The sequence below is a fragment of the Capra hircus genome, chromosome 1 (genome assembly GCF_001704415.2).
Source record: "Capra hircus breed San Clemente chromosome 1, ASM170441v1, whole genome shotgun sequence".
Taxonomy (NCBI): domain Eukaryota; kingdom Metazoa; phylum Chordata; class Mammalia; order Artiodactyla; family Bovidae; genus Capra; species Capra hircus.
In genome coordinates, this window is record NC_030808.1 from 21,398,697 (window position 1) to 21,520,592 (window position 121,896).

Genomic DNA, 121,896 nt, shown 5'->3' on the forward strand with positions numbered 1-121,896 from the left:
TTTCTTTGCTTTTCTTTTAATTTTTTGTTAAGTTCAGTTCAGTCACTCAGTCATGCCCGACTCTTTGTGACCCCATCAACCGCAGCACGCCAGGCCTCCCTGTCCATCACCAACTCCCAGAGTCCACATAAACCCATGTTTATTGGGTCGGTGATGCCATCCAGCCATGTCATCCTCTGTCGTCCCCTTCTCCTTCTGCCCTCAATCTTTCCCAGCATCAGGGTCTTTTGTTAAGACCCTTTATTAATTTGTTATTTTTATTTTGTAATGATAAAATTGTATAAAGCTATACATTTTCCTCTAAATTGCAGCTCTGGGTACATTACTTATTGATCCTAGAGTTATTTTAATGTGTTTTTTTGTGTGTGGTTTTTTTTTGAAGTTTCTCAGTAGTCCAGTTTTTTTGTTGTTTCTCTTTCATGGTTACTCTGAACATACTGGAATTAATCTAATTTTTTTAAATGTACAAATATACAACTACATTAGCAAGGATAATATACTAATACACGTTTTCATGGAAATAAGAATGTGAGTGATACTTGATTCTTAGCAAAAATAGTGAAGTATTAAAATTATTCTTGTTAATATGTGCCAGCACATTTTTTCAATTATCTGTTATGTTTGGAAATAAATAAGTTTTTTGAAAAAGAAGATCTTGAGTCACATACATGATTTAGCAACTGTTATTCCTTCTATTGGGCTTTCCTAGTAGCTCAAACAGTAAAGCATCTACCTGCAATGCAGGAGATCCAGGTTCAGTCCCTGGGTCAGATGCCCTGGAGAAGGAAATGGCAACCCACTCCAGTATCCTTCCTGAAAAATTCCATGGACAGAGGAGCTTAGCAGTCTACAGTCCATGGGGTTGCAGACAGTCGGACACGACTGACTGACTAAATTCCCTCTTATCTCATCATTCATTTTTTTCTTACATTTAACATATGTATTGAGAATCTTCTCTGTTCCAATTCTGTGCTGCTGCTGCTGCTGCTGAATCGCTTCAGTCGTATCCGACTCTGTGCGATTCTGTAGATGGCAGTGCACCAGGCTTCTCCGTCCCTGGGATTCTCCAGGCAAGAATGATGAAGTACACTGCTATTTCCTTCTTCAGTGCATACTCAGTGATAAATTTTATTTTTCTGCTGTTATTAAAAACTAGAGTGGATTCATTTTATAATTTTAAAGTATGTCTTTTAATAGCCTCTAATCTTTGTACATGCACTTGCAAGATAACAAATGAAATTTTATGACCTTTTCAGGGTAAGTTTTGATTGAATACAGTCAATGTATATATGTATATATATATATTTATGTGTGTTAGTATATGTGTATGTATAATATGTATGTAGATATACACACACACACTTATATATAGTGTTTTCATCTTTGCAAACCTTATTCACAGGTTTTAAACAAAAATGGAATGGTTGAATTTTCTGTGACAAGTAATGAAACCATCACCGTTTCCCCAGAATATGTTGGCTCTAGACTGTTGTTAAAATTAAAAGAAATGGCAGAGGAGTATCTTGGAATGCCAGTTGCCAATGCTGTTATTTCCGTACCAGCAGAATTTGATCTAAAGCAGAGAAATTCAACAATTCAAGCTGCTAACCTTGCAGGTAATATCACTTGCCTGAGTTGCATTTTTCTCAAAATTTTCTTAGGCTGAAAATCTGTAATGAGGTGTATTATTTTGCAAACCACTTGATTAGGCGCCTAGACAAACTGTATGGTAGATAAACAATTAAGAAGGCTCCATGGTACAATGTAAAATATGTATATTCTGACAACAGCCTATCAGGTATATGACCAAGAGAAAAACATGGACATATTAGCAGTGAGGAGTTTGTTCTCCTGAACTTGTTTTAATGTGAAGAGGAATATAATACAATGATTTTTAAAAATCTGAGGTGGGAGAAAATTTATTTGATACCATTCAGAAAATACTGATTACCTAGGTAAACAGAACAGGTAAACCCTTTTTCTCATGGAGCTTATATTCTATTGGAGGAAACAGAAAATCAGTATTGAAGATAAATATAGTGTTCTTACCTTTAACATTCTGTCATTTTTGAGGTTGTACCCAAGTCTGCTTTTTGGACTCTTGTTGGTTACGAGGGCTACTCCATTTCTTCTATGGGATTTTTGCCCACAGTAGTAGATACAGTAGATACAGTGATCATCTGGATTAAGTTCGCCCATTCTCGTCCATTTTAGTTCACTGATAGCTAAGATGTTGATGTTTATTCTTACCATCTCCTGTTTGACCACATCCAATTTACCTTGATTCATGGACCTAATATACCAGGGGTATTTGGTGTCAGAGGATGAGATGGCTGGATAACATCACTGATACAATCGATATAAACTTGGGCAAACTTCAGCAGATGATGAGGGACAGGGAGGCCTGGTGTGCTGCAGTCCATGGGGTTGCAAAGAGTTGGACACGACTGGGCGACTGAACAACAACCCTTAGCATTATTGACATGTTAGCCTGAATAATTCTTTGCTGGGGAACTATCCTGTGTATCATAGGACATTTTGCAGCATCCCTTAACCTGTACTCACTAGAAGCTAGCCAATAGCACCGTCTCTACCAAGTAATGATAATTTTATGTCTCCAGACATGGCTAGATGTCTTTAGAGGAAGAAAATGATCTCTGGTTGAGAGCCTTGATACAGTGTGTATCAAAAAGTAACATGCTGTGGGAGAGGAAGGTGGGATAGAGGTTTAAGAGGAAGGGGATATATGCATACATATATAGCTGATTCACTTCATTGTTCAGCAGAAATTAACACAACATTGTAAAGCAATTTTATGCCAAAAAAAAAAAAAAAAGTAACATTCTATGGCTATGACCAACCTAGACAGCATATTAAAAAGCAGAGACATTACATGGCTGACAGAGGTCCGTCTAGTCAAAGCTATGGTTTTTCCAATAGTCATGTATGGATTTGAGAGTTGGACCATAAAGAAAGCTGAGCACTGAAGAATTGATGCTTTTGAATTGTGGTGTTGGAGAAGATTCTTGGGAGTCCCTTGGATTGCAAGGAGATCAAACCAATCCATCCTAAAGGTGATCAGTCCTGAATATTGATTGGAAGGACTGATGCTGAAGCTGAAGCTCCAATACTTTGGTCACCTGATGCAAAGAACTGACTAACTGGAAAAGACCCTGATGCTAGGAAAGATTGAAAGTGGGAGGAGAAGTGGATGACAGGACGAGATGGTTGGATGTCATCACCAACTCGATGAACATGAGTTTGAGCAAGCTCTGGGAGTTGGTAATGGACAGGGAAGCCTGGCATGCTGCAGTCCATGGGTTGGAAGAGTCAGACACAAATGAGCGACTAAATTAAACATGTTACGGAAGAAAAGACAGGATAAGGGAATGGGCTTGCTAGGTGATCAGAGAGTAGGGGGGACTTGCAGGTTTTGAAGGGAGTGGTCAGATAGACCTCAATGAGAGAGTGATATTTAAGCAGAGTTGAAGGAAACCAGGTAGTGAGCCAAGCAGGTGCATGGAGGAAATAAGTTGCAGGAGAGAGAATGGCCAGTGTAGCAGCCATGAAATGAGAATGTAGAAGATGGAAGGTTGGCCAGTGTGACCAAAGGCGAGTGAGTGATGAAGTCAGAAAGCTAAGGGGAATAGTATTATGGTCTTTGAATAAATTCTTCAGAGTTTGACTAGTTTTTATGGCTCTTGATACAGAAAGTCATACTACTTTCAAGGCCACTCATTATATGTGGCAGTTAGTTTAAAGCAGGAATTTTGTTCAAGGAAATTTTGATCTTTTGTTTGCACATCTACTGTTTAGCATTACCTTGAAATCAGATTTTGCTGTATATTTCAGAGTTGCTTTCAAGGATCTTGCATTATAAATTATTTTTTAAAATACATTGTAGCTATTAAAGCATATCTTCTCAGATTTTTCTTTTTATCATTTTTCTATCTATTGATTTGTTCTTTTACGAAAAAAGTCATTTTTAAAAGATGAGCACCATAAGCTTATTTCTATAGCTATTTGTTACAGTATATGGTTAATGTTTCCCTTCCCACGTAAAATATGAAAGTTAGAAGAGGCTGAGGGATCTTTTAAAATTAAGTATTAAAAAGAATAGAGTGATGTATTTCACTGAATCTGGGCCTTTATTTCTTTATACTGTAGTCATCTTTTAGAATAATTTTAATGATATCCAATTAGAAGAACCAATATTTGTCCTTCCCGTTTCATTGTTTTATTTGGCTTGTGACTGTTCTTTCTTATTATTATTCAGTGAAGTTCATGTTGGAGAAGATACTAATATGTTGTAGGATTAAGTGAAAAAAAATTCCTTAATCATGTCCTTTAATGATTGTTCTTCCCCCCAACCAATTTTACAGGACTGAAGATCTTAAGAGTAATAAATGAACCCACAGCAGCAGCTATGGCCTATGGTCTCCACAAAGCTGAAGTCTTTCACGTCTTGGTGATAGATTTGGGCGGAGGAACTCTCGATGTGTCATTGCTGAATAAACAAGGAGGAATGTTTTTAACTCGAGCCATGTCTGGTAAGAAAAATGTAGGGAGTGTTAACGAGATTCAGCCATGTTGACATATCTAATGTGTAAAAGTGTTCATTTTTCAGTGTGTCAGTATTCTTCACATTCATTTTGGTAATCTTCTGTACTTGTGATCTTGATGCCACCACCTATTTTATTTACAGCAAAGAGTTAAGTCTCAAAAAATGACTGGATATACTGTAAGTCAAATATTTGAGCTAACTGAGCCAGTAGTTTTCACCTCCGTTGTAAAGGGAACAGAAGGAAAGAAATCATTTAAAATGAAGGATGGTCAGTTTACTTCATTTAATAATCTGTTTCACTAAATAGCTATGTTTAGGAAATCCAGTAATAGTATTTTGCATTCTAAATTTTTTTACGGTTTTTGTTTTAGTTTAAGGAATTAAGCCTATGGAACTTAAGTTATAGGTAGTCTAACTGGACTCCATTTAGAAGCAAGTTCAGTGATGGGAATTTATATCACATTACTCTTTTCCTTATTAAATTACTTTTTCTACTTTTTAGCTCTTAATCATTTAAAAAGGATTTTTTTTAAGATAAATGCTTACTAGTACTTTTTAATTGTAAGAAACACTTCTTTCTTTTGAGACTAATGCCACTTTTTGTTTCTAAATTGCTGCTTAAAGCCCAATTTCTTATTTTCTGAAAAAGTATTTGATGTCACTGAGAGACTTCCTTTTACATCAATTGAACCCAGATGTGCACTGTATTTTAATAGTATACTTTTGAATTAAATACATTAAATAAGGATTTATCATTCCCAGAATATCATTTATACATACATACTACACAGATACATGCATATGTAAACACATACATACAGTCATGCTGCTGCTGCTGCTGAGTCGCTTCAGTCGTGTCCGACTCTGTGTGACCCCATAGACGGCAGCCCACCAGGCTCCCCCGTTCCTGGGATTCTCCAGGCAAGAACACTGGAGTGGGTTGCCGTTTCCTTCTCCAATGCATGAAAGTGAAAAGTGAAAGGGAAGTCACTCAGTTATGTCAGACTCTTAGCAACCCCATGGACTGCAGCCCACCAGGCTCCTCCCTCCATGGGATTTTCCAGGCAAGAGTGCTGGAGTGGGGTGCCATTGCCTTAGTCATAATATAATATAAACTTTTTTATTTTTAACTTAGGAAACAATAAACTTGGAGGACAAGACTTCAATCAAAGATTGCTTCAGTACTTATACAAACAGATCTATCAAACGTATGGCTTCCTGCCCTCTAGGAAAGAGGAAATCCACCGATTAAGACAAGCTGTAGAAATGGTCAAGTTAAACCTGACACTTCATGAGACTGCCCAGATGTCAGTATTACTAACAGTGGAGGAAAATGACAGAAAGGGACCTCCGACTAGTGACAGTGGACTGCCAAAGGACAAATTTTCCCCAGCAAATGACCCCCATGTGGACAGCATGTTTGGAGCTAACCTTTCTGAAAAGAAAAATGGAGAGGGTCAGGTTTTATTTGAAACAGAAATATCACGAAAGCTCTTTGACACCCTTAATGAAGATCTTTTCCAGAAAATACTCGTACCCATTCAGCAAGTGTTGAAAGAAGGCCACCTGGAAAAGACTGAGATTGATGAGGTGGTCTTGGTTGGGGGTTCAACTCGTATTCCTCGAATCCGCCAAGTCATCCAAGAGTTCTTCGGAAAGGACCCCAACACGTCTGTAGACCCTGACCTGGCTGTGGTGACAGGAGTGGCTATCCAGGCAGGGATTGATGGAGGCTCTTGGCCTCTCCAAGTCAGTGCTTTAGAAATTCCCAATAAGCATTTACAGAAGACCAACTTCAACTGAAGTACGGAGGGATGGCCATTTGAGATCTTGTCTAATGATCTCTTCCTCTTTATCAGACCACCTCCATCAGCCAAATAAAGTCTCAAAAATGTCTCACACATATACCTGAAAGATAATGTTTATATATATGAAATTTTGCATAACACTTTGTTTTAAGATTGAATGTGACCAGATCGATCCTTCTCGATTTTGGAGAGATCCCATTCCTACAAGTACTTATAAAATGATAGAATTGAGGTAAACTCTCTTATTGGAGCATAGGTGACTGTATTTTCTGGATTCTGGAAGTAGATATCCATGTGCACTTAAAACTAGATTCTGTAAACATTGCCTAGTGCCAGTTATATGATTCCCAGTTCTTACTAAATTGTGTTAGCAGGGGCTGGCAATTTATTTACTTGGTTATCAAATGTAATTCTTAATTTGAACTATACTTGAAGGACAGTGTTGATGTCGTGTACTTACATTGACTGGGAGATAGCAGTGTTATTTATATAAGCTGCATATACAATATTCAATAATGGCCATATTATATGACAAAGTTAACCGTCACAAATTCAGTGTCCTGTTATGTGTCCTATTCATGTAACCTGCATTCTCCAGATTTTTAAAATATATTTATTGAATCAGTTTGTTTTCTTTCTAAAAAAGCTACAAATTTATTCAGATATTTCATTACCAATTTACATTTTATTTCTTTAATCTGCTATCATTCTCTGCTTCGATTTCCATGGTTCTGCATGGTTAGAAAACAAAAAGAGAATTATTAATTGCATTTTAAAAATGTGTTAATATCACAGTATTTATTACTATAATTTTTTTGGTTATTTTAAGACCTTTGTAGATGTTGATAAGGGGCTTTCCTGGTGGCTCAGTGGTAAAGAATCTGCCTGTCAATTCAAGAGACACAGGTTCAAGCCCTGGGTTGGAAAGATACCCTGGGGAAGGAAATGGCAACCCTCTCCAGCATTCTTGCCTGGGAACTCCCATGGAGAGGAGCCTGGGGCTACAGTCAATGGGATCCCAAAGAGTCAGACACACAACTTAGCTATTAAACAAGACATTGATAAACAACAGTAATTAGGTACAGTATTTATTTATTATTTTTTTTTTTTTTCAGTGTTTATTGTCAGTAAGCCCTGGAGAATTTAGCTTGCGTTTGTTTCAGCTTTACTGACATTTTTCCCCAAATTTAGTTGTGAATGAGGAAAATTGTACTCATTTGCAAAATCCTTGTTATTTGTTTCCCATCATCATTTAAAAATAATCAGACTTGGACTGTTTTAACCTTAAGGTTATTTTGTGATAAGAACAAAAAACTCATGAATACTGGAAGTAATGTGGAAATCTCACAGAAGGCAATGTTAAAAAATGTCCACAAATCAGTATAGTTTACAGTATCAGTATAGTAATATTGGTTTAGTGCAGTAGTTTTAGTTTGTTTTCTTTTAGAAAAGCTGCAGGAACCAAGGAAGAACACATAGTGGTTTTATTTGTTATGCCCCTATTATTTGAAGATTTTCTTTTTCCTTAATAGAGGCTACTTCCTCTCAATATTCAAAAGTTATACTCTGGTCAACATTTTTGCTAATGTAAAATATGTCTCTATCCATTGCTGAATTAGAAAGGATGTTGAATTTCCAATCACTGAAAAAAAGAAGCAAACTCATTTCAGCAACATCAAAACATTTCTGCTTCTCATAGTAAAATCTAAGTGTTTTTGTAGATTATAAAGAAAATATTTCTTAGCAATGAAATTGCTGTTAATTTCAATCAGATACTTCTGTGAATAGAAAATGTCTGTAGTAGATAAATTGAAAAATAGAAAATGTCTGTTCACATGTTTTATTTTGAACTGAATGGAGAAATGCCAAAGAGGAAGCCTTCACTGCATTATAAATATATTCAAGTGTTCTTTTGAACTTTATAAAAATTTTTACTAGACTTAAAAATGGAAAAAGATCTTTGTGCAAAGGTCTTTTAAAAGAAAAGTGTTCAATTTATTAAAATCTCTGTATATGGTACCAGCTTTAAAGCATTTTAAGATTTTTTAAAGTTCGAATTTCTCTGATACATGAGATAGTTAGGACAGTCTGTTAAGAGTTCTTAGAAGAAACGATTTGCAAAACAGAACGGCTAATCTCATACTCTAAAATTAGAATTTAAAAAATTTGATTGTGTCTGAAAAATAGAATGGCAGTGTTGGAATTTGGAGCCAATAGTTCAGCATATTCTCTAGTATATTACACTTTTTAAAAAATAGTGTCTGTCTGCAATCATATTTAGGAGGCTATGTATAAATAGTCTTGAAGTCAATGTAGTTTATTTAAAAGGTAAAAATGCATTCTGAAAGGGATCATTTATATATAATAATCTGAAGACATTTTGCATAAAACTATATTTTGGTTGTACATCTTGCTAGTGTTTTTTGAAGTACATAACTTTTAAAAAAATTAACTGTCTTATATGATTAGAATATGTGAATAATTTATTTGGTGTCAGGAATGTTTTGGTACCTCCTGTTTTCACTGGAACCACTGATGTATCAGCAGACACTATTGTGTGTAACATGTTCTGAAAATCATAGTTACTGTGCATAACATTGTGCCTCTTTGTGTGCATACAGGCGGTTTACATTTTAATGTAAATAAATGCCACTTTGCAGTTTGTTTTTTAAACTGTGTCCTTTATTTTCTATTTGAGACTATGCCAGAGCACATTTTTGAGGTGTATAAATAAGAAAGGAAATGGGAATAGAGCTGATCTGATGCTTACGGCACATGACCTCAGCAGGTATGGCCTAATTTCCTGCATCCTGAATGTCCCTGAAATTGCTTACTTTTCTACTTATTTATTTTTTAATTGTTTATTGGCGTATAGTTTCTTTACAGTGTTTTATTTCTGCTGCACAGCTAAGTGAATCAGTGGTACGTGTACATATATCCCCTCTTTTTTGGATTACCTTCCCATGTAGGTCACCGCAGAGCACTGAATAGACTTCCATGTGCTATATAGTAGTTTCTCATTAGTTATCCATTTTATGTATAGTATCAATAGTGTATATATGTCAGTCCCAATCTCCCAATTCTTCCCTCCTCCCTGCCTATCATTTGTTCTCTAGGCCTGTGTCTCTGGTTTTTCTTTGAAAATAAGTTCATCTGTATCATTTTTATAGATTCCATGTATAAGCAATATAGTGTTTGTTTTTCTAGATTAGTTTTGGCTCCGTTATAGTCAGAAGCTGTGAATTTATATTTAGAATTCTGGGTATCCTATTCATGATACAGGAAATGTCTCTTCTAATTTAAAGAAATGACATATACCTAGAATTCTGAATACCAGTTCATGGCTTTTGACTAATGGAGCCAAAACTAATTTAGATAGTTAATAACCCTGCTTAATAACTTTGGTTGGTGATTAATACTTTATAATTCTCCAATAAAGTTTGTATTATTCTTTGGACAAAAAAATCTAATATTTTTTTTAAAGAAGTTCATTCGATTCATGTAGTCTTTTCAAATGAGCCCTTAAAAACAGATTCCTGGAAAATCCCATGGACAGAGTATTCTGGCAGGTTGCAGCCTATAGGGTTGCTAAAGAGACACAACTGAAGCAACTTAGCATGCATACGCTGTTAACCCATTTTCAGGTATGTAAATTAAGGTGCAGATGTATTATGTAATTAATACATCATTACACAGCTAGTAAGTAGCAGAGTTATGATTCAAATCCAGTCCATGAACAGAGGAGCCTGGTGGGCCATAGTCTGTGGGGTCACAAAGAGTTGGACATGACTGAGTGACTGAGCACACACATTTAATTCTTCACATTACTGAGAAATTTGAATTTACAGATTTTTCAGATACAAAATGAAGATAATAGTACCTAATTCACTGGGGTTTTGTAAGTGCCTGGCACAGAAAGTGCCAAGTATTATGAATGGAGATGATAAGTAATTCTCCATAAGAAACATTGAAACAAGTTTCAGTGACAGGCTAATTTTATAAGAATTGTAAGAAAATGCCACAAATGTAGGTTGTTTTCCCTAATATACTCAAAGCCCTAATTCTATGAGTCTAAAACTTCTGAAAATTTTTGAGAATTCTGAAGAGGAGAGAAGATAAATTTGCCATGGTAAAGCATTTATTTAATTTTGGAAAGAATTAATAGCTTGCCTTGCCTCAAGTTATTTGGATGTTAAAGTAACAAATGCAGTTTCTTTTATACCCCTTCGAATTAACCATGCTTTGGCTTACCTAAAAAGACATTTAAAATGTTTTAAAATGGCTTACATAAAATATGTAACACAACTTTGATGTGGACTTTTTTTTTTTAAGTTATTGAATGTGTTACAATATTGCTTCTTAAAATCCTTAAGCCAAGGGATCTTAGCTCCTTGACCAGGATCAAACCCACACTCTTGCATTGGAAGGCAAATTATTAGTCACAACTTTGTATATATACATATATATAATAATATAAATACATACTTCTGTTAAGAGTTTATCCATTCACCTTAAATTGTTTAATGTGTCCTATGTAGTATTGGAAACTAGAAATTGGATCTTAATTATTAGTTGTAAATAGTACCTCTCATTTTCTCCCAAGTAACTAAATTAAGAGTATTTTGTCTGAAAAATATTACTACTTTGTAACATGCCAAAGAATTGGTGCTTTCTAATTGTGGTGCTGGAGAAGACTCTTGAGAGTCCCCTGGACTGCAAGGAGATCAAACGAGTCAATCTTAAAGGAAATCAACCCTGAATATTCACTGGAAGGAAAGATACTGAAGCTGACGCTCCAATAATTTGGCCACCTGATGTGAAGAGCCGACTCATTGGAAGAGACTCTGATGCTGGGAAAGATTGAAGGCAGGAGGAGAAAGGGTCATCATCAACTCAATTAACATGAGTTTGAGCAAACTCCAGGAGACAGTGAAGGACAGGGAAGCCTGGCATGCTGCAGTCCATGGGGTCGCAAAGAGTCAGATACAATTTAGTGACTAACAACAACAACAACAAAAAGTGGTCGTGGCAGATCCTGCTAAATGCTACCGCAATATCTTTTCTGTTCATTCTTACTTCAGAAGTGAGTTTTTTTGGAGAGGCAACATCCCATACTTTTAAATTATTTTCCAGCTTCCTCTGCAGCTTGGGATGAGTATGTGACATAACTCTGACCTACCTTCTTGAAATACCGACATGAGGCTGGAGATAAAGCAATGAATTTGCAACCAACAATCAACAGACATGTAATGGGTGGTTGAGCCAAGGGCAGAAGCAGCCAGTGGTGTCATGTAACTGCTCTGGCCATGTTTGTCCTTTCTACCTTGGAACTTCTTTCTGCCTAAGAAAAATAAGCCCTTAGTTGTTTACACTTGTTTTCCTTCTTTCCTTCTTTCCTTCTTTGTGTTTTTGAACCTTTGACCCTTAATTTATGGTTAAACATTTTGTTAAATTGTCATTTGTTGGCTGTCTGCTTCTGGCCAAGATGGAATAAAAAGGAAGTGGTTTAACTTAAGAAGAAAATACACGAAACGTTTTTTTTCAAGACCTTATGCATCACAGTCGACATTAATTCTTGTCTGTTATCTCTGTAAAATCATAGCTCTGGCAATACAGGGAAAGCAGAGTCTGTTGTGTAATACCTGGAGATTGTTGCACAAATGCTTGGAACAGAAAGCCAGAAGCAATGTTCAGACAGAATTAGTGTTGACTAAAGCTGGATTAATATTTATGCCTAGTTCCTGTGGTACTCCACTGTAACACATTCTCAATCATTCATTTAGTCTTATTCTCTGATGACCATATTACATTTTCTGTTATGTCTATTAAAAGTTGAAAAATAGCAATAAACACATAATCATCCCCAAGTATATTAATGATAAGCTGAGTGCTATAAGTATGAACTCAGAATCAACCCTGTATCCCTTCCTTTGACACACAAAAATGCATATGTGTCATTTTCCTTTTAAATGTTTTGGAAACATATTTTTCAAAATTTTCACAAATATCAGATAATTTTTTAGTTTATGATGTTATTTTTACATTTTGCTAATATGCCTATTCATTTTTCTTTTTCTCTTGTGCTGCCCTCATGAGATAAAATGTTACTATCATTGATCAGCTATGATAACTAAGCATGGGTTCAATCTGGTCAGTCTGTAAATAGCAAGTGACAAAGCTTGGTTACCTAGTCAGCAATCATTAACAAAAGAAGCTGAAATGGAGCAGGACCCTATGGATCCTTGTCCCCCATGTCCTCTGCCTGACTTTAGTCTATGGAAAAACTTTTGCCAAAGAATAAGCCTAATCAGAGATGTGAGAACATACAGAAACAAAGGAAAACAGTCAAAGGAGACCAAATAATAAAATGTACTCATTAAGCATAGTCAAGGACTTTTAGTTTCTTCTCAAAGCCTATAGATAATACTCTGGGCCACATCCTGTGAGCTGTTTAATAGACACTGAAAGCACCCCACCAGGTGTAGAAGTTAACTACATGATGATCAGGCTTTAGCCATGACATAGCTGACAATTCTGAGAACAGGCCGCAAGAAATGGAAGCAAAGTGGCCCTGGAATTGAAGATGAACTGTACTTAAAACAATCAAGATGATGCTGGTCAGACCACTGACCAATTTCAAGGTGACTGTCAGAGCTAACTATGCTGTTTCTGTATGTAGCCCCCTCTGTCTAGAAAAGCTCTTGCTCCCTGATTGTTTGAGCTGGAGGGAACTGGCCTTTGGACAGGAGTCTGTCCTCCCCCTGCCCCCAACTGTCCACATACAAAATAAAGCAAACTTTCCTTTACCTCAACCTTGACACTTCATTGGCTTTTAGAGAGGTCTGCAGCCAGACCCCACTTTTGGTCACAAAACCAATCAGCCTTTACCAGGTTTATTACCCATTACCTTGGCGCCATTAACCCAATGGCGTAGCAGTTGCCATACAAATTACTGAGGTAGTCTTCATTTTCATGAAAAAGATTTAGAGAAATGTGGCTCAGAATATTGCCAGAAGTCCTGATTTCTATATTCCACAGATGGTCTACTTACTCGGAAAATGACAGCTAGAAAAGCAAGAGCTAGGCTAACTGAAAGGACTAGAAAGAGATCCACCCTGCTACTGCCTTCTCAGTGTTGCTTAATCTCACCAAGATCATATTGTACACAATTGAGGACCATATCTTATTTTAATATCCAATTATCCCCAAGTTGCTGTGTATACAATAGACTATCATAAATATTGGCTGTTTCACCCTTTTTGTTTACTTAAAACTGTGTCCTATGTGATCTTGTTTGTAAACATGAGACTATATATAACTACAAGAAACTATGAATGTTAATATCTAAGTGGTTATTAAATATTTTCTATATTCCAGAAAGTGTTCTCTCTGTCCTAAATGTTGTGTCATCTCATTTAATTTCCAAAAAAAGAAACTTTAAGGGGTAGATAAAATTCTTACACCCAAATAAGTTCAGAGAAATAAGTTAATTTGCCCAAGTTTGCACATCTAGAAAGCTGTGGAGATGAGATTTAACATAGATATTCTGTCTCTAGATTCTGAACTCTTTTAACTACAATAAAATTTTCTTATTTTAATTTTGTTGATTATTTTTCCCAGAATAAAAGCCCTCTAGATCAGTTATAACTATGTTATTTTCATGTGTATTAAAATACTTCATTACATCCTCTTAACACTAACTTAGATATCAAAGTTAAATTGAGAAGCATGTGAAACTGCCTTTATTCAACCATTTTTTACCTACAATGATAACTAATTCATTTGGGTTTAACTAATATTATATTTGAAGAAGAACCCAGACCCCAAGACAAATACCATTTATCTACTTGAAGGATATTGGTTTAAAATTCTCCTCTCCCATTCTTTAATTATAGACTCTAAGTGGCTCTTCCAGAAATGAGACATATTATTAGAGAACTGAAATGAGCATCAACAGTTTTATAGTCACCTGGGTCTGGATTTTACAATTTGTTGTCTAAGATCCTCCTGGTATCTTATCATGTTTGGTAAAAAAGGGTGGGAGGTAATACCTTCCTTATGTTCTTCAGTGAGAATTGAAAGTAATAAATTATTCTAGTGCTTTGTACATCACTTGGCATATAGTGGGCTTTCAGTAATAAATATTCTTGTCCTAAAGTAATTCAACTTAATGCTGCTTAGAATTTCCTTCTGTTATCAAAGATGAATATTTCTGCACGTCAAAAATAATAATTATTTTCTTACTCTATTTTTTAAGTTACAATTTGAAATAAATCAATCATTTAATCAATGCAAGAGATCCAGACTTGATTCCTGGGTCAAGAAGATCCCTTAGAATAGGCAGTGGCTACCCACTCCAGGATTCATGCCTGGAGAATTCTGTGGACAGAAGAACCTGGTGCACTATAGTCCATGGGGTCACATAGAGTGAGACATGACTGAGAAAAATTTAAATTTACTGCTTCTCTATAATCCAGTCTTTTAAATTTCTCGCATTTTGCTTCAAAGACCACTTAAATCATTGAACAAACTTGATGGACATAGTAGAAATTAGAATGAAATATTAATTGTTTAAAAAACACAATATATTGAGTAATAATGGCTTAGTCATTTAAAATTTTACTTTTTTATTCTTTAACCGTATTTTATAAATATAAATATTTATGACATATATACTATATAAATATTATATAAATATATTTATACTATATATAAATATATAAACTATATTATACATGCATGCATATATACTAATGTCACTTCAGTCACCTCCGACTCTGCGATCCTATAGACTGCAGCCCCAAAAGCTTCTTCTGTCCGTGAGATTCTCCAGGCAAGAATACTGGAATGAGTTTCCATGCCCTCCAGAGGCTCTTCCCAATACAGGGATTGAAGCTGCATCTCTGATGTCTCCTGGATTGGCAGGTAGGTTCTTTACCACTAGCACCACCTGGGAAGCCCATACATGAGATAAATATATAAATCTATCTATCTACATTTGTACAAACCCTAAGTATATGGCCTGATGATTTTCACAAACTGAACCAATACACAGACCCAGATCAAGAAACAGTACATAACCATTTTCTAGAAGCCCACCTTGTTTACCCTATCATTACCCATCGTTGGAAAAGACTCTGATGCTGGGAATGATTGAGGGCTGGAGGAGAAGGGGGCAACAGAAGATGAGATGGTTGGATGGCATCCTTGACTCAGTGGACATGAATTTGAGCAAACTCTGGGAGACAGTGAAAGATAGGGAAGCCTGGTATGCTGCAGTTCATGGGGTCACAAAGAGACAGACACGACCGAGCGACTTAACATCAGCAACCAAGAGTAACCAGTATCCCAACTTCTAGGAGTATAATTGTCTTTTACTTTTTTAAAAAACAAACTTTCATATCAATGGAATCATGGGATCATATAAGAGTATTCTTTGTGCTTTACTTCTTTCACTCCATATTATGCATGTGAGATTCATTGGTGTTATTGCCTGTAGTGGTTGTTCATTCTTATAGCTGTGTAGAATTCCATGGTATGAAGATACCACAATATATCTACATGACTGTTGACATACCATTAGACTGTTAAATTATGCAATGTCTCTGACTGACTTATTACAGATGTAAAGAAGCTAAGACATAAACTTTAACTGATGTTAATGAAATATACAATTCCTTTCTTAAGAGATTTCAACAAATATTTATTCAATGCCTACTGAACACAAAACATAGTGGTAAGTACTACAGGAATATAAAGACAGGACAACACTTTCAGTAGCTAATGTTTTAAGCAAGGAAATTTTAGATAATATAGGGTTTTACAATTTAAGTTAACATTTCATAAATACCTTTAGGGGATGAAGCAAGGTTATGCAAAGTTGTTAAGGAGAAAAAGAGGATAGAAGAAATGACTGACGGGTCTGAACAGGTTAAAACATTTTATTAAAATAATCTTGAAAGGAAAATATAATTGAAGTTTGGAAACTTCAAATTTGAAGGGCAATTCAGAGAAATAATGTTGCTTCTATTACATAAAGCTACCAAATGAAAAAGCCATTCAAAATATAATTAGTACCACAAATTAACAATTACTTGTGAATGCATACCATCTGATATATAACTCACTGAGCTTAATCAATTAAAAAATGACATTCCATAGAAAATACTGGCTTTTTACTCAAATGGTACAAATATTATAAAATATTATTTTTAAATAAAGCATACCATAAATAATATATACTTTCTCTTTCAAAAAAGCAGCTGAATAACTCAAAGTTTTTCTGATTCCTCCAAAATTTTATATACTGTACAGTAACTCAAAACTTTGTTCATATGTAAATAGGTGTCTATATAGTATTACTCTAAAGTGCCTAATGATTTATTCTACAAATGTTTGTTGAGTATCAACAATCTGAAAGCACTATGCTAGCAACCCAACATACAAAGATAATAAAACTAGGCTCTTGCCTTCAAGTAGCTTTAAGGGGAGGCACACTAAAAGAATTTAAACAGATTTTGGTCCTTGCCATGATAAAGGTATGCACATAGGGCTAGTCAGAGCATACCAAAGGGTATCTAGATAAGACCGGAGACCAAGGAAAGAAACCAAGAGATACTTTGTGCAGAAGATAACTCCAGAACAAAGTCAGAGACTTAAAGGATAAGTGGCATTTTGCACTTTGGAAAATCAGTAAAAGGCATATATTCAGGAGGGCAGAATGGAAGAAAGAAGGTTGGACACAGTTCAGGATGGTTAGAACTATGGTGCTTATCTCTGTTTGTGCCAACCTAGGCCTACTTTTTGGCATTTCTCTCCTGTCTTTATTTTTTCAAATAATATTTTTTTATTTGGTATAATCCATAAATAACTGTTTATTTTTCGCCCCTGAGTCTCCTGTTATTCCGGCTTCTGTTAGCATGTCAAAGAAAAGTCCTCTCTTGTGTATCAAATTCTGTGGTGTTTCAAATTCTATAATTCTTCCAGAGTCTAGAACAAGTACCCTGCAATGTGAAAAGAATCCAGTCAGGTAACCTATAATCAGTATTTCAGTTCACCTATCTTGTTCTTGCAACTGTAAAGTTTAATTACTAGGTAAGTTCTATCAGTACGAAATAAAAGTACAATTTGACTCAGGAAATATATCAAGTTTTCTAATATTCTCTTAGCATTAACGCTTTCCTCTAATTATTTTGGAAAGTATCTTCCATACTATTAGGGACACTTTGTATCTCTCAGCACAGATAAAATCCATTATTAGTGGCAAGTAATTACTGTGTTTCGGATGTGCAATAGCTATCTCTATAGAAATTATTTTACTTCTGAAAACAAATAAAGCATACCTGTCTGAATCAATGATAGAATGCAGTCTGTGAGCAATCGTCAGGATGGTGCAATCAGAAAACTCCTTCCTGATTGTGGTCTGCACCAAGTTATCAGTCTCAAAATCGATGGAGGCTGTTGCCTCATCCAAGATGAGAATTTTTGTTTTTCTCAGCAAAGCACGAGCAAGACAGACTAGCTGTCGTTGTCCAACACTGTTATAAAAAATAGTAAAATGGTCTCAACAATGGATTTTATGTTCACACACTTCCTATTCTAAAATTCTGATGACATTGTTATTCTCTTCCTAAGCCACATTCATTCATTCTTTAAGAAGTATTCCCTGAGTGATTATGCCAGCCTCTGGTTCAAGTTCTGCAAACAGAACAATGAATTAAACAGACCAAAGTCTGTGGGTTTTCATGGGGAGACAAAAAATAAACAAGATAAATGAGCAAAAGGCATAGGAAGAATTCGAACATACAGAAAGGCAGGATGTAAAATGTGGGCATGAGGTGGAGATTTTTGATGAGCATGCCAAAGAAATCCTCACTGAGATGATGCCTTTAGATTCAAGACCTGAAGAAAATGGAAAGTGAATCCTACAGATGTCCAACGGGAACTTGCTCCTGGCAAAGTGATTGGCCGATGTAAAATTCCTGAGGCAGGCAGGAACTGGCCTGGCATATTCAAGGAACTGTAAGAAGCCAACGAGGCCAAGGTGGCAGAAACAGAGAGAGGGAGAGCGGGGAGTAAGCAAAGAAGCAGCTGAGTCATGCAGGCTGCGTCTCTTAGGTGCAGAGAGGGTCTGATTGATTTTCCTTAGGTTTCTGACAGTGATGAAGAAAAAGCAGCATTTTGTTGTCGTTGCTCAGTCTTTCAGTCATGTCTGACTCTTTGCAACCCCACAGACTGGAACATGCCAGGCTTCCCTGTCCTTCCTATCTCCCAGTTTGCCCAAACATTTTTTTCAGGAAGAAAGCTATTAGGGTAGGAGTCTTTACTAAGGAGGAGTCAGTTAACTAATGACTTTCCACACTGCATTGTTGCTTTCTTTCCCCTCCATTTTCCTTCACCAGCAGTTTTCCAGCTGGTGGCTACCATTTTATTTATTCCTGTCTCTCTTTTCTAGAAGGAATGATGTGCTTTGAAAAACAAAATGCATGGTGGCTCAGGAGTGACTTCCCTCTGGGGCCAACTTGTTTCTAAAAAGCCTGGAATGAGTAACTCAGGCAAGCTCTGTTCTTTTAAGCTTACCTGAGGTTTTCACCACCCTCTGAAATCTCATGCAGCAGCTTCTTGGGAAGGGACTGCACAAACTCTTTTAAGTGACATAGTTCCAGCACCTCCCATAGCTCATGATCAGGATACTTGTCTAGGGGATCCAGGTTCATTCGAAGGGTTCCAGAAAATAAAACAGGATCCTAGAGAACAGAATAATCACTGGTAATCTTATTGTCACATGAGGCATGGGTACATTAAATAAGGAAAAAGCAAAATGATGAAAAACTAAATAGTTATCAAATTCATTTTATATTGAAACCAAAAGCAGAAGGTCAGAATAAGCTGTGTTTGATTAAATTATAAACTTCCTGATTCTTCTTCTTTCTCTAGTTCATAATGTTGACAACAGCTTTCCAACCACAATAATAATGATGATAGTAGACACCATTTAGTCAGGGATATAATATAATATGGGCTTCCCAGGTGGCTCAGTGGTAAAAGAATCCAGCTGCCAATGCAAGAGACGGGGGGGTTTGATCCCTGGGTCGGGAAGATCCACTGGAGAAGGAAATGGCAATCCACTTCAGTATTCTTACCTGGAGAATCCCATGGACAGAGGAGCCTTGTCGGCTACAATCCAAGGGGTTGCAAAAGAGTCAGACATGAGCTAGCAACTAAACAACAACATAATATATAATATAGAGAAGAACAGAATAAATGTATCTATAGTATGTATATAATATTATCAATTAGCCCACCAACCCAGAAATAAGGAAGCAAACACGCTTGTTAGACAGATAGCGAACTCGAGGTTTCACAAAGCTCCTGTCCAAGGACACACAGAAAGTAAGTGCTTAAGCAGAATGCGAAGACAATAAGCCCATGCTTTTTCTAATGCATTTACACGTCTAGTGAAACTGCATTTTACTACACCTGTTTTGATTTATAAGAAAGGAATGACAGTTTCTTTTCTCCACCAATTTTTTCCCTGCCAAATTTCCAGATTTTACTTAAATTTGTTCCAAAGTAAATTCATGAATGCCAGTATATGTTTAAACAATATGACAAAGAGATGATAGCATTTTTAGAAGCAAATATAAACATACTTCATAAATTCTCAGCTCAGATCTTTCAAACACAACTGAATGAGTCATATTTGACTGTAGAAGCATATTATTGAGCCGATTTGCATACTTGTTAATGATCAAGTTCCTTTGATGCCACAGATGGAAAAATCAAAGGAGTTGGAAACAAAGATCTAACTGAATTATGGTTCCTTTAATTATAAAAAAAAAATTTTTCTAAACCTCAAGTCAAAAAGTCAAAAAAGTCAAAATTCAACAAAGTACCAACTAATAAGCAAAAGCCTTACTAATTGCTTTTTTTCTTCTAAGAAATACCAGTGTGTTTCAGTATGATTTCTCCATTTTAATTTTATTTGTATTTACTATTATGAAGGAAACTTGCAAAGCAACATACTAGTTTTTCAAATAGATAAATGCACTTAGGAAGAATGCATCAGGGTAGAGTATTTAATAGGACTTAATTACATAGTTATTTTTCACAATTTATTTAAAATAATTTGGCTCTCAAATCCAAATGTATAGGCTTGAAAGGAATATATTCTTAAAAAAACAACAACAAAAAAGTTTACCAGAGGGAGTTAAGAAAGACTAGCAGCAAAACCGTCTTTACCTGTGGAATAATATTAAGTTTGCCACGAAGGTCATGAAGCCCAATAGTAGATATGTCAATTCCATCGATTATAATTTTGCCTCCCGATCTTTCTACAATTCGAAATAGGCAGTTTGATAGTGTTGATTTGCCTGCTCCAGTTCGTCCTACAATTCCAACCTATAATGAATTAATCATAAACAATTTACACCACACTTTGTGTAAGGGAAGGAGACATTTGTACTGACCAAAAAATACATTATGTGTCTGGTAAATGGGATCTAACTGCCAACTAGAGTAAACTTGACTATCATGGAGGACTTAACGTGACTTTCAAGGCTCCATCTTTATCTAGGTACCACTTACTATGGTGGCTCAGAGCTACAGAATCTGCCTGCAGTGAGGAAGACCTGGGTTTGATCTCTGGATAGGGAAGATCCCCTGGAGAAGGAAATGACAACTCTTTTCAGTTTTCTTGCCTGGAGAATTCCATGGACAGAGGAGCCTGGTGGACTACAGTCCATTGTGTTGCCAAGAGTCGCACCCACCTGAGCAACTAACACTTTCACTTTACTCACTAGAGAGGCTTGGGCTAATTTGTGTGTTTCCTCTGGTTCTGAACAGTTTAGTTATCACCCAGCAAGAATGGCCCCAGACAGAGCAGATCATCCCTGAACCATCCCTGAACTAGCCATTAAATGTGGGGTTTAAGGAGAGACCGATAAAGGGGTTGATTCCATGAGACTTGCCGAACGAGGCTTCTCTTCCATTCTTCCTCCAAAACAAACAAGCAAGCAAAGGAGATGGGATATCTCCCTGTGCTGAGATAGGCTAGAAAATCTAAAGGAGTGCCTGCAAAACAACTATTGCATCGAAACTACCAAGGGTGATCACAGATTATGTCTGAGGATTTTGGACTTTTGGACAAAGATGATCAGCTTGTCATAGGCATCCAGTGACTGCAGTGTTCCTTTGGCCATGAGATCTAAAGCAACCTCTTCTGGGTGTTGGTTAGTGTTTTGGTGTTAATGGAAACAGTGGATGGAGAGAACATTTGGTGGTTGGTTTGCCCTAATTAAAGATCTTAAATCTGACATACTACATCTGAAAACCAGGAATACACTGAATGAAATAGAATAATTAAAATTCCACAATTATTTCCAAAAATTAATTCGTCCTTGAGGCTGCCTCAGTGGACCTGGTTTAGAGGGTTAGGAAAGGAGAATTTGGGTTTATCTGAAACAAGTCTTAGGAAAGGGGAAAGTGGAATACTGCTGTTCATTAAAAAAATTTTTTTTACCTTTATTTATTTGTAAAATATCAATCTGATCAGGGAAATAATATGTTTTCATAAAACGCTTTGAAAAAATATAGAAGCGAAAATCATCTAAATCCCAACACCTGGAGAGAATCACTGTTTATATTTTGTAACCATTCTTTTTGCTATTAGTAATATGTCTATCTGTTTGCTTTTTTAAAACACAAAAATGATACATTGTCAAAAGATTTGTATATTGTTCTTATTAACTAAATTACGTCTCAAGAATTTCCCTATTTCACTGATAGTCTTGGAAAACATAATGTCACTGACTATACAAACATTCTCACCTGTGTATTACTGGATAGTAACTATTATCTTACTGTCTTATTGCTGCACTTCACTTACTAGAGGAAGTAAAAATAAAATAAACTAATAATACTGGATGTGTAGCCAAAGGAAATGAAATTTGTATGATGAAGAGAAACATGCATTCTCAAGTTCATTGCAATACTACAGTAGCCTAGAAGATATCAAAACAACCTAAATACGTGCTATGGATGAATGGATAAAGAAAGTATATATATATATATATAATTCTGCCATAAAAAATGTAGAAAATCCTGCTATTTGTGGTAACATGGGTGAACCTGTAGGACATTAAGCTAAGCAAAAGAAGCCAGACAGAGGAAAATATTTTATAATCTCACTTACATGTAGAATCTCAAAATGTCAAATTCACAGACAGTAGATAGTGCTTACCAGGGGTTGAGTAGGAAAATGGGAAGATATTGGTCAAAGGGTATAAACTTTCAGTTATAAGACACATAAATTCTAGATATCTAAGAAATAGTATGGTGACTATAGTTAATAACACAGAAATTTGCTAAGAGAGCATAAGTGCTTAAAATTATGATAATAATTTCACAATTTATGCATATTAAGCTGTATACCCTATGTATACTGTACTCTCTAAATATACACAATTTTCATTTGTTAATTATACCTCAATGTAGGTAAACATAGTAAAATCATGTTTCAGAATAGATTATGAACAATTTAAAATATATATTTTTATTTGTAGAGGAAAAATTTATTCTTTACATACCAACAACGTCTTTACTATTTTTAAATGAAATTTGAACAAATGACCATCTTATACTCAATACCACAGTATATTTTGGCCTTGAGAATAAATATATTCAGATAAAAGGTAAAGTGAAACTTATGAAATATTTATGGTACCTTCTCTTCTCCATGAGTCTGGAAAGTGATATCTTGTAATGCTAAACCAAGATCATCTCGGTATCGAGCTCGATAATCAACAAACTCCACTACCCCTTTATTGGGCCATTGTGATGGAGGCCTCTTAGACGTTATCCAGGGTGCCTTAAAACAAATAAATACTTTTTAAACTGCAATTACAATAAAAATACCTTCCCTCCAAAAAAAAAATTGTTCTCAGGCATAAAAACAGAAGTGATGAAACAAAAATGAGGAAAGACAACATTTGTAAATATTATAATTTTTCTGAAAATAGTTTTAAATAATACCAACATAAAACTTCTCATCTAGTTATAAGAAGATTTTATAAATCAATTTTCACACATAAAATGGCTTCCATCTTCTATTAAGTTATCAAGAAAAGTCTTCTATAACTTTATAAAGGATATGAAAGTAACCTAAAATTTTAACTGACGGGACAGTTTGTCATTTATACTGAGTGTTTACCACACCAGTCAATGCTTTAGTTGTTGGAGATTTAGCAGTGAGAAAAACACAATAAATAATAAACATAAACTCTCCCTTCAGGAGAGTACTTGCTGGTGATGAGAGACAGAAAGAATCTTACAGTTTATGCAGAATACTCTTGCTGTTGTTGCTCAGTTGCTAAGTTGTATTCAACTCCTTTGTGACCTCATGGACTGTGGGTCACCAAGCTCCTCTGTCCATGGGATTATCCCAGCAAGAATACTGGAGTGGGTTGCTGTTTCCTCCTTCAGGGGATCTTTCCGACCCAGGGATCAAACCCGTGTTTCCTGCAGTGGCAGGTGGATTCTTTATCACTGGCCACCAGGGAGGCCCATGCAGAATGTTAGTTGACCATAAAGTTTTGAAGGTCAAGAAATAGGCAGTGTTGGTGCAATTTTAAGAAGGGTGGTTAAGAAAGTCTTGACTGGACCTGATTGGGAAACAAGCCATTTGGATATCAGAGGAAGGGTTTTCCAGGTAAAAGAAGCTGGGTATATAATCTGAGGACCTGAGACACTGGAGGAAGAACAGGAGGTAGAATACACAGAAGAGTGCGTCCGGCCAGTGAGGGGAAGTGTTTTCATGAAAGGAAGTGATCACAAGCAACAAAAGATAGGCTAGGTAAAGTGAAGACTGAGAGGCTGCCGCTGGTGACGTTGACCAAGGCAGGCGCAGTGAAGAGGTGGGAGTTAAAGCCTGTGTGAAGAGGTTCCAACAAAGAACGAGAAAAGGAGTTAGACAGAGCAAGTACAGGAACTATTCCCAAGAATTTTGCTGTAAAGAGGAGCAGAGAAATGGGGCTATTGAGTAAATATGGTTATTTGGACATATTTACTTTTTTCCACATCAAGAGTTTTTGTAATGGTATCTCTTACCTTACCAGGCATCAAATTATATAAGGGTAATTTTTAAAAATGTGTGTGCACACACACACATTTTATTGTCTTTTTTTGCAAAATAAAAAATATATATTAATAGCAAAAGGTTTGGAAAATACAGAAAACAACTTTTTTTCCTTTCTTTTGTCCATGCCATGTGGCATGTGGGATCTTGGTTTCCAGACCAGGGATCAAAACCGCATTCCCTGAATTGGAAGTGAAGTGGAATCTTAACCACTGGACTACTAGGGAAGTCCTGAGAATGATAAAATTTTTATATAGTCCTTACATAGCAGTAGGCTGAACAAACTAAATATTGATAATTATGATTGTTATTGTGAAGGTAGACTAATCTTTCAAGAAATTTTTGTGAAAAATGAAGGTAAGACTCAGGGAAGAATCTGGAGGAAGAATCAACATTTAGGTAGGAGTTGGAGTATGCAGAAAATATTTTAGCATATTTGTAGGCTGAAAGGAGCAAAGGGGTTAGGGTGCTGAAGTTAGGACTTAGAGAAGATGGTTAATGGAACAAGGTCTGAGAAAAGACATGAAGAGATGCTACCAAAAATACAACTGGAAATCTGTAGGTTTTTATTTGGAGGAGGAATACACCTTCCTGAGTTATGAGCAAAGGAGGAATTTTTCATGAAGATTTAGATATCTTTATAGTCAGATTGAAGAAGATATAGAAATTCAACATATAACCTTTATCATCTGCCCTGTTAATTCATGGAACTGGGAGACAGAGTAACTGAAATTAACAAAATATGCAGATAATGCAATCATTATACTCTGTCGATAGTCTAATTCTTCTGTCCCTCAAATTATACTTAATTAAAGGGAAAAAAGCAGACTGATTTATTCTCCTCTTCCTTCCCATCCACAGAGATGCTAATGATGAGTAAATGGAACAGAAGGTGTAAACAATAAAGGCATACTTAATTTTTAAATTATACAATCAGACTCTAAATAATTAAGAGATGACTATATTAAGACACTTCTCAATGTAAAATCTTCACAAAGTGGTAATCAGAGGTTGCATATTTTACTCTACATTGGGTAGGGGACAAATCACTGTGCCTCTTAAAAACAGGTGATCATGTTTCATTTTTATAACAAATACAGATTTTGTTCAGAATTGATTTTCAGAATGTCCAAGGTGCACTGCAATATCTTAAATTCTGTATCTGTTTATTGGTTATTCATGAGTGCTTACCTCTTTATCCATATCTTCATATTCACAAACTCTTTCAATGGAAACTGCATTGGCTTCAATTTCACATGCTTTCCTTACCCAAAAATTCAGGGTTTGAGTAATCTGGGAGTGAAAAACCGAGAGCTTAATGAATAAGTAGCAGTCTTTTACACAACGTTAATAATACTTTACAAAGCTTTTTTCCCAGAGTTTTAGTATATTTTATCCCTTTGAATTATTTAACAACTTAATTCAAAGTAAGCATTTTTATCTACAGACACACATATGTGCTGTTTTAGGTTTGTTCAATTCATTAATGCCATAAATAATGGTTATTTGGCAGAAGATAGACTGGTTACTATATATTAAAGGGGCCCATACTTGGTGTAAGGAAAGATGAGTACCAAGACTGATGGGATAGGCCCTAAGAAATGCACATCCTAAGCAGGGGAAAAAATTTGTGCACAGTGTTACTTTTGCCACACTTTACTATATTCCACTAGAAGGATTCTTCTAATTTTCTGACTACAACTGTCTCCTTCCCCACCCCCCACCCCCAAATTTTACGTTCTTCATACTCACCTTTCCTCAAAATACAAGTTCTCCAAGGTTATAACCTCAAATGTACTTCTGAAAGTCAAAAAGCCCTCACAATTCAAATTTTTCTTGAGTTTGTTGTTAAAAGATTTGATGGCCAACCTGACTTGAACTAACGTGGGCCTCTTTAAGGTGTTGATTTAATTCACTCAGGCTACACATTCACATGTTTCACTGCAGAACAAATAGTTTGACTACAGAGTTCTTCCCAGGCACTCCATATACTCTGTATATGCATGTGTGCATGCCAAGTTTCTTCAGGCATGTCCAACTCTTTGCAACTGTATGGAATGTAGCCCGCCAGGTTCCTTTATCCATGAGATTCTCCAGGCAAGAATCCCGGAGTGGATTGTCATGCCCTCCTGCAGGGGATCTTCCCAATCCATGGATTGAACCCATGTCTCTTATGTTTCCTGCATTGGCAAGCAGGCGCTTCACTACTAGTGCCACACCTGGGAAGCATATATATATATGCTATATATATATATGCATATATGTATATGTGTGTGTATACATATATACGTATATATATATGTATATGTATATATATTATATTTCTTTTCTAGAAGCCTAAATTCTTAATTCTGAAATGCAACTGACCTTGAAGATTTTAGATAAGCGATTAAGAGCATGTACGCAAATTATCTAAACTCACCTTATAAACAATATGTGTATATATACATAAAGCAGTATAAGACATTTTCTATTTTACAAAGGGGATCTGAACACAGTCATACCACTAGCACTTTGCAGTGTAATATACACAGAGCTTATTAGGGAAAAAAGTAAAAGCAGAGAGGAAGCAGAGCATATATTCTTCCTAGAACTTGCATTATTTCTGCTTAGGTTGGATAAACTATCAAGTTAGTGCAAAAGTAATTGCAGTTTTTGCACTGTTGAAATTAGCCATTTGATATTGGAATTCATTCTTAAATGTGGTTACATTATACATCATTTTAATGCACATTTCTTGCTTTGTGTCTTTGCTAATGACATTATTTGATGCTTATTTTATATTTATTTTAGACTATGGAAATGATGTTAGAAAAAGAGCAAATTTGAGCAATGTTATTATTCGAGTTCAAATTGGGTTGCAAAGCAGCAGATACAACTCGAAACATCATCGACGCATTCGGCCCAGGAACTGCTAATAAACATACACTGCAGTGGTGATTCAAGAAGTTTTGCAAAGGAGACAAGAGCCTTGAAGATGAGGGCATAGTGACTGGCTATGGGAAGTTGACAAGATCCAATTGAGAGGATCATCAAAGCTGATCCTCTTACAACTACATGAACAGTTGCCCAAGAACTCAACATCAACCATTCTACAGCCATTCGGCGTTTGAAGCAAACTGGAAAGGTAAAAATGTTCAGTAAGTGGGTGCCTCATGAGCTTCCCTGGTGGCTCAGATGGTAAAGAATCCATCTGCAATGCAGGAGACCTGGGTTTGATCCCTGGGTTGGGAAGAACCCCTGGAGAAGGGAATGGCAACACTTCCAGTATTCTTGCCTGGAGAACCCCATGGACAGAGGAGCCTGGCAGGCTATAGCCCATGGGGTCTCAAAGAGCTGGACATGACTGAGTGACTTTCACTTTCATGAGCTGAGAGAAATCAAAAAAACTGTCATTTGGAAGTGTCACCTTCTCTTATTCTACGCAACAACAACAAACCATTTCTTCATCAGATTGTGATGTGTGACAAAAAGTGGATTTTATACACAATCAGTGACGACCAGCTCAGTGGTTGGACCAAGAAGAAACTTCAGAGCACTTCCCAAAGCCAAACTTGCATCAAAAGAAGGTCATGATCACTATCTGGTGGTCTGCTGCCAGTCTGATTCACTACAGCTTTCTGAATCCCGGCAAAACCACTACATCTGAGAACATGCTCAGTAAATTGATGAGTTGCACCAAAAACTGCATGCTGCAGCCAGGACTGATCAACCGAAAAGGCTCGATTCCCCATGACAATGCCCTACTACATGTCACACAGCCAATGCTTCAAAAGCTGAACTAATTGGGCTACGAAGTTTTGCCTCATCTACTTTATTCACCTGACCCTTCGTCTATCGACTACCCCTTCTTCAAGCATCTCCAAAACTTTTTGCTGGGAAAATGCTTCCACAACCAGCAGGAGGCAGCAAATGCACTCCAAGAGTGCATCAAATCCTGAAGCATGGAGTTTTATGCAACAGGAATAAACTTATTCTCATTGGCAAAAATGCATTGATTTTAAAGGTTCCTATTTTGATGAATAAAGATGTGTTAGAGCCTAGTTACAAAGATTTAAAATTCATGGTCTGAGACCACAATTACCTTTGCCCCAACATAATAGATGGACAGGATATAGTAGAGAAAGGCCCTACCCTTGTCGTGTGCATGGCATGCGTGCTAAGTTGCTCCAGTCTTGTCTGACTCTTTGTGACCCTATGAACTGTAGCCCTCCAGGCTCCTGTCTCCATGAAATTCTCCAGGCAAGAATACTGGAGTGGGTTGTCATGCCACCAGGGGATCTTCCTGACCCATGGATTGAACCTGTATCTCTAACGTCTACCCTGCATTGGCAGGGGGGATCTTTATACTAGCACCACCTGGGAAGCCCCCTACCCTTGTTACACTTTACAACCTATAAGGATAGGAGAGAATGAAATGTCTCGGTAATGATGCAACACTAGGATCCTGGTCCTCTAGCACTGAGCCTTGGGGATCAGCTTTCTTTCTGTGAACTACCTTAGAACTGCTGAGCCAGCTATTTCGCTAGCAGCAAAAGAGAAAAAGAAACGCGCCTTCAGGGTAATCCAGATTTGTCTTGCATTACTTAGTTACTACCATCTCTTATTCAGACAGGAAAAGAAGAAAGCTTAATTAATTGGATTATAAACATGTCATATACCACACAATCATTATTACTTACATTTAGGGCATAGGATATAGACAAACCAACTATTGCTGAATCTATAGAATTGCCAGCCAGCACAGTAAGCACTGCAGTGAAGAACACCATTAAGTTGCCAAGAAATTCAAGTCTAACAGACAGCCACCTGAAATAATGGAAAATATTCCTGAAATGAGATGCAAAAGCTTTGGTGCACTCAATATGAACTCTCCTCTGGGAAATGAAGACATAAACATCAATAGCTGCTTTCTTTTTTTCTCACTTAGTTAGAACTCAATCAAACATAGGACGGTTGCAATGACAATAAAGAATTTATCTTCATAAAAATATGCTTTACTTTTGCAGAACTTTGCTTTTAAACTTCAGTTCAGTTCAGTTCAGTTCAGTCGCTCAATCATGTCCGACTCTTTGCGACCCCATGAACCACAGCATGCCAGGCCTCCCTGTCCATCAACAACTCCCAGAGTCCACCCAAACCCATGTCCATTGAGTCGGTGATGCCATCCAGCCATCTCATCCTCTGTTGTCCCCTTATCCTCCTGCCCTCAATCTTTCCCAGCATCAGGGTCTTTCCAAATGAGTCAGTTCTTTGCATCAGGTGGCCAAAGTATTGGATTTTCAGCTTCAACATCAGTCCCTCCAATGAACACCCAGGACTGATCTCCCTTAGGATGGACTGGTTGGATCTCCTTGCAGTTTAAGGGACTCTCAAGAGTCTTTTCCATACCACAGTTCAAAAGCATCAATTCTTCTGCGCTCAGCTTTCTTTACAATCGAACTCTCACATCCATACATGACCGCTGGAAAAACCATAGCCTTGACTAGATGGACTTCTGTTGGCAAAGTAATGTCTCTACTTTTTAATATGCTGTCCAGGTTGGTCATAACTTTCCTTCCAAGGAGTAAACTTAATCAGAATTAAAAAGAAAAAGGAAAGAACACCATCTGCAATGATGCATTTATTTTAAAATCTCATTGGAAAATCACTTACCTTTCTGATTACATGCACATTTTATACAATAAAATTAATCTCTAAAAGTTAAAATGTGCCTAAGTACTATTTAACATTCCCCCACACTGGGTGAAACGTATAGCTTTAAATTCAAAATATTATAAATTATTGTATGTAAATAAAATTTATGTTCACATATATAAATACAACATAGACTCATATCTTTAGTAATTCTAATAGCATCCTGTGTAACTTTCAAAAAATATAGGAACTTATATTTACATAAGTAGCATGGACTCTTCATATGGATATAAATAGATATACTTTAACTTAAGTGTGTATTAAATACAAGAAATATTTAAGGTTTTAATATTTTTGATGAAATGTTACTAAAAATACTCTATTTAGATGTCAATAAACAAAACATCCAAGAAGGGACTAGTCCTGAATTAGGTATGTGGATATGACTTACCTGTTTGAAATCACATTGTTGTAGAAACAGACCAAGTTCTCATTCACCACCTCTTTGTTTTGCTGGATGAACCGCTGTTCATGTCCAAACGCCCTGATAGTGGACACCCCCAGCAGAGTCTCACAGAAATGGGAAATGACTGGAGAGCGAGATGCTCCTGCCAGTCGTCGAATCTGCCGAGAGCTCGCCATGTAGTATCTCTAACAGCAAAACAGAAAGAGGTGGTCTTGCAGATGTAGCCAAAATTTCTTCAGCAGTTTGAAAATGCCAAGATACGTGTGTAGTGGGCTAATGAACAGCCCCCAGAAGTTAAATTCAAGTTCTAACCTCCATTGCCTGTGAATATGACCTTATTTGGAAAGAGGATATTAGCAGATGTCATTAATATCTTGAGATGAGATCCTTAGGGTTGGCCTGAAATCCAGTCTGAGTGTTATAAAAAATAGAAAAGGAGAAGACACAGACATAGGGAGAAACCCATGGAGGACAAGATTGGAGTGATGTACCTGAGAGCCAAGGAAAATGCCAGGGGTCACTGACAGTCACCAGAAGCTAGGACAGAAGCATGCAACAGAGGCCTACTCCTGGATTATTGGACTTGTGGCCTCTAGAACTGTGAAAGAATAAAATTTCTGTTGTTTTAAGCGACCAAGTTTGTTATAGGAGCCCCAGGAAAGGAATGTACCTTTGTAACAGTGAAAGTGAACCTGTATAGTAACAGTAAAAAGCCCAAATTCTGGATAGCACAACTCGAACATAATTGGGCAAAATTTCACCTTGGTAATGCTCTCAAACAACCATTATTGAGCACTTACTGTGGAGAAAGCTCTATGTTAAATAGTTGAAATTGTGGCCAGGTGGTTAACCCATTAAATGAAGGAAGCCTACCGAGTGCACAAGCAATAATAATTTTAGTGATAGTGAATGTGTTCAGTCATTCAGTCATGTCCAGCTCTTTGTAATCCCATGGACTGTAGCCCACCAGGCTCCTCTGTCCATGGAGTTTTCCAGGCAACAACACTGGGGAAGGTTGCCATTTCCTCCTCTAGGAGATCTTCCTGACCCAGGGATCAAACCCAGGTCTCTTGCATTGTAGGCAAATTCTTTACCATCTGAGCCACCTATACCTAACTATAATTATGGAAAATTTTTCCACTAAAAAATTTCTATATGGCCACACTTATAATTGGTGCTTCCCCTCTGGATAGTTGAGATGAGTGGACTGTGGAGAGCTAGAAGGAGTAAGCCTAAGTTAATTGGACCATCATCATTCATCAGCCCCAAATAGTTGCTATAAACTGGAAGTGAAAATAAAGAGTTGCCACATCTTGCAATTTTTTTTTTCAGGAAAATCTTTTATGTAAAATTCCTGATTTTAAAAATGTCTTCATTTTAGTAAGAAACATTGAGCTAGCTAAGTGAAAACACATCTGAAGCCACATGTGGTCTATCATCTTGGCGTTTACAAGCTCTGCTCTATGCTAAGCGCTCTGGAGAATACAAAGGATGATGGCATTCTGAGCCCGCCAGGGGACTTAAGAGATTGTCCCAACAAGAGTTTCATAACAGTTCAATGAATTGTTGAAGCCCTGGAGTCTCTCCATAAAATTATAGAGAGCTCTCAGCTTAAGAACCTTTGATCTAGATTGTTGTGTTAGTAGCTCAGTCGTGCCTGACTCTTTGCGACCCCATGGACTGCAGCCCTCTAGGCCCCTCTGTCCATGAGATTTTCCAGGCAAGGATACTGGAGTGGGTTGCCATTTCCTTCTCCAGGGGATCTTCCCAACCCAGGGATCAAACCCGGGTCTCCTGCACTGCAGGCAGATTCTTGACCAACTGAGCTACAAGGGAAGCCCCTTGATCTAAATTAGTCCTTCTCATAGATCAATGCTTCTCATATTTCAGCAAAAATTACCAAAGGATTATAAAAACACAGATTTCTGGGCCCCAACCTGAGAGACTTTTCATCCCTCCACCCCAGCTCTATTAGGGTATGATAAATAAAAAGTATACATATTTGCTTGCAAAATATGATATTTTTAAAAGAAGAGGTACAATTGGAGATTCTGATTCAATAGATAGATCCATGGGTCCAGGGACCACACTTTGAGTAGCACCAATCTAAAGCAAACTTCTTATCTTACAGGTGAAAGAAATGTAGGTTGGAAAGGGAAGTGATGTACCAAGCACAGGAGTCAAGAAAGCGACTAGAATTTGAGGCTTCTGACTCTACCTTCTGGGCTCAACCTATTAAGTTCCCCTTCACAAAACATGGTTTCTAGACTCTTTTCCATTCCTAGTCACCCTATTAGAGTGCACCAAGCACAAAATTTTCACTTGTGATACGCTTTGTTGTTTTTGGTTTTTTAAGCAGATACAATTGATTCTCAACGTCATTCATCAATTTTTTTGGTTATTTTTAAACTATAAGACATAGTGTCTGCCCCAGAGAACTTACAATCTTATTGAGCAGACAATTTTAGGCCCACTAAAAAATAAAACAACAACAAAACAACCCACAAAATAATATAGCATAATACAATAATATTCTGTAATAATATAGTATAATAAATCCATAATACCTTCATAAGTCATATCTTTGCACTGTTTTGGTAGAGAATGCTTCACACAGAAAGTAGAATATAACCTATGCAAAAAGGGTGAGTAAGATTCAGGCGGCAGAGAGAAGAGGGGCACCATAAGAAATAGGAACAATAATGATAGTAGACATGTAGAAATGAGCAAATGATTAACAGCTTGGTTTGGACAAATTGAACTCCAATAAGAATTTTAAAATTTAGATTTTGAGAAAACATTAAAGTACAAGAATGGCATCCTTTCATATAAAGAGCCTCAAAACACTATTAAATTTAATTTAAACAAGTGTTAAATTTCGTTTTTACACTATAGCCTCCCAGTGACATTATCTTGAAATTCAAATTGGCTGACTACATTTTAATTAGAATACAAAGTTGTACACCTATCATGAGAGATCTGTTTAATAGTTCTAGCAATAGTTTCTTGATAGCAGGGTAACAGGGCAAAAGGGAATATTTGTTTCTCTCTTGAATCTTCAGGCAAACTGACTTTCTGCTAAAATGTAAATAACACCTAGTTTTTGTACTGGCCATCAAAATGCACAACTCAGTTCTCTTGTTGCAGGGCACATCGCTGCCTGACAGAGTGGCTGCTGTCTTTCCAAATCCACGCCTATTTTAGAATGGAGGCCATTTTTCCCTCAAGTGGCTCCCAGGAAATGACTCAGCAGGGAAGGGGTTTTAAAACAGACTCATTCAGAGGTCACATGGGAGTATCAATGGGCAGTATTGGTTGTGGACTTTCCATTCATTCAACCAAACCTCTAATGAAACTGTTCTGCAGTCCAAGACTTCCTACCATCCTCTTCCTTTCCCTTCTTCCTCAGACTCCTAACCATCTGAGCCATTAGGGAAGCCCAACTAGTATTTGACTGTGAACTTGGAAGTTATTAAAACATAAAAATTCATGAACTTACCTGTATAGTGAAATAGAGGAAAACTAAGGGAATAACCCCCAGAATGAAGAGTGGTAAAGCTCCCACAATGACCAAAACTGTTCCAATAACATCCAGTGTACAATTCACCCAGGTCCGTAGGTAGTAATGGAAACGCATATCAATTATAAACATGTCCTGAAAAATTTGACATGAGATCACTTTATTTTTAACTCTTCATGGTTTAAAATGAGGGGAGGAAGACATATATCATTCAGTGTAAAAATAAAAACATTTACCCAGAGTGACAATCTGAATCTTAAATGATTTTTGCCTTCCTCAACTCACCCCTACATATTTTTCAGTTATAACAATTAAAAGGGTTTTACAGTCCCAAGATGTCTATGATCAAGCAATCTGCATTTCCCAGTCACAACTACATGACACTTGATTTATATGGCTGCCATATTTTAAGGTTATGGCTATGCACAGTCTAATACAGGAGCCACTAGCAAATATATGGCTATTGAGAACTTGGAATGCGGCTAGTGCAAATTGAGATATAACCTAAGTCTACAACACAAATCAGATTCTAAAGATTTGGTAAGAATAAAAAATCAAGGTATGCAATCAATATTTTTACACTTATTACACTTTATGTTTCAGATATTCAGATATTCTGTCAGATACTCTACACATTAAGATATATTATTAGAAATAATAGTTACAACTGTTTCTTTTTAATTTCCTATTGTGGCTACTAGAAAATTTTAAATTACCGATGTGGTTTGCATAATATTTTACTGGGCAATACAATTAAAAGTACTTAGCTGTAAACACAATGGGTAAGCAGAGACATTCTGGGAACCTCCAGCCATTCCTCATTCATTACTAGTGAGTTGACAGTTTTTTAAAAAGGTTTTTTAAAACGTTTTTTATTTTAAGTCTCTAAGCATGTTTAGGGACTTTCCTGGTGGTCCAGTGCTTAAGAATTCATTTTGCAATGCAGGGGATGTGGGTTCAATCCCTGGTCAGGGAACTAAGATCCCACGTGCCGTGGAGCAAATAAGCCTGTGTGCTGTAACTAGGGAGCCCACTCGCCACAACTAGAGAGTCTGTGGGCTGCAATGAAAAATCTTACACAATGCAACTTAGACCCAATGCAGCCACATAAAGAAAGAAAGATATTTTTTTAAAAGGTACAATGCTTAAAATCCAGATATCTCAATATAGACTTACATATTCTTCCCCTTCTCTGTCTGAACCACTGATTCTCAAACTATATGTGTGTAAGAATTGGAGCTATAGACACCAGGGCACATGCACTTCTTGGATTCTTTCAACAATTTTTTAAGAGTTTTAATTGTGTGTATTAGATGCGACTCTGTTATACATCAATTATGAATGTCCCAAGAATTAGAAATGAAACAATGAAATCTACACTGAACATAATCTCATCTTTTGAGAATGAGACTTTTCACAAATGAGATTATAAATCATCATTTATTTACGTATGCTATCTAATAAGATAGGGTTTCCTTACCTTGGTGAACCTATTGATGACCTGGCCAATGGGATTGGTTTCAAAAAACTGGAGAGGGAGGTGCAGCACATTGTCCAAAAGCTGAGCGTGCAGAACTCGAGAGGCAGCCAAGGATCCCCTGGTGACTACGTAAGCTCCAGAGCACACAAAGAGACCTAAACACAAACTGCTATCAGGGACATGTTAACAGCCTAAACTTCACATTTTAACACTCAAGAAATTGCACATAATAGAATTTATTTTTAGTGGAAAACTCAAGTATCCAACTTTAGAACGTGTAACTCTGGACCAAACTAAGTATAAACATACATGGCACACTGAAAATAAATACAGATGCTCTGATGGGGTATCAGAGCTGGGCTCTCTTACTTTTGAGCATAGCTTCTAAGGAAATGCTCTGAAGATAAGAGATCAACCAGGTGGATAGAATGTTAGCAACCTATTAACTTTATAATGTCCTGAGGAACAACGGTAGTCACTGGTGCTACTAGGCAAACAGTTTCAGTTCTCCTAATTTCTAGGTCCATGGTAGAATTGTACTTTTTGACCCCTTTGTGATTGGAGAGAACAAAGAAATAGTTCTGAACAATATGTTGAGGGAAAAACAACACATGACACTTCCAGATTGGAGCATTTAATTGTTGGTGCCGGATCTGCTAAAGCTCCCATTCCCTTTGCACGGTGCCTGCCAAAGTTTAAAAGAAAAAAAAAAAAAAAAAAAAAAAGTTGGGTTGGTTTTTCAACTTGGGCTCTAGAATCAGAAAAATCCCCCTCCCAACCAACAATGCACAAGTGGTGTGAGTGAGGAATAAACTTTTTTGGCCTGTCAAGCTACGGAGATGTGGTTGGTGGAAGGGTTGTTCTTGATGAACTAAAAAGTCAGAAAATATAATCAACATGTAACTTTAGTGGAAGAGGTTAAAAAAACAGTTAACAGCATCTATTGACAATTGCAAGCTGTGTTTGACAAAATACTGAATATAACAAGAAAGAGGCAAGCTCAGAAAAGAGCTATCCAGGTGTGCAAGAAGAAATGAAAGGAAAAGAATCGCCAACTTGGGGAACCTGTAAGGTTGGAAGAAGAGATGTTTGGTTATAATGATAGATTCAAAGATGGATATATAACTCGGTTGTTTCAAGGAGAGTAATTTCCTGGGTTTCTATGGAGGGAAATTCTTTGAAATATAACATTTCCATCACCATGTGAAGCTTAAGGATTAAGCCAATGAGGAAAATGAGTAGAACTGATAAATAAAGAGTAGTGGATACTTAGTTTGAGCCCCCTGGATCAAGTGAGTTTTAAGACTTGAGCCTGGACTTCTCCGTTTGAGGCATCAATAAACTTTCACGTTATCTGAGACATTTGCTTTTGAGTCTTCTGGGATACACAATTACTTTGTTGATCTCTACTATATAAAATTGCTAATAAAACTGTGTTGGCAACATGATTCTTGTAGGTATAATGTGTAAAACAAAGCAAAACAAAAATAGTTGACCCTGACCATTTCAAATTATTTTAGCTAATTGTTATATTTTTTTTAATTTTTTTAATGTTATATTTTAAATAATATCACATATGACTGTTTAATAATTTCTTACTCTTAACCATTTCTTATTATTTTCCTACCTCAATCCCCCATACTTTCTTCTAGCCCTTCTAAAAATAGGTTGTTGGCCTTTTCCCCCTCAAATATTTAGTGTTTACATTACTACTAAACATGGTATTCATGAAGTTCACTACATTTACAATGCTTGTACCACTATTTTTCTAGGCAACAAGAACTCATCTATTCCCAAACAATTCAATAGTCAGCAAAATTCTTTTGAATATATTAGAACTCATGAGATATTCTATTATTTCTTTTATCCTCTTTTGCCCCCTCCTCTTGCAACACAAACTACTATCTTGGAATCCCCTGTATTTCTGCTCTAAACTGGAACATTTGTGGGGACAGGCTTCAATTTTCTTCAATTACAGAAAATGTTGTTAAATATTAATATATTTGATAATTTCTATCTGCATTTACCGAAAGTCTTACTATAGGGATGTTGAACATCCTGGATTGTTACTTTAATTTTTCCTTATTAATCACTTGCCATCTGTTTCTGATGTTGTACATCTGGGACTATCTCCTCCAATTTATCTTGTCACACTTGTACAATCTCTTTAAATTCTTTAAATTTTTTAAGAACTTTCTTGCTCTTAGATTGACCTTATTTCAGCATATTCTGCACTTGCTTTGCTTCTGCCATTTGAATATCTAAAGATACTAATTAGATATTTTAAGCTTCTCTTATATACCAAGTATGAGCATTTTACTTCCTGGTTCCACTGTTCTATTTGTTGGCTCTTATTTATACTGTCCACTGGATTAAAATGCATAGCCATCCATCATGACCAGTTTAAACATGCGAGATAAAGATATGGTTAATCAAGAGGTACTTGGCATGCCTTTCTTCTGCCAGTGTATACATTAATTTCCCCCAACATTTCTCTCCTCTGAATGGAAGTTCCACATAAGCGGGTGTGACACTGCAAGTCTTATATGGTGATTTAGACATGCAAGCTTGGAGAAGGCAGTGGCAACCCACTCCAGTACTCTTGCCTGGAAAATCCCATGGACAGAGGAGCCTGGTGGGCTGCAGTCCATGGGGTCAGTAAGAGTTGGGCATGACTAAGCGACTTCACTTTCACTTTTCACTTTCATGCATTGGAGAAGGAAATGGCAACCCACTCCAGTGTTCCTGCCTGGAGAATCCCAGGGACGGGGAGCCTGGTGGGCTGCCGTCTATGGGGTCGCACAGAGTCGGACACGACTGAAGCAACTTAGCAGCAGCAGCAGCAGCAGCAGACATGCAGGCTGGAACTTCTTCAAAAGCCACATAAGGAGGCCATCCTTAACATATGCCACACACACAAGTAACCTTCATTTTCTTTTTAAGCATCAGCTCCTAGTTTTCATTGTACTACTGCTGTGCCAGTTGGTATATAATAATACATAGATAGTGCTGGGGGTGGGGCTGAGCTTGTAGGAGAGGCTGACAGGCCAGAACAAAGCTCTAGTGAACCACTTGGATTATTTCTATGCTTGTCTTCTATGATTATTTCCCTGTACTTGTCTTTCTCCAGTGGATGGCCTGAACCACTTTGCTTTTACAGCTTCATCTAGTATTTGTTCCTGGTTACAGGTTCTTCTACCCTTGATTATCAGTATAATCGCTTATGTAGAAATTCATCACTGTGAACCCCTTACTTTTGGATTTGTTCACTGTCATTTCAGTGGAATTTTGTGAGGTAAGTAAAGTAAACGACCCACTCATTCATCTCAAACAGGGAGTAGCAGTGTACTCCTTAAACACTACACGTTGAAAATAAGGTGTTTATATTTTATACATTGGGTGGGAAAAGGAAGTTCCTAACAGGGGGGCATAAAACACAGATTACGGATGTCCAGAGTGTTCCAGAGAGGCAGCACATAGCTGAGAACCAGAAATAAAATGTTTAGGGCTATTTCTTTTTCAGAAGATAAGGTAAGATCGTTACTATTGTTATAAAATATAGATGCGGTATTTTCTGCTTCAGTACTCTAGTTTTGTTTGAATGTTAGCCTTCTATATTATTCATAGCAGGCCTCTGGTATTAACATGTGAAAGTGCTATTTATGTTTTAAAGCTCAAAAATTTATGTAAGCTTTTATGATATCAGTGAATACAGCCTGCTTTTGATTGGATCAGGTTCCAGAGGATGCAGCTGTGGATCACTAATAAAATCAGAAATTATATAGAGTTTCATTTCTTATGAAATATATTTAAAATTTATAACATAATAAGTCAAAACTTTAAATTTTTAAAGGTAAAAAATAAAAATCCAGTTGTGAAAAAAATCTTTTTGATTAAATTGTATATAATCTGTTACTTTCATTACAAAATACTTTTTATACCTCCTGAACAGTTAGTTAAAGTAAACGAGTAAAATTTTGAATACTAAACTTGCACACCTTGCCTAGTATAGGAAAATAACGGTATTTGGTCACTTAAAACATTCTCCAAAGGGTACTGAATCTCCCTTAAAATTGCAACATGAATCCGCCATGGGTGTATATGAGCTTCCAATCCTGAATCCCCCTCCCACCTCCCACCCCGTATCATCTCAAAACCAATACAGTATTGTAAAGTAAAATAAAGTAAAAATAAAATTAAAAAATATATATATTTTAAAAATTTAAAAATAAAAATAAATAAATAAATAAAATAAAAGAAACTCTAAAAAAAAAAAAACTGCAACATGAGTTCACTAGGTTGATAAGAGTTTAACTCTCCTATATATGATGATAGACATAGGTATAGAGATGTATATGGGATATTTTTTTTTGCTGCTCAGCATTCTATTGATAGATCTTTAAATCTACCTTCACCTCATTGACTTGCAAACCACGAGCCAATAAACTTGACTCACTGGTTTAGAACCAAGCACATTCTAAGTCCCTGAATCTCATTTTAGTTATTAACATAACAACTCTTTTCCCAATGAGTGTAACAAAACAAGCATAAATTTGCCTCAAAATATTTGTTTACTTTCCGATGGAGATACTTATAGGTAGTACTAAGGCAGTCCAACCAGTCCATCCTAAGGGAGATGGACTTACGTTAAAGCTGAAACTCCAGTACTTTGGCCACCTCATGCGAAGAGCTGACTCATTGGAAAAGACTGATGCTGGGAGGGATTGGGGGCAGGAGGAGAAGGGGACAACAGAGGATGACATGGCTGGATGGCATCACTGACTCGATGGACGTGAGCCTGAGTGAACTCCGGGAGTTGGTGATGGACAGGGAGGCCTGGCGTGCTGCGATTCATCGGGTCACAAAGAGTTGGACACGACTGAACAACTGAACTGAACTGATGGTGACATAATAAAAAATACGATGGGAGAGGAGAAAACAAAGCAAGGCCTTGAATCACATACTTTTAAATGTTAACCTCATTTTCTGTTACCAAAAGTATGTATTCTTTCTGTCTTCCCTTATGTATATCCTTAGATAGCAAGACTTCCATGTAGCTGATTTGTTATTTAACTTTATCACTCTCCTTCACGTTATCCTCTTTTCTCCTTATAAATAAACAAAGATTGTCTCTAATTTAAAAAACCTTTCCTTTAATGGTTCTGTACTTTTGAGTACTGTACTTTTGAGAATCTTTCTTCTTACTCTTTCAAATCACTTAACTTCTTTGAAGGACAGTGTAAATCTACTTTGCTTACTGGGGGGAAAAGCAGTAGAAAAATATATCCACACTTCCCACTAAATGTGTTTCAAATTGAATTAATAATTTCTCTGTTTTATCGCTTAAGACTCTTCCCCACTGGTTTCTTTACTTCTGTCTTCATTGTTTTCCCAATTACTCAAACTTCAAAATCTCAAGTGAGGCGCTCTTCTTACCTACAACAAAGTTTATATATCTTTTCACCACAATGTCTTTCCTATCCATCCCTTTTCTCCACCCCCACTGCAGTTCTCTGACCCTTCCTCCATTCATACTTTATATTCAGCCTTATTCCACACCCTACCCATTGGTTAGCACTGGACTAGATGCTTTGGGGGACAAGGAGATTGATCAGATAAGAGATCTTTTTGTACTAGAGTATCTCTCATCTAGACGCCTGACAATACTTGGTTATTTTTATCCCTACTGATCCCAACTTCTCCCTGGTCTCTGACTTTAGTTCCTCCAATAAAAATCCATCTGTTTTTTCATCGCCAAGTTTATTCATATTCTGAGAAATAACTCCAAATTCTGTCATTTCTTTTTCCCCCAATTCTCGAAGTTTTCCACTTGCCTTTCCAACCATCATCTTTAACACATTTCCACACTACCTTTCGACCTCCAGTTCCTCTCCTGCCCCATCGGTTACCTGAAGATGACTCAGCCTGGCATCCTCAGCTATGCCTGGATCCCCCTCCCCTTTCCTATCCATCTTTATGAACATCTTTCTCTGGACCTCTCACCTTCCCTTCTCTGTGATCTGGCAAAACTCAATCCGTCTTTTCAGTGTCGCCTTGAATGCCAACTATGTCTTGGGAATTATCTGAATCTCTCAATCAAATATAGCTTTCCCCTGCTCTAAATCCTCCCACTGTCATCTTTTACTATTATACAAATATTGCTTGCCATGTAGTATTAAACTTTACTTACAATGCAGTTTTTACCAGACTCACTTACTGATCTTCACATCAGTCACAAGCCTCCCACATAGGGTGAATGGCCATGTAGTCAAGACTTTGAGTCCTGAATGACTTAACAGATAAACCTCCATTTTCTCAGCTGTAAAACTGGGATAACGATACTTTTCTAAATACTTATTGGCAAGATTAAATGAGACAAATTTATTAGTATGGGTCATGTAGCTGACACATACAAGTTTCTGTGTACTCTCTCAAATATGGTAAATTAAAAATATATGCATTTGAATTATCCCAAAGTATCTGAATATTATGATGTAGATTTAAAAACAAACAAAGAAACAAAACATGCCTTATGCTTGCATCAAGATCAGTTAGGTTAGAAAAAGAAAAGAAAAGCAACTGAAAAAAAAAAAAGCTAGACTTTTTTTTTAACCTTGCATTAATCCCAGTAATCCATAGATGCTTAATTTATTGCTTCTTATTTGCTTCCATTGTGTGAAATCATTCATGTGCTTTGCTTCTTTTGCCCAGGTACTAAGCCAGAGATTCTGTCCAGTTCCCACCAAATTCTGCCCCAGGCAAGTGACCACATTCAGCCACACCCAGAGCCAGCCGAAGGCTTGAAGATACTTCAGAATGACTGAAAACTTCACCTAAAAGCAAAATTGTTTTTTAAAAATGATAAATTACTGTAATTAAAAGTCACACTAAAAGCTAGATTTAAATCTACTGTGATATATTTTAAGCTTTATGACCTTGATTCAAGTTGCTAACTCCTCTAATCCTCAGATTACTTATTTATAAATTGGAATAATAATAGTAGCCACCTTATAAGTACAAGCAAAGTACCTGCACAGTTTCCTGAAGGCTTTAAAATAAGTGCTCAAATAATGTTAGTTACTATCACTAACAAGAATATACGCAGTGAAATATACACAGCTAAATATCTTCAGTAAATAAGAGTATACACAGCTAAATATACATAGCTAAATAATTAAACATCACTCTAATGTCCGATAGGTCATTTAATTTCTTCAAAATATTATATAGCAACTCCCTTCAAATTCAATAAAAAATAGATGGTATCTGTTAATAATACTTACATGGGAGTGGTTAGTAACAAATAACAATAATTATTCTGGTACTCACCCCACCAACAGGAATCTTTTCTTTTCTCACTGAGAACTGTTTCCTTTGATCCAATAAGGGCCTGATAAAGCAAGACAACGTTATTTTTTTCCTTTCGATTTTTAGATGAACCAAACATTTTTTAAAAGTTATACATTCTCAAACAATTTTTTCACATATTCGTCTGCTTCATTAACAGCAATCTGACTTGCCTTGATAATAACTTTGTTTCTTTAATCTTCTGGAAGGGAAATTGTTTATTCTTCCATACTGCCTGATATTTCTACTGTTTCTTCTAGAAAATTATCCTGCAAACTTGAGCCGAACTCCTAGATTGTTTAAGCTAATTCCATCTGGCTGGACCATAATCTGTGCCTCCTCAGGTCCTTGCCTCCTGTCCTACCAGAAGACTAGCATCAAGCTAATTCATGTCACCTCATTCTGCCACCATTCTGGGAGATGGCATCGCTGACAAAGGACAACTGCATTCAACTCAATCTCTTTTCAACTTCATGACCTCATACTTTCAAAGTCTGTCAGCAGCATGCTACACTGGCCATCAGCTTTCATGATCATAAACCATGAATCTTATTACCTGGAACTAATCCACCTTTGAAAACTCAACTCTAATTATTCCAGCCTCTGGCCATAATGTAGCCTCTTCTATTTCTAAACTGTACATTCAGTTAGTCTCACTATATTTGGTTCTTATTCTATCGAGACTCCCAGTTTAAAAATGCAACTTTCTATTATCCATGCTCCCTAGGATGATCAATGATCCTGGTTTACCTGGGATCGTCCTGGTTTTAGAATCAACGGTCCCACGTTCAGGAAAACTCTCAGGGCTAAGCACACCTATGTCCTGTCTTGAATCTTTTCATTATTCAGCCTGTACTCCATGATTACATTTCACCCAAATGGTGGTGATACTGTAAACTTAAATAGTTTTCCTTTTCCTTCTATTAAGCTTCAACATTAGAACTCACAAGTCAGTGCTGATCATACTTGCTCCCTATATGTGGAGTGCTACTTCAGAAGATCATAAAGCCCTGCAAACTGGCTCCACCATAAATTAGTATCTTCCATCCATGTGGGTTTTCATAGTGCCTAGAAATTCTTGCATCTCTCAGAAGGGGCCTTCACATCCTTTCTGATGGAGAAAGTCAGCACAGACAGGGAAGTCAGTCGTCACACTTCTACATTTACCCGCATCTCCACTCTGCCTTTTCTCCTATAAAAAGCAAAGATAACTCTCTCCTCAGACCCAAGGAGAACCTTATGATCCGAATCACATTCTGCCCATTTCCTCAAAATACATTTATAAACTATAATTGTTTCCATACTTTCCTGCTGATGAGTCACTTGACAGTGCTTGATAAAAATGCAGACTGTAAGATTCCCCTTCTGGAAATCTATCTTTAAAGGAATGATGCAAGGGATCATTTTAAGACCCTCAATTGTTCTCTCTTTTTTAATCTTCAACTTCCTTTCAAGCATTTCTTTCCCATCAGCCCACAGAGAACTACACATTTTTCTCATCTTATAATTAATACCATCACCACAAAAATGATTCCACCCTCCTTCCTATGTTCAGTTACCCTCTTACTTCCTGCCTTCCTTCTGTAGCCAAATATTTTTCTGCCAAACCACCTTTTTATTTCTCCTTGAACTTTCCAACACCTAGCTGAAAGGGTTTCCATCAGTGGGGCCTTGATAAAGAAAGTACAATTGTACTTTATCCCAAGAATACAGTATTCTTGGGAAACTTTGAAAATTACCTCACCTAAACTCTTCATAGAAATTAACATCATTCATCATCCCCTTGTTTAAGATATGTTTCCTTTTACTTCCTTACCATCATACCTTTGTGTTTTCTTCCACCTGTCTGGGTTTCCATTAGTTTCTTTGTCTTCTTTTAACATTTATATTTCATGACACTCAGCTCTAGCCATTATTCCAGTTTCAACAAACTTCTCTGTTGGTGACTCGCAAATGGATTTCTCAAGTCCAAACCTCTTTTCTGAGCTCCAGATACATACAGTAAAAAGCCTACTTGCCATCTGCTTCATCTCTACTTGTTCATCTCAATCACCCTGCACTGAACCAGTTATTTCTTACCTCTTCTAAAGCTTACTTTGGCCAAAACACTTCCTCTGTCTCAATCTTGACACATTTCCAACCATCATCATGGAACTGTCAGTTCTTCTGGAACTGTATTGCTGAAGAAGTATTTGGAAAATACCAAATAGCACAAAGAAGAACAAGGACAAAGGAGGAGAGAGAAGAAAGAAAACAGAGAAGGAATAGAAGCCGAAGGCAAATACTCATAATGCTAATATTCCGGAGATATCTGGTACTAAGGTGCTTGTGAGTACTGCTGGAGTCTTTATGTGTGGTGTGTGTGTGTGTGAGTCTCTCAGTCATGTCCGACTCTTTGTGACCCCATGGACTGTAGCCGGCCAGGCTCCTCTGTCCATGAAGTTCTCCAGGAAAGAACCCTGGAGTGGGTTTCTATTTCCTCCTCCAATATGTGTGGTGTCATAATTCAAATGTTGCTCCATAACCAGTCTTACTTTTTTTTAATGTACGCATGGTCTTTGCAACTCAATATAAAATGCAGAGATACCAACGAAGGTCTGTACAGTCAAAGTTATGGTTTTTTCAGTAGTCATGTATGAATGTGAAAGTTGGAACATAAAGAAGGCTAAGGGCCAAAATATTGATGGTTTTGAACTGTGGTATTGGAGAAGACTCTTGAGAGTCCATTGGACTGCAAGAAGATCAATCCAGTCAATCCTAAAGGAAATCAACCCTGAATATTCATTGGAAGGACTGATGCTGAAGCTGAAGCTCCCATACTTTGGCCACCTGATATGAAGAGCTTACTCATTAGAAAAGACCCTGATGCTGGGAAAAATTGAAGGCAGGAGTACTAGGGGATAACAGAGGATGAGATGATTGGATGGCATCACCAACTCAGTGGTCAGGCTCCAGGAGATGGTGAAGGACAGGGAAGCCTGGCGTGCTATAGTCCATGGGGCCGCAAAAGGTCAGACACGACTGAGTGACTGAACAACAACAAATATAATCAACCTCAAATATCATTCTATAATAACATTTTATTCTGTCATATGGCAACATAAGATTTGATCTATTTACTAAAGTAAGACTTAACAAAATCAAAATGTATGCCTGTTGCAGATTTTTCCTACTTCATTATTGCTATAATGCTCTTTCTGTATATATCTCTCACGGTCCCTTGCAAGGACATAGAAGCATAAGACACGCTAAATTTTAAGTCATTTGATATATGAAATATCAAACTGACCTCTAGAAATTCTGAGTTGAGGTATATGCATGCCCCCATTTCTCCATGCTTCCTATTCTGTTTATCAGAATAAAAATGGCTATTTGATCAGCTCAGTAGTTTTTCCCTGCCCATCTTTGGCATTTCTGTCAAGAAACATTCTGTGGAGGTCACGATACATGCCCTTTGCCAGATCAGTTTCACCATCAGAAAATAAGATACACTATTTAACAGACACTTTCATTGGAACAGTTCCTGGTATATGATTTGGGTTAATTACTGTCATCATCCTTCAAGCCCTTGGCATGGCTTCTGTTTGGATAAGCAAATTTAGCTTTGGTGTCAAGCCAAAAAATTAATTCTGAATGTAGTGGGATATAAAATGCTATGAAACCCGACTGTTAAAAGGGAATTAAAGCATCTTAATTAGACATAACTAACAAAGACCAATAATCTAATGAACACTACACAAAAAGTTTCAGTTTTTCCAAACTACAATGTTAATTACTCTTTTTCCACAAAAATACTGCATTTGATCCTGGGCATTTTGTTGTGAATAACAGGTTTTATTTGAATTTTAAAAGAGCAAATTATTTTGTGCTGGTAGAGAAGTTTTAAAAATGAGTCTTGTTCTGTCCTTCAGAAACCCTTGGGAAAGTTGGCACAATACCTGTCTGCATATTTTTGTATAAAATATATAAAATTAACATATTGAAACCATTAACCCTGAACTGAGCATACAGTTGTAAAGTATGGAGTATGTATGGGAGGATTAAAGTGATTAATAGAGTCTGACACGAAAGCCAGAAGGGGGCAGTCAAGATACTAAAATGGCATTTCGTTTATTTTATTCAAGGAAGATAGTAATAAGGATTTTAAGGAAATAAAATAATTAATATATACCATACAAAATTAAACCACAAAATGAAGAATAAAATGTTGAAACAGTTCCAATTATTTTAGTCCCTATTTGAAAACAAAACTAATGTCATAAAGCAATTCTAATTCTTAAATTTCAAAAGGAGAGACTCTCAAACATTATTTGGTCCACATTCCTTTCCACCTTTTCTCTTGATGGGTAGTCAGTTTTCCTGAGAATCCTTCCACAGGGAAGGTTCATTGTTCTATCTCAGTACCTCCCCCTGTAGAGAGCCTTTGTTGTTGCTATTACTTCCTTGTATCTTCCAATCTCTAATTCTGCACAAATTGAAATAACTGAGTAAGTTTAAGAAATACAAGTTAGGTTGAAAGTCAGGAAAATTTTCTCCATATAATGTTATCTTACCAAAAAGTAAAGCAGATTAAAAAAAAAAGAAAGCTAGACTAGGGATCGTATAGAAAGTCATAAAGTAAGAAACACATGGAAGAATGTAAAGAAATGCACATATTTTGGAGAAATGAAAATAAGTCTCTGATCTCTCATAGACAACATAAAAATGGTATGGAGGACTCAGGGACCTCCAATAACACTTTTATCACTTTTAATTACTTTTGGTAATTAAAAAGTAAGTTTGAGGCCAGACTGTGTTGACATGAATGTACCATAGTAGAATGAGGTAATCTTTTTGATGTGATCTTTACTGAAGAAGTAACTTTCGGCAAGCTGGTTTCTGTCTGAGCCTCCATAACTTGATGAATGTTTAGAAACCAGATCTGTAAACAAACCTCTATAAGGACTGGGGTTCTTTTTTTAAGGAAAAATTTTGCAAAAGTGGTCCACCGAAACTTTGAGAGGCTCAATGACTTATAAACAAGGAAAATGATTTATTATAGAGGAAATGGTATGATTATGTTTACAACAATAATGATTACTTTTTCACTTTTAACCTTTAAAGCAAGCTACTTGTTGAGTGTATGGTGAGACTATACACAAATGGAAACTATGATTCAGAGATGTGTGCCACAGCACACAAATTTCAAAGTCTGCTTCAGCGTTTCTGCTTCAGTGGATTTGCTTTTCTTGGAGACCCTTAAAAATTACACTCATATAAATGAAACACTGTTATAATGGTAAGAAAAAATAAAATGACAGTTTAAAGTTCCCTGGGTGTTCTTTCAGTCTCTAGTTATTTATTCATCCATTCAAAATGCTTATTGAACACCAGGTTACAAGCTGTTGAGCGTTTAGTTGAAATGTGTTATTTAGATGGCAGTAACAGAGAACAAAAAGACAAAAATTCCTGCTCTTATAAAGCTTAAAACCTAGAAGTAAGAGAAAGACAAAATACAAGCAAATACATTTTCTACTATGCAGGTAATTAATAAAAATTATGGGGAGAAAAGCACAGAAGGGATAGGAAGTATTGTGATATAAAGTAGGGGGGGTTGGACAAGTCTTCATTGATGAGGTGACACTTGAGGAAAGACTTGCAGAAGGTGGGAGAACATAAGCCATGTGGATATCTGGGAGAAAAAATGCCCTAACCAGTGGGATCCAAGGGAAGGAGCGTGTCTGATGGCCCAGGAATAGCAGAGTCAGGGCTGCTGGAATAGAATAGTGAAATGAGCTTTAGGAGGTTCTGAGATAAAAAAGATAAACAGGTTCAGGTCCCCCAAGGCTTTAAGCATATGTGCGTGCTAAATTGCTTCAGTTGTGTCTGACTCTTTGTGACCCCATGGACTGCAGCTTGCCAAGGGATTCTACAGGTAAGAATATTGGAGTGGGTTGCCATGCCCTCCTCCAGGGGATCTTCCTGACTCAGGATAGAACCCACATCTCTTACATCCACCTGCATTGGCAGGTGGGTTATTCACCACTAGCACCACCTGGGAAGCCCTTAGCAGGCCCTTGTAAAGACTTGAGATTTCACTCTGAGATGTGAATCTTTGGAGATTTGGGACAGAAGACTGATATGATCTGACTCATATCTGTAAAACAAGCAACTTGATGTATGTTGTGAACAGACAGTACAGGGACAGGCTGTTGGCAGGAAGACTCATAAGAAGACAATTACAATAATTCAAGTGAGAAATGATAGTGATTTGGACAAAGGGTAGCTGTGAAATTGATGAGTAGTGTTTGAATTCCGGGTTATTCGATATACTTTGAAGATAGAGCCAACGGGGATTTGATGATGGATTGGATGTGGAAAAAGAGAGAGGTCAAGGGTGATTGCAAGATATTTTTATCTAAGTAACTGGAAGAACAGTGTTGCCATGAGCTGAGATTAGATGTCAAAGAGGAGGGTCCACCTCTGGGGTTTAGAGGACAGGTTGGGCTGGAGATATAAACTTGGAGTAAAGGTAACTAAAGTCAAGAGACTGGATGACAATACCTAGCCAAAAAAAGAAGCAGTCCAAGGTCTTTAGGATCAAAGAGGAACAATTTAGTTTACCTACTCATCTAAACCTGGTATACAAACAAAGCTCCAATGTGCAGCATCTGTATCATATACACATTCATAGGACTATCAATCCTTTAAAACAATTCAAGGCTGAAACTACAAAATTCTGAGCTATTAGATTCTAAAGTATTCATTTCTCTGTAGCTCATTCCGGCTCTCAACATTAGCAACTTTGACACAAGGCAGCTTTCAGTAATTCTAGGTATTTTGAAATGACTCATTACTATTATTTCTTTCTTTCTTTCAATCTCTTCTTTGCAACTGTTGGGGGTAGAATTAGGGCAAATAGCTGATTAGGCTAATTTTCTTCAATCACTGCTCATTTTAGTTATTTACAAAAAGGAAAAATAAGTATAATATAACAATTCAGTCAGAGTCAGAGTTTTATTATTATTTTTTTCTCTTTCACTTTCACTTATTCTTTCCTCTCTCCTTCCTTCTCTCCTTTCCTTCCTCTCATTTTTCTAAATAGATTCATTTGGGGGATATTATTAGCACTTACATGCACAAATCAGAGTAGATTTCTTCTAGTAGAATTTGACTAGAAATTACTAAGACTTACTATGTTTCCCAAACTAAGTCAGATACATCTCACTTAAATACTTTGACACAACCGTGTAACTTATAGTTTAAAATTTGGAAACCACTAAGTACATTTTATATCCATCATAACATATAGATCCTTTTTATAGGATACATTTTATTTATTTTTTATTTTTTATTTTTTTATTTTTTTAATTTTAAAATCTTTAATTCTTACATGCGTTCCCAAACATGAACCCCCCTCCCACCTCCCTCCCCATAACATCTCTGTGGGTCATCCCCTTGCACCAGCCCCAAGCATGCTATATCTATAGGATACATTTTAAATGCTAAAAATGTAATCAATTAGTCTATAATCCTCCAAAATCTAGTATTGTCCTTAATACTCACCTGTCATCTTGCACCAGGATTTGGTCTTTCAGTACAGTTCTGGAGTTGATTCCACTGACTTGCTTTAAAGCATGAGCTGGGGAAGAAGATGGTGAGTGCTTTTATATCCATAAAGGCAACCAATGCACAAAACAGAAACATCGTGAAGGATTATACAAATTAGAGGATTCTTTGTGTTCTGGATTCACAGGTGTACTGGGAGCCCTTCCATTTTCCCCAGCATTTTCCCCTCATCTAAAATGTCCTGTAATGTCCTGATAAAACTAAGATTCTATAATGAAAAAGCCTACAGAAAATTCTTTCTTAGACATTAGAGAGAGTGCTAAGTTGTTTTGGATCTTCCACAGAAGGGTTTCATGCTTGCCAAAGTGGAATGATTTTCTTTCTTTAAAAGAAAAATGGAATATTATCAAGTCTTATTATTGTAAAATGCTATTATGGTGAAAATTGTTAAGAAAATGCAATGTGAATTCCCAAATCTCTGTCTTGTTCTTACTAATGTCAGTAATATTAACAACAGCTTCCTATGTGTCAGCAATATTCTAAACGTTTTATATATTTTAACTCTTATGTTTCAAAAGTAACCCTGTGAGGAAAATCCTACAATTATCCTTATTGTACAGATAAATAGTACAGAGAAGTACAGCAGGTTACACAAATCAAAGTCGTACATCTGGAACTATAAGAATAAGGCTCAAGTTGTGTATGCATGAATGTGGTGCACTCAATCATGTCCAACCCTTTGACACTCCATGGACTGTAGCCTGGCAGGCTCCTCTGTCCATGGGACTTCCTAGGTAATAATACTGGAGGGGGTTGCCCCTTCCTTCTCTAGAGGATCTTTCTAACCCAGGTTTCTATCCCTTGCCTCTTGCATTTCCTAAACTCCAGGCAGGGTTTTTATGAGCTGAGCCACTGAAGAAGCCCCGAGGTGCAAATTGTTGTTAGTGAATTCCATGGGAAACATCTTGAGTTCGGCAGACTTTTGTCTTTTTTTCATAGTATAATACTTGAATTTCAGACTTCTTATTTTTAAAAGGAAGGAACTGGAGATGTCTGAGCTCTCTACATGCATTCTATGCTTTTGATTTCTAGAAATAAACATCTGGCCCTTAAAGGAAGCATCTGATTTGCATCAAGTGCCTCTTTGAAACATAGGATTCCATGTTTCACAGAATGAAAATCTGGGGATGTTGTAGCCTCTTCTGCCTAAGGCACATTTTCATCTTCATAGTTGATAATGATAAACATTTAAATTTATGTATTTACAATTTACAGAATATGTTCACATACATTGTACAATTTGAGCATCAGAATGACCTGATAAGATAAAGAGAATAGAATAGGTAAGCTTAACCATATTTTTCAGGGAAAAGTAAAATTCAGGACAAGTGACTTGCCTAAAGCCCAAAGTTGTCAAAGAGACAAACAGGGAGAGAGAGAGAGAGAAAGACTGACACATTCCTTCCTGTCTTTCACTCTAAGTCAATGGGCTTGTTCCTACAAATTTGATATAATGTTTAAGAGCTTGATTGGCCCCTGGCATGCAACAGAGGCAGCGATGGATTTAAATTTTGCAATTTATCATCTGTCTTAACTTGTGCAAGATACATATTCTCTTTGTAAAATCAGGACCATGCAGCCTCAGGAGGTTTTGGGAGAGATTTAAGCAAAACATTTGTGAATATGCTGACAAAATTAATATCCAAGACATCCTAGCTATCATAAGTATTATTAATATGAATAAGAGCCTAAAGTTATTAATATGTAAATTTACCTTTGTGTTTCATACTTTTGGCTTTTATTTTTCATATCTTTTTTGATAAAGTCTTCTCTCACTCCTGATCGATTCTGGTTTATAATATACCCATGAGGGGAGACTTGTAGATTTTTCAGAGCTGGATGGAGTTTTAGAGATCTGATGTATCCAAACCAAATAATAATATAAACTCTACTTGAAAGAAAGTGAAAGTCACTCAGCCGTGTCCGACTCTTTGCGACCCCATGGACTATACAGTCTATGGAGTTTTCCAGGTCAGAATACTGGAGTGGGTAGCCTTTCCCTTCTCCAAGGGATCTTCCCAACCCAGGGATTGAACTCAGGTCTCCCACATTGCAGGCGGTTTCTTTACCAGCTGAGCCACAAGAGAAGTCCAAGAATATTGGAGTGGGTAGCCTACCCTTCTCCAGCGGATTTTCCTGATTTAGGATTAAACCGGGGTCTCCTGCATTGCAGGCAGATTCTTTTCCCTGAGCTATGAGGGAAGCCCATAAATTCTACTTATCTGTCATCAGCTCTGGTAGCGAGAGGGCGAATGATAGGAAAAGAAGTGTCTGGGTCATCAGCAGTGAGGAAAGGCAGAGCAGGCACATAGTAGAGGACTGGACACAGCTGGCCCAAATCCAAGGGAAATAACTGCAGGCATGTGACACTAACTGTAGCTGGATTTGAAGTTGTTCGCTGGGATGTTTTATTATCAATTTTATATCAGTTAATCTATTTTTTGCCCTGTTCTGTGTGATCAGTAATAAAATGACAATATATATGGCTGACCTGTTACATATATCTATCTATCTAGCATTACTATGAGTACTATTTTGCCTGCTTTTTAAAAGCTTTCATGTATTTTTTACTCAGCATCCAAAAAATCAAAATCCCAGAAATATTCACTTTGGAAAACATATTCTAGTTCCAGTATAAAAATGATCTCTACTCACCACCTTTCTGAATTGTAACAGAGAACACACAATATTGAAATAATTAGAAAAAAGTTCCATTTACATTTTTCTAATTATGGCATTTTTCTGATGGTGAGATTGTAACATCTATTAATGTCAGCCCAGCTTCAAGAATATTTTCCACTTGTTACCACAGAGGACTGGTGTACTTAAGAAGTTTTATCAGTGCTGGGAAGGAATGATGCTTTTTTCCAAAACTGGAGATTTAAACAAGAGCCGCAGCTTTCAAAAGTGTGTTCCATATTTTATGGCCAATTAAATATTGAACTTAAAACTTACATATTGCCTGCTTTTAAAGCTATATTTCCCAAGGTAATGTAACATATTTCATGTGATCTTTAAAATAAATAGCAATACTGGCTCATAGCAATAAATAGCAATACTGGCTCATTACATATCATTCCATTAACTCTAAAGAGACATACTTTTGGTAGAAACAATGGAGGCAAATTCATCTGTTTAACAGTTATGGAGTGCCTAGCATGAGGCTACCTAAGTGCTGGGGACAGAGACAATGACAGACTGCATCCTCATGCTAGCCCTCAGAGATACTCATAGACCTGCCTTTCCTACACACTAAACGTAAGTTATTACTTAGCCTGACCAAGTAGGCAAGGGCTCATTTCCAAAACTGCTAGCCTTTAAGAAAAGATACGGTGCCTCTCTTACTAAGAATGACCACAGCCATCTGACGATGCATCAGGTATTTCTGAATGCATCTACATGTAGAACATTTCAATTTGAGAAAGGAGTGTAAACAAGGAATAAAAAAATAGTAGTGCATACCTAATGTGTTTAGCTTAGAAAAAACCAGCAAAATGGCTTTGTTTTTTTGATTTCATGGCATTCAAATACTAAATTGCACTGATTCTATTATGAACTGGTTTCATATCTTTCTGACCTTTACATCCAGGTAAAATGTAAAGTGAACTAATAGATAACAGTTCATGCAGAAAATACTAAGACATAACCCTATGTTTCTTTTTAGCCTGGAATTTTGAAATAGTTCACTGATTTTATAGTCATTTCTCAGTGGTGTCCCGGAAAGGTATAGCACAAGGATCATGATGGTGGTCTACATGAGAAATCATCTATAGCTAGGAAAAGAGATAATGGCACATCAAGTTTTCAGAGTGAGAAAATGATGTATCTCTAGAACATTAAACTAATGCTGATTTCAAACACCCTTGTGTCCTAATTACATAAAGATCAAACAGCTTCATTTATACAAACATCTTTGGATCTTAATTTAAAATGCTAGGACTATAGAAATAAGAATTAGTAGTAAATAAACTCAGTAGTTGTTTTGTAAAAGTTAGACAGCAATTATTCCCCTTTGTCATTCTTCAGATTTTCTTTTCGTTTGTCTCTCTCCCACAACATGCAATAATACATTTTAAAGACATTATTTATTTGATATGAATCTAATGTAAACAAAGCAGAATATTTAGATTCATTATATTCTAAATTTGCAGTAGAGTTCATAAATTATCTAACCTCTTATTTCATAGATGAGCAAACTGATCCTGGGGTATAACATTTTGCTTAAAAATCATATATGAGGTTGATTTTTAGCTGATGTATCCCAAAGTATTTGTTTCTTTTCTAGAGAAAGGAAGATATTCGGCTCCTGACTTAACAATCATGAATGAAGAAAAATGCAGAGTAAGAAATCAGACAATCAATGGCCTTTCATAATGGGTTAGCACACTGTATCTTAGGCTTATTTGTGTCCTCACCTTTTTCTTGTTCATTGAAGGCCTGAAGCAAACTCGTGAGATTTTTGGTTTTAGACAGAATTTCCTGGTATGTTCCCATCTGTGCTACTCTGCCACTTTCCATCACAACAATGAGATCCATCTGTGGTAGAAGTGTGAGGTTGTGTGTCACTAAAATTCGAGTCTGAAAAAGAGTATTTTATCCCTTGGGTTAACAAAGGATGGTCAAAATAACTATTTTAAAGAGGGCTTCAGGGCGTCTCTGGTGGCTCAGTGGTAAAAAATCCACCTGACGATGTAGGACACGGGTTCCATCCCTGGTCGGGGAAGAGGAGCTAAGCCCATGCGTCACAACTACTGAGGCTGTGATCTAGAGCTGGGGACCACAACTATTGTGCTCACATGCCGCAACTACTAAGCCCGATCACCCTAGAGTCTGTGCTCCACAACAAGAGAAGCCACCACACTAAGAAGGCCCATGCATTGCAGCTAGAGAAAAGACTGCACAGCAATGGAGACCTAGCACAACTAAAAATAAACAAATAAAATTTTAAAAAAGAGAGCAGCAATCATTATTTTTTGTCTTTACTATTTTAGAGTATAATTCTTGGGAGACACCAGTTTAAGATAGCACATAAATATTTCACAGTGAATGATGATACACTACTTGACAAAAATTAAAAAATAGTCAGCAAATGTTTTACCCCATTAGTTCAGGTTTTCTTCATTCATTAAGAATGAATCAAATTTACAACAAATTAAAAACAGTCTTATAACTGTCATTCTTGTGTCCTTTTTTGAAGGTCCTGTACTGTTACAAGGGGCTTCCCAGGTGGTGCTACTGGTGAAGAACTGGCCTCCCAATGCAGGAGATGCAAGAGACCTGGGTTCGAGCCCTGGGAAGATGCCCTGGAGAAGGGCATGGCAACCCACTCTAGTGGGTTTTCTTGCCTGGAGAATCCCATGAACAGAGAAGCCTGGCAGGCTACAGTCCATGGCGTTGGAAAGAGTTGGACACAACTGAAGCAACTTAGCATGCACGTAGTGTTACAAAAACATGTTTAAGTTATAATACATAATCTTTAATTTTAAATCTTTCCATATTATTGTATAACATACACTAAATTGAATGAGAAGATTTATCTTGGGTTCATTTCAATAAGTAAAGACATTTGTCTGTGATTTACCTAAATATTTATTTTGCCATCTTATACATTTATTTACTTTTTCCAGAATTCTCTGTATAAATAAATTTATAAGCACATACTGTGGATACCTGCATATGGCTCTGCAGTCAGAGAGACTTTTAAAAATCTCTGTGGTTCTTGGGGTTTCCCTGGTGGTTCAGTGGTAAAGAATCCACCTGCCAACGCAGGAGACATTGGTGTCATCCCTGATCCGGGAAGACCCCACATGCTGCGGAGCAACTAAGCCTGTGCGTACCACAGCTATTGAGCCTGAGCCCTAGAGCTGAGAACCACAACTATTAGCTCATGTGCTGAAGCTACTGAAACCCCTGCCCACAGAGCTTGTGCTCTGCACCAAGAGAAACCACTGTAGTGAGAGGCCCGTACACCGCAACTAGAGAGCGGACCTTGCTCTCCACAACTAGAGGAAGCCTGCACAGCAATGAAGACCCAGCACAGCCAAAAAAATTAAAAAAAAAGAGAAAAAATTTCTGTGGTTCCTAAATTGGGCAAGCTATATCAAGTCATTATGAGTTCCAAGTTTCTTCCTATATAAAACAGGAGTATTGATAATGCTTATCTCAGAGACTTTCTATAAGAACTAAATGAACAAATTTAGTGTCAAATTAGTCATATTTAACTAGTGCCAAATATGACATGCACTTGGTAAATATTAATTCTTTTTTCTTTTGTTCCTTCACAAAACAATTGGATTGTTATTAAGGTTGTGTTTAAAATACCTAATTTTAAGTAAAAAATAATAAATTCTATTTTCTATTAGAGTGCCATACAACAAAATGCCATTTTTCCAAAAAATGGTCAGCTAAACTTAAATCACTCATTTTGATGTGTAAATCACCTTTGGACACAGTATGAGTCAATGAGGTAATAATCACATGAGTAAACTTGTAAGAATTTTTAAATGTTCATTAAGGTCTGTGAAAGAGCAATATACCATCCCATTCTTTATGTGAAATCCGACTACTCTGCACCAACAAATAAAGTATTAGAATTCGGCGCCCAGTGCTACGTAGATTATTCTCCCCTTCCCTCACACAAGCATCTGTGATGCTGTGGCTACCTTGTTCCTTAACATGCCAGAGGACCCAATCACATTTTCAAAAAGCTGCTTTGCAACACGAACATCAACTGCAGACAAGGGATCATCCAGGAGGTAGATGTCAGCCCCACTGTAGACAGCTCTGGCCAGACACACTCGATGCTTCTGTCCACCACTTATATTCACACCCTGAAAATGAAGCAGGAGGAAAAGAAATAGGAAAAATGTGTAAATCTCAAAGAACACAGGCACGCAAGAGCGTGTGCTCAGTCGCTCCGGTCATGTCTGACTCTGCGACACTAAGGGTTGGAGCCCACCAGGCGCCTGTGTCATGGGATTCTCCAGGCGAGAATACTGAGGGGGTAGCCATTCCCTTCTATAGGGGATCTTTCTGACCCAGGGATCTAGCCCAGGTCTCCTCCACTGGCAAGTAGGTTCTTTACCATGGAGCCAACTGGGAAGCCCCCAAAGAACACAGTTATGCCCAAATTCTCTCCTGTAGCAGGGATAGGTAATAACTCAGGATTCACATTGCAACCTTTCTTTCTCCTGAAATTCCAAAATCCTCTATTTCCTAGTGCCATTAATTTGTGTAAATTAACAGACATATCTGCTTTCTCTTGATTGCTTGCTTTTAAAAAGTAGACACTAACAGTTATGGAGAAAACAATGTCCAATTCCTTACCTCTGAAAGGTTGTGCCTGTGGAATATTAAAAGAGACATTTTTGGCTGTCATTTGTATAGTGACACTGCTGATAAGTTTTAAATTGACATATAGGAAATTGAGAATAATAGCTAAATTACCAAAGCAGTAATCAACATGTCCTATTTTCTTCTGTAGAAAGATTACTACAAGTCTTGCTGGCAAAAGTACAACTCTAAGAAGCAAGAATAAGGAATATACATCACTCTATGTGAGAATTAGAATCGACATGTACAGCTATGTATGGAGAATTATGTGGCCAGGCCCAATTTACTTGATTTATTTTATATTTAGTGTTTACAGATCTGGTTTAAAAGCTCTCCATGCAGCACAGAACTTAACCAGTGCCCTATAATTATAAAACGCCATTGCTTCTTTGCCTTTTTCATCTTCCCTCTACTCAACAAATATCTACTATATTCTGAGAGCTGTTAACGAATATGAAAGTGCTAGTCTCTCAGTCATGTCCGACTCTTTGAGATCACACGGACTGTAGCCCGCTTCCCTCCGTGGAATTCCCCAGCAAGAATCCTGAAATATGTTGCCATTCCTTCTTCGGGTGGAGAGCTATGCTAGCACTTGGGATTTAATGATAAATGAAACCGAGCCTCTGTCATGGGGAGGTCATATTTTAGCAAAGGAGACAAGAGCAAAAAAATACATACAAAGTAATATGATACATAAATACAACAAAGTAATATGATTCATATATCTGTGAGTATGTGTGACTGTAACAGTCTCCAATCATGGGTTTGTCATGAGCATTTAATGAGCTTAAACTATCTAGGATGAATCCAATACTGAGTACAGATATAATACACATTAGCTATTGTCACTCAATCACTTCTCTCTCTAATCCGTCCTCTGACTTGTCATCATGTATCCTGCAATTATGTCATCTTGCTTAAAAACCTTGGATAGTCACATCTTTCTCTTCTCATCATTCATGAGCAACAGCAAATTCCTTAGTAGAAATCCAAGGCACTTATATTTTGGCATTAACTCATCTTTCAACCACTCACCCAATGCTGCCCTCAAGTGACTGACCTACAATCAGACTAGCCTGCCTTCTCCTATCTGCACAGAGTGTTCACTCTGCTTGGGCACACACACCCTCCCTTTGCAACTCAAAAGCTACACACTGCAAGTATTCTTTGAAATCAATCTACCCAGAGTTTCAAGTAAAGCGATTCCTTCCCTCCCTTCTTGTCTTATGGTTTTCTGCTTACTCATCCATTGCTAGAAATAGCAATACTCATGTCAGCATCGCATTCTCCTATCCACTCCTACCTAGTTTATCCTTGCACTCCCAGAACATAGTGTCCAAATAAATACTGGTAAAGGCAATTGATAACATCATCGGCAGAGATCCAGTTGATTCCAGTCCCTTGCAGACAAAGTGATAGCTCTCTTGCTCACCTTATGCACTCCATTGTAGAAAAAGGGCAAATAACAGATTAATAAATATTTGTGTTCAATTGAATTACATCAAAGAAAAAGATAATAAAGGTGAAGAAAATCCCACATTCATTATCTTTGTCATCTCATTGTTTTAGTTGGCAAGTCGAGTCTAACTCTTTGTGAACCCATGGACCATAAACAGCTGTAAACAGGTATCCTTCTGAAATATTCGATTACATTTTTAAGGTACATCATCAGATTGGGAGAAATTTAATTATAAAATATAAAAAGCAGAATTTAAAAGTGGTAATAACACTTAAGGACTATTAAACCTATAGTTCACATTTTTAATTTTCCACTTTAATTTTTTAGTTACATACGATTAGCTATTTCCATCTTCCCAAGTGGCAATAGTGGTAAAGAACCTGCCTGCCAATGTAAGAGACATAAATGATGCTGGTTTGATCCCTGGGTCGGGAAGATCCCCTGGAGAAGAGAATGGCAACATACTCCGGTATTGTTGCCTGGAGAATCCCATGGACAGAGGAGCCTGGTGGGCTACAATAGGGTTGCAAAGAGTAGGACATGACTGAAGTGACCGAGCATGCACACACACATTAGCTATTTCATATTATTAAAGATTGGCTTTATCAGCAAAATATTCAACATGTATTAACAAGTTTGAAGGAGTCGCATTTCTGTATAATTTTAGCTATGGTGCTATTGCCTAGAGGGATAGTGAAGATGCCAGAAAAAACACAGAGGTTGCAAAAAATTAAATCTACTCAACACTTTGAAAACATACATCTGCAAACTAACAGGTTATGAATAAAAACAGTGTAAGTCTAGTTAAAAGGTAAGATCTACCTTGTCCTAGCTTTTATATTTTATTGAAATATAGATGATTTACAATGTTGTGTTAGTTTCAGATGTACAGCAAAGCATACATCCTAGATTTTAAATACTGGCACTTTCTACAATTTTGTTTATGGTTCTCAATTTATATAACAAGACAATTAAATAATAAGAGGCCAGGGTAAAAACGCTTAACAACATGATGCTAACTCTCTTCTCAGAAATTCAAAACACTAAGGATTATTTACTTATCTTCATAGTACATATGAATCGTAGGCAGAGTCTGCTTTTACATTCATGTTTAATTAATGGATTTTAGTCAAGGATTGGGGGTAATCTCTTGGGATTCATTATTTGACTTGTGATATCTTACTTTGTTTTGTTTTTAACTACAAAACCCTGGGCAGCATGATAACTATTCATTCAGTTCAGTTCAGTTCAGTCGCTCAGTCGTGTCCGACTCTTTGTGACCCCATAAATCACAGCACGCCAGGCCTCCCTGTCCATCACTGACTCCCGGAGTCACTATTCATTAACTCGAAAACAAATAGAACAAAGAATATGACGTCTGGGAAACAAGCTCCTCCTAAGGAAGAATGTGTGAGCATGGAACGGGTACATAACGACAGCGTCGTCTCCGAGCTTTGTTGGAACCTGGTCTTGGTGCCACCGCTGGAGACTGGGGCTCCGCTGCTACTCTCCTAGGCTTGACTTTGTGCACAAGAGATTCACAAAGAAACAAAACTACTGCTCCCTCATTAGATAGCGAAGAGCATTATGCCAGAAACTAAGGCAAAGTGTGGATGATCCTCTTGGTGGGCTTTCATTCCCCTGTACAGACACTAACAACAGAATTTCCTGCTGATTTTTAACCTGCTTTCCAAGTAGTCAATAAAAAATAAATAATTATTCATCCTTAATACTACCATGTCTTTCATAGGACTTCTACAATAACTTTTAAAAATTATAGTTGTATAGCTCTTCAAGACCTCAGGAAAAGGGCTATAGATGTTTTATTAGTGCTGCTGATTGGAATGTTATTCCTGCATGGGATAAAATATGTTTTCCTTACTTTTTCTCCAATCTCAGTTTGATCTCCATTTGGTAACTGCTCCAAATCAGGAAGGAGAACACAGGCTTCCAAAACTCTCTCATAAAGCTGCTTCTGCATGACAGAGCCGAAGAGAATGTTTTCTTGCAAAATGCAATTCTGAATCCAGGCCTGCTGGGAAACATAAGCCACGGAGCCCTAAAAAAGAAATAAATAAAAGAAATACTCTTAACAGGGGAAAGGAGAACTTGCATGTGCCTGATAAGGGGAACATATTTGTCCACAGTTTTGGTTCCTTTAAACTGAATTTTTTTTTTAAAAAATTAGATTATTTCTTAAATGTAAATATATTCCATATATATTTTAATCTTATATCCTGTTTTAAACTTATGTATTTTTGTTAGAGGCCCCTTCAAATGAATTACTTTGTGTTTTTTATTTACTTTCAAGTAGCTTCTACCAAGACTTCCCTGGTGGCTCAGACAATAAAGGCATCTGCCTACTATGCAGGAGACCCAAGTTCGATCCCTGGGTCAGGAGGATCCCCTGGAGAAAGAAAAGGCAACCCATTTCCTTTCTATCAAAGGTCCCTGGTGAGATTTTTGGCAGACACTGCGTTTACTAGTCAGCTCTTCCTACCCTCACAAGGTAACATGAACTGAGTGGCTTAAACAATAGAATTTTTTTTTTTCTTCTCGATTCTGAGATCAAGGTGTTGGCACGTGTGAGGAGAGAGTAAATTAGCCAAGATGGTGTGTTCAGACTCCCTCACCCCACATTCTATGAATAATGACTGTGACAGCTGAGGTCCCTCACCCCACATTCTATGAATAATCACCGTGTGACAGCTGAGGTCATTCATAGCACTGCACACGCGCATCATGAGGTACTTGGTTGGTCACGAGCTGTTTGTGCTGTAGGGATATGTGAGCTCCACCTAGAAAGTGGTGGCATTACTGCTGTGTCACGGCTGCGTCTGTTGGGTCAGCCATGAGAACAGAGAAAATAGCGTGTCTGCTGCTACGGCTGCTGTGCCAGCCAGGAGAGAATAAACGTGTCTGCAGTTCCTGCAGCTCTTCGCATCTTCTTCCAGCCTCTTAGTTTGCACCTTGCCTACCCTGGATTCAATGAACAGTGGGCACAGTGTGAACAGCAAGACAACTGGCATCATGACCAGGACAGCATGACTGGTTTCTCCTAAGACCCATTTCCTTAGCTTGAAGATGGCTGTCTTCTCCCCAGTCTTCACATGGTCCTTCCTTTGTGTATGTGTCTTAATTTCTTTTCCTAAGATATCAGCCAAAGGGCCCACCCTATTAACCTTATTTTAACTTATGGCCCCCTTAAAGACCCTATCTCCAAATACAGTCACATTCTCAGGTACTGGGGGTTAGAACTTTGACATATGGATATGGGGAGAAGACAATTTGGTCCATGACACTGAAGTCTGGGTGCAAGTTGTTTTGGAGGGATGAATTCCTGTGGAATTCTTATGGAAAGGAAATGGAGAAGCAGGATTGGATAGAGGGGTAGGTCACATGGTGACCCAGATCCAAGAAAGATTTGGTCAACCTTCCAGAGAGCTGTGGAAGTGTATTACCCAGCAGAAGGATTCTGTTGTTAGGCTGAACTGGCCTGGCCTTTAAGGTTGGAACCCAGCAGGCCATCACGAAGGTGCTAATGTGTTTGATGTACTCCCAAAGCTGGTGGCAAGCCCCCTAAAAGGGGGCTCTGGACACCACATTCCTATGTCTTCTACGCACTCACTGCTCTTAAATTCATTTTCTGATAATCTGATGTCTTGACATTATTCCTGAATAACTCTGATGCATGAAATATTCTTTAACTAACCTTTGTCTTCTCAAGGACTCCCAGTATTTGAACTAGAGACTCACCTTTCAATCTGCCCCATGGACTCTATCCAAACACTGACGAGTACTCTGATTATTCCTCACTCTAACAATACTGTACATTTAAAGTACTTTCTGACATAGACCTGTAAGTAACTACCAGTCTTGTGATTTCTACCAACTGCTCTGAAGAACGGAGATTAACTTTTAATTCTTCTTTGTTGAGCAAGTAAGACACAGAATGGATTTTGAGCCAAAACAATATAATTCGATCTGACTTGATCTTGAACCCAAAAGTAATTGCTCTTGAACTACCTCGCTTAGTGAATAACCTTTGATTAGGATAGCATAATAAATCAGTCCTCAGGTTATGGAGATTCTGAATTCTTGATATACATCAGGCAAGATAAGGAGAACAGAGGGTGAAGAACATAGGAAAGAAGAATGCAGAACAGGGGAAAATGGTGTATAATATAAAATAGAAACTAAATACTACATTGAGAAATATGGACTTAATGTATTGGTGTAACAGGAGCTGAAAAAGAGTTGATAAATTTTCACAGAGATGTAAAACTTTCCTTGTATTATCATTACATCTCACATACAAATGAAAATGTATATTTGTTTCATTTCATTCTTAATAATAAAACTATAATAGCAGTTTGATTAATTCAAAAATGGACTCTAAATCTCTGATGTTCCATCAAAGAACACTGAATATTGGATATGCTACATGAATGATGTCTGGTATAAACCTTTGATACTGGGAATAAGGGATCTTAGAATTTGTACACTGTAATGATATGCATCAAACAATTGAGAATGTAAAACCTTGAGAAACAGAAAGATGTAAACAAAAGCACCTTATAAATACCAATGTTAGGTTGGCCATGCCATTATTATGATTGAGAGTGAAAGCATCAGTCACTCAATGGTGTCCCATCTTTTCGTGACCCCACACATGGACTGTAGCCCTCCAGGCTTCTCTGTCCATGGAATTCTCCAGGGAAGAATTCTGTAGTGGGTTGCCATTCCCTTCTCCAGGAGATCTTCCCAACCCACGGATTGAACCCGGGTCTCCCGAATTGCTGGCAGACTTTTTTTTTTTTTACCATCAGAGCCACCAGGGAAGCCCATTACTATTAAATTAGAGATAATCAGGGTAATACTTATAAATTTAGCATTAGACATGTTTTAGGAAATAACTGAGAGTATGGAATGTGGAATGATTCAGAATGTGAAATAATTAAAATCTTGCCACTGATCCAGACCAATAAGCTTCCTAAGGAACAAAGTGGCCAGTTATATAGACAGATAATACTGTCTCTCTTTCACATCCCTTGCTTAATATAAACAAAGTGAGTCCTCTATACTTTATGATTAGTAATAGCAATGTTATGGTATCTATTATCACCATGAACACTTTCACAACTATGAATCCTCAAAAGTATCAGAAATAATCTTGAAGTCTTACCACGAGCCCCTCAACAATCATAATGAAGTTAACAATAACCATAAAAATTCTTAGGGAGCCACATGACTCTGTGCCAAGAACTAGTCTAGGTCTTTGTGCATTATCTTATTCAATCTGATCCTTAAAATTTAAGTTTATTATCTTTTATGTATCATGTGAAACTTAAAAGTGATATTGGTTTTATCTTGATGAATTCCTTATCATTTTTCAAGATTAAATAAAAGGCTACCTATTTTGATTATCTTTTTAACTCTTCAAAGCAGAATTTGTTGCTTTTTATACTGTTTCCTTTCAAAAATCTAAATATTTATTGTAATTGATTTTAGCATCTCCCTCACTTGACTACGAACTCTTTAAGAAAAGTAGCATATCCTATTCATGTTTATTTCCTTGGTACTACACCAGGCACATAGTATATGCTCAATAGTCGCTTTGTGAAAATTGAAGAAACTGAATGAAAATAAAATCAATATGTCAATAAAATCATATATACCAATATGACAAGCATTATATTTTTAAAGGATATTTACTGCCCATGTGGGGCCACCCAAGACAGCCGGGTCATGGTGGAGAGGTCTAACAGAATGCGGTCCACTGGAGAAGGGAATGGCAAACCACTTCAGTATTCTTGCCTTGAGAGCCCCAGGAACAGTATGAAAAGGCAAAATGACAGGACACTGAAAGATGAACTCCCTGGGTCAGTAGGTGCCCAATATGCTACTGGAGATCAGTGGAGAAAAAACTCCGGAAAGAATGATGGGATGGAGCCAAAGCAAAAACAACACCCAGTTGTGAGTGGGACTGGTGATGGAAGCAGAGTTCAATGCTGTAAACAGCACTATTGCATAGGAACCTGGAATGTTAGGTCCATGAATCAAGGCAAGTTGGAAGTGGTCAAACAGGAGATGGCAAGAATGAACATCTATATTCTAGGAATCAGTGAACTAAGATGGACTGAAATGGGTGAATTTAACTCAGATGAACATTATATCTACTACTGCGGGCAGGAATCCCTTAGAAGAAATGCAGTAGCCATCATAGTCAACAAAAGAGTCTGAAATGCAGTATTGGATGCAGCCTCAAAAATGACAGAATGATCTCTGTTCGTTCCAAGGCAAACCATTCAATGTCACGGTAATCCAAGTCTATACCCCGAACAGTAATATTGAAGAAGCTGAAGTTGAACAGTTCTATGAAGACCTACAAGACCTTCTAGAACTAACACCCCCAAAAGATGTCCTTTTCATTATAGGGGACTGGAACACAAAAGTAGGAAGTCAAGAAACACCTGAAGTAACAGGCAAATTTGGCATTGGAGTGCAGAATTAAGCAGGGCAAAGGCTAATAGAGTTTTGCCAAGAGAACGCACTGGTCATAGAAAACACCCTCTTCCAACAACACAAGAGAAGACTACACATGGACATCACCAGATGGTCAACACTGAAGTCAGACAGATTATATTCTTTGCAGTCAAAGATAGAGAAGCTCTATACAGTCAGCAAAAACAAGACTGGGAGCTGACTGTGGCTCAGATCATGAACTCCTTATTGCCAAATTCAGACTGAAATTGAAGAAAGTGGAGAAAATACTACATCATTCAGGTATGACCTAAATCAAATCCACTATGACTATACAGTGGAAGTGAGAAATAGATTTAAGTGACGAGATCTGATAGACAGAGTGCCTGATGAACGATGGACAGAGGTTTGTGACACTGTACAGGAGACAGGGATCAAGACCATCCCCAAGAAAAAGAAATGCAAAAAGCAAAATGGCTGTCTGAGGAGGCCTTACAAATAGCTGTGAAAAGCAGGGAAGTGAAAAGCAAAGGAGAAAAGGAAAGATATACCCATTTGAATGCAGAGTTCCAAAGAATAGAAGGAGAGATAAGAAAGTCTTCCTCAGTGATCAATGCAAAGAAATAGAGGAAAACAATAGAATGGGAAAGACAAGAGATCTCTTCAAGAAAATTAGAGATACCAAGGGAACATTTCATGCAAAGATGGACTCAATAAAGGACAGAAATAGTAGGGACCTAACAGAAGCAGAGGCTATTAAGAAGAGGTGGCAAGAATACACAGAAGAACGGTACAAAAAAGATCATCATAAACCAGATAATCATGATGGTTTGATCACTCACCTAGAGCCAGACATCCTGGAATGTGAAGTCAAGTGGGCCTTAGGAAGCATCACTATAAACAAAGCTAGTGGAGGTGATGGAATTCCAGTAGAGCTATTTCAAATCCTAAAAGATGATGCTGTGAAAGTGCTGCACTCAATATATCAGCAAATTAGGAAAACTCAGCAGTGGCCACAGGACTGGAAAAGGTCAATTTCATTCCAATCCCTAAGAAAGGCAACGCCAAACAATGCTCAAACTGCTGCACAATTGCACTCATCTCACACACTAGTAAAATAATGCTTAAAATTCTCTAAGCCAAGCTTCAGCAATACAGGAACCGTGAACTTCCTGATGTTCAAGCTGGTTTTAGAAAAGGCAGAGGAACCAGAAGTCAAATTGCCAACATCTGCTGAATCATGGAAAAAGCAAGAGAGTTCCAGAAAAACATCTATTTCTGCTTTCTTGACTATGCCAAAGCCTTTGACAGTGTGGATCACAATAAACTGGAAAATTCTGAAAGAGATGAGAATACCAGACCACCTGACCTGCCTCTTGAGAAATCTGTATGCCGGTCAGGAAGCAACAGTTAGAACTGGACATGGAACAGCAGACTGGTTCCACATAGGAAAAGGAGTACCTCAAGGCTGTACATTGTCACACTGCTTATTTAAATTATATGCAGAGTATATCATAAGAAATGCTGGGCTGGAGGAAACACAAGCTGGAATCAAGATTGCTGGGAGAAATATCAATAACCTCAGATACAGATGACACCACCCTTATGGCAGAAAGTGAAAAAGAACTAAAGAGCCTCTTGATGAAAGTGAAAGAGGAGAGTGAAAAAGTTGGCTTAAAGCTCAACATTCAGAAAACAAAAATCATGGCATCTGGTCCCATCACTTCATGGCAAACAGATAGGGAAACAGTAGAAATAGTGGCTGACTTTATTTTTGGGGGCTCCAAAATCACTGCAGATGGTGATTGCAGCCATGAAATTAAAAGATGCTTACTCCTTGGAAGGAAAGTTATGCCCAGCCTAGACAGCATAATCAAAAGCAGAGATATTACTTTGCCAACAAAGGTCCATCTAGCCAAGGGTATGGTTTTTCCAGTGGTCATGTATGGATGTGAGAGTTGGACTATAAAGAAAGCTGAGCGCTGAAGAATTGATGCTTTTGAACTGTGGTGTTGGAGAAGACTCTTGAGAGGCCCTTAGACTGCAAGGACATCCAACCAGTCTGTCCTAAAGGAGATCAGTCCTGGGTGTTCATTGGAAGCACTTATGTTGAAGCTGAAATTCCAATACTTTGGCCACCTGATGTGAAGAGCTGTCTCATTTGAAAAGACCCTGATGCTGGGAAAGATTGAGGGCAGAAGGAGAAGGGGATGACAGAGGATGAAATGGTTGGATGGCATCACCGACTTGATGGACATGGGTTTGGGTGGACTCCGGGAGTTGGTGATGGGCAGGGAGGCCTGGCATGGTGTGGTTCATGGGTTCTCAAAGAGTCAGACACGACTGAGTGATTGAACTGTACTGAACTGGGCTAGGAAAATTTATAGTCATCTTGATCAACAGACTAATGGCTGATTGTAATCTTTAAAGAGAACATAAGTAGAAAAGATAGTATATTTAAAGTTAAAAGTAGTGGTATTTATTAAGTGTAATCTTATCAGAAAAAGTCCTTGAAATTATGCTTGATTCCAAACTAAGAATATGTTTCGATGAGAGAAAAATAAATAAAAAATTAATCACTAAAAACCTGGAATCAGGAAAGATATAAAGACATGAAATTGAACTTGAACTTGAAAGTCACTCAGTTGTGTCTGACTCCTGCAACCCCATGGACTACACAGCCCATGGAATTCTCCAGGCCAGAATACTGGAGCAGTTGCCAGTCCCTTCTCCAGGGGATCTTCCCAACTCAGGGATGGAACCCAGGTCTCCCACATTGTAAGTGGATTCTTTACCAATTAATCACTAAAGACCTAGAATCAGGAAAGATATAAAGACACGCTTAGTTGCTCAACTGTGTCTGACTCTTTGTGACCCCATGGAATGTAGCCCACCAGGTTCCTCTGTCCATGGGATTTTCAAGGTGAGAATACTGGAGGGGGCTGCAGTTTCCTTCTCCAGAGGAGAATAAATATAGACACAAGGAATAATACATCATGAACAAAAATAAAAAGGTCTGGAGTTGATTTTTCCTAGAGGAAAACAACAAAAAAATTGTGAAGACATTAGTTTCATATTCACAGAGCCTCTCCGTATTGTCAGAAGTGAGAAGGAGTGATTAGGTAATATTTTACCTTCTTAGGGAGTAGGTCTAAGGAAAAATTCATTGGATAGCCATTGAAGTACTACTTCAAAAAAGAAATAGCTGATGAAGAACATGTTGAATTCTTATTCCTATTGACCTTTAAGAATAGAACAAATGGCTGGAAGTAGACCTCTCCATAGTCCAAAAGCTGAAATTTAAATGTAAGCTATTAATAATTATTATTTTCCTGAGATTTTCCTGGGTCAGAGATTGTTCTTGTGAGCAACTACACCATTTCTTAGAAATGGAATGGCCGTAATTACTTAGGAAACATTGCAATGAATGATAATTAGAAACCTAATCAAATTATGTTATAAACCACATTCATTTCTCCATAATTGGTTGCAATTTAGTTAATATCATCAAACAATTACCATAAGCATTCCTAAATGATTTGCTGAAGTATATGGAGGACAGAATGCTCTGACTAATCCATCCATAGCAAATCAATTTCTGTGGAAATTTAAATGTTTGTTACAAACTAGAAATGCTCATTAAATACTTCGTTCTTCAATTCAACTTGATAAATTCTTATTGACACTAACGATGTGCTGGCTGTAGTCCATTACACTAGGAGATGTGCAAAGAATGCATTGTTGACTTTACCTTTCTTTGGACTACTCCTTTTAGTTTCTCCATTTCCCCCAGAATTGCAGAAAGCACAGATGATTTTCCAGACCCAACTTGCCCTACAACAGCCACTAAGGCTCCTTCTGGAATCTTTATGTTCAAGCTGCACAACAAAGAAAGAAAGAGACAATATAGGAAGTTCTGCTATAATTGTTTTTAATGTATATTCCCAGAAAAGTCACTGTATCACAAGTCACTATATACGGGGCATCATCCTTGAAATTGCTGCTATTCACATTGTCCTACATTATTGTACAAACACCCATCCTTTCAAAATGCAAGCAGTAAATGCTGCAAAGAAAATAGAGGAAATGAAGAGGGGGTAAAAAAGATTGTAAAACAATCATAAAGATGAAAGATGTAGTGAGAGGTTTTTAAAAAAATCCTACAAATTCCAATAGATTCATCTTCTGCTTAAAACCTCTAAAAAATAAACACATGAAGCATGATAGAATCTATGCTAATTTTTTTTTGTTTTGTTTTTAATTTTCCCGAAATCATGACTTACTCTTTTAATACTGGAGTCCCTGTTTTATCCCAGGAAAATGAAGCATTTATAAAACCAATGGCATGATCTAGGAAGAAAAATAAATACAGAAATGTATAATTGTCTTCAGCCCAGAAGTCAAATAAACATTAAACACAAAAAAGAACTGCTAACCTCCTATGTAGTTTGCTTCAATACTGTGTGGAAGAAGCTCCTCAGTGCTCAGAAAGTCTTCCAAATGGACCAGTGATATTCTTGTCTATCAAAATAAACACAAATGGAATTTTTGGGTTTCAAGAAGTTAAATGAAAAAACATTTAAAAGTTTTTGATGTAAACTGGAGACATTGATACAAATATTCAGCAAGCATGATTTGCATTGTTTTAATGTTTATAAATAAGTCCATCGATCAAGAAAAAGAAGTTTCAAGAATCAAAAAACAAAACAAACATATATATGCAGGAAAACATGAGAGGTTAGAAACCAAAAATTCTCCTTAACATTCTAGCAAAAACCTGATAACTGATTAATTAATAATCATAGAATAATTAGTTTTTAAGAGCGACTTCAGGTTGGTTGAATGAAATCTGCTTGTGAGAATAAACAAAATAATAGTTTTAGCAATGGTAACATTTAATTAATAGAATAGCTATAAATGTTTTGCTACAGATAGGATAAATAGAATCATTTTTCCTCTGATACTGACTTGCATGAAACCTCTAGTACATTTTTATTCACTTTGTGTTAGGATATGTCTACTGTTAATGGATAAGATATAATTAAAAGCTGTGATTTTGTTTACCAAGTGTGTCATACCAGTACGCAAGGTTGGTTCTTTTTCTTTTTTTTGACAACTGTTCTCCTTATTTGTTTAGTGACAGTAGTAGCATACCACTAGGAGTTGGAAAACACTCTGGGATACCAGACGTTTAGCTAGAATATAGTTTCAAAAGCAAAATGGAACCATTATTCTAAGAATATTTGTTTTAAGAGAATTGTGCTGTGAAATGTGCTAAAAGCATCAATAGTACTTCTATGCCCTCTGCTGGTGATTATTAGCAAAAGAATATAAAAATAGTATTATGGAACAAAAGTAGCTTAAGTGCTATTTACTATAGAATTATGTTACTTTTCATTCAGATATAATTTCTATATCTCAATTTTTATGAATTGAAAGGAAAAGTTCTTAGATCAAAGAGCTAGTTCCAGTAAGCAAAAATTCACTTTGTTTATGAACCCAGACTTGAAAAAGTTTTGATGGGTGAATACCCAAACCTGATATTGAAAAAATTTAATTGAGAAAATCTAGGGGTAAAGGGATCAAAGAACTCACTTCTTTGGATTTCCTACGGTTTTAGCTGCCATCATAGCATCTAAAGAGGCTTCAGTGATTGGAGATTACAATAAAAGCAGGCTAAACGAGATACCTCATACAAGGTTGGCTGACAGATGGATATTATCAGTGCACTTTTGTCCCTAGTTTATTATTTCAGTACAGATGAAGTTTTGCTGAACCCTGGGAAAATTCAGGCCTACTACTGTGCAAATCACTTACTCAAAATTTTTCAGCTGAAAACAGAAAATAAACCATTTGATGGCATAGTGTCAAACTCCAAATTTTAAAAAGCTAAACAAGAGAACCAACACTTAGCAAAGAAAACAATATCACATGTTAGCAAAGAAAACAATATCACATGTTGAAATGCTTAAAAGTCATTCTTATACATGAAAAGCACAGGCAAAGAAAACATGATTCTTTTCACTATGTAATATTCTCTATTGCTCATTAACTTAGGGAAATTTTGAAAGCAGCATAAAACAACTACAAGTGCTGGGAAAACTGGTCAACCACTTGCAAAAGACTGAAACTAGATCACTTTCTAACACCGCACACGAAAATAAACTCAAAATGGATTAAAGATCTAAATGTAAGACCAGAAACTATAAAACTCCTAGAGGAGAACATAGGCAAAACACTCTTCGACATAAATCACAGCAGGATCCTTTATGATCCACCTCCCAGAATTCCGGAAATAAAAGCAAAAATAAACAAATGGGATCTAATTAAAATTAAAAGCTTCTGCACAACAAAGGAAAATATAAGCAAGGTGAAAAGACAGACTTCTGAATGGGAGAAAATAATAGCAAATGAAACAACTGACAAACAACTAATCTCAAAAATATACAAGCAACTTGTGCAACTCAATTCCAGAAAAATGAACGACCCAATCAAAAAATGGGCCAAAGAACTAAATAGACATTTCTCCAAAGAAGACATACGGATGGCTAACAAACACATGAAAAGATGCTCAACATCACTCATTATTAGAGAAATGCAAATCAAAACCACAGTGAGGTACCACTTCACACCAGTCAGAATGTCTGCGATCCAAAAATCTGCAAGCAATAAATGCTGGAGAGGGTGTGGAGAAAAGGGAACCCTCCTTCACTGTTGGTGGGAATGCAAACTAGTACAACCACTATGGAAAACAGTGTGGAGATTCCTTAAAAAATTGCAAATAGAACTGCCTCATGACCCAGCAATCCCACTGCTGGGCATACACACCGGGGAAACCAGAATTGAAAGAGACACATGTACCCCAATGTTTATTGCAGCACTGTTTATAATAGCCAGGACATGGAAACAACCTAGATGTCCATCAGCAAATGAATGGATAAGAAAGCAGTGGTACATATACACAATGGAGTATTACTCAGCCGTTAAAAAGAATACATTTGAATCAGTTCTGTTGAGATGGATGAAACTGGAGCCGATTATACAGAGTGAAGTAAGCCAGAAAGAAAAACATCAATACAGTATACTAACACATATATATGGAATTTAGAAAGATGGCAATGATGACCCTATATGCAAGACAGCAAAAAAGACACAGATGTGTATAGCGGACTTTTGGACTCAGAGGGAGAGGAAGAGGGTGGGATGATTTGGGAGAAGGGCATTGAAACATGTATACTATCATGTAAGAATCGAATCACCAGTCTATGTCCAATGCAGGATACAGCATGCTTGGGGCTGGTGCACGGGGATGACCCAGAGGGATGTTGTGGGGAGGGAGGTGGGAGGGGGGTTCATGTTTGGGATCGCATGTACACCCGTGGTGGATTCATGTTAATGTATGGCAAAACCAATACAGTATTGTAAAGTAAAATAAAGTAAAAATAGAAATTAAAAAAAAAAAGATTAAGAAGTGAAATATGCAAAACTAAAGATTTCAGTAGAGGAATGATTCTCAGTTTAAGGATAATTTGGACGTACCTGGACCACAGCTGAGATCACCATCGGTAAATCAAACAGAGGAAGCCTCAAGATATTAAACAAAGACATAGATGTGAACACTTTAGTGGCTGTTAAAATGTTTCCTTCATCCAGTAAGAAATAGACACCAAATGTTGCCAGGGACACCTTAAAAGTAGACATGTAATTTTCTTCAATTGTGCAATTATTAATTACAGACTCAAAATCAGGAAAGAAATCTTCAATAACATTTGTTGTTGTTGTTTACCAAAATTTGGTACTATTTAGTACTATCGCTGAAGAATATGAAATAAATGTTTAGTACAGATCAGACAATTAAGTATCTTAGATAATGACATCCTATGAACATGTCATAGGTCCAGCTCCCTTCTTTGACATGGCACATTTTCACTACAGTAATTTTCCCCATTTAAAACATAAAACAGTTCATTTTTTCCTTCCTTGTGTAAATTTTTTCCAGTGATGCGTGCATACCTTTTGTCTCATATGCAGAAATTTTACTTTCTCTGTGTCTTAATATTAACTGAAGAATGTATAAATAAATCATGACTAGTAGGATTTATATTTACTTGCATAAGTTTCATTTAGAAAAGGCAGAAAAGTTCATTTATGCATGAGACTGTATTGATTATTTATCATGTACATAAGACTGTCTTAAGCAAATGCTTACTGGCTATTTCTACTAAAGTATTTCAAATGTAAATATTGCTTTTACATTCATAATATCCACATGTTTGTTTAAATAAAAAATAATAATATTTTAAATTAACAACAGGGGAGACATATAGAATGTTTCCTGACCCCATCACTATTGAGAGTGGCTAAAATTGATCCTTCAGTTAGACATGGTTTTCTTATCCTTTGGCTTCCAGCCACTGCTTCAATATCTCAAGGCAATTTATACTCTTTAAATAGAATGAGATTCCCAACATTTGCATGAAGTGACAGAAAGAAAGAGACTTCAATTCATATCAATTCACCTACAAATACTAGTTCTATAACTCTGAGGATATTTCCAAACTATTTCCATTTCCTCTTGTGAAATGAGAAAAGTAATACCTTAGTATTGCAAGAATGAAATAAAATGCATGTAATTTGTCTGATACACAGTAGAAATGCTCAATAATGTCCCTTTCCAACTCTACGTAATGTGCCTTTCAGTCTTGCTTAAAAGGGATTAATCATGAAAAATAATCGAGCTGAAAAGGAACTCTGAAATATAGGTTATATTTTTTTAAGATTGGGGATGGCATGTGTTCAATCTATGAAAAATTTACAAAGATGTAAAATCTTATTAAATATAAAAAACACAGACCAATGAAAATGCACCAAAAATTTTTCCCCATCTTTAAAACTTTCATTCTCTTATCTCTACAGATTAATGACTGCATTTTTTGAAAATTTAAATTTAGATATAGAAGACTTCACTTTGGAAACCTTAATTCCAGGGAATTTGAAGGTGAAAATGCAAATCAGACTTGAAAATCAAAACAAGAAATAATATACACACTTACCAAGAATGGAATGCAAGTTAAAGTTAGCATGGAAAATACAGTAAGATACCCAGCTGATTTCTGAACTTCCAATTCCTGTTCTCGAATTTCAATAATCTTCTTTTTATAGGAGGGTTCCCATGCATAAAGTTTGAGAATCTGCAAAGAAGTCAGATGATGACAATCAATATCATAGAAGAAATAAAACAGCATGCACACGTACAAATACACACACTGTAACACACACACACTCATAACTGTGAAGGTGAAAATGGTACCCAGGAAGTAAATTACTCCTGTTTTCGGCTGAGTCATAATATTTCCTGTGGTGTTTTTCTAGGGTGAGTAGGTGGAGGAAATCACCATTTCCCCACTCTTATGTCTCTCTTACCCACTACTAGCTTATTCCTGAGCCAGACTTTGACAACATCCCAGCTCCTGGAGCTCCATAGCAGTTTCTGTCTAGCTTGAAAGTGAAAGTGAGAGTCGCTCAGGTATGTTTGACTCTTTGTCCATGGATGCATTATGGACATGTCTGAGCCACCAGGGAAGCCCTCTGTCTAGTTTAATCCTGACAAATGTTCCACTGGTCCAACTCTCAATTCTATTCTTTTCACATCTTTTAATAGTTAAGCTTCTCCCCTGGCCTCCCAACTTCTTGAAAACTTATGTCTTGGGATGTCAAGGCATTTTCCGAAAGGTTACAGGTGTTTTGAGATTGCAAACTATTTCCTGAGATGGAAAACATGGAGAAGCAGAATCATGCAATGGCTTACCACATACTTTTTAGAGTTAGACAGACCTATATTCAAATTCCAGGCCTCTTATGTTGTTCATTTGCTCAGTCACGTCCAACTCTTTGTGACCCCATGGACAGTAGCTCACCAGGCTTCATTGTCCTTCACTGTCTCCTGGAGTTTGCTCAAGCTTTTGTCCATTGACTTGATAAAGCAACCAACTATTTCATCCTCTGTCACCCCTTCTCCTCCAGCCTTCAATCTTTCCCAGTATCAGGATCTTTTCAAATGAGTCAGTTCACATCAGGTGGCCAAAGTATTGGAGCTTCAGCTTCAGCAGTTCTTGCAATGTATATTCAGGGTTGATTTCCTTTAGGATTAACTGGTTTGATCTCCTTGCTTTCCAAGGAACTCTCAAGAGTCTTCTCCAACACCACAGTTCAAAAGCATTAATTCTTTGGTACTCAGCTTTCTTTATGGTCCAACTCTCACATCCACACATGACTACCGTAAAAACCATACCTTTGACTATATGGACCTTTGCCAGTAAAATGATGTCTCTGCTTTTTAATATGCTGTCTAGATTTATCACAGTTTTCTTTCCAAGGAACAAGCATCTTTTAATTTTCTGGCTGCAGTCACTGACCACAGTGATTCTGGAACCCAAGAAAATAAAATTTGTCACTGTTTCCATTGTTTTCCCATCTATTTGCCATAAACTGATTGGATTGGATGCCATGATCTTAGTTTTCTGTGATGGTTAGTTTTATGTGTAAATGTGGCTAGGTTATGTTGCCCAGTTATTTTATCAAATACTAGTAGATGTTACTGTGAAGGTAATTTTTAGATCTGATTCACATTTAAACCATTAAACTTTAAATAAAGAAGATTGCCCTCCATTAAATGGGTGGTAACAAGCTTTGTTGCTTCAGTTGTGTCCAACTCTTTGCGACCCTATGGACGGCAGCCTGCCAGGCTCCTCTGTCCAAGGGATTTTCCAGGCAGGAATACTGCAGTGGGTTGCCATTTGCTTTTCCAGGGGATCTTCCTGACCTAGGAATCTAACCTTCATCTCTCACGTGTCTTGCATTGGCATTGACAGACAAGTTCTTTACCACTAGAGCCACCTAGGAAGCCCCTCAGATGGGTGAGCCCAATCTAATCAGTTGAGGGCCTCAAGAGAAAAAATTAAGGTTCTCTGAGATGGAAGGAGTTTTGCCTCCAGACTCAAGGCTGTAGCATCAACTCCCGCAGGAATTTCCAGCCTCAACAGATTTCAGACATGTCACTGCCTATACTCATAAGCCAGTTGCTTAAACTAAATCTTTGTTTCTCTATTCATCTATCTATCTATATGTCTGTGAATCCTCTGGAAATCTCTAATAATCTCTTACCAGCTCTGTGAACTTAGACATGACCCTCAACTGCTCAGATACTTTGTTTCCTTATTTGTAAAATGAAGATGAGAAATCTTTTTCTTTAGGTTTATAAGAATTATATGAGGAAACAGATATAGGGATAAGTACAGTGCATGACATACAGAAAATGTTTGATAAATGCTAAGCTATTATCAATGTTAGAGAGAGGCTTTATGACACCTGTTTTCAAACACCAAGGATACAAACTGCCCCCACTTTTAAACTATCCTGATTTCCATTTGGACCTGTTCCAATATTCTAGTGTATTTACTGCTGGGACTGCTATTTTAAATCTTGAACTTTGCTTAGATCTTGAGAAAATTTCTTTTATCTACATTGTCTTGGTCCTACTGATAAAGCAAATTTCATTTTATGAATATCAATACTTACAGCATATAAACATACATCACTATTTTCTAATGGATGCTGGGGGTCTCAGTTAACTCACAAAGAAGTGCAAGGTGCGTCTGGATCATATAATTTTAGGATGTGTGACTTTATAGAATAATCTGAGTTAAATTTCAGTGCAGTTCAGTTCAGTTCAGTCACTCAGTCGTGTCTGACTCTTTGTGATCCCATGAATCCCAGCACGCCAGGCCTACTTGTCCATCACCAACTCCCGGAGTTCACCCAAACTCATGTCCATCGAGTGGGTGATTCCATCCAGCCATCTCATCCTCTGTCATCCCCTTCTCCTCCTGCTCCCAATCCCTCCCAGCATCAGGGTCTTTTCTAATGAGTCAACTCTTCGCATGAAGTGGCCAAAGTATTGGAGTTTCAGCCTCAGCATCAGTCCCTCCAATGAACACCCAGGACAGGTCTCCTTTAGGATGGACTGGTTGGATCTGCTTGCAGTCCAAGGGACTCTTAAGAGTCTTCTCCAAAGACTGTTCTATACAAAGCCTCCAATTAAAATAAATTTAAATAAAAAAAATAAAGGGGAAATGATGAAAAAAAAAAAAGTCTTCTCCAGCACCACAGTTCAAAAGCATCAATTCTTGGCACTCAGCTTTCTTCACAGTCCAACTCTCATATCCATACATGACTACTGGAAAAACCATAGCCTTGACTAGATGGACCTTAGTCGGCAAAGTAATATCTCTGCTTTTTAATATGCTATCTAGGTTGGTCTTAACTTTTCTTCCAAGGAGTAAGCGTCTTTTAATTTCATGGCTGCAATCACCATCTGCAGTGATTTTGGAGCCCCTCAAAAATAAAGTCTGACACTGTTTCCACTGTTTCCTCATCTATTTCCCATGAAGTAAGGGGACCAGATGCCATGATCTTCATTTTCTGAATGTTGAGCTTTAAGCCAACTTTTTCACTCTCCTCTTTCACTTTCATCAAGAGGTTTTTTAGTTCCTCTTCACTTTCTGCCATAAGGGTGGTGTCATCTGCATATCTAAGGTTACTAATGTTTCTCCAGGCAATCTTGTTGCCATTCATGGATATCAGTCTCCTTTCAAGGTATCTTCAATCTAACAATGTCTTTCACTTCAGTAATGTATATTTTTGTAAACATGTTATACAGCACAATGCAGCGTATCATTTACAGATTCTAAGGTGAATCAGTGTGTACGTACAATGGGTTTATTCTGTGGATAAATAATTTATTTGTGTATAAAGAAAGCTGAGTGCTGAAGAATTGATGCTTTTGAACTGTGGTGTTGGAGAAGACTCTTGAGACTGGACTGCAAGGAGGTCAAATCAGTCAATGGTAAAGGAAATCACTCCTGAGTATTCATTGGAAGGACTGATGCTGAAGCTGAAATCCAATACTTTGGCCACTTGATGCAAAGAACTGGCTCATGTGAAAAGACCCTGATGCTGGGAAAGATAGAGGGCAGAGGAGAAGAAGACAATAGAGGATAAGATGGTTGGATGGCATTAGCAACTCAATGGACATGAATTTGAGCAAGCTCTGGGAGATGGTGATGGACAGGGAAGCCTGGAGTGCTACAGTCCATGGGGTCGCAGAGAGTAGGACATGACTGAGCAACTGAACTGCACTTACCTAGTGGCTCAGTTGTGGCCATCTCTTTGTGACCCCATGGACTACAGCCTGCTAGGTCCTCTGTCCACGGGGATTTTCCAGGCAAGAATACTGGAGTCAGTTGCCATGCCCTCCTCCAGGGGATCTTCCCAACCCAGGGATTAAACCCAGGTCTCCCACATTGCAGGTAGATGGAAATGTCCAGTGGAGTTTTAAATGTCAGGAGGAAATTCCATGTGAACTTTGCAAATTTTGTGCTTTAGAAAAATCTGATGAGCTATAATCCAAGTGCAATAGGATTTGAAATTATACACAGATGATCTCTGATATACAGTGATTTAATTTAGGATTTTTCAACTTTAGGACAGTGTGAAAGCAATACTCATTCAGTAGAAATTGCACTTCCAATTTTGAATTTTGATGTTTTTCCTAGGTTACTTCTATGTGATATAATACTCTGTCATGGTGCTGGGCAGCCACACAATCTAAAGGATAAATAACCAATATACTACCAAGCTTTCTGCAACCATACTACCAGTCTGTTTTTCACTGTCAGTACAGTATTCAATAAATTAGTGAACTTTTCAATGCTTTCCCTGGTGGCTCAGACGGTAAAGCATCTGCCCGCAATGCAGGAGACCCAGGTTTGATCCCTAGGTTGGGAAGATCCCTTGGAGAAGGAACTGACAACCCACTCCAGTATTCTGGCCTGGAAAATCCCACAGACAGAGGACCCTGGTAGTCTACAGTCCATGGGGTCGCAACTGAGCAACTTCACTTTCATTTTTATTATAAAATAGGCTCTGTGTCAGATGATTTTGCTCAACTGTAGTCTAATGTAAGTGATGTAAGTATATGCTAAACTATGGTAATAAGTATGCTAGGTGTATTAAATGCATTTTCGACAATGATATTTTCAGCTTCTGATGGGTTTATCAGGATATAAAGCCATTGTAAATTGAGGAATGTGGTGGTGGTTTAGTCTTAAGTTGCATCCTCCTCTTGCAACCTCATGGACTGTAGCCTGTCAGGCTCCTCTGTCCATGGGATTTCCCAGGCATGAACACTGGATGGATTGCCATTTCCGTCTCTAAAATTGAGGGATATCTCTATGCAAAATGTATAAGGCTTCACTCATTTTATCACAGAGAAAATGTTAGGTGTGTGGAGTGGAGTTTTTCTAGGAAACAAATAATCAGTAACATACTTTTCATAGAATAGCCAGGTAAGTGGCTCAGACAGTAAAGAATCCGCCTGCAATGCAGGAGACCTGGGTTTGATCCCTTGGTCGGGAAGATTCCTCGGTGAAGGGAATGGTAACCCACTCCAGTATTCTTGCCCAGAAAATTCCATGAACAGAGGCACCTTGCGGGCTCTAGTCCCTGGGGTCACAAAGAGTCAGACATGATTGAGCAATGTATGATGTATAAAAGAAACCAAATGGCCTCTCATCACTTTCCCCATGTATCTACCTTCACACTGATGACAGTATAACCGCCACTCTTCCCTGCTTCATTCCAAATTTCTGTCTTTGAAACGAGTAATATTTTGTGTCTTTTGAGATATTTGTGTTTAGTTGTTGGTTGAGAACAAAAAAAAAAGCACCTTACATTTTATTTGGCTTTATTTAAATGCTATTTCAACGTAAGAAATCTTATATATCTGAAATCTAAATTACTCTCTCAAAATTATACATATTTCATTATTTTGATATTGAGAATGGTGAATGATTCATTTATTGGTTCGCTTATTGCTATATTCTAAATAGATAAATTAAAAGCATGTTCTTTTTTTATTACCTTAATTCCATGTAAGATTTCATTGAGCAGTTTTATCTGTTTGTCCTTGTTCTTCCTTTGATTTTTCTATATAATGGAAAGAAAATGACAGTATATTTGACAAAAGTTGCTAATACTTTAATTTACATAACTATTTTTTAAAATGCAATCTACTTCCTCTATTTTATATACTATTTAGTTGATGAAAACTATATTATAACATTCATACAACATTATTCTGTTAATGTTAGATAACAGTTATAAATAGATACTTTAAAACTTAAAAGTAGCCAGCAGTAAAATAAAACCAAGGTGTGCACTTTCCAAAAGAGTAGAAAATATAATATTTATTCGGAAAAATTTTGTTATAAATGGAATAAAAATATTTATATTCAATCAAAATGGGAAAAATTCCCCAAACTCTATCAATTATATGTATGTAAATCTTTGTTTTTATTCCTGTGGTACTTCTATTATCACAAATATATATATACATACATATATATATACATACCAACTTTTTTTGAAAATATTATATAAGTATTATATAGCATACTATTTATAATCTAAAACTTTATTTATAATACTTATTATCATTTGGTCATTTCATCTTAAGGATTTTCTCCAATAATATTGCCACAATTATGTTATATGCAATAATATGCACTTGTATATCTAACAAAGTACACATTTACAAGCTAACATCCTTTATATCTTTTGGGTGATTAAAGTATATTTTTTATTTAGAATAATTGTACACAATATTGGAGTCTCTTTGGATGTTTTAGGACTCTAGATAAATTCCTGATAATGTAATTCCATTCCTAAAAATTTAACTTACAATTATTTAAAATCCAGAATGTTAAAAAACATATTTTAAAATTATTCATTAAAAAATCTGTTATTCTAAATACCCATGTGTTTAGTAATTCATAATTATTTTATAATTATATGTTATTTCCTAGTTCTCATCTTAAAAAACTAGGCTTTTGGGTAATTATTTGAAAAATTCAGAAAAAAGTAAAAGAAGGTATAAATTCTTTGCTTCTAAATGTATTAAAGTAATAAGTAAAAAAATCTTCCCTCCTTCCATTTAATTTCACTTTACAGGTAACTACTCTTGAAAGACTAGTGTTTTATCTCTAGGTTATTTCTATGTTCATACAAATACATTCAAACCTATGTTTATACATCTTTATCACTATATAAATAGTGATATAAATATATCACTTTATACATATATATTCATGTGCAAAGGTATATTCACATTTTAAAAACTGGATCATATATACATATATACACACACACATATATACATATATATACACACCATATAAATGCATGGCATACATATTACATATTTTTGTTGTTTAGTCGCTAAGTCGTGTCCAACATTTTTTCAACCCCCCTGACTGTAGCCCACCAGGCTCTTCTCTCCATGAGATTTCCCAGGCAAGAATACTAGAGTGGGTTGCCATTTCCCTCTCCAGGGGCTCGTCCTAATCCAGGGATCGAACCTGCGTCTCCTGCAACTCATGCATTGACAGGCAGATTCTTTACCACTGAGACACCTGGGAAGTGTCCACATATACACACACATATATATATATGTGTGTGTGTGTGTGTGTGTGTGTGTGTTTCTCTAATTTACTTTTTCCTCTAATAGTGATTGATTCATTTCCATGTCCATACATAAGATGTTGTTTGCCCTTTATTCATTTCAAATAATACAATGATTGTCATAAGCAACACATCTGCATCTCTCTTTGTTACTTTAACATGGGAAACCATCTGTCTCTCCCATTACAGTGTGATCTCCTTCGGAGAAGTGAACTATGTCTTGGTCCTGTTCCCCCATTCCTACAGTACAGCATAGTACACACTGTCTTGGAAATAGCAGATGTCAAGAATATATTGACAGTAAGATGACTAACTGAATGTAGAGGAAGAATATTAAAATTAATTCAGTTAAGCATTTACTGTCCCCTGGCTTCACGCAGCCACGCCTCCCTCACTTTAGCTCACTAGCCTTCTTGCCACTTCTTAAGGCAGACCAAGCATGCCCCCACCTCTAGGCTGCATACACACCATTCTGTTTGCCTGATATCTTTTTCTCAGACATCCACATGGATTGCTGCCTTACTCAGCTGATACATCATATCTTTCCTGAGGATGTTCCAGACCTTGTTTGTGAAACGAAATTTTTTGTTACTCTATCACTTTATCCTAACTATCTTTCTTCATACACAAATTAACACCAGGCATTATGCTATCTACCTATTTATTTACTTGTTTGTTGCCTTTCTCCCCCAATAATCCAAAGAGAGCTGGAACTTGTCAATTCTCTTCACTACTATACTTTATGTACCTTTCACAGTGACTGACAGGATAGATGCTCAATCAATACTGGTTCAATAAATGAATGATTCATTTGTATTATATCCATTTTAAGCCTCTATTTTCCATATTGAGAGAATTAGCTAGATGCTTATTTCCAAGTCTGGAAACTCAAGCTTCTGTTTGACACAGGTAACATCAGGCAATCATTTTCTTACCTTCAGCGTTTTCATTCTATTTGCAACTAAAGCATTCATTGGTATAACAAACACAAGGACCGCCACCCCTGCTAACACTGCTGGACCCAGCTCTTGCCAAAGGAGTGATACGGCCATCAGGATTTGAAAAGGAGCTGACCAAAGAAGATTGATGTTTGTCATCAAGTCCATGAGCTGCTGGGCATCTGTTACCATCAGGTTAATAATTTCCCCAGTAGAAAACTGTTTTCTAGAAACATTAGATAGAAGCAGGGCCTGGGAAAAGAGAAGCAGAATACTTACAGTTCTGTAGATCATGCAGGATCTTTACAGTCAAACAATGATAACTTTTAACTAAAACTAAAAAGATTTCTAGCTCCAGGCTTCCTTTCTATTCTTTGGCACCCCTACTAAATCATCTAAAGTTTATCAATACAGAGTATACAGGTGAATCAACGAAAATCTAATGAAAGTTGTTTTTTTAATGATATAGTTTCAATCTTAAAGAGATTACAGTCTAGTAGTGGAGTCCACTCCCCTCCTACACACAGGCTGATTATAAGGGCTTCCGAGGACTTAGTAAAGAATCTGCCTGCAATGCAGGAGACCAGGGTTCAATCCCTGGGTTGGGAAGATCCCCTGGAAAAGGAAATGGCTACCCACTCCAGAGGAGCCTGGCCAGCAACAGCCCATGGGGTCGCAAAGAGTTGGACACAACTGAGGGACTAACACACACACACACACACAAGTGTAACAGTAGCTAAGAAGGGCCATGAGGTAAGAGTATTGAAAAGCCTTCATTAGAAGATGGAAATACATCTTCTCTGTTCTTCCAAGGCCTAATTCTCCCTTTCCCTCTGTATATGTCATTTAATATTTGTATATTGAATTCAATATACTTAAGGCATCACTGACTCGATGGACCTGAGTCTGAGTGAACTCCAGGAGTTGGTGATGGACAGGGAAGCAGGCGTGCTGTGATTCATGGGGTCGCAAAGAGTCGGACACGACTGAGCGACTGAACTGAACTGAACTGAACTGAATACTTAAGGTTAACTACTGGTAATTTCTTACTAAGGCTAATATTATAAATTCATTTATTTAATTTCCCACTCATTTAAAATTCCCAGAAAAATGCATGAAAGTGAAAGTGAAAGTTAGTTGCAGAGTCGTCTCCAATTCTTTGCGATTCCATGGACTGCAGCCTGTCCTGCTCCTCTCTCCATGAAATTCCCCAGGCAAGAGTACTGGAGTGGGTTGCCATGTCCTTCCCCAGAGGCCTTTCCAATCTGGGGATCGAACCCAGGTCTCCCACATTGCAGGCAGATTCTTTACCTGCTGAACCACAAGGGAAGCCCGGGAAGCCCAGGAAAAATGCATAAACAACTGTAAAATAAGCAGGAAATTGATATTTATACCAGAAATTAGGTGAAAGTCCTACCATATGCCAAAAGTTTTAAGAAACTCCTACCACACTGATTTAAAGAGAGACAGGATTGAGAGCTAGATCTAACAACGGTAAATAGGATACAGGGGACACTCAAGTTCTCTTCACTCAATAAATGACTAATACAAAGTCCAGAGAAAAAGCCCCTCTGGAAAATGAGTAGGCAGGGCCTTCAGTGGGACACTTCTAACATTCCCTAGGTTAAAACCCACGGGCTCAGGGCATATGGCAGTCTATGGGGCCAGCAGAGGAAAGGCACAACCCTGGGAGGTTCACAAGGGGTCAGGATCCTCCTAACCTTGATGGCTGCTGCAATGCTGAATCCTTTAATTTTCTGCTACTGCCTTCCAAGGTATGGTGCTGATGATACGACAGAATAAATACTGCTCCCATAAGAGGAAATAAAAAAAGGAAAAAATACACTACGATAGTTAAGCTTCTATGTCTCCTCCAAAGGCAGCTTTTTAATCTCCCCTAATAAGTTACTGACCATTTAATGTGGCCAAGAAAAACAATGGAAATCCAAGAACAGTTATTCTCATTTCATTAAGACTACAGCACTTTTTAAAGTGAGATCCATTGATCTCTAATAGCATCTACTTCCAACTTACTATTATAAACAAATACAAACACTTTATCCTACTTTTCTAGAAGGAAAACTGACTTACATAAACTGACTTATGTAAAAACTAAAAGACTGGGTAGTTCAAAATAATCAAATTACCCAAGGAATCAAATAAATGCCCTCCTTTAGGAAAATACACAAAGCACAACTGTCATTAGCAAAGGCCATTAACAATTCTCAGGGAATTGGGGAATAAAATAAAGTCTTACCTTTTTTATTTTTTTTTTTAATCCCCTTTTCCCTAGCACTTAGTCTATTCTCATTTGCTCACAGGGAGGCCATGTGCAGAGCCTTGTATCTGGCCCTTCAGACCAGGGTTCCTCCTGCGAAATGAAACGGCCGAGCTTACATCTCAGCTGAGCGTCCACGTTCAGAAGCCATGTGTGACACAAAATCCAAGATGGTAGCTGCAGGCCACGTGCAGAGATGCTGCTCCAGGAACTGCCATCTGGAGTCTAAGCAGCCCAGCTGCCCCTGCTCCAATTCCACAAGAACCTCATTTTGAGAGATCCCTATAAAGCAGCCTTACCTACTGCCTATTAGAGGAATGGGTGCTCAAGAGATAGACCCACACCTCTTCATTATCTGATCAAAGAATAAAACCTTCCTTCGCTTCTGACCAGAACTCAGATGCTCGAAGGGCACTAGGCAGAAGGACCCTTGTTGGGGTCCCACTCAGGAAGACTGCTAACACAACCTTGTGACTCCTTAATTTTTGAAACTTCATTCATGTCATTGATTGCATTTGCTCTAAAAAAAGTGTTAGTTGCTCAGTCGTATTCGATTCTTTGTGAAAATGTGGACCATAGCTCGCCAGGCTCCTCTGTCCATGGAATTATCTGGGCAAGAATACTGGAATGGGTAACCATTTCCTTCTCCAGGAGATCTTCCTGACCCAGGGACTGAACCTGAGCCTCTTGTATCTCCTGCATTGCAGGCAGACTCTTTACCATCTGAGCCAGCAGGGAAGCCATAGAAAGACCCAGATAAAGCATATATGGCTCCCAGCCTCAAGAATCCTTTTTATGGACTGGAAATATCTTGTTTATTACTGATCTCAATTCAGTAATGGTTCATTTTGTCACATGATTATGAAATTTGCTTTGCAATTTCACATTCTCCCTCATATATTTGTTCTTTGCGGAATTTTTTTGCCACAGCCCTGGTTCATATATTTGTTTCTTGAACTATTTTTCCTGACCACCCTAGCTCTGAGTCATAGACATTATATAATTTAGAGCTGGAAGAGCCCTAAACATTTTTATCCCAGTGATTCTCAGTGGTTACCATACTTCTGATGAGTCATGGTGTATGTAAAGGTGAATCCTCATAAATCTATGAGAATTCATTTTCTTCAGCTCTTTTGGATGCAAAAAAGTATGCCAGGATTCTCTCTTCTCTTTCTGATCACATTTAAGTATCTCTATTTTAAAGAATGGAAAATGAATTTTATCAATTTTCTTTATACTATATTCTTCCCATAATTAAGGAAAGAATATCCTTTAGGCACAAATGTAGGCAGTCTAGATATGGATATTAAATTTAATTGAAATTAAAATTTACTTCCTTGCTCTTACTTGCCAGGTTTTCAGTTTCAACAGTCATATGTGATTAGTAGCTACCATACTGCACAATGTGGATATAGAATAATTTAAAAATCACAAAAACTTCTACTGGATGGCATTTGACAAAGAGCCCACAGGCTGCCCACATTAAGCACAGGACTAACTGATGCTGCTTTTGAAACATATTTTGTTCTTAGTCCTCAAAAACTCTCATGGAGCCTGTAATTGGGAGTGAAGGGATAACAAAACTGAGTTTTGAGACCCAAAGACTCATGACGTGGTAAAGTAGAAAGAGGTCCGTGTTCTTCCCCACAAACCTTAAAAATGAAGTCCCTTGAACTTCACTAGAGTAGCAACAGTCACGCGGATGGGTAGAGATAAAGAGCTTTCTAACACCTCCCCTCCTCACCAGGAAAAGGATGTGAAACTAGCTTTACCCAAGCCTAGTAATGAATTCCTGATGGAGTGCCAATGTCAGATGAATATGAGTTATCTAGTCATCAATGAGAGCTGAGGCTATGGAAACATGATAAACGTCAGAATCCTAAAATCTGTAAAGGAGACAAGAGATCTAATAACCCCAATTAGTCCCTTTGGAAAGCAGATATAGGATAAGAGATTCACAAGAAAGACTGCCTTATATTAGTATCACTGCAATAGGCTACCCAGGGCATCTGAACACTACAGGTCACTAACTAATGTCTTCTGCTCCTTGTCTGATGGACTAAGAATTACATTTTAATCCATACTGCGGGACCCACTGAACCCCTCTGATCTTAGAATGCTCTCTGTTGTTAAACAATCTCTAAAGACCCATATAGTCTCACTCCTGTAGATGCTCTTTCTTCTTACATTGTCTCCAGGGTCTCCTTGCTCTTGTTATAATGTACTCACCCACAAGACTTGACTTTCCTTTTTATTTCTGATGGTTTCCTTCAATTTCTACTGCTATCTATTCTTTTATACTTGTTCAGTTCAGTTCAGTTCAGTCACTCAGTCATGTCCGACTCTTTGCAACCCCATGAATTGCAGCACGCCAAGCCTCCCTGTCTATCACCAATTCCCGGAGTTCACTCAGATTCGCGACCATCGAGTCAGTGATGCCATCCAGCCATCTCATCCTCTGTCGTCCCCTTCTCCTCCTGCCCCCAATCCCTCCCAGCATCAAAGTCTTTTCCAATGAGTCAACTCTTCGCATGAGGTGGCCAAAGTACTGGAGTTTCAGCTTTAGCATCATTCCTTCCAAAGAAATCCATTCAAATCCTATATCCAAACTCCAAGGCTTTAATCAATGAGTGAAGACCTGTTCCATTTAGGCCATATATGTGAAACAGATGTTAGCATTTAAACTGATTCCTAGATTCTTTAATATTTGTATTTCATATCTTTTCTCTATATTTGTATTTCTCAGAAGTTACAACCTGTAGAATTACAAATAGCCTCTCTGACCCTGTATCTGGGGTGTGTTCAGTTCAGTTCAGTCGCTCAGTCGTGTCTGACTCTGCGACCCCATGAATTGCAGCACGCCAGGCCTCCCTGTCCATCACCAACTTCCAGAGTTTGCTCAAACTCATGTCCATCGAGGTAGTGATGCCATCCAGCCATCTCATCCTCTGTCATCCCCTTCTTCTCCCTGCACCCAATCCCTCCCAGCATCAGGGTCTTTTCCAATGAGTCAACTCTTTGCATGAGGTGGCCAAAGTATTGGAGTTTCAGCTTCAACATCAGTCCCTCCAATGAACACCCAGGACTGGTCTCCTTTAGGATAGACTGGTTGGATCTCCTTGCAGTCCAAGGGACTCTCAAGAGTCTTCTCCCACACCATAGTTCAAAAGCATCAGTTCTTCGGCTCTCAGCTTTCTTCACAGTCCAACTCTCAGATCCATACATGACCACTGGAAAAACCATAGCCTTGACTAGCCAGACCTTTTGTTGGCAAAGCAATGTCTCTGCTTTTTAATATGCTATCTAGGTTGGTCATAACTTTTCTTCCAAGGAGTAAGCGTCTTTTAATTTCATGGCTGCAGTCATCATCTGCAGTGATTTTGGAGCCCCCAAAATTAAAGTGAGCCACTGTTTCCACTGTTTCCTCATCTATTTGCCATGAAGTGATGGGACCAGATGCCATGATCTTTGTTTTCTGAATGTTGAGCTTTAAGCCAACTTTTTCGCTCTCCTCTTTCACTTTCATCAAGAGGCTTTTTAGTTCCTCTTCATTTTCTGCCATAATGGTGGTGTCATCTGTTATTATTTCTCCCAGCAATCTTGATTCCAGGTTGTGCTTCTTCCAGCCCAATGTTTCTCATGATGTCTCTGCAGATAAGTTAAATTAGCAGGGTGACAATATACAGCCTTGACGTACTCCTTTTCCTATTTGGAACCAGTCTGTTGTTCTATGTCCATTTCTAACTATTGCTTCCTGACCTGCATACAGGTTCCTCAAGAGGCAGGTCAGGTGGTCTGGTATTTCCATCTCTTTCAGAATTTTCCACAGTTTATTGTGATCCACACAGTCAAAGGCTTTGGCATAGTCAATAAAGCACTGTGACACAGAGCTAATTATACAGGACTTCCCTGGTGGCTCAAATGGTAAAGAATCTGCCTGCAATGCGGAAGACCCAGGTTCAATGCATGGGTCATAAAGATCCACTGGAGAAGGAAATGGCAACACACTCCAGTATTTTTGCCTGGAAAGTTCCATGGACAGAGGATCCTGGCAGGCTACAGTCCAAGGGGTCGCAAAGAGTTGAACACAACTGAGCAATTAACACTTTCAGTTTCGCACAGAGCTAGGTTTACTGCAAGTTCAGTTATATTCTGGCTTATTTGGGCTTGGATCATTCTAGAATCTCTAAAATCACTTGCTGCCTCCATTTTGACCTAATATGGCCAAATGATCTGTGACACTTCATGTCCAGGTCAAAAAATCCTACAGTTTTCCCAAAGATTATTTCAAGGCTCCTTTCTATGTGAAACCTTCCTTAACTGCCTTCAAATATTGTAAATTTCCTGCTCGTCTGATTTCTTAAAACATCTGCATTTATTGATAGTTTCACACATTTATTATGTATGCTTAATAGTCCCCTAGTTTTGAAGGTAATGGCTCATTTATTCATTTACTCAGTCTTCCAACTTTTATAAAAATATGTGAAAGCCACTGTCTTAGATGATAAAGGTGCAATAGGTAAGTTAACTTCCTATTCCAAATCTGAAGAGCACAGATTGACAGTTCAGTTCAGTTCAGTTCAGTCGCTCAGTCGTGTCCAACAGATTGACAGAGGACTATAGAATAAGAAGGCAAAATATATTTTTGACTGAATAACTCAGTAATAACAACAGAAGGGAGGAAGGCTTTCAATTGTTTATAATTATGATGTAAATAGGCTCTGAATGATAAAGAGGTGATATTTAAAACTGCATTTTCAAGAAAGGACAAATTAAACTTTAGAGTTATGCTAGGTATAAGGGTCAACCAGCTTTTGGGGTCGGTAGGAGGGGGCTTAGACTCAAAGATAAATAGATAACAACTCTGTAGAGAAGTATGGCTTTGTTTCATGAAAAAGTAGAGTGAGCAGAGGAAGAAGTAAAAGGTATTATGTAGAAGGAAAATGACCATGGAAATTAATTTATTGATACATAAATACAGACAAGCATGAAATAGTCAATTCCATTCATTTTCTGAGGAGGAGTTAAGTGACATGAAGAGTGGACAAAGAATATCATTTAGTTTCAGGCATTAGGGTTGACTAGAAGCTTCAGGAAATATAGAAAGAGGACCCTGTAAAGAAATTGATGCAACCAATATTGATGAGTCAAAGTTATTTTTCAGCAAAATAAATATATATTCAAAGGGCATGCTAGAAATTTTTAAAATACTACTTCTATTTTTTCAGATCCCTTATTTTAAAGCACATATTGGACACAGTCCACTTAGAAACTTGGAATTTTTTAAATCTCTTACCTTTTTGTAGATCAGTCCAATTACAGCTGTCTTAATTTTTGCTGAAGTGAGCATTTTAAAACGCTGGTATTGCTGAAGGATCAGGGTTTGCAAAAAGACTACAACAAAAAGCGCCAAAGCATAGCCATAACCACTCCAGCCAAAATCTGGGCGTTGTTCACAGAAAAGGATCATTTGCCTGAAGGTCATATACAAATCGAGAAGAGGGAAGAAGTGTTAAACATCCAAAGTAATAAAATACATGTGTGAACTAAGTACTGTCAAAATGTTACACACACATACACACACACATTCTTGCCTGCTCTTTTTATCCACTTGTCCAATTTTGCATCCTTCCTCCCTTTATTTTTACTCACGCTTTATATAAATAAGGCCAGATGCAGGAGACCTGAGTTCTATTCTAGGAGGAAATGGCAGCCCACTCCAGTATTCTTGCTTGGCAAATCCTATTCACAGAGGAGCCTGGCAGGCTACAATCCATGGGGTCACAAAAGAATTGGACACGACTGACTGACTGAGCACACACTCACACTCAGTCAACACTTAGCTTCTCAGGCTTCTGGGTAGAAAGGTATTTTCTAGTTTTCACACGGTAATCTCATCAATATTGTACAGGAGGTGATGACCAAAACCATTCCAAAGACAAAGAAATTCCAGAAAGTGAAGTGGTTGTATGAAGAGGCCTTACAAATAGCTGAGAAAAGAAGAGAAGCAAAAGACAAAGGAGAAAGGAAAGATATATCCACCTGAACACAGAGTCCCAGAGAACAGCACGGAGAGATAAGAAAGCCTTCTTAAGTGAACAGTGCAAAGAAATAGAGGAAAACAATAGAATGAGAAAGGCTAAAGATCTCTTCAAGAAAACTGGAGATACGAAAGGAACATTTCATGCAAAGATGGGCACAATAAAGGACAGAAATGGTATGGACCTAACAGAAGCAGAAGATATTAAGAAGAGGTGGCAAGAATACACAGAACTCTACAAAAGAAGTCTTAATGACCCAGATATCCATGATGGTGTGGGCACTCCCCTTAAGCCACCTCACTGGAAAAGACCCGGATGCTGGAAAGGATTGAGGGCAGGGCGAGAAGTGGGTGACAGAAGATGAGGTGGCTGGATGGCATCACCAAGTCTGAGCAAATTCCGGGAGATGGTGAAAGACAAGGAGGACTTGCATGCTGCAGTTCATGGGGTTGCAAAGATTCGGACATGACTTAGTGACTGAACAACAACAAGGAAGCCCCTTAAAGACTCAGCATCCCGGGTACCCCCTTTCTAACACAGGCTAAAATTCCAAACTCTCAGAAAAAAAGGAGGAATTCAGCATGGATCATGTATAAAACAGTCTGGTCATACCAAACCACTCTTATCAACTAGGGTAAGTGGGAACCCTCCTGAAATTCAAGTTCTAATTGCCAGCCTGAGGCCAGCCATATAAACAATCTTTCCAAAGGACGGCAGTCAGGTCTGTTAATTTAATTCTGCAGAAAATCTAATGCGTATTTCAAATTTAGCAAATTGCTCTCCTTACTCTTTTCTGAGCCTTCTGTATGTCAGTAAATGGTAATTCATTCATCTTGTGACAAACAAAAACTCTGAAGGCACCATGACTCCTTTTTTTCCTCTCAACCTACATTCAACTATCAAGGTATAATGTTGACTCTACTTTTAAAATAAAGCCAGAATCTGACCACTATCACCTTCCTTGCCACAATCTTGAAGCTGCCATTGACTTTTGCCTGGATTACCATAGTTGGCTAATAGCTGCTGCTTCTTCCACTCTTGCTCCTCTTTACTTCATTTTCTAAATAGCTACTAGAGTGATTCCTATGAAACTGCAGTCTGATATCATTCTATGCTCAAAATCTTCCAGAGGTTTCCTTTCTAACACGAAATGGAAGCCTGTATCATCACATTCTCTGCATGTGTGCTGAATTGCTCAGTTGTGTCCAGCTCTTTGCAACCCCATGGACTGCAGCCTGCCAGGCTCCTCTGTCTATGGAATTCTCCAGCAAGAATACTGGAGTGGGTTGCCAGTTCCTATTCCAGGGGATCTTCTTGACCCAGGAATCGAACCTGAGTCTCCTGCATCTCCTGTATTGCAGACAGATTCTTTACTGCTGAAACACTGGGTAAGCCCCACTCACATTCTGTAAGGCCCTTCAACATCTTTTTAGCTGCCCAAACTTTCTGACCTCAATCTTTTTTTTCTCCCTGCCCCCACAATGTCTTTTTTTTTTTAATTGGAATATACTTGCTTTACAATGTTGTGTTAGTTTATGCTTTTCAACATCACAAATCAGCTATAAGTATACATTTATTAACCTCCCTCTTGAGCCTCCCTCCCAGCCCCCAAACCTATCCCTCTAGCTCATCACAGAGAACTGAGCTGAGCTCCCTGTGCTATACAGCGGCTTCGCACTAGCTGTCTATGTTACACATGGTAGTGTATATATCAGACCTCAATCTTACCACTTTTCCTCTCAGCTTCCCTGCTCCACTCACTTGCCTCCTATGAGTTTTCAAAAATACCAAGCATGCTGCTGTCTCATAGCTTTAGCCCTCTTTGTTCTTCCTATTTGCAACAGATATATCTTGGCTTCCTCCCTAACTTCGTTCAGAACTGTGTTCAAGTTTCACCATTATAATCAATGTCTTCCCTAACCACCTCACAGAAAACAGCAAATTCCAGTCCCTCAGACCAGTGTGCTCTGCCCCACTACCTCACCGTACTGTTTTCCTTAGCAGTAATTACCTCTTAATAAAATTTATACTTATTCATTTATTGTTTATCTCTCCCTTCTAGGTGTCATCAGAGCAGGGACTTTTTGATTTTTGCTCAATTCCCATGGTCTACTTAGGACAGTTTGGCATATAACATGAACGTGAAGTTGCTCAGTCATGTCTAACTCTTTGCGACCCCATGGACTATAGCCTACCAGGTTCCTTTGTCCATGGGATTTTCCAGGCAATAGTACTAGAGTGGATTGCCATTTCCTTCTCCAAGGGATCTTCCCAACCCAGGGATAGAACCTGGGTCTCCCTCACCATAGGCAGACGCTTTACCGTCTGAGCCACCAGCGAAGTCGTTTGGCATATAGTAGGTGCTTAATAAATATGGGCTAAATATGTGCCTGGATGTGATTTGGGATCTGGCAACTCAGAATTAATTTTATTTTCATGAATTAAATTGTTCTTAAAAACTCCAAATTGAAAACATTCAAAACAAAAAATTTATAATAATTGGTTAATAAAAAAATCTTTCCTTATACCCTTGGAGGCATATAATCAAGGAGACATATAATCAAAGACTCAATCTTACTGTCTGCTCATGAATCCTTGCATATGGACACTATTAGAAATAGAAATTACTTAAATATTTTCTCTATATTTACACATAAATACATGCATTATTATGTATTATTATTTGCTTGGCTGATAAAGTTCAATTCCAAAAAGTCCCTCAGTTGTGTCCAATTCTTTGCAACCCCATGGACTACAAAGTCTATGGAATTCTCCAGGCTAGAATACTAGAGTGGGTAGCCGTTCCCTTCTCCAAGAGATCTTCCCAACCCAGGGATTGAACTTAGGTCTCCTGAATTGCAGGTGGATTCTTTACCAGTTGAGCCACCAAGGAAGCCCGCACATAAATACATGCATATATATATTTATATAGTATTATCTTGGCTATTTGTAAGGCCTCCCCAGACAGCCATTTTGCTTTTTTGCATTTCTTTTCCATGGGGATGGTCTTGATCCCTGCCTCCTGTACAATGTCATGAACCTCATTCCATAGTTCATCAGGCACTCTGTCTATCAGATCTAGGCCCTTAAATCTATTTCTCACTTCCACTGTATAATCATAAAGGATTTGATTTAAGTCATATCTGAATGGTCTAGCAGTTTTCCCTATTTTCTTCAATTTGAGTCTGAATCTGGTAATAAGCAGTTCATGATCTGAGCCACAGTCAGCTCCTGGTCTCGTTTTTGTTGACTGTATAGAGCTTCTCCATCTTTGGCTACAAAAAATATAATCAATCTGATTTCAGAGTTGACCATCTGGTGATGTCCATGTGTAGAGTCTTCTCTTGTGTTGTTGGAGGAGGGTGTTTGCTATGACCAGTGCATTTTCTTACCAAAACTCTATTAGTCTTTGCCCTGCTTCATTCCATGTTCCAAGGCCAAATTTGCCTGTTACTCCAGGTGTTTCTTGACTTCCTACTTTTGCATTCCAGTCCCCTATAAAGAAAAGGACATCTTTTTGGGGTGTTAGTTCTAAAAGGTCTTGTAGGTCTTCATAAAACCGTTCAACTTCAGTTTCTTCAGCGTTACTGGTCGGGGCATAGACTTGGATAACTGTGATATTGAATGGTTTGCCTTGGAGACAAACAGAGATCATTCTGCTGTTTTTGAGATTGCATCCAAGTACTGCATTTTGGACTCTTTTGTTGACCATGATGGCTACTCTGTTTCTTCTGAGGGATTCCTGCCCGCAGTAGTAGATGTAATGGTCATCTGAGTTAAATTCACACATTTTAGTCCATTTTAGTTCGCTGATTCCTAGAATGTCGATGTTCACCCTTGTCATCTCTTGTTTGACCACTTCCAATTTGCCTTGATTCATGGACCTGACATTCCAGGTTCCTATGCAATATTCAAAATATTCAAAAGCAGAGACATTACTTTGCCAACTAAGGTCCATCTAGTCAAGGCTATGGTTTTTCCTGTGGTCATGTACGGATGTGAGAGTTGGACTGTGAAGAAGGCTGAGCGCCGAAGAATGGATGCTTTTGAACTGTGGTGTTGGAGAAGACTCTTGAGAGTCCCTTTGACTGCAAGGAGATCCAACCAGTCCATTCTGAAGGAGATCAACCCTGGGATTTCTTTGGAAGGAATGATGCTAAAGCTGAAGCTCCAGTACTTTGCCCACCTCATGCAAAGAGTTGACTCATTGTAAAAGACTCTGATGCTGGGAGGGATTGGGGGCAGGAAGAGAAGGGGACGACAGAGGATGAGATGGCTGGATGGTATCACTGACTCGATGGACGTGAGTCTGAGTGAACTCCGGGAGATGGTGATGGACAGGGAGGCCTGGCGTGCTGCGATTCACGGGGTCGCAGAGTCGGACATGACTGAGCGACTAAACTGAAATGAACTGAACTGACCTTGGTTGATAAAGTTCTATTCCAAAAAGGTCGCAGCAAAGAACAATAGTAAAGGTATGTGTCTTTTCATTTCCTAAAGATATAAACTCAAGCCAGATTTCCTAGATTTGTGTTGTGACTCTTGCATTTTCTAGTTGTGTGGTCTTAGGCAAATTACAGAGATTGTTTTGTTTCTACATTGTGCTAGTGAGTACAATATTACTTCCTACATTGTAGGACTGCTGTAAAGATTAGATTAGATAATTAATATAAAGATTTTAGAATAGTGCTTAATACATGGTTGTTTCAATAATTACTATATTATCGTAATTCTCATTCATATCACAAGCAAACTTAATAGAATGCCTGTATCCTAAATAAAATCTGCAATATGAACTCACTCCACTCTTTTTCAGTACATTTTTAAAGTGAAACAGTAAGCTTTCTTATGAGGTACTTATGGGAAAGGGAAAAAAAAAACAAAACTGCAACTTACTTCATTATGAGTGGGCTAGTGAAGGACAAAACATCAGCCAATACTTTGAATAAAGCAACCTTAATCAGGACAAACTTAAAAGTGTTCCACAATGCCCGGAGTAGAGATGGCTTCCTGGTGTGTGCCTCTTTATGAAAAGATGACTACATAATTAAAGAAAGCAAAAACAATGAGAAAAGAGAACAGAACTAATCCATAAAATATATATAATCATAAAATTAGTAATGTACTCCAAAGATAACAAAGCAACATGACAGGAATAAGTTCAATTAAACTTGAAAACAAGGTCCCTGGTATTGGTACAGAACGGTGCCAAACCACTTGGTGTTATTCATACCATGTGGCATAAACAGAAAAACAAACCACTTTTTTGTATCACTGTTGTGGGTTTTGAAACTGTTTCACTAATACAGTTTTTATCTTCAAATTATATTTTCTTTTTGAGAAGTCTAGCACGTGTGCATGATGCTACATGTGAAGAACCTACTCTTGCCCCCCATAAGTCTTGGCCTTGGCCACTACATGACTTACTTTGACCAATAGATATGATGCTCTGAGATATGGAAACTATGTTTGCTACAATGGATGAGGAAGGATCCTGGTGAGAAGCCCCAAATTATATACATATAACACACTTGCTCCCGAGCTTTAAAGAGATGCTGAATAACTTGATGACAGAAATTAGCTTTAATAACAGCTAGTATTGTTAGGGAAATGACATGTTATTTAACATATTTAAGGGATTTTCTATATTAATAATAATATCTCATATTTGGAACAAGTTATGCAGTTAAGTACTAAGGATTTAATAGTTACCTTTACTTTTTGCCTCTCTTGAGTCCTTAAAACTTCCTTCCTCCACTGTTTCTCAAAGACGGGACACACAGTATAGGAGGAATCGCTTTCATTAAGTTCAAAAAGATCCTCTCTTTCCAAAGGTTTCTTATAGCCTAAAATAATTATTCTAGAAATGAAAGAGCAAGGAAAACAATTCATCAAAACCAACAATTGTTTAAACCGCATACGTTCGTCTCACTTCGTGATTTATTTTATTGATCAGGTTGGACTCACTAGAGTGTGTGTTTGAAAAATCATACAACTCTATCCTGAAGTTCAACAATATATAATAATCCTTTGTAGCTTTTAGAAGGGCTGTTTAGATATCCAATTACTCAGTGAAACACTAATTTCACTCACTCATCTCATACTGGAGACACCCACCTACCCTGTCTCCTTTTCTGTTGTTTAGCTGCTTCGGTCACGTCCAGCTCGTCTGCAACCCCATGGACTATAGCTCACCAGGCTCCTCTGTCCATGGCATTTCCCAGGCCAGAATCCTGAAGTGGGTTGCCATTTCCTTCTCCAGGGAATTCTCCAGACCCAGGGACTGAACTGCATCTCCCACACTGGCAGGCAGATTCTCTACCACTGAGCCACCAGCAAAACCCACTCTTAGCTCCCTTGCTGCTGCTGCTAAGTCGCTGCAGTCGTGTCCGACTCTGTGCGACCCCATAGACGGCAGCCCACCAGGCTCCCCCGTCCCTGGGATTCTCCAGGCAAGAACACTGGAGTGGGTTGCCATTTCCTTCTCTGCTTACCTCCCTTACTGGAACTTAAATAGCTAATATTGACAGTAAGATATTCACGCCAAAACCCACATTTGATTTTTAAGCTTGTGTGAAAATAGAAATGAATCTGTCCTCTGCTGGGACTATATAGACCCTCTGACACTTGACTTCCCAGAGTGTCCAAGTGGAGGACCTCTATCTGCCGCATCAACTTGGGTCTCGGTCAAATATGACTTACTTTGACCAACAGAACATGAGTCAATATCACAGAGCCATTTTGGAGCTGAAGCCTTAAGATACTGTCAGCCTCTTAGTACTCCCACATTTCTCCACTCAAAGAGCTTGCTCCAGAGCACATTGTGAGTAATTATGCAAGAACAATATGTCTAAACTGGGCTTGTCCCAGGAAAACTAAAGCGCATGGTCTAGTTATACCACAGATGATATTGTTGCAGACAATGATTTATGTTTACCTTACAGCCATTCCTTCTGCCTCATCATCTTCCTACTGACTAGAATTTTATATTTATTCAGTTGAAAATCTCTTGAACTCAGAGTAAGTCCATATTCCAACCATAGAGTTATGAACTATTGGTCTAAATCAGTCCCTGTAGTTCAGTTGAGTCGCTCAGTCGTGTCCAACTCATTTCGACCCCTGGACGGCAGCACTCCAGGCCTCCCTGTCCATCACCAACTCCCGGCGTTCACTCAAACTCATGTTCATTGAGTTGGTGATGCCATCCAACCATCTCATCCTCTGTCATCCCCTTCTCTTCCCACCTTCAATCTTTCCCAGCATCAGGGTCTTTTCCAATGAGTCAGTTCTTGGCATTAGGTGGCCAAAGTATTGGAGTTTCAGCTTCAACATCAATTCTTTCAATGAATATTCAGGACTGATTTCCTTTAGGATGGACTGGCTGCATCTCTTTACAGTCCAAGGGACTCTCAACAGTCTTCTCCAACACCAATTGATGTTCTTCTCCAACTGATGTTCAAAATCATCAATTCTTCGGTGCTCACCTTTCTTTACAGTCCAACTATCACATCCATACATGACCACTGGAAAAACCGTAGCCTTGACTAGACGGACCTTTGTTAGCAAAGTAACGTGTCCCTGTAATCTCATTACTATTTGCTTGACATTAATAAATCAGTTAAGGCTGTGGCTCAGATTGCCTGCAATGTGGGAGACCTGGGTTCAATCCCTGGGCTGGGAAGATCCCCTAGAAAAGGGAATGGCTACCCACTCCAATATTCTTGCCTGGAGAATTCCATGAACAGAGGTTATAATCCATGGGGTCATAAAGAGTCGGACATGACTGCGCAACTAATACTTTCACTTCAAAGCTAAAAAATTTATTTAAAAAAATCTACTGAAGAGAACTCTCTATTTCAAAAGATGACACAAAACAGGGAGTTCCGTGGTGTCCTAGTGGTTAGGATTTCAGGCTTTCACTACTGTGACCAGGGTTCAACCCCTGGTGGGGGAACTGAGATCCCACCAGCCTCACAAAAATTTTAAAAGTAAAAAGAAAAGGAGACACAAAACTTCAAAATGAGAAAAATGTGTGCCTCCCTTTTCCTGAGCTTTCCTCCATCCTCCCTGTACTGAAGACATGATGGTCTGAAATGGAGAAGCCATCTTTGCCACCATGGGTGAATAGCCAAATACTGAGGATGGGGTGGAAAGAAAGAAGAAGCCTGGATAGAAGAAGCAGGATAAAGCCTGGTGTGTAGGGAACAAGGTATAAGGAAGGTTGAGAAGTGCTTGCAAACGAAACTCTCAACCAGAGCTGAACATTCTTGCAAATGAGATGTTCAGCTAAGAATCCTCTGTTTGTTCCTGTGGGAAAAGAACATTTCTTGCACACAAGGATGTTTCTCTGATTCCTCAAAAGGAACAGACCCAGGGACAAAACAGATTCTAAGTTGATAAGGAAGTTCCCCAAAACAAAGTCTTAGCTGCAGTAAATAAGTCAAGGTAAAGGTTATCTTGTCCTGCGCCTGCGCACTGTATAGTCTCTGAATCATAGTGCTTGGCAGCTTGCCCTGTAGGTTGTTGTGCAAGGGATATAAAGTAAAGCAGCTGTAAGAAGCAAGTGTTAAAATACAAAGATTCAAACCACTCTGCAGCGTTGGTGTTCATTCCGTCGCCAGCACTGGTGTATTACCCAATAACATAAAATTTAAAAAAAAATCTGTCTGTTTAAGCTCTTATTGAGTATTCTGTTATGTGAAGCACTCCTAAGTCATGTGTTTCAGATATACTCCATTTTGAGCCTTATGACATGACTTGTTCAGTGAGAAATTAAACTTCCATTTAAATCTGGGCCTTCTGACTCTATAGATTCAGTTCTTTTCATTATAAAGTATATTAGTCCAAGTGACCATAACAAAATATTACACTGCCCCAAATTGGAACTGCTTTCATTGTCATTGTTACTGAACAATCTGAATTGATTGACTCCGGAATGGATTTAAATCCCGTGGTAACCAGTCTCCACTGGATTCAATTTCACTTTTATTACACACTACCTAATATCATATTACAATTCATATTTAACAAAAAAGCTTAAATGTACTAAGAAAGGACCTTTTGTAATCATGTTTCTGTTGGCTCAATATGCTGGACATTTTTCTGCAGTGCACTTTTAAAAACATATTAAGCAATAAACTACTTTAATGTCATATTAAGTTCTTCTATCCCATTCCACAAAATAAATATTCGTTTTCAAAATAAGATTGCATTGATTTTCACAAAAGCATTTTTAATAACATTTACTGCCTCAGCATTTTGAGGTAGAACTGTGCAAAACTCAGCAGTTTTGGTTCATGGGGATAAGTGACCCCTGGCTTTCATGCTGAGTCTCCAAATAAAGAAGCATCTAAAAGTGACACTTAAGCCGAATTGACTGCAGTGTAGTTGGGCTCAGCAGTGACTTCCTTTTACCAGGTGTGTGCTTCTTCCACCTCTTCTGCTCTCTTCTGCGTCTAACTTTTACACATACGAATCCAGGAGAAGAGGAAGTGGTGCTTCTTTAAATCAATTGATAAAGCAGCTTTGGGGAAGCTTCTTGGACCAAGAGTTGACCCTCCCAACAACGAAATGCACCAGATCCTGCAAACTTGTGAACTTTAGTCCTTAAGCAATAAGAAAGGTACATACAAGCATCTTGGTTTTTTATAGACTGATACACTTTTTTCAAAGGACAACTCTCTAAAGCATACAGAGCAATCATTTCTATCGGCTGTTAAATAGCAGGAACTATAGGGCCTGGTCACAGGTTTTTAAATGTGATATACACCAGTACTTACTTACCCAAAGGCAGACAATGTCATTAAATGTAATATTTCCACTGTATATTCATTTTTATTATATTAGAGAGAATCTTGAGTGTATTAACATTAACAAGTGTGCATGAATATCTTCTCCAACGAATATTAATGGTAGAAAACCAGTGGCAGTTGGCTAACAGGGTGAGATGAAATATACATTTTGCAGATGAGTAATAATTGAAATACTTGGAAAGTATAGATATATGGCAGCACTGTCAGTTTCATTATTGCTGTGCTGTGTCTGTTAAGTCACTTTCAGTTCAGTTCAGTTCAGTTGCTCAGTCGTGTGACCCCATGAATAGCAGCACGCCAGGCCTCCCTGTCCATCACCATCTCCCAGAGTTCACTCAGACTCACATCCATCGAGTCAGTGATGCCATCCAGCCATCTCATCCTCGGTCATCCCCTTCTCCTCCTGCCCCCAATCCCTCCCAGCATCAGAGTCTTTTCCAATGAGTCAACTCTTCGCATGAGGTGGCCAAAGTACTGGAGCTTCAGCTTTAGCATCATTCCTTCCAAAGAAATCCCAGGGCTGATCTCCTTCAGAATGGACTGGTTGGATCTCCTTGCAGTCCAAGGGACTCTCAAGAGTCTTCTCCAACACCACAGTTCAAAAGCATCCATTCTTCAGCGCTCAGCCTTCTTCACAGTCCAACTCTCACATTCATACATGACCACAGGAAAAACCATAGCCTTGACTAGACGGACCTTAGTCAGCAAAGTAATGTCTCTGCTTTTGAATATACTATCTAGGTTGGTCATAACTTTTCTTCCAAGGAGTAAGCGTCTTTTAATTTCAAGGCTGCAGTCACCATCTTCAGTGATTTTGGAGCCCAGAAAAATAAAGTCTGACACTGTTTCCACTGTTTCCCCATCCATTTCCCATGAAGTGATGGGACCAGATGCCATGATCCTCGTTTTTTGAATGTTGAGCTTTAAGCCAACTTTTTCACTTTCCTCTTTCACTTTCATCAAGAGAATTTTTAGCTCCTCTTCACTTTCTGCCATAAGGGTGGTGTCATCTGCATATCTGAGGTTATTGATATTTCTCCCGGCAATCTTGATTCCAGCTTGTGTTTCTTCCAGTCCAGTGTTTCTCATGATGTACTCTGCATAGAAGTTAAATAAGCAGGGTGACCATACACAGCCTTGACGTACTCCTTTTCCTATTTGGAACCAGTCTGTTGTTCCATGTCCAGTTCTAACTGTTGCTTCCTGACCTGCATATAGGTTTCTCAAGAGGCAGGTCAGGTGGTCTGGTATTCCCATCTCTTTCAGAATTTTCCACAGTTTATTGTGATCCACACAGTCAAAGGCTTCGGCATAGTCAATAAAGCAGAAATAGATGTTTTTCTGGAAGTCTCTTGCTTTTTCCATGATCCAGCAGATGTTGGCAATTTGATCTCTGGTTCCTCTGCCTTTTCTAAAACCAGCTTGAACATCAAGGAGTTCACGGTTCACGTATTGCTGAGTCACTTTAGTCATGTCTTTTTTGCGACCCTATGGAATGCAGCCCACCAGGCTCCTCTGTCCAGGAGAGTCTGAAGGCAAGAATACTGGAGTGGGTAGCCATTCCCTTCTCCAGGGGATAACTTTCTGACCCAGGGATCGAACCTGGGTCTCCCATATTGCAGGCAGATTCTTTACTGTCTGAGCCACCAGGGAAGCCCTTATTATTGCTAATCATCTGTTTAAACATTTCTGGAAAGGGGTGATTGTATAATGGGAAAAGGGAAGGCGTTAGTTGTATAAAAATCTTAGGATGAGACAAAGTCAGATAGTGTACAAATTTTACCAATATGTGAGGAAAAGGTAGGACAGATTGAATAGTGTATCCCCAGTTAAAATAATTCAATTGTGAACTATAAAAATTTTAACTAGATTTTTCCATGTATGTCAAGGGGATCATTCTATGACCATGATTATTATACACTGATGACAGATTATATTTGCTAATAAAATCTTCATAATTATTAATCATCAACATGATTTAAACAGCTACTGCCTTAGGAATTAAGGCTCATAAGCATATAATTTCCTAATCATTTTCATCATCTGAGGACATTTTAATCAAATTATTCATATAATTAGGGGAGCTTGAATTTGGCCTAGGAAATAATTTCTGACTTCATTCTGTAACTCAAAGAACAGATCTGAGAACACAATTAACCAGTGTCTTGAAAGAGACATTCTCTTAACAATAGCTATGATTCAGCTACAATTGTTTCATCACCAGATAAGCAATCACATTAGTTTAATGCCAATGATAGCTTCAGATAATGGCATGCCATGAAAATATTTCCTATCTAGTTCTGACATGTGAGAGTTAAACAGAAAATAAATGTAATATTCAAAAATCATAGCTTATTGGTTGCTTGATCTAAAATATAGACTTTAAGATATTGAGTTGCTATATTTTAAATTCTGCTGTTTTATTTGATATTAAATTTAATTTCAGCTTTGTACTTCATGCCTCCTAAAATTGTGTTTGTAATATTGAATATAAATGCATATTGTTTTCATTTGCCAAAATGCATATAGTTTGATAATAAAAGTTTTTAAAGTACATTTACTTAAAATTATTTGCATCATTTAAATTCTGTTAGCTTGTGACTTAAAAATGACAGTCTGAAAATTTTAAAGCCAGTGTAGATATCACTCTTATTCTCCATTCATGGATGAGACAGAACTCAGGTTTGAAAAACATATCTAAACATACACAAATTTGAAAAACCAAAATCATTAACTGTAAATAGTCCACATTTACATAGTTTGCATTTAAACTTTATTTTTTCTAGTGCATAATTTAATATAGCATATTGTCATAAAATTTCTGCAATCCTCTTTAAGTGATTCATAGATTTGTATAACTTAGAATTTTTATCATAATTCAACTTCTGCCCAATTATTTGCTTATCAAGTCTATCAGTTTTCTACTTCAACAACTTTTACAAAGATCACCAATAATTTTTACGTTGCCAAATTCAGTGGAGAGTGTTCATTTCTTATTTTAATTTTCAGTATTTGATCCTATTGGTCACTTAACTTTTTTTCCTTTTTTGACAGTTTCCCTACCTTCCAATCACGCTGTTTCTTTGGTTTGTCTGTTACATTCTGAATACTTAGCGTCCTTTGTAACTCTCCCTCCTCTTACTGTTTAAATACTGAGGATTCCCAATACACTGTTTGTTGAATAGATTCTCCTGCTTGATTTCAATGACATTCATGACTACAGATCTACAGTCAATGAGACTCAAATCCACAACTGTAAGCCTGAGATCTACATCTCCAACGTGTAAGTTTTGGTTTTTTTTTTTAAATGGGGATGAGTCAGGCACCAGAAATTGAAACTTTGCTAAACTGAATTCACAAATTTTCACAATATCTGAAACTCTCAGTTATCTGACCCAGAAACCCAACGTTATTCAACGCTTTCCCCAGTTCTTCAATCTCCTCTTCCAATCTTTCTCTTAAATGTATTCCTTCCTGTTCATCATCTTTATAATTACTATAGTTCAGGTGGTAACCATAAATCTACCAAGATATTCAAAGAGCCTCCTAACCAGTCTCTCTCCATTTTCATCTCTTACATATATCCACAGAATTGATCAGGTGATTTTCTGAAGTGCAAATCGTATGTCACTCTCTATTTAAAATCCTTCAGCGCCTTCTCACTATCTTCAGAATATCCGACAGAACTCTTACTGATCTGTCCTTTCAACTTGATCTCTTGACATACCAGCGTGGAAGGGTCAGTTCTCCCCTGCCTCCATGATTTGTATATGGTGTTTGCTCAACTGGGAATGCCACTTTGGCTCAGTCCTATACTTTTTAAATGTTGGGTTAAGGCATTAATCACTTGTGAAACATTCCCAGTTGTGCAGACTTGGTTAAATGACAATTCTGAAAATTGTGTTTCTCCATCATGCTTAGACTGCCTTTTTGTGTAATTGGTAGTGTACTTTTTAATCTTTTTAATTCTATTATGAATTCCTGGAAGACAAGTTCTAGATCATTTATCTCTGCATTTTTAAAGGTTAGCATAATGTAGGACATCTAGCATGCAAAAAACTTTTTTTTTTAAAGCATTCATCTACTCTTAAAAACACGCTGGGTTAGCCAAAAAGTTCATTTGGATTTTTCCATACTATCGTACAGAAAAATCCAAATGAACTTTTTGCCTAACCTAACAGTGGAAATAGTGTCAGACTTTATTTTTTGGGGCTCCAAAATCACTGCAGATGGTGATTGCAGCCATGAAATTAAAAGACGCTTACTCCTTGGAAGAAAAGTTATGACCAACCTAGACAGCATATTCAGAAGCAGAGACATTACTTTGCCAACTAAGGTCCATCCAGTCAAGGCTATGGTTTTTCCAGTGGTCATGTATGGATGTGAGAGTTGGACTGTGAAGAAGGCTGAGCACCGAAGAACTGATGTTTTTGAACTGTGGTGTTGGAGAAAACTCTGGAGAGTCCCCTGGACTGCAAGGAGATCCAACCAGTCCGTCCTAAAGGAGATCAGTCCTGGGTGTTCATTGGAAGGACTGATGCTGAAGCTGAAACTCCAGTACTTTGGCCACCTCATGCGAAGAGGTGACTCATTGGAAAAGACCCTGATGCTGGGAGGGATTGGGGGCAGGAGGAGAAGGGGACGACCGAGGATGAGATGGCTGGATGGCATCACAGACTCGATGGATGTGAGTCTGAGTGAACTCTGGGAGTTGGTGATGGACAGGGAGGCCTGGCGTGCTGCGATTCATGGGGTCACAAAGAGTGGGACACTAGTGAGTGACTGAACTGAACTGAACTGAATATTTGTAGATCAAATTGGGCAATTTTGTTTCTACCAACTATAGAGCAAGAGGCATTAAGTTAGAATGATCCATTTAGTTTCACATTATCATAAATTTTCTGTTATAGGAGAAAACATAAAGAAAGTTGTTGAATGTATAAAATTAGAAAAAATGAACTCTTCTCATTCAATATGATATAATTCTTGTGTTAAAGCCCTTATCACATATTATAAATATTCTGTAAGATAAACCACATTATATGCCTTACAAAATGATTGTGTGTGTGTTTTAATGGGAGTATAAATAAGTATAAATGATAAAATTTTCAGCAAAAAGCAGAATAGGTGGTTCAGATGGTAAGGAATCTGCCTGCAAGGCTGGAGACCTGGGTTTGATCCCTGGGTCAGGAAATCCTCTGAAGAAGGAAATGGCAACCCAAACCAATATTCTTGCCATCTCCTTCTCCAGAGAATTTCCTGATTCAGGAATCAAGTCCAGGTCTCCTGCGTTGTAGGCAGATTCCTTACCATCTGACCAACCCACTCCAGTATTCTCGAGTTTCCCTTGTCGGTCAGTCAGTAAAGAATCTGGCTGCAATGCAGGAGACCTGGGTTTGAGTCCTGGATCGGGAAGATTCCCTGGAGAAGGAAATGGCAACCCACTCCAGTATTCTTGCCTGGAGAATCCCATGGACAGAGAAGCCTGGCAGGCTCTCAGTCCATGGGGTCGCAAGAGTTGGACATGACTTAGAAACTAAACCACCACCACTGATATTCTTGCCTGGAGAATCCTATGGATAGAGGAACCTGGTGAGATACAGTCAATGGGGTCACAAGAGTCAGACACAAACGAGTGACTAATGCTACACTACATAGATAAGTATAAATGAGAGCATTTCCAGTAAAAAGTGAAATAGCAAAACAGAACAAAGAAAGCTTGAAACGTGAACTCAAACTGACTTCTAACATCAGGTCCGTCTGCTCCTCCTATCTAGGTACCTCCTCCCTGGATATCAAGCCTACCTGGCTTCCCTCTCCTTGAGCCTCAAATGTCCTCTCTGTAAATGCCTATCTCATAGGGGAAAATTACATGAAATAAAATATATAAAGTGGGTAAAAGTAAATAGCAGATACATGATGATTAAACATATATGTGTATATATACGTCTGCTGCTGCTGCTTAGTCGCTTCAGACATGTCCAACTGTGTGTGACCCCATGGACTGTAGCCCACCAGGCTCCTCTGTCCATGGAATTCTCCAGGCAAAAGTACTGGAGTGGGTTACCACACCCTCCTCCAGGAGATCTTCCCAACCCAGGGATTGAACCCAAGTCTTTTGTACTGCAGGCAGATTCTATACCACTGAGCCACCAGGGAAGCCCTATGTATATGTATACATATATGAACATGTATATGTGTATGTATATGTATACGTACATGTTCATTTTCACTTCCTAGTGCTAACAGGGATAGAAATACTACAAATGGGCAGCCATATTGCAGGAGTATTAACAGTCTTATCTGTGGACCTAATTTGTATGTTACTATTTGTGATGTTTTTGGAATAAATCACATGAGAAGAAAACCTTCGCAAAGTTATTTTGTAAAAATATACACGCTTAGATTAAAGGAATAACATGTAAGTGTCATTTCACTCAGAATTTTCCTCAATGTGTTACACTACAGATAAATTAGTAACATTCTTACCTACTAAACCAGGAATAGGTCATCTTACTGAAGAATGAAGCACTTTTCTCTGGACTGCATCTCTAAAATAAATAAATAAATAACAGCTAGTGTACAAAGAAAATGCCTTTATTTTACATTTGAAATATCTTTGTCAGCAAGTGGAAAGTAAACATGAAATAATTTCTATTTCAGCTATGTTGATAATATAATCTTCAATTAATACAATTAAGATATCCTTGGACAATGCATTAGGGGAAAATAAAGATTTCTCTAATATTATGGCTTTTACATAGCAAGCAACCGTGTAGAAAAGGAAAACTATTCCTAAATTTCCTATTATTTCTTCTTTTTCTCTCTGTCTCTCTCTACATATGAATCAGCATACATGTATGTATATATATATATATATATCTTCTCAAACTAAAATGACTGTGTCTATATGTATGTATATACATGCATATATATAAATACATGATTTGGCTTACATATATGTACAATATAAGCTAACTTTAAAATATTTAATTGCTAAGTGAAAAACAGTTTTATCTTTCTTCTGATAATTAGGAAAACAATAGGCTATAATAGGCATTTGGTTTACTCACTTCTGTGTAAATGCTTAATTACATAATTTATATAAATGTATATATACATACATAATTATATATTATCACAATTATATATTATTTGGGAAGGTTATAGTATTTCCATAATACTCCTTCCATTGACCTGATAAATTTGACGAAAATAAGAGGGGTTTAAAAGAGAAGGTCTCAAAGGCAATAATCTTACATTTTCTAAGGTCAGCATCAATCTCTATTTTTACAAAGTTAAACTAACCACAAAATTAAATTTCACTGTTAGAAACAGTCCCGTATTTAACAATTTTGCATTAATCCTCCCTAATCCAGTTCTGATTTCATATTCACGAACTGTTTACCGCATTAAAAAATAATTCTTATTCTAAAAGAATGAAACAATATTTCATCCTGAACAGCAAAATATTCTTGGAGTAGGAAATGGCAACCTACTCCAGTATCCTTGCCTGGGAAATCCCATGGACAAAGGAGCCTGGTGGGCTACAGTCCATGGGGTCACAAAAAGTCAGAGAAAACTTAGCAACTAAAGAATCCGCCTGCAATGCAGGAGACCCCAGTTTGATTCCTGGGTTGGGAAGATCCACTGGAGAAGAGATAGGCTACTCACTCCAGTATTCCTGGGCTTCCCTGTTGGCTCAGACAGTAAAGAATCCATCTGCAATGTTGGAGACCTGGATTCGATCCCTGGGTTGGAAAGATCCCCTGGAGAAGGGAACGGGTACCCACTCCAGTATTCTTGCCTGGAGAATTCCATGGACAGAGGAACCTGGCAGGCTACAGTCCATGGGGTTGCAAAATGTGGGAGACAACTGAGAGATTTTCATTTTTCACAGCAAAATATTCTGGTTAAAGATGAGAAAGCATAATACTCACTTCAAATCTTTTCTCTGAGTTATAGCAAATGATACACTATAAATCATTGCATATGTGTGTGTGTGTGTGTGTGTGTGTGTGTGTGTGTGTGTATGAAGAAGGAAATGGCAACCCACTCCAGCATTCTTGCTTGGAAAATCCCATGGACAGAGGAGCCTGGCAGGCTATAACATGAGATCACAAAGAGTCAGATACAACTTATCGACTAAACAACAACTATATATATACATAAATATAATGTTGACCCTTAAAGAACATGGGTTTGAACTGCATGGGTCCACTTATATCTGGACTTTTTTTCGTACCGCACAATCATGGATTGGTTGAACCCATGGATGAGGAACTTCAGATACGGAGGAACCACATATATGGAATGAGAATGTGTGTGTGCTCAATCATGTCCGGTTCTTTGCAACGCCATGGACTGTGGCCCTCTAGGCTCCTCTGTCCATGGGACTTCCCTGGCAAGAATACTGAAGTGGGTTGACATTTCTTTATCCAGGGGAACTTCCTGACCTAGGGACCAAACCTGCATCTCCTGTGTCTCCTGCATTGGCAGACGAATTCTTTACTACTGAGACACCTGGGAATCCCACATACATGAAAGGCTGACTATAAATTACAGGCAGATTTTTCAGTTTGAGGAGATTTGACACCTTTAACCTCTGTATTATTCAAGGGTCAACTGTATTTTAACAAATTGCTATATATCCTTACACTGTTGTTTCAAGAAATAAATGCTGTAACAAATGTAGAGCATTTATCACACAGTGGCCCAAAACAACCACGCCAACACGTGAACTATGATGTTGTCATAAATCTTGCTATCAAACACATTATTTGGAAAATTAGTGCATATATCAGTGAGGAAAATGTGTGAAAACTCTCTGATTAACTCAGCGGTCACATTTTATTTTATAGGGAGTTGCCAATTTGATAATTGGCCACCAATGTGAAGATCATATTCACATCAAAAATACACATATTTCCGTGCCCAACTGCAAATGGCTGCAAATACTTTGCAGCTTTTCCCATCCAGAGACTGATTCTATTTCCCACTCCTTGAATCTGGGCTAGCATTGTTTCTTATTTTGATTATGAGAATGCAACAGGAGTGATGTTCAGAGAACTCCAACTCTTAACTTCAAAAGTCTTGCTATGCATGGAACCCTGAGTGCACCATGTGACTGAGCCCAAGCTAGCCTCCTGGAGGGAGGCTACATGGATAGACCACATGGAGTAGAAACGAGGTTCTCATCTGATAGCCCATCATCCTGACCAACAGCTTGATGACTGCCCAACATATGAGGACATTGGTCCTACATTATCCAGCCACCAGCCAACTCTCCAGCTGACAGTACATGTCTGAAAGAGCTCAGCAGAGATTGGCCAAGCTAACCCAATTGAGGCCATGATCCAGCTGGGCCAGGGAATCATCAGCTAAATAACAAATTTTCAGGGCAAAAGTCTTGCAGAGCTAGTAGACAAGGTTACTTTAGCAGGCCAAGGACTGGGTATTTGACATCTGCTCTAGGTCTACTTTTCATGTGAAAGCATCTTATACAAGGTTCTTTGAGTTCTCTGGTAAATAAACAGCCTCATTAGATGAAGGCCAGGCATCTTATACTGAAGTTATTACAGTGAATTCCAAGCATATTTACCTTCCAGAAGAAATATCAGGCAGGCAAAATATCTAGTAGAGGCAATTAAATCTTACCAAGTACCAAGAAGGTATACATGGCTTCTCGGTAAATAATTACTGAATTCATAGAATGGGTCTCACTGAGTGTACTGTCAACATATTGCTGCAAAGCAACATCTGTGTTGCAAACAAGGATATGACAATTCTGTGAGTTTCCTTCAGTGTTTGAATTCACTCCCATCCTCTCCACTGGACATTCTGTAGTCCTTTCAACTCACCTGTTCTCGCTGACACCACTTCCTCTGAAGACCTGATATCAAACGATTTCTTATTTCTTTCATCTCCCCAAGCCTATCACAGGTTTTGTTTTCTAAAAAGCCTGTTTTCTTTTTATTATCTTTGTACTTATCTAGCACTGGGTATATACTAGGCATCCTGTAAACATGCCTTATTATTAATGCCGTGCTGCTGGCTGTGCTAAGTCACTTAAGTCATGTCTGACTCTGTGCCACCCCGTAGACTGTAGCCCACCAGGCTCCTCTGTCCATGGGATTCTCCAGACAAGAATGCTGGAGTGGCTTGCCATTCCCTCCTCCAGGAGGTCTTATGGGCAATTTTCATTTGAATGCTGAGGCTGTTATTTTTGTATTGTGATGGAGGAGCAGGAAGGTTAGCCCACAGCAGAACCTGGGTCCAGGATTTAATGAAACATGTTGCTGGCGATCTTCTTTGGGTTCAACCTTGAGATGTAGCCTCCCTAGGATCTGGTTTGTGTGATGCTACCGTTAACAATATCTAATAACCCCTAACTTCAGGAACTTCCTTTGTGTATTAGAGAATGACCCTGGGAAGAGTGAAGGAAGAATGGAAAAATGCCTATACAGGAAGTCTCACAGAGAAGGAAAACCACCTAGAAAGCAAAAGGGATTTATGCTTTTTAGAACTTAGGCTTTTCAATCGCTTATGTGTCAGATTCTGTTGTAAATATATGTATTATTAAATATAATATGTCTTAGTGGTGGGAATATTTTTGTCAACCCAGTTTTACAGACTAGAAAACAAAGGCCCAGAGTTTATAAAATAACCTTGGCCAAGGTCCTCCAACTGAGAAGCGTAAGACATTGAACTGAACCCAGTAAGTTCATTCTATCTTCAGGTCATAATTCTACACCCTCAGCTCTACCTGTTACGTGCTGTTACTGTCTGCTGCTACTTAGAAACCCCTTTCTTCTTGTCCATTACCTTGTACTTCACTTCTGCTGGCTAAATCTTCCTTGTGCTTGAATCGTCTGGAGGATGTATTACCATTAGTGATTCCTCTCCTCCCATCCCTACCTCCAAGTCTCAATTTCTTTTTCTGTGTTACCAAAGCAAACTCAACAAATTCCTTACGTGAGATGTAAAGGCTCTTCAGACTTGTCCTCCCTGAGCTTACCCTCACTCTTACCTGACTATCCAATAATTTGCCTACAGGTACTTTTTCCTTTCAAACTTATCTTCTCTGGAGGGTAGAAAATACTATGTTTCAGTTCAGTTCAGCTCAGTCGCTCAGTCATGTCTGACTCTTTGCAATCCCATGGACTGCAGCACTCCAGGCCTCCCTGTCCATCATCAATTCCCGGAGTTTACTCATGTTCATTGAGTCGGTGATGCCATCCAACCATCTCATCCTCTGCCATCCCTTCTCTTCCCGCCTTCAATCTTTCCCAGCATCAGTGTCTTTTCCAGTGAGTCAGCTCTTCACATCAGGTGGCCAAAGTATTGGAGTTTCAGCTTCAACATCAGTCCTTCCAATGAGTATTCAGGTCTGATTTCCTTTAGGATGGACTGGTTGGATCTCCTTGCAATCCAAGGGACTCTCAAGAGTCTTCTCCAACACCACAGTTCAAAAGCATCAATTCTTCAGTGCTCAGCTTTCTTTATAGTCCAACTCTCACATACATACATGACTACTTGAAAAACCATAGCTGTGACTAGATGGACCTTTGTTAGCAAAGTAATGTCTCTGCTCTTTAATATTTAATATTTCCAGGGTCCAGCTCATAAAATGTTTTACATGAATAAATATGTGAGTAAATTAATGCTAATCACAACCAATAAAATTTTTAAGAGATTTTCTATTTATACCTCACTATGCCAGCCCTAGAAACTCAATCAGAAATTCATGTTCTTGGCTTATAAGTTAGGCTGGGATTTTTATCTGAGTTCTACTATGCCAAAAATATAGTCTAAGTAGTAAAATATAACCATACAAGGTTTTCAACATGCCTGAAAGCCATCAACTTAAACAAACAAAAAAAAACTTGGTGTCATAGAAGTAACAAACAGAAAATGCTATTTAAATTAGTATTTTCAATCTTTTCTAAATGGATTCTTGGTCCAAAAAGCTACTGACGTTGAGTAACACCTGATGCGAAGACCTGACTCATTTGAAAAGACCCTGATGGTGGGAAAGATTGAAGGCAGGAGGAGAAGGGGACGACAGAGGATGAGATGGTTAGATGGCATCACTGACTCAGTGGACATGAGTTTGGGTAAACTCCGGGAGTTGGTGATAGACAGGGAGGCCTGGCGTGCTGCAGTTCATGGGGTCACAAAGATTTGGACAGGACTGAGTGACTGAACTGAACTGAATAGCCAAGGAAATAAACATAGTTGGAATCTTAAAGGAAGAGTTCAGTTGAATTTGGAGTGAAGAAATTGAGTTTATAATTTCCCACCACACCTGTTTGTAATTCACTGCCTTTGGCCACCTCTGAGGTTAGACTGATGATGTTAAACCAGTTTGGCTGATTAAGCCTGACATGTCTCAAGTTAAAACAAACAAACAAACAAAAAAAACGAAAGGTATATTATCCTAGTGGAGCTCTTGCACATTTTAAGAGACTTATTCAATACCTAAACTTTATAGATTCAAAAAGAGTACATATAATTTGTCCTACTTTTAAAGAAATTTATAGTTTCATATGTAATTAATAGACTGTCTTACTTATTCGACACTTTAAGTTACTAACAAAAGCCAGGATGAGAACAAGATCCTCTGAATCTGAAATTTTTTATCTTCCTTTTTTAAGTACTACAGATCTAAGTGTATTAAGCCTATTTCTAAGACCTACCTTGTGTAGTGATGAGAAGTAAAACAAGCAAGATATTTTTAGGAAATCGGACTTCCCAGGTGGGGCTAGTGGTAAAGAATCAGCCTGCCAAGGTAGGAGATGCAAGAGAGGTGGGTTCCATCCCTGGGTTGGGAAGCTCCCTTGGAGAAGGAAATGGCAACCCTCTCCAGTGTTCTTGCCTGGAGAATTCCATGGACAGAGGAGCCTGGCAGTTTACAGTCTATGGGGTCTCAAAGAGTCAGAGGACACGACTGAAGCGGCTTAGTACACGTGCGGGCATACAACAGCAGAATTCACGGCACATGAGTTCCACTGTAGAAGACGCACCTGTTACCGCAGCGTAGGGGTAGGGATAGGGTGCCGGGGGAGCAAGGCGCAGTCAAATGTCCGCAGTTTCTGGATTTGCCCCAGGCCTCGGGTTCGCAATATCATGTCAGTTGACAGTTTGTTTATCCCGGGTCTCTTCCTGTGGTTTTATTGGGGTCTACCACTGGCTGTAGAATTCCATCCCACCCTCTACTCCTGCAGCGGAAGTCAGGTCCCTTCATTCTTTTCTCAAATGCTCGTTTCTGTTCACAGGGGGGGCCACTTATCCCTTCAAAGATGCCTCTTTCCCTCCTCCAGCAGCCACCTTGACTGAGATCTTGCTCGGTGAAGTTTCACACCATCCCATGGACAGATCTTAGCTCTTCAGACTGTGTGTGTGTGTGTGTGTGTGTGTGTGTGTGTGTGTGTGTGTGTGTGTGTGTCTGTGTGACTACTACGCATACAGGGATCTAAGACATCAATTCACGTTTCAGGGTCTGCACAGTCAGCTCTCCCCACTTCCCTTGGTCCCCAGATTGGCCGGAAAACCGCCCCGCCTCTCCCACCTCCACCAAAGAGCTTTACCTGCGCCTCGGTGACCCGCTGGTAGAAGCCGCTCGCGCCCCATCTCCCCAGGATGGAAAACATGGTCCACGCGGACTCCCGGCGACGGGAAGCGGAGAGAGGTCCCGGCTGGGGCTGACAGCTCTCTTTCTGGGGGACTGTCAATCCGGCGTCTGTGAGGTGGAAGGACGCGAGCGCCCTGCCCGGGCGTGTCGGCGGTCGCCCAGCCCTTCCCCAGCCCTCCCCCGCCCGCGCCCGGGCGGCGGCTGGAAAGAGGGAGGGGCCCGGTGGGAAGTGGGACCTGCCTTAGAATCAAACATCTCTGCCTTTTGGGGAACTTGTACTGGACTCAGTAATTCTCACTCCTCAGTTTCCAGGGTTGCACTGTTAGAAAATGTGTCCCTTTATAATAGAAACTCAAAGCCCTTTCCTCCCTGGGGTGACATTTATGTGTTTGCAAACAGAATGTTAATATCTGTCCCTTATAGAAAACAGGTGTCAGTAGAATTTTACAGACAGAAATTAACTGCAAGGACTTTAAGATTAGAAACTTAAAAAAAAAAAAAAAACTAATGAAATGCTTCTCTTAGTATTAAGAAAAAATGACAGTATAGGGAATCTAAATTTTACTTTTCAAATTAATCATAAGGCTATGTAATAAATGGAGTAACTTCGTAGTAACTAAGGTTAGCAAAGAACTAAGTGAAATATGATACATGACATATAAAGGGGGATATGAAAATTAAGGATAGCATTTTGACATTTAATAAATACTCATGGATCATGAACCTTGTATAAAGAAGTATTGGTTTATGCAACAAATCCCTTTCCATGAGATGTGTCATTGGTCTAATGAAATGTTTTGTTTTGATTAACTTAGAACTTGAAATAACAGAAGAGGGACTAACTTTAAGAATTCTGTATAATGGAGATAAGGATAAGGAAACGTGATAATTTTACAAGAGTGGGTATTATGTTTCAGAACCAAGAAATATTCTGTCTGCTTCTTGAAATTAATGTTAGAAGTAGAAAAAAGAATTGAGTATTTAGAGGGAAAAAAAAAAAAAAAAACAGCATCTTGGAAAACATGGTTCAAAGATGTTATGTAGGGGGAGTTTTAGCCTGCCCACAAAGTGGATCCACGACAGTGTCTACATAAGACACAGACCAAATGACACCTCATGGAGTTACAGTGCTAGAGAATGTTTAGAACACCATTAATGTGGCTTTCTTCCTGTCTTCAGACCGTATTTGTCGGACCCCATGCAAAGAGGAAGTTGTAGATTTCACTGTAAATGTGTCTATGAAGAACTGAAGTCAAAGTTCAGGATTTAGAAATCGTGTTTCACATTTTCCAGGACTTTTCAACAAATTCACCTATCAGTTTGGGGACATCTTTTACTTATCAGCCTCAGCCTGAGGGATTCTTTCCCCATCTACAGGTTTAAACCATTTATTCTTTGGATTCTAATCAGAAAAGTCATCCTCTTCTTAAAGAGATATCTCCTGATTGTTAGTTACAAGGAAAGAAGGAACTTGAACCTGTACCACAGAGGGGGAAGACAAGAAAAGCAAGGCCTGGAACTAGATCAGGCTTCAGATTCAACATTTTCTTCCTTCCTGTTGGAATTAATTCCCTCAGGAAACGGTAGTTCTAACAACAGGGAACAGACAGATTTCCGTAAATACTCAGCTCTTTAAAGTGACCCAGCTCCTGGATTGGTGGGAAAGAGGAATGCCTAAGGCAGTGGAATAGATAAAGTTAGAAAGGCCTTAAGATGTGTTGGGGAACCGGAGTGCTGGAGTCCTCACCAAAAGGGATTGAGGGAAACATCCTTGGGTGCCCCAGAAAATTACATTTTAATGTCAAGTTTCTATAGGAGGAGATACAAGATAAGACGGTGCTAATGAAAGGGAAGGCCTGGGGGTTTTTGTTTGTTTTTGTTTTATGAAAGAAATTACAGTTTTTATTGCTCCAATGCTTAATTAAGGGAAACTCAGTGAAACATTCCAATTTGTCTAAGGAACAGAAAATGTTAAATAACATGGCCCTGGCATAAACAAAACCTTCCCACAAAATTAGCATTCTGACTCACTCCATTCTCATGCTAGCTGAATTGGGAAATAAACATTTCCTTTTCCAGCAAAAAGAAGATTAGAGAGAAGTAGAATATAAAGGCTTAGGGATTTAATAATGAGCGGGGCATATTTTAACATCACAATATTTAATTTTTTTAGGTTGCAAGGAAGATTCATTACTAGAGTTGTTATCCTTCCAGGGATTTTGCTCTACTTCTTACATTCCGCAGGCACTGCACCTCACCCTTCCTTATCGTGGAAAGCATCATAGATCAGGGTCAGAACCTCTGAGGCTGGGATTTACCTGGTGGTCCAGTGGTTAAGCCTTCACCTTCCAATGCAGGGGATGCCGGTTCGATCTCTGGTCTCAAAACTAAGACCCCACAAGCCTCAGGGCAAGTAAAACAAAACATTAAAAACAGAGCCAATATTGTAACAAATTCAGTAAAGACTTTTAAAAAGAAATGGTCTACGACAACAAAATCTTTAAAAAAAGAAAAAGCATCTCTGAGGATGATTAAAAAGTAAAACTGAAAAGAATCTGCCTGTTTCCTATAATTCTCTGGGGATATGTTTATCATCCTGGGTGAGAAGTCACTCATCTTTCCTGACTGAGGGGTGGAAGAGAGTTTTTTTTTTTTTTGCTCTCATTAACCTTGGTATTAAAAATTGAATTCATGACACTATTCACTTCATGGCATAGCATCATCATTTTGTGAAGTATCATTTTTATTTTATTTTGATTTATACTGTTTCCCCATCATAAGTCACTGATTTAGAGTTACAAATAAGTGTCTTTTCAGTTCAACTTCTACACATGTATTGAGACACTTCTTTATACTTAAAAGCACTATGGTGCTATTTTATCTGTTTCAAATATATAGACAAATGGTATTTTCCTATGAAGTTATTGGACAATAATAACTTTTTATTATTCCCTCTATCCCCCTGTATTTTTTAATTTAATGTGATTAGTACAGCATGTACCTATGTGAGGCTATGTAATATCCCACTCATTGTTCCTGGCCACTGCATGATGTTCTGTTCCATGCACACACCATTTACCAGGAACTCAGAATGTGACTGAGTACACAGACTCTAAAGGAAGCCTGCAGACGCAGGCCTGGCACCACTATTTACCAGCAAATCATTAACACCTCCTGGCTCACTTGTAAACTAGAAACATAGTGCCTTTCTCATAGGTTTGCTGTAAGGACTGTGTGATTCAATCATGTTACAAGTAAATTACTTAGAACAGCAAGTGCACGTGGTAAACACTGCATAAATTATTGTGATGATTATTACTTAGCTAGTCACTTAGTGAACAATGCGTAGGCTAACTCTAACTCTAACTCTGCCTCGTGGTCAGTGTTTGGAGGACTTTCTCTTTTTGAGGACTGTTATTGCATTTTTCTTAGATCGAGTGTTCTCAATATTTTTTTTTTTTTTGACTCAAGACTTCTTTAAATTTTTGAAAGTTATTGAGTACCCAAGTAACATTTTTGTGTGTGAGATAGCTCTATTGATGTTTGTCACCTTAGAAATTAAAACTGTAAATGTAAAAAATTAATTAATTTAAAAACCCATTAGATGTTTTTTAAATGCTGGAAATTAAAACTAAGATTACAGGGTTTTCAGGATATATCCCAAGCCCCCTATGTCACAGAGGAGGTGACCAGGTCTGGAGAAAGTCTGATGACTTTCCCAACATTACAGTCAAGGAAAACTGGGGGAAAATATCAGATTTCCTTGAATCCAGGATTCTTTGTGCTTTTTGGTCCCCACTATACCAATCTAATACCCTTCTACTGTGCCTCGCATTGCTACTGATTTGCAAACTTGAGAGAAAAGCTGAAAAGTCTGCGCATTTAGGGGGTTTCCCCCTTGGCTCAGTGATAAAGAATTCATCTGCAATGCTGGAGACATGGGAGACAGAGACATGGGTTTGATCCCTGGATCAGGAAGATCCCCTGGAGGAGAGCATGGCAACCCACTCCAGTATTCTTGCCTGGAGAATCCCATGGATAGAAGATCCTGGGCTTGTGATCATTTTTGTTGCCATCCCAAAGTTGTAGCCATACAAGTCAGCAAAAAAGGAATTTCCAAATATTTTACAAAATTTTTCTTTAGAGCTCCACTATATTTTCCTGAATGTTCCTCTTTACTTAATTTTTTAAACAAGCATTAATTTAGTACCTCCCTGTACTAGGTATTCTGGCAGGTGCCAGAAATATAATGAATCATTCCCGTCCTCGTCAAAGTATACACTAGTGGGAAAAAAGAAGAAACAAGTACACCAAGAACAAATAAATAACTGCAAAATCTATAGTGCAGTGAAGTAAGTGAACAGGATGCAATATTAGAGAATAGTCAACCAGGGTAGGCACCTCTTCCCAGATTAGCTAGTGAAGCCTCACAAGTTTAATGTGATGAACACACTGGACAGAACAATAAGTGCAGAAAACTGAATTCATCTCTGTTTTTCGTACTTTTTATGATGTGCGTGCATGTGTGCTGAGTTGCCTCAGTCCTGTCTTACTCTGCAGTCCTTTGGACTACAGCTTGCCAGGCTCCTCTGTCATGGGATTCTCCAGGCAAGAATACTGCAGTGGGTCGCTATGCCATCCTCCAGGGGGTCTTCTGGACCCAGGGTTCAAATACATGTCTCTTGCGGATCCTGCATTGCAGGCAGATTCTCTACCACTGAGCCACTGGCGAAGTCCCTTTTATGGTACAAATTACTTATAAAATCTTCCCATGGCTAAGTCTGCTATATCTGCAGTACTTTTCTTTATTTCCCTGCTTTCCTCTCCCTACCATCATCTGAAACATTATTTGGTTTCTAAGGAGGCAGACGTGAGATAAAGTGCTCACTTACACGCACATCTGCTGAATCTTATTCCACGTATCTCAGTGGGATTCTTTCTGGACTTTCCATACATAATGCATTTCAAATAGATTTGAATACTTTTGTCAAACTCATGTAAGAAGCTGGAACAGAGCCCAGGGGACCTTACAACTTAATAAGAGCTCATATTTAGAGTGTATTTATTATGCATCAGTTGCATAGTAAAATACTCACATTTAGTTCAGTTCAGTTCAGTTCACACTCAATATCTAATTAAGTTCACACATCCAAACCCGTGAATTTTTGTGGAAACAGATAACGTGAAAAGAGACATACAGTCTCTAAGCCAAGAGTTGACCAGAAACAGTTTTAAAATCAAGGTATTCAGAATGGAGGGAAAGAGTGTACCCTAAATTCAAGAGCTGTGGTGGCTTGTGTGCGCATTGGTATTAACACAACTAGGAAGGATGATGTGAGCAAAAAGGGACAGGGTTGTTACCATAGAGGAGTGTTCCTGGAGAAGTACACTTTCACTGTGCAAACCTTTTCATTCTGATTCCAGTAAACTAGGAATTCCAGTAAACTATGAATTTTCCATAGTTTAGGTGGGTAGTCTCTGAGTCATTTATCAGTTATTCATTACGTATCTATTATGGGATAGGCACTGTGATAGGTTTGGGGGTAAAAAAAAAGGGAAGGTGGAAAGGGAAGTAAAATCTTGCTTCATAAGCTTACAATTTAGCATGTTTGAGGAACAGAAAATAAAAACATAAGTTTAGGAAATGTTTTGATGTCGGCGGGAATAAATGCCAAGGGAAAAAATAATGAGGGGAAGAGGAAAAGGAATATGGGTGGTTTTATTGCAATTTATTTATGATCAGCAAAAGACACTAATGAAAAAAGGTCTTTCAGCAAATACCTAAGTTAAAAGAAGAGGACGGAATGTGGTAGTATTTGGTAGTATTCAAGGAAATCTTGACATGAAAACTAGCAACAGTTTGGAAGAAAGCCGGATAACAGTGGGGCACTTTTCAGAGTATCCACCTCACTGCAGTTCTTGGTGAGGCACAGTGGATGATACTGTGTGGACAAGGACGACCAAACTACTCTAATTCAAAGAAAGACTTGTTAAAGTTCGATCTGAGTCTAAAGACATTTGAAATATATTAATTGGTTCATCAACATAAATGGATGAACTTAGAGCCTGTTATACAGAGGGAAGCAAGTCAGAAAGAGAAAAACAAATATATTAACACACACACACAAGCACATAAATCTAGAAAAACGATTGATGAATCTATTTGCAGGGAAGGAATGGAGATGCAGATACAGAGAAAGGTCTCGTGGACGCAGTAGGGTAAGGAAAGAGCGGAATGGATGGAGAAAGTAGCGTTGACATAAACAGACTGTCATGTGTAAAACAGATAGCTAGAGCGAAGCTGATAGGGAGACCAGGGAGACCAGCCTGGCGCTCTGTGATAACTAGGGGATGGCACGGGGGGAGCGGAGGGGAGCTCAAGAGGGAGGTGATACGTGTACTATTACGACTGATTTGAGTTGTTGGATGGCAGAAACCAACACATTGTAAGGCAATTTTCTTCCAATTAAAAAAGAAAGTAGAAAAAAGATTTAAACGTTTTTAAAGGAATATATTAATTGATTTGGTTTGATTCTATTTATCTTGTTTAAGTAGGCACAATAGTGATACAATAAAACCTCTGTCTAAATCTAAAGGAACTCTATAAGTGAAGTGAAGTCGCTCGGTCATGTCCGACTCTTTGTGACCCCATAGACTACAGCCTACCAGGCTCCTCCATCCATGGGATCTTCCAGGCAAGAGTACTGGAGTGGGCTAAGGAACTCTCTAAAGAAGTATAAAATAACACACCTAATAGATAAGAGAACACTGGTTCATAG

At 38.0% G+C, this 121,896-nt stretch overlaps 2 protein-coding genes across 3 annotated transcripts in view; one reads left to right on the plus strand and one right to left on the minus strand.

Annotated features, from left to right (window-relative positions):
* Nucleotides 1-9,045, plus strand: part of HSPA13 (heat shock protein family A (Hsp70) member 13) — a 13,323-nt gene extending 4,278 nt beyond the window's left edge. Inside the window, exons 3-5 of the mRNA XM_005674769.3 lie at nt 1,403-1,616; nt 4,383-4,550; nt 5,700-9,045. Coding sequence (XP_005674826.1) covers nt 1,403-1,616; nt 4,383-4,550; nt 5,700-6,367 — 1,050 coding nt within the window. The 3' untranslated portion in view covers nt 6,368-9,045. The remainder of the gene's footprint in view (nt 1-1,402; nt 1,617-4,382; nt 4,551-5,699) is intronic.
* LOC102181811 (multidrug resistance-associated protein 1) lies at nt 15,278-115,436 on the minus strand. Of its 2 annotated transcripts, none has more exons than XM_018053229.1 (28): nt 115,074-115,436; nt 107,974-108,035; nt 97,385-97,532; nt 96,569-96,711; nt 90,928-91,105; nt 83,351-83,605; nt 80,817-80,882; nt 74,891-75,028; nt 73,377-73,523; nt 70,274-70,358; nt 70,121-70,187; nt 69,589-69,715; nt 61,237-61,413; nt 57,226-57,393; nt 54,979-55,141; nt 50,501-50,576; nt 42,938-42,998; nt 42,222-42,441; nt 35,609-35,763; nt 34,108-34,263; nt 30,594-30,793; nt 29,188-29,314; nt 25,697-25,798; nt 23,096-23,239; nt 20,614-20,772; nt 18,952-19,118; nt 17,715-17,909; nt 15,278-15,322 (listed from the first exon to the last, which is right to left on the minus strand). In XM_018053229.1, the coding sequence occupies exons 1-28, from the start codon at nt 115,134-115,136 to the stop codon at nt 15,313-15,315; spliced, it is 3,759 nt and encodes a 1,252-aa protein (XP_017908718.1). In that variant the 5' UTR covers nt 115,137-115,436; the 3' UTR covers nt 15,278-15,312. The 2 variants fall into 2 exon arrangements, with proteins under 2 accessions (XP_017908718.1, XP_017908667.1); XM_018053178.1 differs by lacking the exon at nt 15,278-15,322 and adding an exon at nt 16,298-17,375.

Excerpts from the sequence above, each read along its gene's own strand:
- LOC102181811 (XM_018053178.1), bottom strand. The coding sequence starts at position 115,136 with ATGTTTTCCATCCTGGGGAGATGGGGCGCGAGCGGCTTCTACCAGCGG. Across the intron at positions 83,606-90,927 it reads TTGGACTGATCTACAAAAAG|GCCCTGCTTCTATCTAATGT; the intron begins GTAAGAGATTTA and ends CTCTTTTCCCAG. Across the intron at positions 73,524-74,890 it reads TAACTTGCATTCCATTCTTG|GTGTCCCTGGCAACATTTGG; the intron begins GTAAGTGTGTAT and ends TCTACTTTTAAG.